The 121,773-nt window shown below is 31.2% G+C and overlaps 5 protein-coding genes and 8 pseudogenes across 6 annotated transcripts; 1 reads left to right on the forward strand and 12 right to left on the reverse strand.

Annotated features, from left to right (window-relative positions):
• Positions 1 to 3,065, forward strand: part of LOC111306311 (tubulin alpha-4 chain pseudogene) — a 3,097-nt pseudogene extending 32 nt beyond the window's left edge.
• A 4,398-nt stretch (positions 3,066 to 7,463) lies between these two features.
• On the reverse strand, positions 7,464 to 8,285 carry LOC111306312 (uncharacterized). Its single transcript, XM_022904209.2, has one exon. The coding sequence runs from the start codon at positions 8,169 to 8,171 to the stop codon at positions 7,680 to 7,682; it is 492 nt and encodes a 163-aa protein (XP_022759944.2). The 5' UTR covers positions 8,172 to 8,285; the 3' UTR covers positions 7,464 to 7,679.
• Positions 8,286 to 10,838: 2,553 nt separating this feature from the next.
• LOC111305767 (LEAF RUST 10 DISEASE-RESISTANCE LOCUS RECEPTOR-LIKE PROTEIN KINASE-like 1.4) lies at positions 10,839 to 19,160 on the reverse strand. The gene is made up of 5 exons (XM_022903545.2): positions 18,162 to 19,160; positions 13,415 to 13,447; positions 12,988 to 13,320; positions 11,730 to 12,703; positions 10,839 to 11,145 (listed from the first exon to the last, which is right to left on the reverse strand). Exons 1-5 carry the CDS (start codon positions 18,979 to 18,981, stop codon positions 11,125 to 11,127), a joined length of 2,181 nt encoding a protein of 726 aa, XP_022759280.2. The 5' UTR covers positions 18,982 to 19,160; the 3' UTR covers positions 10,839 to 11,124.
• Positions 19,161 to 19,678: 518 nt separating this feature from the next.
• Positions 19,679 to 21,217, reverse strand: LOC149512976 (LEAF RUST 10 DISEASE-RESISTANCE LOCUS RECEPTOR-LIKE PROTEIN KINASE-like 2.1). Its single transcript, XM_089750199.1, has 2 exons — positions 20,322 to 21,217; positions 19,679 to 20,000 (listed from the first exon to the last, which is right to left on the reverse strand). The coding sequence occupies exons 1-2, from the start codon at positions 21,079 to 21,081 to the stop codon at positions 19,972 to 19,974; spliced, it is 789 nt and encodes a 262-aa protein (XP_089606325.1). The 5' UTR covers positions 21,082 to 21,217; the 3' UTR covers positions 19,679 to 19,971.
• A 15,780-nt stretch (positions 21,218 to 36,997) lies between these two features.
• Positions 36,998 to 37,623, reverse strand: LOC111306313 (non-specific lipid-transfer protein 2 pseudogene; annotated as a pseudogene).
• A 2,219-nt stretch (positions 37,624 to 39,842) lies between these two features.
• LOC149512977 (non-specific lipid-transfer protein 2-like) lies at positions 39,843 to 40,442 on the reverse strand. The gene has a single exon (XM_089750357.1). The coding sequence runs from the start codon at positions 40,364 to 40,366 to the stop codon at positions 40,076 to 40,078; it is 291 nt and encodes a 96-aa protein (XP_089606483.1). The 5' UTR covers positions 40,367 to 40,442; the 3' UTR covers positions 39,843 to 40,075.
• A 6,479-nt stretch (positions 40,443 to 46,921) lies between these two features.
• On the reverse strand, positions 46,922 to 47,410 carry LOC149512978 (non-specific lipid-transfer protein 2 pseudogene; annotated as a pseudogene).
• A 17,588-nt stretch (positions 47,411 to 64,998) lies between these two features.
• On the reverse strand, positions 64,999 to 65,595 carry LOC149512979 (non-specific lipid-transfer protein 2-like). Its single transcript, XM_089750392.1, has one exon. It carries the CDS (start codon positions 65,518 to 65,520, stop codon positions 65,230 to 65,232), a length of 291 nt encoding a protein of 96 aa, XP_089606518.1. The 5' UTR covers positions 65,521 to 65,595; the 3' UTR covers positions 64,999 to 65,229.
• A 6,249-nt stretch (positions 65,596 to 71,844) lies between these two features.
• Positions 71,845 to 72,431, reverse strand: LOC149512980 (non-specific lipid-transfer protein 2 pseudogene; annotated as a pseudogene).
• A 2,253-nt stretch (positions 72,432 to 74,684) lies between these two features.
• Positions 74,685 to 75,252, reverse strand: LOC149512981 (non-specific lipid-transfer protein 2 pseudogene; annotated as a pseudogene). Its single transcript, XR_016331295.1, has one exon. The product of XR_016331295.1 is annotated as a non-specific lipid-transfer protein 2 pseudogene (transcript).
• A 6,355-nt stretch (positions 75,253 to 81,607) lies between these two features.
• On the reverse strand, positions 81,608 to 82,173 carry LOC111306314 (non-specific lipid-transfer protein 2 pseudogene; annotated as a pseudogene).
• Positions 82,174 to 99,800: 17,627 nt separating this feature from the next.
• On the reverse strand, positions 99,801 to 100,597 carry LOC149512982 (non-specific lipid-transfer protein 2 pseudogene; annotated as a pseudogene).
• Positions 100,598 to 108,666: 8,069 nt separating this feature from the next.
• LOC149512983 (non-specific lipid-transfer protein 2 pseudogene) lies at positions 108,667 to 109,220 on the reverse strand (annotated as a pseudogene).
• Positions 109,221 to 121,773: the final 12,553 nt, after the last annotated feature.

Here is a 121,773-nt window from a genome sequence, read left to right on the forward strand (position 1 = left end):
AAGGACAAGGCAAAAGAGATAAACGTTAGAGACGCTGAGGTGGAGTATTTTGATTACTTGCAGACCAAATTTTAACAACTGTCACATGCTAAATTCTTATTGGCTTATTGTATTTAGCATATTGTTACGAAATTCTGAAATTTGTTATATATAGAACAAGTACTGTAATGATGAGACAATCTTTTGGAATGAAACATTTCTCTTCCCTCTCTATTCTCTATTTTGGTTGATTATATTATTTCCTTCTTTGGTCTATTCTTCTGTCTTCTTCTTTAGTCATAGCTATTATGTGATAAATTGGTATCAGAGCTTTAAAAGATCCAACTAACATGGAAAAAGAGCAAGTCATGTAAGAAGGATGAAATGCTTGACATCCTAAAACATCAAGGTCAAGCTTTACAAATTCTAGTGGATGAATATATAGTTGTAAAATTAAGGGTGCTGAGATGGTGGTAAGAGCAAAAGAGAATTATTGAGACCAAGTTGAATGAGTTACATGAGCAAATCTGCTAGGAGTTTGAGCAACTAAATCCATATGCTGCCGTTCAAACTTCATCTGAGTTAGAAAGAGCCACAAAAATCAATAACAATTAACCGATGACACAGATCAACACAGATCTATTGGTCTAATTCCTCTCGCATTTCCTTACAACAACCCAAGATCCCAACACAGTTCTTAAGAGGTAAACAACCGCACCACTAATAAAGTCGATGAAATCGTCTAACGAGGCCAAAACATCTACTTCCCTCATGAATTAATCGTCTCAATCCGACGGCCAGATGTGTAGTTATATTAGTTAAAGTTGGCTCAACTATCGGTTAAAGCATTGACTCTTTATCTGACCACAGGAAACTTCCTGACTGCATCATTAATGGTAGTAATGAATGGTACGAAAACACCAAGAGAAAAATCTAGGAAGTTTCCAAAATAGATCTTCTTTATTTCAGAATGAGCGTTTTCGATTACGAAGAAGGGCCAGATCGTTAAAGGTTTGTGGATTTCACCAAGCCTATTCGAATATTAAAGACACACTCGAAAATGTGGCAAACCAAGTCGAAGATGGATCTTGTGTTACTTACATTAACGAAAGATAATCAGGTAATTTTGTTAAAATGGTTCATAATGGAATTGAATATGATGATATGCAGTTAATTTATAAAGCTTATGATGTTCTTAAACAAGTTGGGAGTTTACTACATGGATTAATAAGAAAAGAATAATTGATGATGTTAGGCCAGCCTTATATGCATTAAAGATATGTAGTTATGCTCAACGGATGAATTTGTTGAGAATTACGAGTGTAGAAAAAATGATGGAATAGAGTTGGCTAGGAATTGGAAATATGGAATCTATGTGTAAAGCTTAAAAATCCCTGGCTGTTTTTAGGATGCTAGTTTTTTGGCATATGGCGATATTGTGATTGCATGTTGAGATGGAATTATAAGAATTTGGATGGTAAATTAGAGTAGCATTGCAGATCCAGTGGAACCTGAGGTATATGCTTCAGAACTTTCCTAATACAAATTGAGTAAGATAAGTATTGGTGGCTTGAAATTGGAAGATTTACCTGACCTTTAGGTTTTATAAATTCCATGAACTAATGATGGCGAGACAAAAATTGATAGAGAAAGAAGAGAAATATTTCATTCCAAAAGATTGTCTTCTTATTATAGCACTTGTTCTATATATAACAAATTTCAGAATTTCATAACAATCTACTAAATACAAGGAGCCAATACGAATTTAGCATGTAACGGTTGTTAGAATTTGTCTGTAACTAATCAAAATACTCCATCTCGATGTCTCTAACGATTATATCCTTTTCCTTGTCTTTTCCTTCCATTCCAATTGCCGCCCTTCTCAGATTCTTGTTGTTATACTTGCCATTTACCCTCCATTTCCTCTCGATCACTGAGTTGCCCAACTGAATTTAATTGCAGTATAATCTACCAACCATCCACTGTTGTTCCTAGAGGAGATCTTACTTAGGTACAGAGGACTCTTTGCATAAATTCCAACTTCACCAATGCTGCTAAAGTCTTCTTTCACATTGACCACAAGTTTTATCTCATGTATGCCTTGAATTCATTTCTTCTCAATCAATGACTTGTTAGAAGTTTCAGCAATTGAATTCATGGCATTTGGTTTCACCGTCTAACCATATTCCAAAATTTCCACCTTTGTTGTTGAGCCCTACAACAGTGATCTCTTAACTCACTCTTTTTCGAAGCACACTTATGTGGCAGTTTCCATTGATGATGAAGCTCTTTATGACATTTGAAAAGTGCTCCCTTGACATTGAGCGACATACCTACACTAATCGCAATCGCCTTGTTTCTCAGGTGGTTTCCTTACTGACTACTTCACTTAAGTTTGATGGTGTCTTGAGTGTGAATGCGACTGAATTTCAGAGCAACTTGGTTCTCTATCCAAGGATCCACTTCATTCTTTTCTCATATGCTCTAGTCATTTTTGCTTAAAAGGCTTAGCATGAGATGCTCTCAATTGCTGAAATTACCTCCAGTACTTTTGAACCTTCTCTATGATGGTCAAGCATGATCCTCGCCATGTCAAGTATATGGTTTGTTGTTTGATGTATCGTGGTGATGTTGTATCTAAAGATGTTGATGCTACAGTTGCTATCACTAAGACTAAGTGCACCATTCAATTTGTTGATTGGTGTCCAAGTGAATTCAGTTACAATATTATCTACCAGCCATCCACTATAGTTCCTAGAGGAGACCTTGCTAAGGTATGGAGGACTATTTGCATGAATTCCAACTTCACCAATGTTGCTAAAGTCTTCTTCCGCATTGACAACAAGTTTGATATTTTGTATGCCTTGGTTCGCTGGATTATGGAAAAAGGCAAAATGAAGAATAAATTGATTGTAGAAAAGGAATTAGATAAGCATGGAAAGCCAAAGGACTTGGTGAAGGTTAAAGGCTGCAACCATATTCTATTATATAAGTTGTTTAGTAGATGAGAACATCCTTCTAGTGAATTGTTTAAGCTCAACTCTAATGTATCTTTTGTTGCTAATCTTAGAAAAGTAGGAGCTGGTAATGTTGTAAGATATGATCAAGGGCTATAGATTGTGGGAGCTGTCCTTGGTCTTGTACCTACTACTGAGTTCACCTTTCTTATTTGTCTCACCTGTAGGAATCTATTTTAAAAAAGGTGTTGCTACTATAAATTTATATTGAGCATGAATTGCATCGTGCCATTCCTGGCGACACTAGGGGTGTTAAAACTATTGGGAATTGTGCTGCGGTTTTGAAGGCACAACCTGTTGCAAAAGTCAAATGATATTCTGATGTCTTCTATCTTGATGGTGCTCATAAAAAGTATTTGGAGGAAATCTTTTCTTGCATGGTGAAGCGTAATGTCATCTTGAGTCCTTCAATAAAGGGTAATGTCATCTTACTAGGCATCACAAGAAATAATATAATTCATGTTACTATCACGTTGATGGATAAGCTTGTTGAGTTAAAAATTGTCTAGAAGCCAAAAAACTGTTTAGACATGGAAGCTAGTACTTATAATCCATTGAATCAGTATCTGTGCTACCATGATCATACAGGAAAAGTAAATTTACTCTCTAGAGTTGTGAAATGACAGGAGGCAACGAGTGGAAGCAAAAAAAAGTTGGAAGCTGTATTGGGAATTGGCTGTGAAGTGGCATCTGTATTGAATACTCAACTTCTGGTAGAATGGCTTAATTTAGGGCGGGATCATGTCATTTGGGATACTCAACTCTTAGCTTCCAATTTTTACCTTTTGATTCTTGGGAACAAAGATCAGCTGAAAAGGGGAAAATGTCATGAATTCAATGGTTGCAGCTTCTAGCAAGTAGGTGATCGAGAAGAAATGGAAGGTAAATCGCAAGTATGACAATAAGAATTTAACAAGGGCAGCAATTGGAATGGAAGGAAAAGGAGATGCTCGTTAGAGACACTGAGGTGGCGTATTTGATTAGTTATAGACCAAATTCTAACAACCGTCACATGCTAAATTCTTATCGGCTCCTTATATTTAGCAAATTTTTACAAAATTGTAGAATTTGTTATATATAGAACTAGTGTTGTAATGATAAGACAATTTTTTGGAATGAAATATTTCTCTTCTACTCTATTTTCTATTTTGGTCCATTCTATTTTCTCCTTCTCTGATCTATTATTCTCTCTTCTTTTTTAGTCATAGCTATTTTATGATAGTTATGTGATTGATCATCTATATAAATCTATCATTTTTAAAATTATCTTAAATTTGATTAAAGGTTCTTAAAAAAAATAAATTCTGGTTTACAACAAAACTAAGTTCAAGATTCGATTACATGTAAAGAAAATTTTAACACCTCATAATGTCTAAAATTGGTATCAAATTAGTCTTATGTTATCTTGTTTAATCTTTAATTCAAATGATCTTTTTTCCTTATTTATTAATCTTAATATTTAAATATTGAAAAAAAAAAAGGTATTTAGGTTTTTAACAAAAACAAATTTTCTTTACTTCATAAGTATTCAAGATAAACTAGTTGTTTAATTGAAGAGGTATTTTTGTCAGATTTATTAAATATCTTATGATAAAGAAACCAATTTATTCTCTTTTATTTATATACAAATATTAATTACAAATAATGATACAAACATATTTACAACTTTTTAATCATAAAATAATATATTTACATTTTTTTCTAAAAATTCAATTCAATTTTTATTTTCATCAATTAAATCAATAGATAAAAAAATAGAAATAAATAAATAAATATAAAAATAAATAAATATGTAAACAAAATAATTTCATAAAAGAATTATTATCACAAATTTTACCCTAAATCATATTAGACAGCAAATAAATATAATATCATAATAAATAAAAATAAAATAAAGTGTACTTAACCAATACTTTTAGACTAACTCAAATAAAGTTTATTGCCAAAAAATTTTGTTTGACTCTTTTTGTTGAAATATGGTATGTATGGCTTTTTTTTATTTGTATTTATTTATTTATTTTTGTTTTGTGATTCTTTTTTATTGTTGTTGATTGCTCAATCGCTTATTGTCTTGCTGAATTGCCTATTGTTCTTGTAATATCGCCTTCAATTGCTTATTGATTTTAATTTTTTCCTTTGCCTGAGGATTTCTCCCTCAAAACTCAAAGTTTTCTATTTGTTATTTTTATTGTGTATTGCTTGATGATTGTTGATTGTATTGTTTTTTTTTTTTTTTTTTTTTTGAGCTTGTAATTTAGCTTCTATTTAAGGATTGAGTTTTTTTTTCAATATAAAAAATTTTAATACAAACTTAATCTATTAAGATTATGTTAAATTTTTTTTTGTAAAAACTTGATTCTCAAAAATTATCAAAATCAACTCAAGTTTTAAATTTCAAATATAAATAAAATCACAATCTTTAAAAAAAAGTTCAAAATTTATGCTTATTTTTTACCAAATAATAAAATAAAAATAAATTAAAAAACACTTTTAAATCTTTAAATTTGAATTAAAATTGGATGAAACAATTTCACAAGCTATTATTGAAATAATATTCAAAATTCATTGAATATAAAAAAAATTCCGAACAAAATGAATTATCTACGCATTCTATTATATTAAATGATTTCTCTTGCTTCCTATTCATACAACACATGAACTCTGATTGGTGATTGGGTCGATTCAATGACTCTAAATAAATTAATCATTTTAAGCATTTTTCAATAAACAATAGCTCCACACCAAAATGTCAATTGTTTATGCTCTCGAAATATGAATTTAAACAAGCATGATCACTTAAACTTGAAAATTCCATGATTACCAAGTAGGACAAGTGCTCAACATCATGATTTTGGAAATCCCAAAATGGGTGTATAAAACAAATACTACTAAATTAAATAGTCATCCCAAAACTACACATTCGGGGTCCTATGTATACTATTAATTATATGCAATTATAACGTACAAGTACACTGGCAATGTATTATAAATGCAATTGAAAAAAAAAAATCTTTGTTATGATTATTATTCAACATCTTTCATCTGAAACATCAACAAATGGAAACTGCAATTCTCAGTCACTGCTTTTCATTAAAAATTATTAATTTCCTCATATCTTTGTCTTATGCTTGTCTTCATGATCTCTAACATTTTTTAATGATCATTTACCCCACATCTTATTCCCATAAATTCATGCTCCCCCATTTCAAATTAAGAAAATACTTATTCAAAAAAAATAATAATAACATTTAAGTATTTTGGTTCAATTAATTAGAGCAGGATTACAAAATAATTAATATTGGTTTCGTGTAGTTGTAGTAAAATGGTTACCACTACTTGCATAGGTTTTTTGGTTTAATAACAAAGTCTTAGTATGGATGAATTTCACAAATAGGTGGTGATGATATTCTAAATTTTAAAAATTCAAACCAATCTTTTCTTAAACCTAATTGATCTTAAATAAATTTTACTAATTTAGTTCAATTCCATTTATTAATTTTTGATAATTACAAATTTTAAATTATTTGTTATTATTTTCATATTATTTTTAATATATTTTAGTAAATTTATTTTATTTTATAAAATTTAAAATTTATATAAAAATTAAAAAAATAATTTGATTCTATTCAAATATTTTTTAATTTTTATTTCATGATAAGAAAATCATTAGAACGAACTGAAATATTTAACCTCCCATCAAAATTGAACCAAATAAAAAACCAATTTGATCCTATCGCAATCATTTTGATTTTCTAATTTTTTTCCCTCACCCTTGTAGAAAACCCCTCTAACAATATATTGAAAAGCCACTAAACCCCTTTTGCTTCATAGCAACTCTTTACCCCTTGGCTTTAAAGAATCTATTCTTAGTGTTTCTTTATGTAAACCACTAACTAATTTAAGATCTATTTCTCATCACTCAGACATGCTATTGCTACTCTAATGCTATCCCCAAATAGACAAAACAATTAGCAAAATGATATGACCCAATCATACATTTTCTCTGGCCAAAGGCTTTCCAATTTTGAATTAAAATTTTAAGATAATTGAAATCAAAAGATCAAAATATGTCATATATAATTCCTTGTACTCTTTAATTTTAAAAATTTTAATTCTTTTAACATTATTTAAAACAATTTAATTCTTGTAATATTACTTTTTAAAAATTTTAATTTAATCATTAACAATGCACAAAAATTAAAATTTTCAGATAATATTATAAAAATTAAATTTCTAAAAATCGAAAAATACAAAAAGCTCCTACTACACATTTTAACCAAATGAAAACTAAAACCCTTGTTTCTTTCTTTCCTTTCCTTTTTTTTTTTTACCTTTTGCTTTACTAAATCTAAAAGAAAGGCGCTTTATTGCTACCTTGATGTGATTTACAGTTGTGCCAAAACCACTTGCAGGTTCACTTTAGCATCATCAACGAACCAAGCGCACGTTAGCACACTACGGTCTCTATCTCTAAAGCTAACAAAATTTTAATTCCATTCTTTTTCTTCCAAAAATTATAATATTCCAATATAATTAAAAAAAAAAGAAAAAAAAACAACAAAAAAGTTACACAGAAAAACAAATACCAAAAAATCACTTAACAAAAACGCTACATTTTTTTGCACATAATTTTAGATTTAATTTCAATTCAAAATTATCAAAAATTGAAAAATATAGTATAATTTACTCTGGAATAGTAACTAGCATCGGTCGCCAAGCTCTCCTTAATAACCTGTATCGAAACGAAGCCGTTACGGGTCTCAAGGAACCGGAGCCCCGACTTGAAATCCCATCACTGGAGTTAACGGTAACCGGCAATAAATCTTCTGTTTCTTCTTCACAGCTTTTGTTGTTACTATCTCTTTCTTCAAACGGCGGCGACGCCACGAAGAGTTCCTTTAATTTTCGCCTGCTTTTTTTCCCGTTGGAGTTTTTCTTGCTGTCGGCGTTGGAGGTGGTTTGCGGTTGCGTAGGTGGGGGAGGAGGAGGATCGAAGCTGTCGTCGTGGCGTCGGTGAAAACGGCGACGTTCGGGGGCGGAAGAGCGGTTAAGGAGCATGCGGAGGGTTTTGCGACGGCGGAGGTGGACTACGGGGCTGCTGGTGGGACTACGACCTGGGCTCCCAGCGACGGCACACTGCGTCGCCAGAAGCTTGAATTTGTGAAGAGTCGCCATTTCTTTGAAGCGTGTTTCTCTCTCTGGAAAGCCGGGGCATTTAGAGAGAGTGAGATCTAAAGAAAAAGAAAACAGTTAGCATTTGATTCTTTGTATTATTAATTAAAAAAATTACCAGATTTATTTTTTATTTATATTTTTTTTTAAAAAGGGTAAAGGGGAGAGCATTTTGTTTGGATTGTGGAGTGGTGATTACCGGTATGTGTGTGGGCCTGTTTGGTAATTTGATCATTTATTCGACACGTGGAAGGCAATGAGGGGCTTTGGAATTTTAAGCTTGGAGCAATGGATGGGGACTGCACTAGTCGGACGAAAGTCTTCAAAAGGCCATGGTTTGGAGAAAGAGGTTGGGTTTATTCAAACAGCAAATGGAGGCTAGCTAGAAAAATACCTAAAATATAAAATATTTAAATGGTTCAATATTCTAAAGTTTGGAATATTTTTGCTTAAACTTTATTTGACAAATTTAGAATATATTAAATTGTTCAAGAATGATTCAATCCGGATAAATCCAACCAGAAACACAAAAGTTCTTTTTTTTTAGGTAAAAAATTTTTAATTAGTTACTAATGGTATTTAGTTTTGTAACTAGAGTAGTTGTTTCAAATTATACAAAAATGGAAAAGAAAAAAAAGAACTTTTTTAAGTGAAACATTTTTAGAAATTTATCTTAAACGATACCAATAACACATTAAGCCTTATATTTCATATTTTGTAATAGTTGGTTGCATGAAAAATTAAATAAAAAAATCAAATTAAGTTGTAATTTAAATTTTTTTACGTCACTCATTTTTATTAACAATTACTTTTTCATCTTATTTTTTAATTATCATATCATTTTTTTATTACTTATATATATCTTTCGTGATTTATTTTTAGATGTTTTAATTTCTTATAGATTTGAAAACTCAATTCTCTTAAGCGGTGTACAACTAGACTTACATTTCACATATCTAAAACCATTACAAACGATCTTCTCTCATATTCTTTTCAATTCAAATTACTTTTAATTTTTTTCGAATCTCTTTATTTTTTTATTTTATATATTTTAATTTTATCACACATCTATTTAAACATTCTCACCTCTGTTACATTCATTTTTTTTCTTATGTTATTTTTTAATAACTAAACTCTTATTGTGTATTATCACACTGCCAGTTTCAAATCTGGTGAAAAGAAAAAATTTGCGATAGGTTGATAATCAAGATAAACCATAATCAAACTATAATTAAAAAAATTTTATCTTAAAGAAAAGAGATTTTTTTTATTGCGATGCAAATGGATTTTTGAATATCTAATTACCAAAATATAATGCCTAAAATTGAAGAAAAATTGAATTACATTTACTTACTTGAACCAAGATTTGAAAATGAGAGTTAAAGAAAAATTTTTAATTTTTTAGATATTTTAATGTAAATTTTGTGTTAAATAAACTTTAATAGAAGTATTTATAAATTTCCACTAGTGTTTCAAACACATTTTTATGAATTAACATCAAGAATCGTTATTTTTAAAATAAAATATCATATTCAACAGATAATTTTTTTAATTTTCCCCAAAAGAAATTGGAATATCCGATAATGGTATTCGATTGTTCTAAACAAATTTTTAAGCAAAGTCTAAAATTCTGTTGAGTATTCGACTTCTTCTTTTAGAACATTTGATTATTTTAGATAAATTTTTACATGAAAATTAAAATTCAGTTGAGCTTTCAATTTATTTCTTTAGAGTATTCAATTGTCTTAAGCAAAATTTTATACTAGAATATAATTTTTATGCTGAAAGTCAACTACTATATTTGAGCATTCAACTGCCCATGACTAAAGTTTAAACATAATGAATGAATAGTCGGAGCGGTTAACTACTTTTAATGAATAGTCAATTGTTCTTGCTTATTTTTTATTCCAAAACTTATTTTATTCTTTTATAAAGATTGTTATAGCTAGTATTTTTGAATTAATGTGATTACTAGCTATTGTAAACTTTGAAGCTTGATTTTTATTATTTTATCCTTTGATAAGATAAACCTCTCATTGGGTAAACCTTTTAACTTATATGAAATTATTCAAGTGAAATTTATGATTTAAAAAATATATATTTAATAATTTTAATAAAAAATTAAAATTAATAGATTGATAAAATTTAATGTGAAAATTAATAATATGTAAAAAAAATATTAAAAATATTGTTCATACTAAATTTAATTGATATTTATTTAAAGATAAAAATTTTATTAATATTTTTACTAAAAATATTTATCTTAAAAAAAGTCATAATTTTTTCAAAATTTACACACTTAGCATGTATAACGAGATTTTTTTCATTTATCAATTTTAATTTTTACTTAACTAATTTTTAATAAAAAATTTCATGAATTTCATATAAAAATTTTATCCAAGTCTTCTCTCACAAGACACTAAACGAGGATGAATTGTGTTTTCTCAAAAGGATATGGGATTCCCATAGATGGATTTTTGTTAGTACAAAGAGCTTTTGCAATTATTGTCTTTTGACAGAAAGCACCTCGGATAAGAAAGGATAAGCTCTTGCATATAAATTACAATCCAATCTTTAGCTATCAATAATGTGAGATTTTCCCCGTCAATCAACAAAGATGATTTTCAAATGTGAGATGATGGGGGATTTGTGAATCAGATTTGAGGACAATTAAGTTCAAAATCGAAGATTTTATACTAGTAAATTATAATTTACAAGTAACAATGTTCTAACACAGTTTATAATGCATTTGTTCGCTAAATATCAAACTGCTGGATGCCCACATCCTACAGCCACATGTTTTTAAGTATTTTCTATTACTCGATCAACACTTTAGTGCATGTCCACAAGGTACAAGGCATATATATTACCGTTTGAAGGAGAAATTCCTGAACTGAGAATGCTGCTGGCATGCATGCTCCTCTATGATTCCACAGTCATGAGCAGAAAGCTCAGACTACATCGATCTTATCTGCAGCTGGAAAACAAAACACAGGAATTAGGTGTCGATTTGCGTTTTGTCATATGCTTTCTAGCTGTTGTGTTGTTCAGCCATTTTCCTAATGCAGAACTCAAATTGGAACAGTATAGATAGCATTAATTACCATTAATGTATAAGACATAGATCCCAAAACATAAACATAACATGATCTTGCTTGAGCTGGATCCATCTATTATATACTTCATGTTATAATCATACAATGCTTTTAATTCTCTACCATAAAATTTTTGGAGAAAAAAAGATAAGAAGATATCAACTATCGTTTGAAACTAAAAGGTAGATTTGATAATTTTAAATACGACATTATGACATGACAGGTAAACGGTATGAAATATTATATATATATATATATATATATAAATGACGTGTCTTAAAATTTTAGCAAAATTGTATATAAGTTTGACAAAAACTTAAAAAAAAAATGTTCTATGTTTAGCATGTGATGAAAATTTGATATGAAAATTTTCATATTTTATACGTGATTGAAACGAAATAAATATGAAATGAATACACAAATTGCCACTACTGTAATTAGGTGTAGTAATAGTAGAGCTGCTAACCCATTTATCAGTCTCTGAATCTGGAGAAAGTGGAGGAGGAATGTGCTTCAATAGTCCAACATCATCTGATCTAATATCCACCACCTCGGCTTCTGATCTAATATCCACCACATCTGCTTCTGACCTTATATCCACTACCTCTGCTTCTGACCTTATATCCACTATCTCTGCTTTTTTTACCACCAATTCGCCATCCTTAATTCCTCTCAATGCCTCCAGCACTTCTTCCATTGAAGGTCTCATATCCCTCTCCTGTTGCAAACACCGGAAAGCCAATTCTGCAATTGCTGTAATCATTGTTTTCAAAGCATGATCATTCTCAAACCCAAGTGACGGATCAACCAGTTCATGCAATGCATGATTCTGGATTCTGCTGATAGCCATGTTAGCCAAATTAATATCATGTCTGTGCCTATTGGTATCCACAGCCTGTTTTGCTGAAATAAGCTCAATCAAGACCACTCCAAAACTATAAACATCACTTTTCTCAGTGAGCTGGTAGCATTGGTAATACTCAGGATCAACATAGCCAGGTGTGCCTTGTGGAGCAGTCGAGACATGAGTAACATCATTAGGAAACAATCGTGAGAGACCAAAATCAGCCACTTTTACATGGCAATCTTTGTCTAAGAGAATGTTGTTGGTTTTGACATCACGATGTATAATATCTGATGAATGGAGGTAAGCCAGTGCATTTGCTGTCTCTACAGCAATACTCAACCTAACAGGCCAAGCAAGCAAACCGGAATTTGACAGCTTTCCATGTAAATGATCAGCCACAGTTCCATTAGGAATGTACTCATAAACAAGGAGAAGTTCTCTGCTACGTCTTGAGGTGCATCCATAGAGTGTGACAAGGTTTGGATGGCGTATGCGAGTGAGGATTTCAATTTCGTTCATGTACTGATCAACACGCTTGAAATTGCTCTCGAATAGGCGCTTAACTGCAACTACACGCCCATCATTGAGTACACCTGATCAAGCAAATCGTAGGACAGTTAAAATAGAAGAAATAAAATACTTAAGACCAGATCCACATACATATAGGTAGGATTTCCACCCATAAAGATTGAAAAATAAGAAAATTTAAAGAAAAATTTTCCGCTGAACACCTCCAATTTTTTCAAGACATTCTTTTCATCAATAAAATTAGTAAATTAAGTTTTTTATATAGTATAGTAGACACACCCGAAAAAAATCCTGGATCCGTCATTACTAGAAATATAAGAAAATTAAGTTTTAGAAGTTAATTTCTTACCGTAGTAAACAGTTCCAAAGCCTCCTTCTCCAAGTTCTTTAGAAGGATTGAAATTATCAGTGGCTTCCTCAAGTTCTTCATAGCGAAAGACATGAGCTCCAAAGTAGGTGCTCCGTTTTTCAAGGTCATCTAAATTTGAGGTGGGATATGAAGGAATGCTTTGAGACAGATTAGTTGTAGAAGTAGATGGTCCTTTGCTTGTGCTCGAGGGAGGTGTAGGAAGGTCTCTGCTCTTATCTTGGTCTGCAATTTTCTTTCTCCGTTGTTGCCTGTAGCGTAAAATTCCCATGCCCAGTAGTATACCAACTATAGCTGCACCAGCTATTGCAAGGCCTAAAGATCAAGCAAGAGATTGCTCAACTTCTTTTCTGCAACACTAACATTTCTGGAAACAATTGAAAATGTTAATAATGGTACCGAATAATACCTATTGGAAGGCTGACATCCTGCTTGTTTGTATCTGCAAAACAGTAAAAAATCTCAACATGTTAGTTGAATATGAATGGTTCATAATTTGAATGCAATTAAATCCTAAATTAACAATAAGCTGTAGCCCACGGCCAATGTATGCCAGAACAAAAGCATTGAAAACTGGATTACTACATATTATGTGCTCTGATAACCATTCCAGACAGTTGAAAGCTTCAGCACTGTTGCCTGATTGGTGACCGAAGCTCTGGCTTCAAGATAGTTGAGTTCTTAGTTTATATATTTTGAACGTTACTTTTTAAGTTAGTCAAGATGCAGAGACCCATCAAGATGCAGAGACCACATAAAAGCCAATAGATTTAGTAGCATTCAAGGCACACTTCAAGGGCCCTATATGAAACATCCTGGCAAATGAATTCAACCATTATTTCTTGTCACCTGTTTGCCCCATAATATTTTAACTATATATGACTGTAATTCAAAACTAAAAGGATGTTTTGGGGCTAATTGGCAATTCAGAGCATTCAAAATGTTTCAATTTGAAACAGAGGCTCTAACCAAGAGATCATCACCAACAGCTATGCAAGATAATTTGAGCTTCCCATAAATTAAATGAATCAAAACAAAGGGAAACCTATAAAAATCCAACTCAATAGCATTCAAATTCTTCCGAGAGAAATGTAGGCCAAGAACATGACTCTTCCATACACAAATATCAACCAGAACAGAAAAGTTTGAAAAGAACGAAGCAGAGCTAAGTCGAACTCCTTAAAATAGCAACTTCAAAAACCTTAAATACGTCAAAAATACCTTTCGTGTCACAAATCCTATCACCACAAATACAAACAGCTCTACCCGAAAGCCACCCACACTCCCCACCAGAATCAGGACACTTGGAACACTCATCGCCTTGAGGAATAGTATAATTCACATCAAACCCTTCCATCAAAACCTCCCCAAGCAATGATCTATTCCTTAGAAGCGCATTCACTGCACTTCCCAGTATCGGCACTATAACACTAACATTGCATTGTATAATTTTAAACACTGGATCACTCGGAACTGGACCAACAACGTAGTAAGCTCCAGTATTGTTACATGAGAACAAGTTAAGAGGATGGAACGAGGAAGAGTTCAGGGAGTAACAACCGTAAAAAAGCGTTAAATTTTGGTTCGCTGAAGTTAGGGTGAAGATAGTGGAATTTAGAGTGGTATTAGTAAAATTTAGCATGCATGGGATTGGGTTGTTGTAAAGGTCAGATCGGGAGAGTGTCATGGTTTGAGTTTGGGGATCGAGTTTGATTACTCGGTAAGTCAGTGAGTCGGATAGTAACTCGAGGATGGTGTTGTTTGAGCAGGTCAGGCGGAAACCGGGTGGACCACAGTGTGCTGGACGTGGGCCGCCGGTGAATGGGTAGCCAAGGTTTGTTATTTCGCCGCATGAGAAGGTCTGGTTGCAGCCCGACAAGGTGGAGTTATCGGGCAGAGGAAACGCCGTCGTATGGTGGAGGAAATGGAGGAGGAGGAGGAAGAGGAGGGGAGGGGTAGGGATTGGATGCATGGGGGAGGATTGTGTTGGAGGGGAGGGAGTGAGATGGCAATTGATAACCAGGGTGGCTAAGTTGTTGGGTGTTTTGACCTTTGACCACAAAAGGCTTAAATTGTTGACTTAGATTTCGAAAGGAGGCTTGGGTCTAGAAACAGGGGGGAAAAAAATCAAGGCAGGTTTTATTTGTTAGCCCTTGTGTTTGGGCTTTGGTTGGTCAGTTGGTATTGGTAATGTGACATCTTTGAATAGTTCAATAACAGGTTTGAACGAGGATTAAAATAAAGTTTGAGACAGATGGAAAGGCTGTTGGAACTATAGTTTATTAGGAAAGTTGTTGGAACCTTTCGGTGTGCTTGGGTGAAGAGCAGGTTGGACTTGGCAAAGCTTTTGGTGAAAGGTCAATGACCAGTTTTGAAGAAAAAAGAGAAGTTGCTCTAACAATCTGCAATCGGCTGGCAGCTGCACAAAACATTACAGTACATGGCTTTGGTTTGTGACTTTATTTACTCAACTTATGAAACCATTTTTTAACTGATAGTAGTATATTTTGAATAAACAAAAACAACCTTTGAAATCATATTTGATTTTCTAATAAAAGTAAAAGATTGACTCAATAGCTAAGAGTAGGGGTGAACTCAAGTCCAATTGAGTGGGTATACTGTCAAGATCAAAATTTTGGTTTTTACTCGAAAATTCAACATTCAAAATTAAATCTATTTCAATCGAATTTTATTTTTATACTTAGAGCTCGGTTTGATAGACTCAATTGAGCTCGTTAAAAATATAAATAATTATATTAAATATTATATTTTTATCGTTTATGTATATTTATTAAATATATTAAAAAAATAAAATTTTAATTAAATTTATAAACTTTTCAAATTAAATATTAAATTATTTGAACTCAATTTCGTTAATTATTCAAGTACTTTAAATACAATAATAAATGAATCAAGTTAAAATTTTTTTTAATTGAATTTGAATAACTCATAAATAATTTGACTCATTTACGTCTCTAATTAAACAATAAAAGAATTATACTAAGCTTACAAACTAAAAAAAGAAGAATCTATAATATGCAGAGGTATGTCACACGAATATAAAGTCTCTCACATCTTTAGAACATTTCATTATTCGTACGATACGAGTATGATAATTCAATTTTCAAAATTAAAATAAAAAATTATTAAAATATCATGTATCCATGTGAGACATGCACATATGTCCGATGGCTCTATCTCGAGTTCATGTAATATAAAAGCTGAGTCAAATTCTGAATCGAACACCTCTTGAAAAAAATGAAAATTTTGAAAAACAGAGAAAACAGAGAGGACAAAAAACAAATGGGAAACGTTGAATTTTTGAGCTTAGCTAGTTGCACAAACAACTGATATCATAAGGCGTCTAAAGCTTGTGGCTGTGTGTGGTCAACTTGAATGGCATAAAATAGCCGACAAGAAAGTTTCAAGATGAGACGCCACTGGGAATCCAGATAACAAATTAAATGTCCAAATCAACCATGAACTTGTGGTTCCTATTAATTAAGCACTTATGTAACACACCTTGAATCTAGAAGGGCCTCGTTAGTCTTCCTATTCTAGTGCTTGAAATACATTTTCTATACTTCTATTGGCCAAAAACTTAACTAAACCAACCTAAATTTATTTTTAAATCAATTTGATTTTTATTATTATATTTGATGCTGTTAGAATTTGAATTTGATAATTAAAATTAAAAATTTAATATTTTATTAATACATTACGTTATTATTAGTAAAATCATATTTTAATAATAAAAATATTTTAAAAAATAAAATTAATTAAACTTAAAAAAAACTCGATAAATGAATATTAAGATATTTAAATTCAGCTAGTTAAATAATCTAACTCCATTTACTATAACTTGGTTTCCTAATGGTCGAGCTAAATTTAAGTTCTTTTCAAACTGAACTTGAGTAGCTCTCACGAATAACTGTCAAATATACGCCCCAATTTGGAGTAAAGGTGAAAACAAACTGAAATTTTCATACCAAACATGTTGAGTAGATCACACTGTCAATCAAGAAAAAGGAGGTGGATGACTATGGGAAAGGTACAATTAGAGCTTCCGACTGATAGGTTGGAGCTTGTAGCGGAGGTAGAACAAATTTAACAACAGATGTAAACGTTTTAATGATGAATTATAGAAGATTTCAGTTTGCAGCCAAAGAAAACTGTTTCTGTTTAGGAAATTCTGATCACTAATGCTAGCCGGAGGAGTTTTAGTCATCCTGATTGTAAATCTCAGGCGATTTCAAAGAGATTTGGATACAAAAAACACTTTCACAAACTTTTCATGATGAGCTATGGCATTATGGATATGCATCTACCATTGGAATTTAACTTTCTTAAGAAAAGATTTCGATCAGGATGGGCAGGTTTAAAGTTAAAAGCTAGGATGTGGAGTTTGTAGTGGGAATGGAAGAAATTCAACGGTTGAAGCTGTCAAAGTGTCAAGTTAGTCAATAAATAGAGGAGAAACAATTTCTCTTTGAAAATTTCCATAACTACTGCCTAATGGATACATACTCAAGAGATATATAACTAACACTATTTTTTTTTTTTTTTGCACATAGGAGGTGACAATAGCAAAATGATTGAAGGTGTTGGGATTTAAATTTAAATTTGTTAAGTGTTAATTATTAAACTAATTGTATGAGGCAACTAAATTAAACTCTAGATTCGTACCTAATCCTATTTTTGAATACAAAGGATTGCTTCCGGGTAATTGATTTCATGATGATGATGATGTTAAGGGGTTGATATATAGACAGATATATAGTTTGGATCTAGTGAAATTTGGATACATTATTCTGTCAGAAGACTCAGCACTACTGGTGAAGAAATGAATAAAATTAATCCTTTCCATTTTTTTTTTCTCTAAATAGCAGGCTAATGGACACTACTAATGATCGATCTCTATCATCATCCCCACTTAATGAATAAAGAATCAGAACAAAAACTATATCCACCTAACACTTAATTGTTTGGACGAATGGAAGAAGAACGACATCCTAATCAAATTTGTTTTCTGGTTTCCGGCTTGGGTTCGCCAAAAGGCCTTAATAAATGAGACTAAAAGCTGCTGCATGACTCTTGGAAATGAGACTAAAAGTAGGAGATTTTAACAGGCATAGCGTATAAGAAGGAAGATATACCTGGGGAGCTTGAGGAACAAACGTCCAGATACGATCCATTTGAGCAGTAACATAAAAATCCACCCAAGGTGAGGTTGTACCCACACTGCCCACGAGAGTTCAGACACCGATTACAGAAAGTATCGTTTGCAGACCAGCGAAGCTCAAAACCAGCTGTAAGCGCTTCTAGCAGAGTATCCGAATTTCGATTTGCCTCCAACGACTGAACTTGTGAATTCAGGACAGGAATAATGACACTGTTGTTGCAAGATCCTAAGGATGTGCTTATTAAAGTAGCAACGCTCTCCAAGGACGTTTGTGTGATATTCCTTGTAACATAATAACCTATGACATCTGTTGAGTTTATTGTGCAGTTAAATTGACTTGAAATCCACTGAAGATCTTGTAGACCTGGAACTGTAAGGGTATGACAACCATAATACAGCCTTATATCCAGAGTATCGCTGTTGATTTCAAAAGGGCTGTTAGTGAAAGTGGAGTTGATGAGAGAAGTTGGACAAATACTGCCAGAATAATCAGCTCTAGCTACTTCAAGGACTTGAGAATCATATATAGACCGGACATGGTAAGTAGCTGAATTGATTGTAATCTCTGGAGTATTTTGATTGCAATCCAGCCTGAAGCCAGGGTAGCCACAACTTTCTGGCCGATCCAATCCCCAGAAAGGATAACCAATATTCTGAATGTCTCCACAAGAGAATCGTGCACTGCAGCTCGAAATATTCCCATCATTGGCAAACACAGATTGTGCGGTAAGAATCAGGATCAAACTTATGATCATGAAGAACCAAAACTTGGATGGCAACAAAGGGGGATGCATTTTCGGAGAAAGCGGGATCAAGAGACGACTTGGTAGAGAACAAAAAATACTTAGGATATAAAATGAGAAGTTGAAGATGAATTGGTTTTAATCATGATAATCAAGTTGGTGGTCTTTGACGAAGTGAAGGGTGAAATTTTTCAAAAGGAAGCTTCAATTGGCAGCATTAAGCACCGGTCAATGGAATTTTAGGTAGCCTAGAAATAATATATAGTAAATGTACGTAACCTAGTCTAATTTATAGTTGTGAACCACTCGATATATACATATATATATATATATATCTTTGAGTCGCTTGTGGTAAATCTTTAATTCTATATATTCTAGCTCTCTCAACTCCCAAGACTCAGAAATATAAACTCAGCTCGAGTGCTTAAATAGTCAAAGAAACCGGCAACTGGAAAATACAACTGATTTTATAATTGAATAAATCAATATCTAAATAGACTAAATGGTTTTCTTGGGCTTAGAATTACCAAGGTCAACAAGATGACACCAATCTTCTAAAGTTTTGGTGCTTATACAATAATCCTAACATCCAGGGCATTGATTTTAGGGGATATTGTACTAATGTCACACAGTTGCTCAGTAAAAGAATTCAGGATTGGTTTGAATCCTATTGAGAGCAATCCAGAGAAGAAGTTATGGTTCAAGGTTGAAATTATTTGAGGAAGAACCATTATCAAAGCCTAAAAATCTCCTAACAGAAGAATGTGATTAATCTGAAAGATACAAGGGGATATGAGCAGAATCCTTGAAATTCTAAAGCCTAGAAAAGCAAGCATAAGATCAGGGGAGACATGGGATTTGATGGGCAAATAGAGGAAGTTTGGTCCCTATGCATGTTTGAATTACAATCTGAAGCTTCATTTATAGTCAGCTACTGTGTTTTTCTGAGCATGGAGATACTGCTTTGTAGCCTCCCGCAAATGGTGCTTTCAGCATCCAGCAGTGATCAAATGTATGAGCAATAAAAAAGGGGGAAATATTTCATTTTGGCCTGCTGATGGAGTTTGTAACTGGAAAGAAAACAAGCGACAAATGGAATTAGAGGCTGAATTGGTATCAGATTTTGGGGAAATCAGCCGGTCAAAATATTGAGAGTTAATGGAGTCATCTCATTAACTGCTTAAAGAGAGTAGGATTACAAACTCATGCTGCAAAAGCTAAATTTGATGCAACTGCTATGAAACATTGAATAGCGGAACGAGCCAGACCAAGAGGGTTATGACACTCTGGAAAGGGTTATCTTCTCTCAGGAGTCAAGATACTATTCACCACCAGGAAGTTTTCTAAAACATACAGCTGAACAAAATTACAGTAGAAGAGCTTGAACATACCTTGTGTTGTCGGTGAACATGTGGTTTCACTAGGTTGATCACGGCAAAAGCAAATGAAACTATTTGTAGTCTGATTATATCCGCAAACCCCATCAGAATCTCTGCATCTTCTGCATTGATCACTATCTACTTCCCATTGCAATTCAAAACCCCCCTTCAAAGCATCATTCACAGTCAATGGGTTCACCACTAGATTCTGAGCTGCTGCTTCATAAATTGGAACTATGACACTTCCATAGCATGCCGCCGGGCGAGGATCAACCAGAGGATTTATGATAGCATATGACACATCCACATAGACACCATTTATGGTACAGTTAGTTATAAAATTAAGCAACGAGGTTAAGCAACCATAAAATAGGGTCAGGTTTCTGAGGTTTGAGCCAAAATCGAAGTGATTGAAGTCGATGGTGGTGTTTATTAGTTCCGTTGGGCAATAACCATTCCAGTAATCCTCTCTAGCAACATGAAGAATTTGCTGTCGAGGGTTTACATCAAGAATTCGTAACGTATTTTGACCCATCGTAATCTTTGCTACTTCATCTTCGCACTTCAGCTCGAACCCTGGTGGGCCACAGTAATTTGCACGGTTCATTCCCCAGAAAGGGTAATCAAAAGCTGTGCTTCCACATCTTATGGTTGTCCTGCAGTCTGAGAACCGTGGATCATCGACGCAAAGAGTATTTGGAACTCCGATCAAGGCAAAAAGAAAGAAGAAAAGAGCTAGAAGGGAAGAGATTGAAAAAGAATTTGGATACATTTTAGTTGAAGTTACAGAAATGAACGGTGGAATAAGTTTATGAAGGATCAATATTGAAGCAAGACTGGTAACAGAGAAGAAAGGGTGATGAAGTCAATTCCGTTTCTCGTCTGTCATTGATGAGGCTTTTACTCAACTGTCCGATAAGGGATATTGTAAAATTCAACGATTGAGAAAGTTCTTCGGTAATCTTTATTGGTCAATTTGAAACCATTTATTCAAGCTTGAATTGTATATATATATTATCCTTTTCTAATATGGAAAGCTACAAAAACTTGCATCAGGTGCCTAGAATTCTAGATTGTCTATTAACATAGTGTAAATTGGCTCTAGAGTGTAGCCATATTCTATGAATACTTCTCCAGGGAAGAAGACTAAAACTTCATTAGCAGAATTAGATGGAAGTTGGAAGTTGTTGCTTTGATAGCAGAATTAGATGGAAGTTGGAAGTAATTGCTTTGAATACGCAACAAGTGGACCACAAAAGATCTTAAAACATATTAAGATTTTTCTAATGTAGAATTGACAAGTTATTCAAGAGGTTAAATGAAGATCAAACTAATGAAATGGAACCTGACATCTATATCAACCTACACGGACAGCTACTTGTTAGTCACAATGTCCGCAACCAATTAGGCATTCCTGCAAGTGTAAGCATAATTAAATCATTAATCATTTATATAAAAAATACTATTTTAATATAATTTGACACTCTATTTTCTTACATTCACGGACAAAAAAATTATTAATTATAAAAAATTATAAATATATAACTATTTCAATTAACATTTTAAATTATAACTCATAGATATTTTCCTTTTCATTTAATCTTATAAAGTATTATCGATCCAAATATTAAACAATTATCATATTTAAGGATCATTCATTCTCCTCTAATCTTATAAAGTATAATTAATAAAATATATACTTACATATGTATATTTGTGAATACTCTTCCTTAACCTCATACGTTGTTATCTTGCAAAGCCTTATAACTTTTATTATATCTTTCTTTTATGTCTAACTCTATTAAGATTCTTACTATTTATAAGCCTTACCCACCAAAAATCAATTTTTTCTTAGAATTCTTATCTTACAAATAGAGATGATAAAACAACTCACATTTGATTAATTTTAACCCACTCCAATATGATATGAATGGCTTTTTTAGATCAAGGCTAAGGTTGGAGGCAAGTCGGGTATTTTTCTAAAAAATCAAAATCGGGTAAGAGATGGGGTTTAGGGTACTATGCCTTATTATATAAAATTATATTTATTAAGATATTTTAATAAAATTATTATTTAATATTTTAATTTAAAATATTTATCATAACATCTAGATTCAGAGATCTATCGTTAGACATTTACTTCAGGAGTCGTCACTAATCTTTTTTATCTAGGTACGATTGATCACATAAGAAGTCTATCATTTTAAGAAACACCTAAATCTGAAGTCCCTAAAAGAATAAGTTCAGGTCTACTAACCAAAATAGGGTTCGAAAGTACGATTACGTGTGATGAAGGTTATAGCACCCTCACAACACCCATCGAAAGCTGGTACCAGCTTAATTTTATGTTATCCAATAAACCTTAAAAATTTATCAAATAATTAATTGTTGAAAATTATTCTCAATTGACTTTAATACTTTTAGCAGAAAATTGAAAAAATTTTCTCACCTCAAGAGTATGCAAAGAAACTACTGTTTCACTTGCAGAGGCTCTATCGTCGGATTATTTAACATTAAAGAAAATTCAAGAAACAAAAAGGAAAAAAAATAAAATGAAAAAAATGATTCAGCTTTAGATATAAATCTTTTTCTCTTCAAAAACTCATTGCTTTTGTACAAGAAAAATTGATACTTTCAACTTTTTCCCAAAATATTTTTCTGAAACTTTAATTTCGAGAAAAATTGGTATTTTCAACTTTTCCTCAAAAATGTTTTTTAGAAAACTTATTTTCAAGGAAAATTGATACTTTCAACTTTTCTTCAAAAATATTTTTTTTGAAATTTTGTTTAAAGAAAATCAAAAAATAAAATAAAATAAGGAATACTAAATAATTCTAATCTAATTAATAAATAATAATAATAATAATAATAAATAAGAAAGAAAAAAAAACCTTTGGAACGGCTTTGCTCAACTGGGAAACGGCTCGACTCAAGACAAAAAAGGTAACTCAAAGACGTGACTCGGGCACGTTGGCTCGACTCCAAGGATCAGTTAGCATGCGGGTTAACGAATTGGGTCGTGATCGAGTCGGGTCAGCCTAAACAAAAACATGCGGATCCTGGTAACGTACTAACACTAAAACGACGTTGTTTTACGTGGGTATAAAAGGCAAAGAACGAGTTTTTTCTTCAGATACAACTTTTCCATTCTCTTTCTTACCCTTAGCTTTCTCTTCATTCTCTCTACCTAAAGAACATAACCCAGAATCCGATTGAATTTCCATCGGATTCTGGAAAATAACGCTGGAAACTTCAAAGTTGGCCAGAAAACTCATCGAAAAATTCAAGGTTTGCCAGAAAATTTCGTCAAATTTTGAAAAATTTCAAAAAATTTTCCAAAAAAAAACTTCAAAAATTCTAAAAAAAATCTCACAGATTCTTAAAGTTGTATCTAACGCATCGGAACCTTTTTAGCTTCTATTTTCTCTCTGTGTGTTCTTTTCGTGTATGTTCCAGCATCTATTTATAGGGATTGATTAAAAGAGTTTCTGATCAATCTCAATTCTTTCTAGGATTAAGATTCATTCTTTGAATCCAATCTAAACTCTTTCAATCCCCTGATTCACAGCAGAACCTCCTTCTAGAACTAAAAATTATATCTATCAAAACAAAATTCAGACCGGATAAACCAACCAAAATAATAATAATAATAATAATAATAATAATAATAATAATAATAATAATAATATATACATTAATCAATAAATATAAAAAAATATTGATAGATAAATAATAATAATAATAATAGATAAGTATAAAAAATATACATTAATAAATAAATAATAAAAAATAATATTAATGGATAACTAATAAAAATATATATTATTAGATATAATATATATATAAATAATATAAAAATAAAGATAATAAAACTAAAAATAAAATGGGTCATTTTGCCCCATTTGGACCAGGCCCACTTGGTCCGGACCTAGATCAAATTGGGTGTCTACAACTGTCCCTCTTTGCATATTTTCTGTGAAACAGGAATTGTGCAAAGACGTAGACACACATTCAAGACTCAACTGGATATTTTTTGTTTTTTTATTTTTTTATTTTTTTTGTTAAAATTTTGATCAAAGCTCCTCTAAGTAGAAGTTCAACAACTTAAAAAAAAAAAACAAAGCTCTTCTAAACAGAGGCTCCATGACTTTGAAAATAAATGGCTTCTCTAATCAGAGGCTCAATGACTTTGAAAAATAAATGGCTCCTCTAATCAGAGGCTTAACGATTTTGAAAAATAAATTGCTCCTCTAAATAAAGGCTCAACGACTTAAACAAAGCTCCTCTAAACAGAGGCTCAACGACTTTGAAAAATAAATAAAGCTCCTCTAAACAGAGGCTCAATGACTTTGAAAAATAATTAAAGCTCCTCTAAACAAAGGCTCAACAACTTTCGAAAGGTAAATTGCTCCTCTAAACAGAGGCTCAACAACTTTCGAAAGGTAAATATTCATTGACAATCATGTCCAAAGAAATTAAAGATTGTGTTTAAAGGAATTTCCAGATATTATGCCCCAAAGGTCTTACAAATCAATCCTAATACCGTGAGATATCCTATTTCAAGGAATAAAAACTTACCAGACAAGCTTTTCCTCCAATTTGAAAAAGTCTTCCCATCTGTCTTTTTCATACGAAATTTGAAATACCTTTGCTTTTTGAATTTATGCACTATACTTTCTCAAATGCAGTATATGCTATGTGGAATGTAATGCACGTGAAATTCAATGCATGTTATGCAAATGCTGACTCATTAATTTCCATTCAATTATGGCATTCAAGTTTTTCAAACTTTTTTCTTGGGCCTCGAACTCTGTGTTCTTCAAAGACCAAGTTATGCTATTCTTCTGAGATCGAGCCAATGTAACTCTCAATCATCTCTTCCACTTAATTCTAACATTCTTTTTGTAAGAAATTTTTTTCCAAATTCAATGTCCTTATCCGAAACTGAACATATCGATTCTGCTTTTATCACTCTTGACTTTTTCAATGTAATGTAAAATTTTTCATGCCATTGTTCATTTATCAATCATTATTTCAAACTTAAAAAGTAAGAATGCATTTGCACATTTCATCTATTGTAGGGTATTAAGAAGAAAAGAATAAGAATGGTTGGGAAACAACCAACAAAAAAAGCACACAAAGAGTAAAGTAAAATATCTTTTATTAGCAAAAATGTTGGCAAACTTTGGCCAAGAAAAAAATTACAAATAGGCATAGGAAAACAATGCCCAAAAATGAACAATCGGACAATCATAATAACACATTTCAAGGTTCTTTTGAAAATCCAATCATCTTATGCATTTAACAACTTAGAGTTCCTCTGAATTTGCTAGCCTCCATGACAATGAATTTTTAAATTTGATGCTGTATTCACTTTATCTAAGCTACCTTTTCAGGTTTTCAACTTAGATAAACCCCCTATAACTCAAACCACCCTTTTAGGGTTTTCACCTGAGTCTTCATTTTTCATTCACTTTTTCTTTTTTTTTTTCATTTCATTTTTTCTCTTTTTTTTCAAGCATAGTACTTTTTCACAGCATCAGAATTTATAGGATGGGATAAATCATTTTCATCCATCTCAGTCAGTATCAAAGCTCCACCTGAGAAAGTCCATTTCACTACATACGATCCTTCCCAATTCGGAGTCTATTTTTCTCTATTATCGTGCTGGGTTGAGATGATTCCCTTTAAAACCAACTCTCCTTCTCGAAAGCAACTGGTCAAACTTTTTTGTCATGAGATCTCATCATTTTTTTTATATAGCTGACCATGGCATAATGCAATCAATTTCTTTTCTTCTATGAAATTTAACTGTTCATAGCATTCTCGAATTCATTCAGCTTCTTCCAATTCAACTTCTTTTAAAACCCTCAAGGATAGGATCTCCACTTCTACTAGTAGTACAGCTTCCATCTTATAAACCAAAAAAAATAGTTACCCCAGTAGAAGTACGCACTAACGTTCGATATGTATGCAGTGCAAACAGTAACTTTTCATGTTAATCTTTATAAGTCCCAATCATCTTCTCAAGAATTTTTTTGATATTTTTGTTAGCTGCTTCAACTGCCCCATTCATTTTTAGATGGTAGGGTACCGAGTTATGATACTTGATCTTGTATTGAGCACATATTTCTTACATCATCTTACTATTTAAATTCTTAGTATTATCTAAAATAATTCTCTCTGAAAGCCATATCTACAGATGATCTCTTTTTTTATGAACTTGAAAACCACAGATCGTGTTACATTTGCATATGATGCTGCCTCTACCCATTTTGTGAAATAATCTATCATCATAAAAATAAACCTATGGCCATTAGAAGCTTTTAGGGTGATAGGACTAATGACATCCATGCCCCACATTGAGAATGACCAAAGTGGTGCCAAAACATATAAAGCAATGGCGGAGCATGGATCTTATCAGCATATATCTGGCATTTATGGTATTTATGAGCATAGTCAATGCAATCACTCTCTATTGTCAACCAGCAGTATCCTGCTCTCATGATCTATCTCACTATCATATGTCCACTGGTATGTGCCTCACATATTCTATCATGCACTTCTTCAATGATTTTTCTTACTTCAGCCTTACTTACACATCTCATTAATACTTGATCACGACTTCTTTTGTACAGAACATCCTCATCCAGAAAAAAGCTCATAGCTAATCTTTAGATGACCCTTTTGTCATTCACTGTTGCTCGAACTGGGTATTTTTTATCCTTAATATACTGTAAGATATCATAATACCAGGGCTTTTCATCCTCCTATTCTTCTACATTGGAGTAATAAGCTGTCATATCCTTAACATTTAGCCTGATGGGTTGAATGTCAGTATTGTCATTAATTCAAATCATTATAGCCAGAGTAGCCAAGACATTGGTAATCAAATTCTCTTCTCGAGGTAAATGGTCAAATTGGATATCTTCAAACTGTTTTATCAACTTTAAAATATACTTATGATCTGAAACGAGTTTTGAATCTCTCATCTCTCATTTTCTTTTCAACTGATATATAACTAGAGCTGAGTCCCCAAACACTTTTAATGCTTTCACTCTTCTATCTATAGCAACTTCTAAACTCATGACACATGCCTCATATTCAATGATGTTATTTGTACAATTAAAATTTAACCTCGCTATTACAAGATAGTATTGTTCTTTTGGAGAGATCAGAATCACCCAAATTTCATGTCTTAAGGCATTGGTAGCTCTATCAAAATACATTCTCCAATATTTTTCTTCATGCTTCCCTTTCTCTAATTGAAAAATAGTCACTAGATCTTCATCAAAAAATTTTAATCTCATTGGTTCATATTCTTTGGTAGCACGATCTATAAGAAACTTAGCTATAGCACTAAATTTTATTACCTTTTGGCTTACATATATAATATCATATTCTAAGAGCATTACTTGCCATCTAGTAATTCTTTCAGATAAAGAAGGTTTCTCGAAAAGTATTTAATTGAATTCAGTTTTGCTATGAGCCATGTGGTATGATAGAGTATATACTGTCTGAGTCTTTTGGTAATCCATGCTAATGCACAACATATTTTCTCCAATGAGGAATACTTTGATTCATATTCTGTGAACTTTTTACTCATATAGTAAATAACTCTCTCATTTTGGCTAGACTTATCTTACTACCCCATCACACATTCCATTGAATTCTCACACACGTCAAGTATAGAATTAAGGGTTTCCTTGGAATAGGTGGCACCAACACTGAAAGATTTGACAAGTATTGTTTAATTTTATCAAAAGTCACTTGGTATTCCTCATTTCATTCTCCAAGATTACTCTTACGAAAAAGCTTAAATATGGGATCACATTTGTAGGTGAGTTGAGAAATAAACTGAGAAATGTAATTCAATCTTCCTAGAAAACTTCAAACTTCCTTTGGTGCACTCAGAAGTGACAAATTTTGAATAGCTCATATCTTGTCTAGATCGACTTCAATCCCTCTTTTATTGACCACAAAGCCTAGTAACTTCCCTGACTTTACCTCAAAGGTGCATTTGGCTGGGTTTAACTTGAGCTGAAATCCTCTCAATCTCTCAAATAACTTTTTGAGGTTAGTAATATGATTTTCATCTTCACAAGATTTTACAATCATATCATCTACGTATACCTCATTCTCTTTGTGCATCATGTCATGAAAGAGCATCACCATGGCCTTTTGGTATGTTACCCTAACATTCTTTAACCCAAAAAGCATGATTTTGTAACAAAAGGTTCCCTATATAATCACAAAAGTAGTTTTTTCCATATCATCTGTAACCATTTTTATTTGATTATACCCTGAAAACCCATCCATAAATGAGAAAATTGAATGCCTAGTCGTGTTATCTATCAGTGTATCAATGTGAGGTAAAGGAAAGTTATCCTTTAGGCTAGCCCTGTTCAAATCACAATAGTCTACACACATTCGTACCTTTTCATCTTTCTCAAAAATTGGTACTATATTAGCTACCCACTCTAGATACTTAGCCACTTGTAAAAAAACTTGTATCAAACTGTTACTTCACCTCTTCTTTGATCTTTAGTAGCATTTCAAGCATCATTCACCTTAGTTTTTACTGGACTGGCTTATATTCTGGCTTTAGAGACAATCTGTGCTCTACTATCTCCGTGCATAGCCCTGACATATCCTGGTAAGATCAAGCAAATACATCTATGAATTCTTGAAGTAGATCTGTTAAACGTTGCCTATCTCTTAATAAAAGTGAAATGTTAATTCTAACATTTTTCTTATTTTTTTCATCTCTTAGATTCACTAAGTTAACTATCTTTTGATGAGGCTCAATTGGCTTATTTTCTTATTCAATCAATCTCATTAGGTCCGGAAGAATAACATATTTTTCAAAATTCTCTTCATTGTCAAGTTTATCAATGTTAATTGAATTCTCAAAACTAACCTCTTAATTATTATCATAATTATCTTCATGTTCATTAAGGACCTGAAATTGAATGAAATGGGATATATTGGTAAGATATGTTTAAAAAAATGGCAATAATGAAGACACAAGAAAAAATGAATGAAAATACATCCTTTTAATCTTTATTAGAATAATAAAAGATAAATGGCCCAAACAAGAAAGATAACCCCAATACCTTGGGCAATAACTATTAAGATGTACAATTACATTGAATTAGTTTCAAAGGTCAAAGGCATTTCAATGGCACTTTAATTGTTCAGCTCATAATCTGGCAGACAAAGATAGAACCATCATTCTTGATTAAGCCCAATTTCATCTTCAATAGCATGGATGGTTAATTGGACAAAAGCTCTTTTCATGCTTTTTCTTATATCTGGGTACATGAATCCTCCAAGTCTAAAAGTCTCGTATAGGTATGGAATAATCATTAGTCTTGTTGTTTTACCTGTTGGCTTTCTCTTGATTTTCCATTTTGCTACTTCATAGCCTAGGCTTAGCCTTTCACTATTGTCCACTATTGTTGGGGGTTCTTTTATTCCCTATAAGTTCTTGCCTAGTCCTATTCTTGGATACCAGCCCTTATTGATGACTTGACTTATCACTATCTTTAAAAAAAATTGATTTCTAAATCCTTCACCCACAGTGTTGACCAATTTAAAAAATCGATAGGAATACTTATCCACTTTTTCGACAACTTTCACATATGGGACATTCAAAGGTTGGGTCATTAGCATGTCTTCTTCCTCAAACATTACCACTAACTGGCCTTCTATATTGAACTTAATTTTTTGGTGAAGAGTAGAAGAATAGCCCCTGTTATGTGAATCCATGGCCTTTCTAATAGACAGCTATAAGACAGAGAGATATCCATTACTTGAAATTTCACATTAAAAGTGCATGGCCTAATTTGCAAAAACATCTCAATATCTTTCAAGACTTCTCTTCTAGTCCCATCAAAAGCTCACACTATCATTTGACTGTCTTTCACATGAGAGTAGTCAATAGATAGCCTTGCCAAAATTGACATAGCTATGACATTGATAACGGAGCCATTATTAATAAGAACTTTAGCCATGATATGGCTATTGCATTTGACTGTGATATGCAGAACCTTGGTGTTTCCCTTTCTCTATGAAGGAATCTCACCACCACTGAATGAAATATAATTTGGCATGATTAAATTTTTAACCAAATGGTTCACATATTCAATAGATACATTATGTGCCACATATGCTTAGTTTAATACTTTCAGCAGGGTATTTCGATGTGGTTTTGAATTCAATAACAGTGATAATAATGAGATTCGTGCTGGTATTTTGTTCAACTATTCAACAACTGAATATTCACTATGTTTTACCAACTTCAAGAATTCACAAGCTTTTTTTTCTAACATCAGCTTTGGACGATCCTCTTCAAGTTCCATTTCAGGGTTATTCTATTTTTCTCCTATCTTGACTTTCTCTCTTCTAGCCTTTTTCAATATTTTTGAAGTGTAGCATCTTTCACCTTAAGTAATGCCTCTTACATTAGTTATATTAAAGGCGTAAGCTTTAGAGAAATCTTCTTCTTACCTCTGAACTATTGTATCGCAGCCATCTTTTCAAGGTACAACTTTATCATCCTTATATGAGAATATAGTCAAAATTTTAAAAGTTACCGACCTGAAAATGAGTTTATCTAAGACTGATTTTGGCTTATTCTCGTAATGAATCGTCACATACTTTGGAAACAACTTTTTAAGCTTATCTGTCATGGATATTTCAATATTTTTTAAAACTTTTTCCTCTTCATAGACTTCCAACTGATATAAATCTAAGAGCTTTTACACCTCTTGGTGAAACTGCTCGCAAGTTTCGATAGGGTGACCATATGCCCCATTATGATATTTACAACTAGTGCTTGTTATATATATTCTATGGTAGCTATGCAGACTCACTGGTTGTATCATCTTAGCTTTCCATAAAATATCAAACAACTGACTAAGAGGTGTCTTAATATCTATCACTTTTTTTCAGATAGCACTCTTGTTCATTACTCAGGGCATTCACATTGTGATTAGGTAAAAGATTGTCATTAATATTTGGTACAGTTACCCTTTCTGTATCAAAACTAATCATTTCATCCTTGATCAGTCATTGTACTTTATATTTCAAGACAGTATAATTTTCAGTGAAGTGACCAGCAATCCCATAATGATCGTCACAGTGGGCCATGGGATCATACCACTTAGGGTAAAGTGGCTTGAGTGGCTCTAATTTACTATGAGTAATCAGATGATTATTGTAAAGCTCACGATATAACTCTATATATGTCATAAGGATTGGGTTAAATACAAACTTTTCACGAGTGGTTCGTTGCTCCCGAAAACCTTCCATTAGGTTGGCTGGACAAGTCTGAAGTCTTAAAGTAGGTTGAGTGTTGGGACTGTAAGTGACATTCTGAGGTCTGAAGGAAGGTTAGTATGTTTAGGGGTCAGATGGCTGTGAGATAGGTTTGTATGGATAAGGAGAGGTGTTATTCACATCAGGATAATATGAGGGATATCCTTGTGATGGGTAGGGTTGATAACCCCTGAATTGTTACCTATCAAAGCTCACAACTTGAGCTTCAGTCTCTTTCTTCTTCGAGGCCTTTTTAATGGATGCTTCACCTCCTTTTAGTTTACCATTCTTAATGGTGCTCTTAATAATTTCTCTCAAAATTACCATATCAATAAATTTTTTTGTTGTATTTCCTATCATCTTTTCATAATAGAGAGATTTCAAAGTGCTAACAAACAGCACTGTAGTCTATTTCTCAATTAGAGGGGGTTGTACTTGAGAAGCTACATCCCTTCATCTCTGGGCATATTCTTTAAAATACTCATTTACCTTTTTTTTCAAGTTCTGTAAAGACAAACGATTAGGAGCCAGATCCATGATATGCCAATATTGACTAATGAAATTATGAGCCATATCACTCTAAGAACAAATGAAGGTTCGGTCCAGTTGGACATACCATCTGGTAGTAGAGCCTATACAATTGTCTTGAAAAATGTGCATTAATAGTTTTTCATTATGGGCATGGGCTGTCATCTTTCGACAGTACATGGTGATATGGGTTTTTGAGGACTTTGTACCATCATATTTCTTAAATTTTGGTACTTTAAATTTTAGTAAAATGACTATATCTGAGACTAAGCACAGCCCAACAGCATCAACAGACCATAAAATCTAATCCCTTCTGTATCCCGTAATCTTTGTTCAAGCAAACTAATCTTTGAATTTTTTTGAGACTCCACCACATTTGCCATTTCTTTCTCATTCTCTTTCAAGTCATCTAGATCAGGAACTTGAATCGATTCTACTATTTTTTCAGTAAAGGCAAGATTTACATAGCTATGATAATGCCTTAGATTCAAAGCTGATGGTATTTCGAGGTATACATGATATGTGAACTGTTGTGGTGAAATATCTTGTATGGGCTGGGCTTATTGTGGATCCAAACCTGAAGGATACAAAAGGTTGGTCACTTCTTGTGATGGGGGCCTTGTTGGCTTGTATTTTCTTCTATTCTTTTTTCCCTTGTTCAACTTATTGAGAGCATCAAAAATCTTGCTCAACTCATTCTTAATCTTTTTCTATGCTTTTTCTAGCTTTTCAAATCTGTGAGAGTTTTTTTGCTCTATTTGTCTGGCTTTGGCTCTTGTGTTGTATCGATGGACAGTGTTCTCGCTAGATGGAGCTATCCTTGAACCTTAAATATTATATCTTAGAATTAGCAAATTTATATGACTATCTCATGGTTACTTTGTTAAGTGTAATGAGTGAGAATGCAATGAATAAAAATACATGTATGTAAAGAACATTTACCTTAAGACGATGCTTAACTAAAAGATTTCATTTATTTCAAAAAACTTTTATTTACATTGAGTTTATCATCCTAGAGTTATAACCATAAAATCGTTTGATCTGCTCATACTGAGCTCTAGCTTCCTAGATGAAGTTCAATAAAAGTTACCCATGCTCTCCTACTGGGGCCACCACTTGTTTCAATGCCTCTGCCTCTTTTACCATCTCTCTTGCCTTGTATACCCTTTTACAAATTTGGGTCATTAGGTGCTAAATGTATTTCTATCTTCCTAAGTTCTCTTTTTTACTACACCAGACTTGGTATGATAACTCTCTATGCTCTCTAACCAATGCAGCAATATGGTTTTCTTGTTCATTCAACTTTTGTCTTAACCTGCTTAGGTAGCTATTCAACATATTATTCTCTGTCTGTATTTGGGTACTTTCTTCTTCCAATTTAGCACATTCTTATTTCAATCTTGTATTCTCTTCAGTCAGTGTAACAATTGTTATCTCTTTGGCCCTTTCTTTCACACATAACCTCTTATGTTCTTGGTGTAGCTCTGCTAGGTCTTCAACTGTTGTATCACGTTCTCTAGCAATCTTGCAAACTCTAGCTTCATGTCTTTTAACTCTATCTTTCCACTGATCTTTTTCTTCTTGAAGCTTTTGGATTTTTTACTTTAACTTATCCTTTTTATACTCAAATTCTTTTGTCGCAAGCTCTAATTCTAATGGTATCTCTTTAAGCTTTCCTCCTATTGGCAGTTGAAAGTTTTCATGAGTGAATACCATTTTTTGTCTTCATTTTGCTCTTCAAAGCCAATATCTTAAAATGACTTTATCAGTGAATGGTTCAAGACTCATTATTCGAGGGTTTTTCCATGCTTTAATCATCTCATTCATCTTATGAAATACTTTTGGCTCACTATAAGAGAAATCTAACTAATGAAGCCCATGTGTCATAGGAATGAACTGTTCTGCCCCAAACTACCTTCTTACTAAAAGTGGTGCATAACTTGTTGCTCCCCATAAACCTAAAAGTGAGACCACAGTATTATCTCTTCATTGATACAATATAGGTTCACGATTCATCCACGGGACCAACCATCTTACTTCGGCACTAGTCAATTTTTATATGAAAGCTATCCACTCCTTTTTAGACTTTTGTTCTGACCACTATTTTCACAGAATAGCTTGATCAGAGCTCCATTGCAGACATAAAGCTTCGAGAAAACACCTTTTCTCCATTCGAAGTAGCTTTTCATCCATAAGTATAATAACTGTATGCAGCCTATAAAATGCCCTCCATTCCGATGACAGTAACTCAAAGATCTGATAGTCTCTGTTAATATTATCGTTGAAAGGTTACAATCATTGATCACACTCTCGAAGAAGTCAACCACTGATATTTTAATATAACCTCAAACCCTTGAAAATATCACCATTCTGTATATAGCTAAGGAAAATACATCTAACCCCCGCTTTTCGTTGGTATGCTACACTAGAAACTCATGAAAAAACTTCCAAGGTAGGCAAACCTGTTCTTACTTCTTCTTTGTATGAGAATCCACAACTTCTTTGTCTATCCCCATGAGTCGAGCCAAATCTTTATGAAATCCTGACTTGTATTTTTTTACATATATCTTATCAAAAGCCTTAAGGTACAAACCCAACAAAGTCGAATATTTTTTGATGGTTGGTGTCATATCAACTTCATTAAAGATGAAACACTTGAATGCAGGATCTCAGAATTACGTTGTAGCTCTGATTAGTTGATCGTCAACAACTACTGCAAGAAGGTGTGCTATATCTCCGTGTCTCTGGTAAAACTTCTCTTGTCTAATTGGGCTCATCTTCTTCTATATATCAACTAATTCTTCTAAATTATTTTATTTGAAGAGGATAGATGTTTCTTGAGATAGGGTAAAATCATAGTCGATTGGTAAATAATCTCTCATCTTTAGTTGCATCTTTTCTGATTGGAATTTTACTTCATTGGGTAGCTCACAAGAAGCTTATACAGATGAGGAGCAAACTAATCGTTCTGTGGAGTCCATGAAAAACTTTTGTTGAAGACTATCTTTCAAGCAAATGTTTTTTATGCAACTTTATGATATGAGCAAGAACCAATGCAAAAGAATGAGAGAAAAGGTTAGTACACCCAAAAATAGGAATAAATAAATAACTAAGTAAATTAAAACATCACACAGAATAAGAGGAAAGAATCCTATGCTTTTTGTCAATTCTAAAAGGGAAGGGTAATGGCTCTATCTATAAGTTATGCACTCTTAATGTTCACTATATGTGGTTTGAGATTAAAGTCTAAAGGTTCCCAAATTGCTCCTTACATCATTGTCCTTCACAAACTAGTAAGGCACCATAATCCTTACCTATTACAGGCTACAAGCGGAAAAGATTCAATTTGAGTGGGAGTATTTCGCTAGCCACTGCGGAGGCATTAAACCTCACGAAAGCATTAGGTACTTTACTCCCTCCTAGAGGACAGAGCTCGGGTATAGAGCTCATGTTATGCATATGCATATGAATGACATAATTAATAAAGTAAATGAGTGAATAATAAAAAAAATCTATACAAAAAGGTTCAATTTTATTAGGCTTTTGGATAACACAAATTTATTTACTGGCCTAACTCTTGGCTTCATTCCCCAATGGAGTAGCCAAACTGTCATAACGTAGAGATCTTAGGATCTATCGCTAGACATTGACTTAAAGAGTCGTCACCAATCTTTTTTATCTAGGTGTGATTGACCACCTAAGAAATTTATCCTTTTAAGGAACACCTAAACCTAAGGGTCCCTAAAAGAATAGGTTCAGGTCTACTAACCAAAACAGGATTCGAGAGTACGATTACGTGTGAAGAAAGTTATAGCACCCTCACAACGCCCATCAAAAGATGGTACCAACTTAATTTTGTGTTATCCAATAAGCCTTAAAAATTTACCAAGTAATTAATTATTGAAAATTATTCTCAATTGACTCTAATATTTTTAGCAGAAAATTGAAAAAATTCCCTCACCTCAAGAGTATGCAAGGAGACTACTATTTCACTTGCAGATGCTCTATCGTCGGATTATTTAACATTAAAAAAAATTCAAGAAAAAAAAGAAAAAGAAATAAAATGACAAAAAATGATTTAGCTTTAGATATAAATCATTTTCTCTTCAAAAATTTATTGCTTTTGTACAAAAAAAATTAGGTTAAGATTGTAAATACATCAAGGCCAGATAAAAAATGAAAAGATAAAAATTGGGAGAGGGGAAAAGTAGAAATTAATAATGATTTCCCTTTGTTTCGTTTGTAAACTAAATTTAATGGAGAAATTTCGTAAGATACAATGAAATTATTGAAAAGTATGGAGATTTTGAGCTGTGAGTATGCAACACTTTCAACATATCTAAATATAAAGTTAAATAATTAAAAAAAAAAGAAATTTTCCAAAAAATATATATATACAACAGGAATCATTAGTTATATATTTTAATGCAAAGCTTACGTAATGTATACCGTAAATTTGAATGTTAAATAATGCAAAGTATCCTTAAATTGCACTGTAGCAATTGGCCTTAGTTTTACTTTATTAGATTTTTGTCTCTAGCCTTTGACTAGATGATGGTTGATCCAACCTACTGTTTTCATCAAGTTGCTCACTTCCGTCTTAAATCTTTTTTCATTTTTAAATTATGATTTTTGTTGTATGTATGAAAATGTATATAAGTATGATTAACGAATTATCGAACCTTAAATTACCTTAATCTTCCCCTTAACCTTAACTAAAACGTTGTTTAATTTTTATCCTTCTATCATTTGTACTAAAAATAAAATCCTTAAATCATGACAAATTGTTGTTGTTTGAGATTTCATCTCAAATCAAAGATGAAAAAAAAAAAAAAAATAAAAATAAGAAAAGATGAGCCATTTTTCCACAAGAAACATCAATCATAATTCATCACAGCACATGTACCACTTTCTTCATCCTTAAACAAGTAGGATATATATATAATTATCTTAATTTTATCTCATCACATCACATCATTATTCATTTATTCAGATCAGTACTTGACAGCAAGAAAATCCTATGCTGCCAATAGATACTTAATCAACCAAACTTTTAACATTTAGGATACGCAACTCCACAAGTGCTAGCAACCCTTTTGGAGTCGGGATTGTCGACAAACTGTTTAATAGTTGGGTTCTTAAGGTACCCACAAAAGCATGGCTGCTGCTCCTTAAGCTTGCTGCAACAAGTGGCTGATGGAGGCTTTGAAGACGTGATCGCCGCCAAGCAGGGGCTGAGCTGCGAGGGGTCACATGTCACTGCTTCCGCCGTGCGAGTTTCACCTGAAAATAGCAGTAGCACCAGCGCCGCTGCGCAGAAGGAAACAAAGGAAAACCTCTTCATATTTTTCCTACACAAAATACTAAAACTTGTGAAAAAAATATAATAAAGTCGAATTGTATTTGGTGCATTTTGGGCATGAGCTGCGACACAATTTATAGGAGTTGGGATGGTAATTATTGTTGTTTCTTTAGCCCATGATTGACGGTGTCAAACTTTCATGACTCACGAGTCAATGAGTCAAGTCTTTTGGTGGTCTAAAAGGTCCTCTGGGGAATTGAAGACTTTGAAGGTAGATCTGCAAATACCACCTTTGCACAATTGGATTTTACGCTTACATTTAATGTAGAAAAATTTTGGTATAGCTCTGCTCTACTTCCAATTGAAGCATACCATTTATGATTATTATAATATAATATAATTAATTAATTAATTTTTCAAATTAAGTGATTTTCATCAAAACTTTATATAAAACTTACATTTATGAATAGTGAATTTCTTTTATAATTTTTATTTGTTATAATTAGATAATTGTAAAATTATAATAAAATAATTATAAGTGAAATATTTTCACTTTAAAAAAAAAACTAAGTGGAAAAACAAATGTTGACATGGAGTAATATTATTGGTAAGCATATAGCTGACTTGGTAGGAGTAACCTATGTAATAATTTATCATAGTAGGAATAACTTATGTAATACTTTATCTTAATTTTGATTCAATTTTAAAATAACTGTAGATGAAAATTTTGTGAAATATCTTTAGAATCTTTCTTTGCTTTCTTACCAGATAGTGTTTTTGTTATCTGTTAACTTTAAATATTTGACCCAAATTAAATGTGTAGGTTTATTATTGCATATTCTTTTTAAGTAATTTTGTTCCATTATCTTAACTTTTACATAAAAATATTGGGATAAATTTGGACTTTAGCCCAAAAGATTTTTCTTTTTTTTTGCTTTTTATCATTGACCTACTTTTCTTTTTCTTCTTCTTCTTCTTCTTATTAAATTAGTATTATCTTTAATCAATATTAGTTCACCCGTTGATTTTTCCTTCAAATTCCCTTCTTTGTTATTGAAAGTTAGGTTAAGATTGTAAAAGCTTCAAGGCCAGATGGAAAATAGAAAGATAAAAATTGGAAGAGAAGAAAAGTAGAAAGATGAAAAACATTTTTTTCCCTTTCCATTGATATGTATTGTGCTTCATTGGAAAAATAAAAAAAAATGTATTTTATTTGTATCCATTGTTTGGTAGAATTAATGAAAAATAAAAGGAAAGAACATAAAAATTATATTAGTTTACTATTATAATCTTTTATAAATTAAGATAAAAAGTAAAAAATCTTAATATTATAGGCAATCTTTTAAATATACAACATATACTCACACCTTTCCTATTTTCTCTCTTCTTCTTTTTTTTGATTTAGAATGATTTCTATTTGTGAATAAGTGTGAAATTTTAACACCTTTCCTATTTTGTTTTCTCACTTTTCTTTCATACAAACCACATTCACAATTCATTTTCTTTCTATATTTCCATTCCCTCTATTCATCCTTTTACTTTTAAATATACTCACACCTTTCCCATTTTCTCTCTTTTTTTCTTTTTGATTTAGAGTGATTTGTATTTGTCAATAAGTGTGAAAATTTGACATGTTTCCTATTTTTTTTCTCACTTTTCTTTCAAACAAAAAAACATTCAAAATTTCTTTTCTTTCTACATTTCCATTTCCTCTATTCATCCTTTTACTTTTCCATTATACCAAGCACACCCTAAAAGAAATTAATAATGATTTCTCTTTGTTTCCTTTGTATACTAAATTTAAAGGAGAATTTTCATAAGATCAATGAAATTATTGAAAGTATGGAGATTTTGAACTGTCACATGCAACACTTTCAACATGCCTACATATAAAGTTAAATAATAAAAAAAAGAAGAAAATTTTGCAATATATATATAAAATAGAAATCATTAATTATATATTTAAATGCAAATCATACATAATGTATGCCCTAAATTGGAATGTTAAATAATGCAAAGCAGTCCTTAAATTGGATGTAGCAATTAGCCTTAGCTTTAGTTGATTAGCTTTTTATCTCTCGTCATTGACTAGATGATAGTTGATCCAATGTAATGTTTTCATCAAGTTGCTCATATCTGCCTCCAAACTTTTTTTTATCCTTAAATTATGATCTCTCTTGTATGCATAAAAAAGTATATAAGTATGATTAATGAGATATTAGAACCTTAAATTTCCTTAATCTTCTACTTAACCTTAATTAAAACGTGGTTTAGTTTTTTATTCTTGCATCATTTGTTCTAAAAAAATGTCCTTGAATCATGACAAATTGTTATTGTTTGAGATTTCATCTCAAATCAAAGATGAAAAGGAAAACAAAGAAAAAAAAAATAAGAAAAGATGAGCGAGCTTCCACAAGAAACATTAAATATAATTCATCAGAGCACATGGAAATACTAAAAGTCACTGCTTTCTTCCACCTTAAACAAGTAAAATATATAATTACCTTAATTTTATCTCATCACATCTCATCATTATTCATTTATATATTCAGATCAGTTCTTGACAGCAAGAAAATCCTATGCTGCCAATAGATATTTTAATCAAGCAAACTTTTTAACATTTAGGATATGCAACTCCACAAGTGCTAGCAACCCTTTTGGAGTTGGGATTGTCGACAAACTGTTTAAGAGTTGGGTTCTTAAGGTACCCACAAAAGCATGGCTGCTGCTCCTTCAGCTTGCTGCAACAAGTGGCTGATGGAGGCTTTGAAGACGTGATCGCTGCCAAGCAGGGGCTGAGCTGCGAGGCCTCACATGTCACTGCTTCCGCCGTGCGAGTTTCACCTGAAAATAGGAGCACTACCAGCGCCACTGCACAGAAGGAAACAAAGGAAAACCTATTCATATTTTTCACACACAAAATGCTAACACTTGTGACAAAAAATAATAAAGTTGATTTGTATTTGGTGCATTTTTGGGTATGAGCTGCGACACATTTTATAGGACTTGGGATTGTTATTATTGTTGTTTCTTTAGCCCATGATTGACGGTGTCAATAAGTCAAGTCTTTTGCTGGCCTAAACTTGAAAAATGCGGGTCCTTGGGGGAATTGAAGAAGGTAGATTTGCACATCCCACCATTGCACGACGGGATTTTATGCTTACATTTAATGTAGAAAAATTTTGTTATAGCCCCGCTGTACTTCCAATTGAAGCATACCATTTATGATTTTTGTAATATAATATAATATAATTAATTAATTTTTAAAATTAAGTGATTTTCATCAAAATTTTATATCAAACTTACATGTATGAATGGTGAATTCTTATACAATTTTGTATTTATTATAATTACATAATTGTAAAATTAATAAAATAATTATAAAAAAAAAACTAAGCTTAAGGAACTAGTAAAATTATCACAATCTTCTTAGAGAATATCTAACAAGATAAACAAAAAAATAATTATATTAAATACAGATATTCCGATGTCCAAATTGTTGTATAACCTCATCCTTTTTTGGTATGGCCATGATTTTCCTTGACTTTTTCCTCTTCTTAAACTCTCAACATTGACCTAGATGGTTGATTGGAATAGTTCATATAATAACAACACAGAAATGAAAGAAATAAGTGAAATGAATAACAACTTTTCTTATCTTGCTAGAATGTCTTGTTTCTACATTTTTAAGATAAAAGGACTTTGTTTTCTTTTTCCTAGACTTTGATTTTTCAACAATTGCCTACAGTCTACATGTAGAGTTAATATAATATTTAGAATTGATACACAATAACGATCAAGGAAAAACTTCTCTTGTCTAATTGGGCTCATCTTCTTCCATATATCAACTAATTCTTCTAGATTATTTTATTTGAAGAGGATAGATATTTTTTGAGACAGTGTAAAATCATAGTCGATTGGTAAATAATCCCTCATCTTTAGTTGCATCTTTTCTGACTGGATTTTTACTTCATTAGGTAGCTCACAAGGAGCTTATACAAATGAAGAGCACACTAATCGTTCTGTGGAGTCCATGAAAAACTTTTGTTGAAGACCGTCTTTTAAGCAAATGTTCTTTATGCAACTTTATGATATGAGCATGAACCAATGCAAAAGAATGAGAGAAAAGGTTAGTACGCGCAAAAAAAAGAATAAATAAATAACTAAGTAAATTAAAACATCACATAGAATAAGAGGAAAGAATCCTATACTTTTAGTCAATTCTAAAAGGGAAGGGTGATGGCTCTATCTATAGGTTAGGCACTCTTAGTGTTCACTATATGTGGTTTGAGGTTAAAGTCTAAAGGTTCCCAAATTGCTCCTTACATCATTGTCCTTCACAGACTAGTAAGGCACCATAATCCTCACCTATTATAGGCTACAAGCGAAAAAGATTCAATTTGAGTGGGAGTATTTCGTTAGCCACTACGGAGGCATTAAACGTCACGAAAGCATTAGGTACTTTACTCCATCCTAGAGGGACAGAGCTCAGGTATAAAGCTCATGTTATGCATATACATATGAATGACATAATTAATAAAGTAAATGAGTGAATAATAAAACAAATCTATACAAAAAGGTTCAATTTTATTAGGATTTTGGATAACACAAATTTATTTGCTGGCCTAACTCTCGGCTTCATTCCCCAATGAAGCAGCCAAACTGTCATAACGTCTAGATCCGGGGATCTGTCGCTAGACATTGACTTAAAGAGTCACCACCAATCTTTTTTATCTAGGTGCGATTGACCACCTAAAAAATTTATCCTTTTAAGAAACACCTAAACCTAAGGGTCCCTAAAAGAATAGGTTCAGGTCTACTAATCAGAATAAGGTTCGAGAGTACGATTACGTGTGAGAAAGGTTATAGCACCCTTACAACACCCATCGAAAGATGGTACCAACTTAATTTTGTGTTATCCAATAAGCCTTAAAAATTTACCAAGTAATTAATTATTGAAAATTATTCTCAATTGACTTTAATACTTTTAGCAAAAAATTGAAAAAATTCTCTCACCTCAAGAGTATGCAATGAGACTACTATTTCACTTGCTGAGGCTCTATTGTCAGATTATTTAATATTAAAGAAAATTCAAAAAAAAAAGAAAAGAAATAAAATGACAAAAAATAATTCAGCTTTAGATATAAATCTTTTTCTCTTCAAAAATTCATGTTTTTGTACAAGAAAAATTGATACTTTTAACTTTTTTCTAAAATATTTTTCTGAAACTTTAATTTCGAAAAAAATTGATACTTTTAACTTTTTCTCAAAAATATTTTTTAGAAAACTTATTTTTAAAGGAAAACTGATATTTTAAACTTTTTCCCAAAAATATTTTTTTAGAAAACTTATTTTCAATGAAAATTGATACTTTCAACTTTTCCTCAAAAATATTTTTTTTTTGGAATTTTGTTTAAAGAAAATCAAAAAATAAAATAAAATAAAATAAAATAAGAAATACTAAATAATTCTAATATAACCAATAAATAATAATACTAATAAATAAGAAAGAAAAAAAAAACCTTTGGAACAGCTTGGCTCGACTGGGAAATAGCTCGGCTCAAGACAAAAAAGACGAATCGAAGACGCGGCTCGGAGACGTCGACTCGGCTCAGCTCAGCTCTAGGGATTGGTTAGCACATGAGTTAATGAATCGGGTCACAATCTGGTGGTTGGGTCAGCCCAAACAAAAACACGCAGATCCTGGTAACGTACTAACACTAAAACGACATTGTTTTGCGCAGGTATAAAAGGCAAAGAATGAGTTTTTTCTTTAGATGCGCCTTCTCCCTTCTCTCTCTTCCCTTCTGCTTTCTCCTCATTCTCTCTACCCAAAGAACACAACCTAGAATCCGGTTGAATTTCCATCAGATTCTGGAAAATAATGGTAAAAACTTCAAAGTTGGCTAGAAAATTCGTCGAAAAATTCAAGGTTCGCCGAAAAATTTCGTCAGATTTTGAAAAATTTTCAAAAATTTTTCAAAAAAAAAACTTCAAAAATTCTAAAAAAAATCCCACATATTCCTAAAGCTATATCTAATGCACCAGAACCTTTTTAGCTTCTGTTTTCTCTGTGTCTCCTTTTCGTGTATGTTCCGGCACCTATTTATAGAGATTGATCAAAAGAGTTTCTGATCAATCTCAATTCCTTCTGGGATTAGGATTCATTCTTTGAATCCAATCTAAACTCTTTCAATCCCCTTATTCATAGCAGAACCTCCTTCTAGAACCAAAAATTATATCTATCAAAATAGAATTTAGATCGGATAAACCAACCAAAATAATAATAATAATAATAATAATAATAATAATATATACATTAATCGATAAATATAAAAAAATATTGATAGATAAATAAAAATAATAATAATAGATAAGTATAAAAAATATGCATTAATAAATAAATAATAAAAAATAATATTAATGGATAACTAATAAAATATATATATATTATTAGACATAAAATATATATATAAATAATAAAAAAATAAAGATAATAAAACTAAAAATAAAATGAGTCATTTTGTCTTATTTGGACCAAGCCCAATTAATCTGAACCTGAATCAAATTAAGTGTCTACAATATTAATTTAATAAAAATATTATACATATATATAATTAATATATAATTTATTTTAAAAATAATTTTTTATGTATATAATAAATTAAAATCATTAAATTAATTTCAAATTGAATGCAAGTCTGAATTGGATTATACAAATATATATCGGGTCAAATCACGTAGAATTCTTTAAGAGTCGAGTTGGAGTTGAAGCAAGCAAAAATCTTCCTTGATTCGATCCATTACTATATTTATTTACAAATTTTTTTTTTTTTGTCATTCAAGTAATATGTAATTAATTTATTAAAAAATTTCAAACAAATTTTTTATCAAATCTTTTTAGTTTTGAGTAAATATCGCCAACAATATACTTACAATTCTCAAATCACTTATTATTAACAGAACAAGTATTCTGTTGGTCCCAGGTCTTTGAGTATAACAACACAAGTGCCCAGAATTTCTTGTTCAAGGCAGGAAACTTGGTCTCCTACTTTTGCAAAAGATGAAAAGAAAATATCATGTGAAACATAAGTATTTAATTCCCTAGGTCAAATAACTTTATCTCAGTTCAGATTATGCTAAGTTTCCTAATAATGGAAGAGTGGACTATTATTCAATGAATTGGACCTTTATGAACCTGATAATATTGATTCTAATGTTATAGTTGCCGATCAGGGAAATGAAAATTAATGCACGTGTAAATGTCCTAAAATTGCTCATTCGTCCTTGACTTTGCCTCTAGACGAAACCCTACTGTTTAAAAGCTGAACTTTCCGAAATGATATATTGCAAAGAGAAAGAGAAAAAATGGCAGAAAATTTCACTAATTGGTTTGTTTTTATCATTTTAACCTTCAGAGTTTACCACAAGATAAAATGAATCAATTTTGACCTTCAGCAGTAAAAATGTTGATTGTGATCTTAATTTTAAATGTGGATCGATACCTTTAATTTTTTTTTTTTTAATATTTACTACATAGTAAAACTATGGTTACCTAATGGCTAAAAAAATAATTTCTTGAAATGAGGATCGATACCGTTAATTTTTTTTTAATATTTACTACGTAGTAAAACTATGGTTACCTAATGGCTAAAAAAATTTGATTGATTGTTTAGTTAAAAAATTGGTTTTGGGTCTTTTTCTTGTTTGAGGTTTCTATGTTAAAAGTGTTAGAAATAGTCTTTTTCTTTATAGTCTGATGTGGAAGAACAAATGTTGACATGGAGTAATATTATTGGATAAGCATACAGCTGACTTTGTAGGAAGGATTTATATAATAATTTATCTTAATTTTGATTCAATTTTAAAATAATCAAGGATGAAATTTTTGTGAAATATCTTTAGAATCTTTCTTTGCTTCCTTATTAAATACTGTTTGTGGTATCAGTGCAGGTTAATTATTGCATATTTTTAAGTAATAATTTTGTTCTATCATCCTAACTTTTACATAAAAATATTGGGATAAATTTGGAATATAGCGCAAAGTGTTTTTTTTTTTTTTTGCTTTTTATAATTGACCTGCTTTCTTTCTTATCATTGACCTGCTTTTCTTTTTTTTTTCCTTTTTAAATTAGTATTATCTTTAATCAGTATTAGATAACCCTTTGCTTTTTCCTTAAAGCTTCCTTCTTTATTATTGAAAATTAGGTTAAGATTGTAAATACATCGAGGCCACATACAAAATGAAAAGGTAAAAATTGGGAGAGAGGAAAAGTAGAAAAGTGAAAAACATTTTTTTCTTCCCATTGGTGTGTATTGTGCTTGATTGGAAAAATAAAAAATAAAAAAAAAATGTATTTTCTTTCTATCCATTGCTTGGTAGAATTAATGAAAAATGAAAAGTAAAAATATAAAAATTATATTATTTTACTATTATAACCTTTTATAAATTAAGATAAAAAAATAAAAAATCTAAATATTATAGACAATCTTTTAAATGTACAACACATTCTCACATTTTTCTCATTTTCTCTCTTCTTTCTTTTTTTTTGATTTAGAATTATTTGTATTTGTGAATATGTGAAAAATTGACATCTTTCCTGTTATTTTTTCTCACTTTTCTTTCACACAAACCACATTCAAATTCATTTTCTTTCTACATTTCCAGTCCCTCTATTCATCCTTTTACTCTTTCATTATACCAAGTACACCCTAAAAGAAATTAATAATGATTTCCCTTTGTTTCCTTTGTAAACTAAATTTAATGGAGAAATTTCGTAGGATACAATGAAATTATTGAAAAGTATGAAGATTTTGAACTGTCGTATGCAACACTTTCAACATATCTAAATATAAAGTTAAATAATTAAAAAAAAAAGAACATTTTCCAATATATATATACACAATAGGAATCATCAATTATATATTTTAATGCAAAGCTTACGTAATGTATACCGTAAATTGGAATGTTAAATAATGCAAAGTAGTCCTTAAATTGGACTGTAGCAATTGGCCTTAGTTTTAGTTTTTAGTTTATTAGATTTTTGTTTCTAGCCTTTGACTAGATGATGGTTGATCCAACCTACTGTTTTAGTCAAGTTGCTCACTTCCGTCTTAAATCTTTTTTTATTTTTAAATTATGATTTTTGTTGTATGTATGAAAATGTATATAAGTATGATTAACGAATTATCGAACCTTAAATTACCTTAATCTTCCCCTTAACCTTAACTAAAACGTTGTTTAATTTTTATCCTTCTATCATTTGTACTAAAAAAAATCCTTAAATCATGAGAAATTGTTGTTGTTTGAGATTTCATCTCAAATCAAAGATGAAAAAAAAAATAAGAAAAGATGAGCCATTTTTCCACAAGAAACATCAATCATAATTCATCACAGCACATGTACCACTTTCTTCATCCTTAAACAAGTAGAATATATATATATATATATATATATATATATATATAATTATCTTAATTTTATTTCATCCCATCACATCAGTATTCATTTATTCAGATCAGTACTTGACAGCAAGAAAATCCTATGCTGCCAATAGATACTTAATCAACCAAACTTTTAACATTTAGGATACGCAACTCCACAAGTGCTAGCAACCCTTTTGGAGTCGGGATTGTCGACAAACTGTTTAATAGTTGGGTTCTTAAGGTACCCACAAAAGCATGGCTGCTGCTCCTTCAGCTTGCTGCAACAAGTGGCTGATGGAGGCTTTGAAGACGTGATCGCCGCCAAGCAGGGGCTGAGCTGCGAGGGGTCACATGTCACTGCTTCCACCGTGCGAGTTTCACCTGAAAATAGCAGTAGCACCAGCGCCGCTGCGCAGAAGGAAACAAAGGAAAACCTCTTCATATTTTTCCTACACAAAATACTAAAACTTGTGAAAAAAATATAATAAAGTCGAATTGTATTTGGTGCATTTTGGGCATGAGCTGCGACACAATTTATAGGAGTTGGGATGGTAATTATTGTTGTTTCTTTAGCCCATGATTGACGGTGTCAAACTTTCATGACTCACGAGTCAATGAGTCAAGTCTTTTGGTGGTCTAAAAGGTCCTTTGGGGAATTGAAGAAGGTAGATCTGCAAATACCACCTTTGCACAATTGGATTTAACGCTTACATTTAATGTAGAAAAATTTTGGTATAGCTCTGCTGTACTTCCAATTGAAGCATACCATTTATGATTATTATAATATAATATAATTAATTAATTAATTTTTCAAATTAAGTGATTTTCATCAAAACTTTATATAAAACTTACATTTATGAATAGTGAATTCTTATATAATTTTTTATTTGTTATAATTAGATAATTGTAAAATTATAATAAAATAATTATAAGTGAAATATTTTCACTTTAAAAAAAAACTAAGTGGAAAAACAAATGTTGACATGGAGTAATATTATTGGTTAAGCATATCGCTGACTTGGTAGGAGTAACCTATGTAATAATTTATCATAGTAGGAATAACTTATGTAATACTTTATCTTAATTTTGATTCAATTTTAAAATAACTATAGATGAAAATTTTGTGAAATATCTTTAGAATCTTTCTTTGCTTTCTTACCACATAGTGTTTTTGTTATCCGTTAACTTTAAATATTTGACCCAAATTAAATGTGTAGGTTTATTATTGCATACTCTTTTAAGGTAATTTTGTTCCATCATCTTAATTTTTACATAAAAATATTGGGATAAATTTGGACTTTAGCCCAAAAGATTTTTCTTTTTTTTTTTCTTTTTATCATTGACCTACTTTTCTTTTCTTTTTTCTTCTTCTTCTTGTTAAATTAGTATTATCTTTAATCAATATTAGTTCACCCGTTGATTTTTCCTTCAAATTCCTTTCTTTGTTATTGAAAGTTAGGTAAAGATTGTAAAAACTTCAAGGCCAGATAGAAAATAGAAAGATAAAAATTGGAAGAGAAGAAAAGTAGAAAGATGAAAAACATTTTTTTCCTTTCCATTGATATGTATTGTGCTTCATTGGAAACATAAAAAAAATAAAAATAAATGTATTTTATTTGTATCCATTGTTTGGTAGAATTAATGAAAAATGAAAGGAAAGAACATAAAAATTATATTAGTTTACTATTATAACCTTTTATAAATTAAGATAAAAAGTAAAAAATCTTAATATTATAGACAATTTTTTAAATATACAACATATACTCACACCTTTCCTATTTTCTCTCTTCTTTTCTTTTTGATTTAGAATGACTTCTATTTGTGAATAAGTGTGAAACTTTAACACCTTTCCTAGTTTGTTTTCTCACTTTTCTTTCATGTGGACATCAATTTGTCCAGAAGAAATATAAAATATGTATAAAATATGAAATACAATAAAAAATATAAAATACAAAAAAAATATGAAATAAAAAAAACAAAACAGAACAAAAAAAATGAAGGATGGCAGTGGTACCATCCCCGGCACCACTGCCACCACCCCATCCTTCTGATCACCAGACCCTACACCCCATCCTTCTAATCACCAGACTCTACCCTCCACCCCTCAGATTAATCCTCCAATTGACAAACTACCAGATATAGCCAAAACTAATAAAAGAGGCATGAGGCTCGTGCTTACACCAGTGCCGAGCCCCATGCCCTTCCCCCCAAACACACGGAGCTCTATAAATAGAGCTCCTAGCAAAAAAAAAAAAAAAGAAGAGAAGGAGAAAGGGAGAGACGCTGCAAAAAAAATTGAAAAACATACAAAAAAAATATACACAGTCCTTCCCGTTGGGAGGAACCCAATGTCAAGCTTCCTGCACGAAGAAGAAAAAAAAAGGAGTCAGTTTCAAAAAACAAGAGTCAGAACACAAAAATATATAGTTTCACCGAAACTTTCCCAGTAGATCTAAGGATTTTGGGACTTTTTTTGGTGAAAAAGAGGTCGGATCTGTGTTCAAGGGGTCGAGAGGAGTTTGTGAGAGATTTTTGGAATTTTTCGACAGCGTCGACGACGGCCGGAGCTCGCAGCCGGCAAGGACTGCAGTAGCTGTCGTGACGGATGGCCACCAGCCCCAGGTTGGCTGAAGAAGTAAAAAAAAAAGAGGAATTTTTTTTGCAAAAACTGAATGAAATGAATGAAATTTTTTTTTTAACTTTTATATAAACCATCAGAACCAAAACGACACCGTTTAGACCAAAGAGGATCCGCGCGTCAACCCGCGATCCGATCCGGGGTCTGCGCACTCGACCCGACGACCCGCTTTTCCATCAGCCTCTGACCGATTCATCTAAATCGGAACAGACCGCCCAAACCGAACCGGACCGCGCTTGAACCGTTGCCAGACCGAGCCGAACTATCGGACCAAACCGTCAAACCGAACCGTACGTTGACCGGACCGTTGATCGATCCGATTCAAGTAAAATTTTTTTTTTAATTTTTTTATATATTATTTTATTAATATTTATGCATATTAAAATAATTATATTTGTTAGATTAAATGATGAAATTGTGGTTAATTTTTTTTATGTAATTATGTTAATTTTTAAAATAAACTTTAAAAACAATAATATAAAAATAAATTTAATAATAATAATAAACTAATAAAAATGTAGGAAAATAAAATTTTTATCCGACGATGAGATTCAAAGGTATTCCGAGTAGTGATGCCTACGAAATCTCTAGGTGAGAAGATTTTTTGTACCAGTGTATTGGAATATTTATAGAAAATCTTCAATATGATAAAAATTTCATTTTTCTTCAATTTTTTTAAATAAAAATTTCTTTTTTTATAATAATAAATAAAAATTGATTAATATATTAAAAATATATGTAATAAAAATAGGAAGGAAAGAAATTTAATCCAATAATGGGATTCTAAAAGTATTCCGAATAGAGATGCTTTAAGAAATCTCTAGGTGAGAAGATTTTTTGTAAAATATTACCAGCGTATTGGAATATTTATAGAAAATCTTCAATATAATTAAATTTCTTTTTCTTCAAAATTTTAATTTTAATTAAAAAAATTAATAAAACAATTAATAAAATTTTTGAAAAAGATGTGTGCATCAACATGTTATTATTTGCATTGCATACATGACATAATTTTTTACGAAAAGTAAATTTAGACCTCCCAAAGATTAGATTCTAAAAGTATTTCGAGTAGAGATGCTTTAAGAAATCTTTAGGTGAGAAAGAATTCTTTTAATGTTACCAACGTACTGGAACATTTTAAGAATTATTTCAATAAAAAGGTTTTAATTTATTTTTTTTTCGAGAATAAATTTTTTTTAACATGACATTTTCTTATGAAAAATAAATTCGAGCCTCCAAAGATGAGATTCTAAAAGTATTCCGAGTAGAGATGCTTTAAGAAATCTCTATGTGAGAAACAGTTCTTTTAATGTTACCAACGTACTGAAACATTTTAAGAATTATTTCAATAAAAAGGTTTTGATTTATTTTTCTCGAGAATAATTTTTTTTTAATAAATAAAAAATCAAGGAAATTATTTTTCGAATACTGAAAATAAGACTATTTTTAATCAAAATCAAAGGATAACACGTTGTTAATTGATACCATTTTTAACGGGCATTGTGGGGGTGCTAATCCTTCCCCACGCGTAACCGACTCCCGAACTCAAACTGTTTCACAGACCGTAAAATTATCTTTTTAATAAATTTTAATTAATTTTAAGATTTTATTAAAAAGATATGTTTTAATAGGTGGCCAATCACACCTAGCGAAAAAAGATTGATGACGACTCCGTTATTTTTTATTTTATTTTCAAATTCATCGGACGGACACAAAACCGTTACGACAGCTTGGCGACTCCACTGGAGATACCTTTTATTTTTGAGAGTCAGGCTAAAATTAACTACTTGTTATCCTCAAATTTTGATTTAAACAGTTTTAATCAATTTCTTAAATTTTTATTTTTCATTTTCAGTAAAAAAGGTTAAAAAAACAAAACAAATTAAAAATAAAAAGCAAAAAAATTCACACACATTTCTTTTACTATGCCTCTTATGTTTTATTTTTTTTGTATATATTGCTCTCAATAAATTAGGATATATTTGCACACAATGGCACGATGCATCTCATACATGAGCTCTATACCCGGGCTCTATCCTTTATAGGAGGAAGTAAAGTACCTATGCTCTCATGAAGTGATAACCTCCGTAATGGCAAGCGAAATACTTCCACTCGAATTGAACCATTTTTCGTTTGTAGCCTGTGATGGGTGAGGATCAGGTTGCCTTACTAGTCCAACATGGACGATAGTGAGGAACAATTTGGGAACCTTTAGACCCTGTCAATCCAAACCCAACATATAATAAGCCTAAGAAACCAACCTTATGTAGAGCCCCGTCCACCTTCTTGTAGAAAATACCCAAGAATAAAAGTTGTGTATAATACGAAACAAAACAAAACAAACAAAAAAATCTCAAAACACAAAAACAAAACAAAAAAAAATAAAAAATGTTTTTTTCTTAAACCACATCCTTACACTAACTCAATTTTGTTTTTTTTTTTTTTCTTTTTGCATTAATCATATCATATAATTTTGCATCGAGATATTTGCTCTAAGACATATTTCTTCTAAGAAGTTTTCATGGATCCCATAGAACTACAAATTTGCTCATCCTCAGTCAGTGTGCCATGTGAGTCGTATAATGAAATACATGTTTGGTTGAAAGTCATGCTCGTAAAAGAGAGAAGAAAGCACTTCGAAGTATTGAATGAAAAAGAATCACTTCACCAGGTGATCCAAGTGTTAAAAATACAACTACAAGGCCACAAGAGTCATATTTCAGTAATGATAGATGAGTGGCATAGAAGGGAAAAAGATTGGATCTTCACATGTGATTCAGAAAGGGATGCCCACATGAGATAAAAGGTAAAAAGCTTAGAGAGGCAATAGTACATAGAGCACTTGACTAATCAAGTTTGCAAGGCAGTGAAGAAAGCATGAGAGATGGTTGAAAAGGTAAAAGCATTAAGAAGAGAAGTCAATCCCATAAGAGAATATGGACAGCGCCTAGTAAACTTTTTAGATGAGGTGAAAGACCATTATGAGCAAGTCAAATGCTTTTATAGATATAACTCCAGGATGGTAAATCCTATAAAAGTTGTATGGGATCAATAAAAATTTTTAATGTTAAAATTCATCCAAAAGTAAATATCTCCCACTTGCATTCATGCATCATATACATCATTTTTCATAAAATAAATAAAAAAATAAAATTTTCAACACATAGCATTCTAATTTTTTCTTTCTTTCTTCTTTTTCAAAATAAAAACTTTGTGGTAATAAAGGTTCAAGAATAGCTCACCCACTAAAAATTTTGGCCCAACCTACTCGTCATTCATACAATACCAAGATACAGACAAGAATCATGGAGTAAAAACAGGCCAGCCGATTTGAGAGAATTGAAAAAGCTCAAGAAGAACTAAGAGGGGATCTTAGCATAATAATGGATATGCTCAAGAAACTTGATAAGGAAAAAGTAGTGAAAGAAAATCTGAGCTTTCAAGAGTAATCGCCAGATATGGTAGATCCTGTCTATCCTCCAGGGTTTGAGCCATGACTGAACCAACCTTCACAAGGAACTAGAGTACCAATTCCTACTCCCGGTGGATATCCTAATCCTTATCCAGGAATGATGTCCACATTTGCTCCAGGATAATTTCAAAATTTTGTTAATCCCATTGTGATGGAAAAACCATCTAAGCCAATCTTAGTTCCTGATTTGAATGATCCCAAGAAAAAAGCTAGGGATACAGACACCTGAAAAAGTAAAAGATATCAGTTCTCGAGAAAAGATAAAGTTATTGGAAGAAAGGCTTAGGGCTATAAAGGGAATAAATTTTTATGGCTTCACAGATACGACTGACCTTTGTTTAGTTCTCAATGTGGTAATTTCCCCTAAATTCAAGGTCCTTGAATTTGAAAAATATGATGGCACAAACTGCCCAATGACCCACATCACCATGTATTGTTGAAAGATGACAGCATATGCTTGAGATGAGAAGTTGTTAATGTATATATTTCAAGATAATCTTACGGGTTCTGCAGCTAGATGGTATGTTCAATTAGATAGGACTCGTATTCATTCTTGGCAAGAGCTTACAAAGGTATTCCTTACACAATATCGACATGTCACGGATATGATTCCAGATCGTCTATCTCTTCAAAGTATGGAAAAGAAAGTAACTAAAAATTTTAAGAAGTATGCACAAAGATGGAGAAACGTGGCTGCACAAGTTCAACCATCTCTCACTAAGAAAAAAATAACTGTTTTATTTGTGAACACCTTGATAGCACCATATTATGAGAGATTGATAGGCAATGCAACCAAGAACTTTTACAGATATGGTGATATCAGGTGAGATCATTGAAAATACCATAAAGAATGGTAAGCTCGATGTAAGAGAGACAAGTGGAGCAAGAAAAGGTAGAGCTCTCAAAAAGAAAGAAAATGAAGCCCAAACAGTAAATTATGTAGGGTAACAGTTCAGAAGTTTTACACCCTACTCTGTACCAGTCTACCAAACCTATTACCCCTCTGTAAACCATGTTACATCCATCCCTCATTCATATCAGCTATACCAGTCATTACAACAACCAGCTTATCCACCCCATTTTCAGCCATCCTTTCAGACACCCACTTACAATCGTCCTGTTGCACCTATTAGACTAGGATGGAGACCTAGTCGTAATAATGGTTTGAGAGCCCCAAGAAATACCCAAGAAAAAATCACTTTTGATCCCATTTTCATGACATACACAGATTTATATCCTCGACTTGTTGATAAACATCTACTTGTTCCTGTTATCGTTGAACCCTTGAAACCTCCATTTCTCAAGTGGTATAACCCCAATGCACATTGTGATTATCATTATGGGAATCCAAGTCATTCCACTGAAAATTATACTGCTTTGAAGCATAAAGTGCAAGGATTAATCAATGAAGGAGTATTAAATTTTGATACCAACCAACAAGGGACTTCAAATGTCAATGGGAATCCTTTACCAAATCATACTAGACCATTATAAATGCCTTAATTGATGGGTAAAAAAGCCACGTGAAGGAGAAAATAAATGAAGTTAAGACTCCGATGGTTAGGGTGTTCGAAGTTTTGGTCAAAGTTGACATGTTGAAGCCAATAGAACCTTAAAATTGCTCTAAAGTAATTAGCTCAACTGAAAGCTACAATTATCACGGAGGTGTTCTGGGGCATTCTATCAAAAATTGTCACCAATTTCGTCAAGAGGTGCAAAAATTGATGGATGAGGGTCGAATAGAGTTTTACCAAAAAAGAGAAGAGTTGGTGAAAGCTCAAATGTCTATCATTGATTCAAAGAATAAATTTATGCGTAGATCGGTAACTATCTATTATGATGAGAAGCCAACATCGAAGCTAGAAAAGCTTATCTCCCGACCTGTGGTGACAATTAAAGTTCCTGGCCCTTTTCATATCAAAATGATAAAAAAAATACCTTAGAAGTATGATTATGATGTCGTAGTCGACTCAGATACTATCAATATAACGGGTGCATGAGGCATAACTCGAAGTGGTAGGTGCTATACCCCAAAAGCTTTAGAAAAAGCTAAAAAGGAGAAAGCCAAGGTAAGTGAAGAAAATAAAAGTCAGAGTGATCTTGACACAACTTCAGAAAAAAAATGTCAAAAGCCAATATCTGATAGTGAAACAGGTGAATTTCTAAAGTTAATAAAACATAGCGAGTATAGCGTGGTAGAACAGCTTAACAAGATGCTAGCTAGAATTTCGTTATGTCATTATTGCTCAGTTCAGAGTCACACCGTAATGTTTTACTGAAGATGCTAAATTAAGCATATGTGTCTCACAATGCTTCTGTTGAATATGTGGAACAGCTTGTTGGTAATCTAACGATTTCAAATTATATCTCTTTCAATGATGAAGAGATTCCTCCTGAAGGTAGAGAAAGTACCAAAGCTCTTCACATTACTGTGAAATGTAAAAGTCATATAATGGCTAAGGTTTTGATTAATAATGGCTCATCCATCAATGTTATGCCTGTGACTATTCTGACAAAACTCTCTGTTGATGGATCTTACATGAAATCTAGTCATATGATAGTGAGAGCCTTTGATGAAACCAGAAGAGAGGTGCTAAAAGATATAGAAGTGCCATTGTAGATTGGCCCATACACTTTCAACGTGAAATTTCAAGTTATGGACATCTCTCATTTATACAGTTATTTATTGGGTAAACCATGGATCCATATGGTAGGTGCTGTCCCATCTTCATTACATCAAAAAGTTAAATTCATTATTGAAGGGAAACTAACATGTGTGGCAGGAGAAGATGATTTATTGGTAATCAACTGATAAATACTCCTTATGTGAAATCGACAGATGAAGCTCTAGAATGCTCTTATAGATCTTTCAAGATTGCCAATGTAACATATATAGCTGAAGGATCTAAATTGTATTCACCACACTTGTCTACGATGACTAAAATGGTAGTCAAATAGTTTACCAAGATGGGATGGTGACCTAAAGTCAGACTTGGGAAGAACTTGCAAGGAATCATAGAGCCATCGATCATATATGAAAAAAAAGACAGATTTGGCTTGGGATATAAGCCAACGAGAGGAGACAGAACAAGAATGGTGAATGAGAAAAGAGATAAGAGGATAGCTAATCTTAAGAGATATGAGCCAGAGTCAAAGCCCATAGTCATTCCATACCTCTATGATTCTTTTCACTCAGGAGGATACATTTATCCAAATTTATCAAGAGCCTCAAATGCAGGATTCGTGAAAAAATTTTTAGAGCTGGCCATTCAAATGGTGGATGATGAAAAAAAGAAGAGTCGAAGTGAAAAGCTGTTCGTGTACCCTTGTCCTTCAAATTTTGAGCTGGATAATTGGAAAGTTACAAAACTGCCTATCATTTTTAAAACTTTGGAAAAGTAATGTACTATGAACTTTAAATCCCTAATTACTTTTTACAAGTATTAAGAGATCTTTTATGGTGTGTTTATGTTTGTCGTTTTAATAAAAGACTTAGAAGATGCATTCACATTTCTTCTACTATTTTTATCTTCATTTTACCTTTCATTCTTTTTTTTCTACATTTTCTTACCATTCTATTTTTGTGTGCCAATATTCTCTTCATCTTACCCTTTGCAGGGTCTCAAACAATGAACATGAAGATAATCATGACAATAATCTTGGATTTGATTTTGAAAACTTAATTCATGTTGATGAACTTGATAATGAGAAAGATTCAGATAACTATACACTGCCTATTGATTTGTTAAAATTAATGAAACATGAAGATAAGCCAATTGAACCCTACCAAAAAATTATTGAATCAGTAAATTTAGGAGATGGTGAGAACAAAAAAGAAGTTAAAGTTGGTACATCTCTTTTGCCAGGTGAAAGACAGAATCTAGAAGAACTGCTCTGACAATATGTAGATGTGTTCGCGTGGACTTACCAGGATATGTCATAACTTAGCACTGATATTGTAGAGCACAAGTTACCTTTAAAACCAGGATGTAAGCCGATACAGCAAAAGCTAATGTGCATGAAACCAAAGATACTGCTGAAAATTAAAGAAAAAATGAAGAAACAATTCGATGCTAGATTTTTGAAAGTGGCAAAATATCCTGAATGGGTAGCCAATAGCCAATATAGTGCCAGTTCCTAAGAAGGATGGAAAAGTGAGAATGTGTGTCGATTATTGAGATTTGAATAGAGCAAGCTCCAAGGATAACTTTTCTTTACCTCACATCGATATTCTAGTGGATAATACTGCTAGGCATTCCACATTTTCCTTTATGGATGGTTTCTCAAGTTATAATCAGATCAAGATGGCTCGAGATGATATGGAAAAAATTACATTTGTGACCATGTGGGGAACATTCTGTTACAAAGTCATACCTTTTGGGTTAAAAAATGCTAGTGTCACTTATAAAAAAGTAATGGTGACTCTCTTCCACGACATGATGCATAAAGAAATAGAGGTATATGTGGATGATATGATTGTAAAATCTCATGAAAGAGAAAATCATATAGTCAATCTCAAAAAGCTGTTTGATAGGTTGAGAAGATTTCAACTGAAGTTGAGTCCTGCTAGATGTACATTTGGTGTCAAGTTAGGAAAACTATTAGGCTTTGTGGTCAGTGAAAGAGGAATCGAATTAGACCCGAATAAGATACAAGCCATCCAAAACTTATCTCTTTTTCGTACCCCAAAAGAAGTGCGAGGTTTCCTTGAGAGACTGAACTATATTGCTCGTTTCATCTCTCAACTCACCTATAAGTGCGATCCTATTTTCAAGCTTCTTAGAAAATATGATCTAAGAGAATGGAATGATGAATGCCAAGAAGCTTTTGATAAGATCAAAGAATACTTGTTAAATCCACCTGTGTTGGTGCCTCCAATCCCGAAAAAACCTTTGATCTTATACTTAACGGTGCATGAAAATTCCATAAGATGTGTGCTAGGGCAAAGATATGAAACTGACAGAAAAGAACGAGCAATATACTACTTGAGCAAAAAATTCTCTGATTATGAGTCCAAGTATTCACCATTAGAGAAGATATGTTGTGCATTAGCCTGGACAACTCAAAGGCTTAGACAATATATGCTTTATCACACTACTTGGCTCATAGCAAAGCTGGATCCTATTAAGTATATCTTCAAAAAACCCTCATTGACAGGAAGAATAGCGCGGTGGCAAGTTATGCTTTTAAAATATGATATCATTTATGTGACTCAAAAAGCTATAAAAAGAAGTGCTGTAGCCGAGTTTCTTGCTGATCGTGCTATCAAAAATTATGAACCAATGAACCTGGAGTTCCTTGATGAAGATGTGATGGCCATTGAAGAAAATGAACCTGTTGAAGAGTCTTGGAGGATGTATTTTGATGGAGTTGCTAATGCTTTGGGTCATGGTATTAGGGTAATTTTAATATCTCCTGATGGGCACTATTATCCCATTACAGCCAGGTTAAATTTTAATTGCATAAATAATGTGGCTGAATATGAGGCTTGTGTTATGGGTCTACAAGCAGCAATTGAAAAGAAAATTAAAGTATTAGATGTGTTTGGAGATTCAGCTCTAATCATTTATCAGTTATGAAGAGAATGGAAAACAAAAGATTCTAAGTTGATACAGTACCATAAGTACATTTCTCAGTTGGTTAAACAATTCGAAAAAGTTCAATTCGAGCATTTGCCTAGAGAGGAAAACCAAATTGCTGATGCACTGGCTACTCTAGCTGCAATGATTAAAACAGATGCAAATACCAAAATTCAACCTATCAAGCTGGACATGAAAGATGAACCAGGACATTGTTTAGGTGTTGAAGAAAAAGTTGATGGAAAACTATGGTATCATGACATCATGCAATACATTAAAAGCCAGTAATACCCAAAACATGTAACAAAAAATGATAAAAGAACTATCAAAAGGTTGGCTATGAGTTTCTTTCTTGACGGAGAAGTCCTCTATAAAAGGGGTCGAGATGAAGTACTCTTAAGATGTGTGAATGCAGCTGAAGCGAAAAAGATTATTAAAGAGATGCATGATAGAGTTTGTAGGGCACATGCAAATGGTTATATGATGGCTAGATAAATTATGAGGGCTGAATACTATTGGTTGACAATGAAGAGTGACTGTATTGATTATGCCAAAAAATATCATAAATGTCAGATCCATGCTGACAAGATCCACACTCATCAACAGCGTTGCATGTTTTGGCTCCTTCATGGCCATTCTCTATGTGAGGTATGGATGTCATTGGTCTTATCACTCCAAAAGCTTCAAATGGACATAGATTCATCTTTGTGATGATTGATTACTTCACAAAATAGGTAGAAACTGTATCATACGCTAGTGTGACCCGATCTGTGGTATGTAAATTCATAAAAAATGAGATAATATATAGATATGGGCTTCCAGAGATAATTATTTCTGATAATGCCAAAAATTTGAATAGTAAGATGATGAATGAAGTTTGCACTCAGTTCAAGATTCGTCACCGTAATTCGACACCATATCGTCCAAAGATGAATGGGGCAGTAGAAGCTGCAAATAAGAATATCAAAAGAATCTTAAAAAAAATGACTGATACTTATAAAGATTGGTATGAAAAGTTACCCTTTACTTTGCATGCTTATAGAACATCAGTCTGAACATCTACTGGGTCACTCCGTTCTGTTTGGTATATGGAATGGAAGCGATGCTACTGATCGAAGTAAAAATTCCCTTGCAGAGAGTCCTGATGGAGGTAGAATTAGAGGAAGCAGAATGGGTTCGAAATCGCTATGAGCAGTTGAACCTTATTGAGGAGAAAAGACTTACAGCACTTTGTCATGGTCAATTATATCAAAAAAAGATGATGAGAGCACATGACAAGAAAATTTATCCCCTTTGCTTTAGAGAATGAGATTTAGTGCTGAAAAAGGTCCTTTCAAATCAACATGATAATCGAAAAAAATGGACGCCAAATTGAAAAGGCCCGTATGTGGTGAAAAAGGCCTTTTATAGTGGGGCATTGATTTTGGCAGAAATGGATGGAAGTGATTTACCTGCTCCGATAAATTTAGATACTGTGAAAAAATACTTTGCTTGAAAAAAAAGTAAAAAAATGAAAAATTATGACTCATCCGAAGTTGAAAACCTAAAAAAGGTAGCTTGAATGCGAAGAAGAACCATCATTTCATAATACAGGGGCAAGTGTAGTTTGATGAACTCTGAAAGATCAAGGAAGTCATCTAATTTACTTTTAGAAAAAAAATCTGAGAATATTTTGTTCATGATTATCTTATGATCATCATTTGGGCACCTTTGTTTCAACTCAAATACTTTACCATGTACTTGTTACCAGTCTAATAAAATATGCTTTCTTTTTTTTGGAAATAACACCTATCCATTCCTTTATTCTCATTTTTGTCCACCATATGAATAGAAGAAATGTGTGATTGCATTTTATTGGTCTTGGACTTAAAATGATGAAAAGAAAAACAAACATGAAAGATCTTAGCATTACTTTTTAAAAGTTGACAAAGGTAAATTAAAAAGGATGAGAAAAATATGACAGGACATTGATGTTGTAGATTTTTGAAGATCTAAAATATTGTGGTCAGATGTTAAGAACAGATTGGTCGTACAAAAATTCTGATAAAAGAAGACAAAAGTGAGAGATTTTGAGAACTTTTTTACTATAATGAATAATTTTGATTGCATTACATGCATTGCATTTAGAGCACTCAGTACATGCATCCATGAACAGTTTTAATAAGGACGGAGACTTTCCATTTCTTGATCGAATAAAAGATTTCAAAAGAAAAGAATTTACATGCTAAAAGAAAAGAACTCAGTTTTGAGAGAAAATGAAATTTTAAAGTTGTTGAGCCTCTGTTGAGAGGAGAGCTTTTTAAGATGAAATTTTAAAGTTGTTAAGCCTCTGCTGAGAGGAACTTTTTCAGATGAGATTTTAAAGTTGTTGAGCCTCTACTGAGATGAGCTTTTTCAAATGAGATTTTTAAAGTTGTTGAGCCTCTGCTGAGAGGAGCTTTTCCAAGATGAGATTTTTAAAGTTGTTGAGCCTCTACTGAGAGGAGCTTTTCCAAGATGAGATTTTTAAAGTTGTTGAGCCTCTGCTGAGAGGAGCTTTTTCAAATGAGATTTTAAAGTCGTTGAGCCTTTACTGAAAGGAGCCTTTTTCAAGATTTTAAAATTGTTGAGCCTTGTTGAAAGGAGCCCTTTTCAAATGAGATTTTAAAGTAATTGAGCCTCTGCTGAAAGGAGCTTTTTTCAAGATTTTAAAGTTGTTGAGCCTCTGTTGAGAGGAGCCCTTTTCAAATGAGATTTTAAAATCGTTGAGCCTCTACTGAGAGGAGCTTTTTCAGATTTTAAATTGTTTAAAGTTGTTAAGCCTCTGTTGAGAGGAGCCATTTCCAAATGAGATTTTAAAATTGTTGAGCCTCTGCTGAGATGAGCTTTTTCTGATTTTAAATTTTTGAAAGTTGTCGAGCCTCAAGTGAGAGGAGCATTTTCAATAAAAAAAATCATTTGGATTCTGGACAAAATTATTGTCTCTGTCTTTGCCCTATTACTGATTACCAGTAATGTGCAAAAAAGGGCAGCTGTGGACATCAATTTGTCCAAAAAAAAATACAAAGTACGTATAAAATATGAAATACAATAAAAAAATATGAAATACAAAAAAAATATGAAATACAAAAAAAAATAAAACAGAACAAAAAAAATCAAGGATGGCAGTGGTACCATCCCCGGCACCACTGCCACCACCTCTGCCACCAGACCCACCAGACCCTATACCCCATCCTTCTGATCACCAGACCCTACCCTTCACCCCTCAGATTAATCCTCCCATTGACAAACTACCAGATATAGCCAAAACTAATAAAAGAGACATGGGGCTCGTGCTTACCCCCGTGTCGAGCCCCATGCCCTTCCCCCCAAACACACGGAGCTCTAAAAATAAAGCTCCTAGCAAAAAAAAAGAAGAATAGGAGAAAGGGAGAGATGTTCCAAAAAAAAATTGAAAAACACACAAAAAAAATATACACAGTCCTGCCCGTAGGGAGCAACCCAGCACCGAGCTTTTTGCACGAAGAAAAAAAAAAGAGTCAGTTTCAAACAAAAAAAGAGTCAGAACACAAAAATATATAGTTTCACTGAAACTTCTCCAGCAGATCTAGGGATTTTGAGACTTTTTTTGGTGAAAAGGAGTCGGATCTGTGTTCAGGGGGTCGAGATGAGTTTGTGAGAGATTTTTAGAATTTTTCGACAGCGTCAACGGCGGCCGTCATGACAGACGGCCACCAGCCCCAGGTCGGCTGAAAAAGAGAAAAAAAAAAAAAGAGGAATTTTTTTTACGAAAACCAAATGAAATGAATGAAAATTTTCTTTTAACTTTTATATAAACCGTCAGAACCAAAACGACGTCGTTTCATTAAATGCCCAAAATGACGTCGTTTAGACCAAGAAGGATCCGCGCGTCAACCCACGACCCGGGGTCCACGCACCCGACCCGACGACCCGCTTCTCCATCAGCCCCTGACCGGTCCATCTGAGTAGAAACAGATCGTCTAGACCGAACCGGACTGCGCTTGAACCGTTGTCAGACCGAGCCGAATCGTCAGACCGAACCACCGAACCAAACCGTACGTTGACCGGACCGTTGATCGGTCCAATTCAGGTAAAAATATTTTTTTTTTGAATTTTTCTTATTTTTTTATATATTATTTTATTAATATTTATGCATATTAAAATAATTATATTTGTTAGATTAAATGATGAAATTGTGGTTATTTTTTTTATGTAGTTATATTAATTTTTAAAATAAACTTTAAAAACAATAATATAAAAATAAATTTAATAATAATAATAAACTAATAAAAATGTAGGAAAATGAAATTTTTATCCGACGATGAGATTTAAAGGTATTCCGAGTAGTGATGCCTACAAAACCTCTAGGTGAGAAGATTTTTTGTAAAATAATACCAGTGTATTGGAATATTTATAAAAAATCTTCAATATAATAAAATTTTTATTTTTCTTCAATTTTTTTAAATAAAAATTTCTTTTTTTATAATAATAAATAAAAATTGATTAATATATTAAAAATATATGTAATAAAAATAGGAAGGAAAGAAATTTAATCCAATGATGAGATTCTAAAAGCATTCCGAGTAGAGATGCTTTAAGAAATCTCTAGGTGAGAAGATTTTTTGTAAAATATTACCAGCGTATTGAAATGTTTATAGAAAATCTTCAATATAATTAAATTCTTTTTTCTTCAAAATTTTAATTTTAATTAAAAAAATTAATAAAACAATTAATAAAATTTTAGAAAAAGATGTGTGCATCAACATGTTATTATTTGCATTGCTTATATGACATAATTTTTTACGAAAAGTAAATTTAGACCTCTCAAAGATGAGATTTTAAAAGTATTCCGAGTAGAGATGGTTTAAGAAATCTCTATGTGAGAAAGAGTTCTTTTAATGTTACCAACATACTAAAACATTTTAAGAATTATTTCAATAAAAAGGTTTTAATTTATTTTTTCTCGAGAATAAAATTTTTTTTTAACATGACATTTTCTTACGAAAAATAAATTCGAGCCTCCAAAGTTGAGATTTTAAAAGTATTCCCAGTAGAGATGGTTTAAGAAATCTCTAGGTGAGAAAGAGTTCTTTTAATATTACCAACATACTGAAACATTTTAAGAATTATTTCAATAAAAAGATTTTGATTTATTTTTCCTGAGAATAATTTTTTTTTAATAAATAAAAAATCAAGGAAATTATTTTTCGAATACTGAATATAAGATTATTTTTTATCAAAATCAAAGGATAACACGTTGTTAATTGGTACCATTTTTAACGGGCGTTGTGGGGGTGCAATCCTTCCCCACACGTAACTGACTTCCGAACTCAGACTGTTTCGCAGACCGTAAACTTATATTTTTAATAAATTTTAATTAATTTTAAGATTTCATTAAAAAGATATATTTTAATAGGTAATCAATCGCACCTAACGAAAAAAGATTGATGGCGACTCCGTTATTTTTTATTTTATTTTCAAATTCGGCGAGCGGACGGACACAAAACCGTTACGATATTTCATACAAACCACATTCACAATTCATTTTCTTTCTATATTTCCATTCCCTTTATTCATCCTTTTACTTTTAAATATACTCACACCTTTCCCATTTTCTCTCTTTTTTTTCTTTTTGATTAAGAGTGATTTGTATTTGTGTGTGAAAATTTGACATCTTTCCTATTTTTTTCTCACTTTTCTTTCAAACAAAAAAACATTCAAAATTTCTTTTCTTTCTACATTTCCATTGCCTCTATTCATTCTTTTACTTTTCCATTATACCAAGCACACCCTAAAAGAAATTAATAATGATTTCTCTTTGGTTCCTGTGTATACTAAATTTAAAGGAGAATTTTCATAAGATCAATGAAATTATTGAAAGTATGGAGATTTTGAACTGTCACATGCAACACTTTCAACATGCCTACATATAAAGTTAAATAATAAAAAAAAGAAGAAAATTTTGCAAAATATATATAAAATAGAAATCATTAATTATATATTTAAATGCAAATCATACATAATGTATGCCCTAAATTGGAATGTTAAATAATGCAAAGTAGTCCTTAAATTGGATGTAGCAATTAGCCTTAGCTTTAGTTGATTAGCTTTTTATCTCTCGTCATTGACTAGATGATAGTTGATCCAATGTAATGTTTTCATCGAGTTGCTCATATCTGCCTCCAAACTTTTTTTATCCTTAAATTATGATATCTCTTGTATGCATAAAAAAGTATATAAGTATGATTAATGAGATATTAGAACCTTAAATTTCCTTAATCTTCTACTTAACCTTAATTAAAACGTGGTTTAGTTTTTTATTCTTGCATCATTTGTTCTAAAAAAATGTCCTTGAATCATGACAAATTGTTATTGTTTGAGATTTCATCTAAAATCAAAGATGAAAAGGAAAACAAAGAAAAAAAAAATAAGAAAAGATGAGCGAGCTTCCACAAGAAACATTAAATATAATTCATCAGAGCACATGGAAATACTAAAAGTCACTGCTTTCTTCCACCTTAAACAAGTAAAATATATAATTACCTTAATTTTATCTCATCACATCTCATCATTATTCATTTATATATTCAGATCAGTTCTTGACAGCAAGAAAATCCTATGCTGCCAATAGATATTTTAATCAAGCAAACTTTTTAACATTTAGGATATGCAACTCCACAAGTGCTAGCAACCCTTTTGGAGTTGGGATTGTCGACAAACTGTTTAAGAGTTGGGTTCTTAAGGTACCCACAAAAGCATGGCTGCTGCTCCTTCAGCTTGCTGCAACAAGTGGCTGATGGAGGCTTTGAAGACGTGATCGCTGCCAAGCAGGGGCTGAGCTGCGAGGCCTCACATGTCACTGCTTCCGCCGTGCGAGTTTCACCTGAAAATAGGAGCACTACCAGCGCCACTGCACAGAAGGAAACAAAGGAAAACCTATTCATATTTTTCACACACAAAATGCTAACACTTGTGACAAAAAATAATAAAGTTGATTTGTATTTGGTGCATTTTAGGGTATGAGCTGCGATACATTTTATAGGACTTGGGATTGTTATTATTGTTGTTTCTTTAGCCCATGATTGACGGTGTCAATAAGTCAAGTCTTTTGCTGGCCTAAACTTGAAAAATGCGGGTCCTTGGGGGAATTGAAGAAGGTAGATTTGCACATCCCACCATTGCACGACGGGATTTTATGCTTACATTTAATGTAGAAAAATTTTGTTATAGCCCCGCTGTACTTCCAATTGAAGCATACCATTTATGATTTTTGTAATATAATATAATATAATTAATTAATTTTTAAAATTAAGTGATTTTCATCAAAATTTTATATCAAACTTACATGTATGAATGGTGAATTCTTTTACAATTTTGTATTTATTATAATTACATAATTGTAAAATTAATAAAATAATTATAAGTGAAATATTCACTTTCAAAAAAAAACTAAGCTTAAGGAACTAGTAAAATTATCACAATCTTCTTAGAGAATATCTAACAAGATAAACAAAAAAATAATTATATTAAATACAGATATTCCGATATCCAAATTGTTGTATAACCTCATCCTTTTTTGGTATGGCCATGATTTTCCTTGACTTTTTCCTCTTCTTAAACTCTCAACATTGACCTAGGTGGTTGATTGGAACAGTTCATATAATAACAACACAGAAATGAAAGAAATAAGTGAAATGAATAACAACTTTTCTTATCTTGCTAGAATGTCTTGTTTCTACATTTTTAAGATAAAAGGACTTTGTTTTCTTTTTCCTAGACTTTGATTTTTCAACAATGGCCTACAGTCTACATGTAGAGTTAATATAATATTTAGAATTGATACACAATAACGATCAAGGAAAAACTTCTCTTGTCTAATTGGGCTCATCTTCTTCCATATATCAACTAATTCTTCTAGATTATTTTATTTGAAGAGGATAGATATTTTTTGAGACAGTGTAAAATCATAGTCGATTGGTAAATAATCCCTCATCTTTAGTTGCATCTTTTCTGACTAGATTTTTACTTCATTGGGTAGCTCACAAGGAGCTTATACAGATGAAGAGCAAACTAATCGTTCTGTGGAGTCCATGAAAAACTTTTGTTGAAGACCGTCTTTTAAGCAAATGTTCTTTATGCAACTTTATGATATGAGCATGAACCAATGCAAAAGAATGAGAGAAAAGGTTAGTACGCCCAAAAAAAGGAATAAATAAATAACTAAGTAAATTAAAACATCACATAGAATAAGAGGAAAGAATCCTATACTTTTAGTCAATTCTAAAAGGGAAGGGTGATGGCTCTATCTATAGGTTAGGCACTCTTAGTGTTCACTATATGTGGTTTGAGGTTAAAGTCTAAAGGTTCCCAAATTGCTCCTTACATCATTGTCCTTCACAGACTAGTAAGGCACCATAATCCTCACCTATTATAGGCTACAAGCGAAAAAGATTCAATTTGAGTGGGAGTATTTCGTTAGCCACTACGGAGGCATTAAACGTCACGAAAGCATTAGGTACTTTACTCCATCCTAGAGGGACAGAGCTCAGGTATAAAGCTCATGTTATGCATATACATATGAATGACATAATTAATAAAGTAAATGAGTGAATAATAAAACAAATCTATACAAAAAGGTTCAATTTTATTAGGATTTTGGATAACACAAATTTATTTGCTGGCCTGACTCTCGGCTTCATTCCCCAATGAAGCAGCCAAATTGTCATAACGTCTAGATCCGGGGATCTGTCGCTAGACATTGACTTAAAGAGTCACCACCAATCTTTTTTATCTAGGTGCGATTGACCACCTAAAAAATTTATCCTTTTAAGAAACACCTAAACCTAAGGGTCCCTAAAAGAATATGTTCAGGTCTACTAATCAGAATAAGGTTCGAAAGTACGATTACGTGTGAGAAAGGTTATAGCACCCTTACAACACCCATCGAAAGATGGTACCAACTTAATTTTGTGTTATCCAATAAGCCTTAAAAATTTACCAAGTAATTAATTATTTAAAAATTATTCTCAATTGACTTTAATACTTTTAGCAAAAAATTAAAAAAATTCTCTCACCTCAAGAGTATGCAATGAGACTACTATTTCACTTGCTGAGGCTCTATTGTCAGATTATTTAATATTAAAGAAAATTTAAAAAAAAAGAAAAGAAATAAAATGACAAAAAATAATTCAGCTTTAGATATAAATCTTTTTCTCTTCAAAAATTCATGTTTTTGTACAAGAAAAATTGATACTTTTAACTTTTTCTCAAAAATATTTTTTAGAAAACTTATTTTTAAAGGAAAACTGATATTTTAAACTTTTTCCCAAAAATATTTTTTTAGAAAACTTATTTTCAATGAAAATTGATACTTTCAACTTTTCCTCAAAAATATTTTTTTTTTTGGAATTTTGTTTAAAAAAAATCAAAAAATAAAATAAAATAAAATAAGAAATACTAAATAATTCTAATATAACCAATAAATAATAATAATAATAAATAAGAAAGAAAAAAAAAACCTTTGGAACAGCTTGGCTCGACTGGGAAATAGCTCAGCTCAAGACAAAAAAAACGAATCGAAGACGCGGCTCGGAGACCTCGGCTCGGCTCAGCTCAGCTCTAGGGATCGGTTAGCACATGAGTTAATGAATCGGGTCACAATCTGGTGGTTGGGTCAGCCCAAACAAAAACACGCAGATCCTGGTAACGTACTAACACTAAAACGACATTGTTTTGCGCAGGTATAAAAGGCAAAGAATGAGTTTTTTCTTCAGATGCGCCTTCTCCCTTCTCTCTCTTCCCTTCTGCTTTCTCCTCATTCTCTCTACCCAAAGAACACAACCTAGAATCCGGTTGAATTTCCATCAGATTCTGGAAAATAATGGTAAAAACTTCAAAGTTGGCTAGAAAACTCGTCGAAAAATTCAAGGTTCACCGAAAAATTTCGTCAAATTTTGAAAAATTTTCAAAAATTTTTCAAAAAAAAAACTTCAAAAATTCTATAAAAAATCCCACATATTCCTAAAGCTATATCTAATGCACCAGAACCTTTTTAGCTTCTGTTTTCTCTGTGTCTCCTTTTCGTGTATGTTCCAGCACCTATTTATAGAGATTGATCAAAAGAGTTTCTGATCAATCTCAATTCCTTCTGGGATTAGGATTCATTCTTTGAATCCAATCCAAACTCTTTCAATCCCCTTATTCATAGCAGAACCTCCTTCTAGAACCAAAAATTATATCTATCAAAATAGAATTTAGATCGGATAAACCAACCAAAATAATAATAATAATAATAATAATAATAATAATAATAATAATATATACATTAATCGATAAATATAAAAAAATATTGATAGATAAATAAAAATAATAATAATAGATAAGTATAAAAAATATGCATTAATAAATAAATAATAAAAAATAATATTAATGGATAACTAATAAAAATATATATATTATCAGACATAAAATATATATATAAATAATAAAAAAATAAAGATAATAAAACTAAAAATAAAATGAGTCATTTTGTCTTATTTGGACCAAGCCCAATTAATCTGGACCTGAATCAAATTAAGTGTCTACAATATTAATTTAATAAAAATATTATACTTATATATAATTAATATATAATTTATTTTAAAAATAATTTTTTATGTATATAATAAATTAAAATCATTAAATTAATTTCAAATTGAATGCAAGTCTGAATTGGATTATACAAATATATATCGGGTCAAATCACGTAGAATTCTTTAAGAGTCGAGTTGGAGTTGAAGCAAGCAAAAATCTTCCTTGATTCGATCCATTACTATATTTATTTACAAATTTTTTTTTTTTGTCATTCAAGTAATATGTAATTAATTTATTAAAAAATTTCAAACAAATTTTTTATCAAATCTTTTTAGTTTTGAGTAAATATCGCCAACAATATACTTACAATTCTCAAATCACTTATTATTAACAGAACAAGTATTCTGTTGGTCCCAGGTCTTCGAGTATAACAACACAAGTGCCCAGAATTTCTTGTTCAAGGCAGGAAACTTGGTCTCCTACTTTTGCAAAAGATGAAAAGAAAATATCATGTGAAACATAAGTATTTAATTCCCTAGGTCAAATAACTTTATCTCAGTTCAGATTATGCTAAGTTTCCTAATAATGGAAGAGTGGACTATTATTCAATGAATTGGACCTTTATGAACCTGATAATATTGATTCTAATGTTATAGTTGCCGATCAGGGAAATGAAAATTAATGCACGTGTAAATGTCCTAAAATTGCTCATTCGTCCTTGACTTTGCCTCTAGACGAAACCCTACTGTTTAAAAGCTGAACTTTCGGAAATGATATATTGCAAAGAGAAAGAGAAAAAATGGCAGAAAATTTCACTAATTGATTTGTTTTTATCATTTTAACCTTCAGAGTTTACCACAAGATAAAATGAATCAATTTTGACCTTCAGCAGTAAAAATGTTGATTGTGATCTTAATTTTAAATGTGGATCGATACCCTTAATTTTTTTTTTAATATTTACTACATAGTAAAACTATGGTTACGTAATGGCTAAAAAAAATTGATAGATTGTTTAGTTTAAAAATTGGCTTTGGGTCATTTTCTTGTTTGAGGTTTCTATGTTAAAAGTGTTAGAAATAGTCTTTTTCTTTATAGTCTGATGTGGAAGAACAAATGTTGACATGGAGTAATATTATTGGATAAGCATACAGCTGACTTTGTAGGAAGGATTTATATAATAATTTATCTTAATTTTGATTCAATTTTAAAATAATCAAGGATGAAATTTTTGTGAAATATCTTTAGAATCTTTCTTTGCTTCCTTACTAAATACTGTTCGTGGTATCAGTGCAGGTTAATTATTGCATATTTTTAAGTAATAATTTTGTTCCATCATCCTAACTTTTACATAAAAATATTGGGATAAATTTGGAATATAGCGCAAAGTTTTTTTTTTTTTTTTTTGCTTTTTATAATTGACCTGCTTTCTTTCTTATCATTGACCTGCTTTTCTTTCTTTTTTTTTTCCTTCTTAAATTAGTATTATCTTTAATCAGTATTAGATCACCCTTTGCTTTTTCCTTAAAGTTTCCTTCTTTATTATTGAAAATTAGGTTAAGATTGTAAATACATCAAGGCCACATAAAAAATTAAAAGATAAAAATTGGGAGAGAGGAAAAGTAGAAAAGTGAAAAACATTTTTTTTCTTCCCATTGGTGTGTATTGTGCTGGATTGGAAAAATAAAAAATAAAAAAAATGTATTTTCTTTCTATCCATTGCTTGGTAGAATTAATGAAAAATGAAAAGTAAAAATATAAAAATTATATTATTTTACTATTATAACCTTTTATAAATTAAGATAAAAAATAAAAAATCTAAATATTATAGACAATCTTTTTAAATGTACAACACATTCTCACATTTTTCTCATTTTCTCTCTTCTTTTTTTTTTTTTTAATTTAGAATGATTTGTATTTGTGAATATGTGAAAAATTGACATCTTTCCTGTTATTTTTTCTCACTTTTCTTTCACACAAACCACATTCAAATTCATTTTCTTTCTACATTTCCAGTCCCTCTATTCATCCTTTTACTCTTCCATTATACCAAGTACACCCTAAAAGAAATTAATAATGATTTCCCTTTGTTTCCTTTGTAAACTAAATTTAATGGAGAAATATCGTAAGATACAATGAAATTATTGAAAAGTATGGAGATTTTGATCTGTCGTATGCAACACTTTCAACATATCTAAATATAAAGTTAAATAATTAAAAAAAAAGAAAATTTTCCAAAAAATATATATATACAATAGGAATCATTAATTATATATTTTAATGCAAAGCTTACGTAATGTATACCGTAAATTGGAATGTTAAATCATCCAAAGTAGTCCTTAAATTGCACTGTAGCAATTGGCCTTAGTTTTAGTTTATTAGATTTTTGTTTCTAGTCTTTGACTAGATGATGGTTGATCCAACCTACTGTTTTAGTCAAGTTGCTCACTTCCGTCTTAAATCTTTTTTTATTTTTAAATTACGATTTTTTTGTTGTATGTATGAAAATGTATATAAGTATGATTAACGAATTATCGAACCTTAAATTACCTTAATCTTCCCCTTAACCTTAACTAAAACGTTGTTTAATTTTTTATCCTTCTATCATTTGTACTTAAAAAAAATCCTTAAATCATGACAAATTGTTGTTGTTTGAGATTTCATCTCAAATCAAAGATGAAAAAAAAATAAGAAAAATAAAAATAAGAAAAGATGAGCCATTTTTCCACAAGAAACATCAATCATAATTCATCACAGCACATGTACCACTTTCTTCATCCTTAAACAAGTAGAATATATATATAATTATCTTAATTTTATTTCATCAAATCACATCAGTATTCATTTATTCAGATCAGTACTTGACAGCAAGAAAATCCTATGCTGCCAATAGATACTTAATCAACCAAACTTTTAACATTTAGGATACGCAACTCCACAAGTGCTAGCAACCCTTTTGGAGTCGGGATTGTCGACAAACTGTTTAATAGTTGGGTTCTTAAGGTACCCACAAAAGCATGGCTGCTGCTCCTTCAGCTTGCTGCAACAAGTGGCTGATGGAGGCTTTGAAGATGTGATCGCCGCCAAGCAGGGGCTGAGCTGCGAGGCGTCACATGTCACTGCTTCCGCCGTGCGAGTTTCACCTGAAAATAGCAGCAGCACCAGCGCCACTGCGCAGAAGGAAACAAAGGAAAACCTCTTCATATTTTTCCTACACAAAATACTAAAACTTGTGAAAAAATAATAACAAAGTCGAATTGTATTTGGTGCATTTTGGGCATGAGCTGCGACACAATTTATAGGAGTTGGGATGGTAATTATTGTTGTTTCTTTAGCCCATGATTGACGGTGTCAAACTTTCATGACTCACGAGTCAATGAGTCAAGTCTTTTGGTGGTCTAAAAGGTCCTATGGGGAATTGAAGAAGGTAGATCTGCAAATACCACCTTTGCACAATTGGATTTTACGCTTGCATTTAATGTAGAAAAATTTTGGTATAGCTCTGCTCTACTTCCAATTGAAGCATACCATTTATGATTATTATTATATAATATAATTAATTAATTAAGTTTTCAAATTAAGTGATTTTCATCAAAACTTTATATAAAACTTACATTTATGAATAGTGAATTCTTATATAATTTTTTATTTTGTTATAATTAGATAATTGTAAAATTATAATAAAATAATTATAAGTGAAATATTTTCACTTTAAAAAAAAATAAGTGGAAAAACAAATGCTGACATGGAGTAATATTATTGGTTAAGCATATAGCTGACTTGGTAGGAGTAACCTATGTAATAATTTATCATAGTAGGAATAACTTATGTAATACTTTATCTTAATTTTGATTCAATTTTAAAATAACTATAGATGAAAATTTTGTGAAATATCTTTAGAATCTTTCTTTGCTTTCTTACCAGATAGTGTTTTTGTTATCTGTTAACTTTAAATATTTGACCCAAATTAAATGTGTAGGTTTATTATTGCATTGTCTTTTTAAGTAATTTTGTTCCATTATCTTAACATTTACATAAAAATATTGGGATAAATTTGGACTTTAGCCCAAAAGATTTTTCTTTTTTTCGCTTTTTATCATTGACCTACTTTTCTTTTTTTTTTTTTCTTCTTCTTCTTATTAAATTAGTATTATCTTTAATCAATATTAGTTCACCCGTTGATTTTTCCTTCAAATTCCCTTCTTTGTTATTGAAAGTTAGGTTAAGATTGTAAAAACTTCAAAGCCAGATAGAAAATAGAAAGATAAAAATTGGAAGAGAAGAAAAGTAGAAAGATGAAAAACATTTTTTTCCTTTCCATTGATATGTATTGTGCTTCATTGGAAACATAAAAAAAATAAAAATAAATGTATTTTATTTGTATCCATTGTTTGGTAGAATTAATGAAAAATGAAAGGAAAGAACATAAAAATTATATTAGTTTACTATTATAACCTTTTATAAATTAAGATAAAAAGTAAAAAATCTTAATATTATAGGCAATCTTTTAAATATACAACATATACTCACACCTTCCCTATTTTCTCTCTTCTTTTCTTTTTGATTTAGAATGATTTCTATTTGTGAATAAGTGTGAAATTTTAACACCTTTCCTATTTTGTTTTCTCACTTTTCTTTCATACAAACCACATTCACAATTCATTTTCTTTCTATATTTCCATTCCCATATTCATCCTTTTACTTTTAAATATACTCACACCTTTCCCATTTTCTCTCTTTTTTTCTTTTTGATTTAGAGTGATTTGTATTTGTGTGTGAAAATTTGACATCTTTCCTATTTTTTTCTCACTTTCCTTTCAAACAAAAAAACATTCAAAATTTCTTTTCTTTCTACATTTCCATTGCCTCTATTCATTCTTTTACTTTTCCATTATACCAAGCACACCCTAAAAGAAATTAATAATGATTTCTCTTTGTTTCCTGTGTATACTAAATTTAAAGGAGAATTTTCATAAGATCAATGAAATTATTGAAAGTATGGAGATTTTGAGCTGTCACATGCAACACTTTCAACATGCCTACATATAAAGTTAAATAATAAAAAAAAGAAGAAAATTTTGCAAAATATATATAAAATAGAAATCATTAATTATATATTTAAATGCAAATCATACATAATGTATGCCCTAAATTGGAATGTTAAATAATGCAAAGTACTCCTTAAATTGGATGTAGCGATTAGCCTTAGCTTTAGTTGATTAGCTTTTTATCTCTCGTCATTGACTAGATGATAGTTGATCCAATGTAATGTTTTCATCGAGTTGCTCATATCTGCCTCCAAACTTTTTTTATCCTTAAATTACGATATCTCTTGTATGCATAAAAAAGTATATAAGTATGATTAATGAGATATTAGAACCTTAAATTTCCTTAATCTTCTACTTAACCTTAATTAAAACGTGGTTTAGTTTTTTATTCTTGCATCATTTGTTCTAAAAAAATGTCCTTGAATCATGACAAATTGTTATTGTTTGAGATTTCATCTAAAATCAAAGATGAAAAAGAAAACAAAGAAAAAAAAATAAGAAAAAATGAGCCATATTTCCACAAGAAACATTAACTAATATTCATCACAGCACATGGAAATACTAAAAGTCACTGCTTTCTTCCACGTTCAACAAGTAAAATATATAATTACCTTAATTTTATCGCATCACATCTCATCATTATTCATTTATATATTCAGATCAGTTCTTGACAGCAAGAAAATCCTATGCTGCCAATAGATATTTTAATCAAGCAAACTCTTTAACATTTAGGATATGCAACTCCACAAGTGCTAGCAACCCTTTTGGAGTTGGGATTGTCGACAAACTGTTTAAGAGTTGGGTTCTTAAGGTACCCACAAAAGCATGGCTGCTGCTCCTTCAGCTTGCTGCAACAAGTGGCTGATGGAGGCTTTGAAGACGTGATCGCTGCCAAGCAGGGGCTGAGCTGCGAGGCGTCACATGTCACTGCTTCCGCCGTGCGAGTTTCACCTGAAAATAGGAGCACTACCAGCGCCACTGCACAGAAGGAAACAAAGGAAAACCTATTCATTTTTTTCACACACAAAATGCTAACACTTGTGACAGAAAATAATAAAGTTGATTTGTATTTGGTGCATTTTTGGGTATGAGCTGCGACACATTTTATAGGAGTTGGGATTGTTATTATTGTTGTTTCTTTAGCCCATGATTGACGGTGTCAATAAGTCAAATCTTTTGGTGGCCTAAACTTGAAAAATGCGGGTCCTTTGGGGAATTGAAGAAGGTAGATTTGCACATCCCACCATTGCACGACGGGATTTTATGCTTACATTTAATGTAGAAAAATTTTGTTATAGCCCTGCTGTACTTCCAATTGAAGCATACCATTTATGATTTTTGCAATATAATATAATATAATTAATTAATTTTTAAACTTAAGTGATTTTCATCAAAATTTTATATAAAACTTACATGTATGAATGGTGAATTCTTATACAATTTTGTATTTATTATAATTACATAATTGTAAAATTAATAAAATAATTATAAGTGAAATATTCACTTTAAAAAAAAACTAAGCTTAAGGAACTAGTAAAATTATCACAATCTTCTTAAAGAATATCTAACAAGATAAACAAAAAAATAGTTATATTAAATACAGATATTTCGATGTCCAAATTGTGGTATAACCTCATCCTTTTTTGGTATGGCCATGATTTTCCTTGACTTTTTCCTCTTCTTAAACTCTCAACATTGATCTAGGTGGTTGATTGGAATAGTTCATATAATAACAACACAAAAATGAAAGAAATAAGTGAAATGAATAACAACTTTTCTTATCTTGCTAGAATGTCTTGTTTCTACATTTTTAAGATAAAAGGACCTTGTTTTCTTTTTCCTAGACTTTGATTTTTCAACAATTGCCTACAGTCTACATGTAGAGTTAATATAATATTTAGAATTGATACACAATAACGATCAAGGAAAAACTTCTCTTGTCTAATTGGGCTCATCTTCTTCCATATATCAACTAATTCTTCTAGATTATTTTATTTGAAGAGGATAGATGTTTCTTGAGACAGGGTAAAATCATAGTCGATTGGTAAATAATCCCTCATCTTTAGTTGCATCTTTTTTGACTGGATTTTTACTTCATTGGGTAGCTCACAAGGAGCTTATACAGATGAGGAGCAAACTAATCGTTCTGTGGAGTCCATGAAAAACTTTTGATGAAGACCATTTTTCAAGCAAATGTTCTTTATACAACTTTATGATATGAGCATGAACCAATGCAAAAGAATGAGCAAAAAGGTTAGTACGCCCAAAAAAAGGAATAAATAAATAACTAAGTAAATTAAAACATCACATAGAATAAGAGAAAAGAATCCTATACTTTTTGTCAATTCTAAAAGGGAAGGGTGATGGCTCTATCTATAGGTTAGGCACTCTTAATGTTCACTATATGTGGTTTGAGATTAAAGTCTAAAGGTTCCCAAATTGCTCTTTACATCATTGTCCTTCACAGACTAGTAAGGCACCCTAATCCTCACCTATTATAGGCTATAAGCAGAAAAGATTCAATTTGAGTGGGAGTATTTCGCTAGCCACTGCGGAGGCATTAAATCTCACGAAAGCATTAAGTACTTTACTCCCTCCTGGAAGGAGAGAGCTCGGGTATAGAGCTCATGTTATGCATATGCTTATGAATGACATAATTAATAAAGTAAATGAGTGAATAATAAAAAAAATCTATACAAAAAGGTTCAATTTTATTAGGCTTTTTGGATAACACAAATTTATTTGCTGGCTTGACTCTCGGCTTCATTCCTCAATGGAGTAGTCAAACTGTCATAACGTCTAGATCCGGGGATCTATCGCTAGACATTGACTTAAAAAGTCACCACCAATCTTTTTTATCTAGGTGCGATTGACCACATAAGAAATTTATCCTTTCAAGAAACACCTAAACCTAAGGGTCCTTAAAATAATAGGTTCAGATCTACTAATCAGAACAAAATTCGAGAGTACGATTACGTGTGAGGAAGGTTATAGCACTCTCACAACACCCATCGAAAGATGGTACCAACTTAATTTGTGTTATCCAATAAGCCTTAAAAATTTACCAAGTAATTAATTATTGAAAATTATTCTCAATTGACTCTAATACTTTTAGCAGAAAATTGAAAAAATTCTCTCACCTCAAAGTATACAATGAGACTACTATTTCACTTGTAGAGGCTCTATTGTCGGATTATTTAATATTAAAGAAAATTCAAGAAAAAAAAAGAAACAAAATAAAATGACAAAAAATAATTCAGCTTTAGATATAAATCTTTTTCTCTTCAAAAATTCATTGTTTTTATACAAGAAAATTTGATACTTTTAACTTTTTCCCAAAATATTTTTCTGAAACTTTAATTTCGAGAAAAATTGATACTTTTAACTTTTTCTAACAAAAAACCTTTTTTTTAAAAAATTATTTTCAAAGAAAATTTATCTTTCAACTTTTCCTCGAAAATATTTTTTAGAAAACTTATTTTCAAAAAAAATTTATACTTTCAATTTTTTCCCAAAAATATTTTTTAGAAAACTTATTTTCAAGGAAAATTGATATTTTCAACTTTTTCTCAAAAATATTTTTTTAGAAAACTTATTTTCAAGGAAAATTGATACTTTCAACTTTTCCTTAAAAATATTTTTTTTTGAAATTTTGTTTAAAGAAAATCAAAAAATAAAATAAAATAAAATAAGAAATACTAAATAATTATAATATAACCAATAAATAATAATAATAATAATAATAATAATAAATAAGAAAGAAAAAAAAACCATTGGAATAGCTCGGCTCGACTGGGAATAGCTCGACTCAAGACAAAAAAGGTGGCTCGAAGACCCGGCTTGGGGACGTCGACTCGGCTCAGCTCAGCTCTAGGGATCGGTTAGCACGCGAGTTAATGAATCTGATCGCGATCTGGTCGGGTCAGCCCAAACAAAAACACGCAGATCCTGGTAACGTACTAACACTAAAACGACGTTGTTTTGCGCGGGTATAAAAGGCAAAGAACGAGTTTTTTCTTCAGATGCGCCTTCTCCCTTCTCTCTCTTCCCTTCTACTTTCTTCTCATTCTCTCTACCCAAAGAACACAACCCAAAATCCGATTGAATTTCCACCAAATTCTGGAAAATAATGGTAAAAACCTCAAAGTTGGCCAAAAAACTCATCAAAAAATTCAAGGTTCACCGAAAAATTTCGTCAGATTCTGAAAAATTTTCAGAAATTTTTCAAAAAAAAAAACTTCAAAAATTCTAAAAAAAATCCCACATATTCCTAAAGCTGTATCTAACGCACCAGAACAGCTTCTGTTTTCTCTGTGTCTCCTTTTCGTATATGTTCCAGCACCTATTTATAGAAATTGATCAAAAGAGTTTCTGATCAATCTCAATTCCTTCTGGGATTAGGATTCATTCTTTGAATCCAATCCAAACTCTTTCAATCCCCTGATTCATAGCAGAACCTCCTTCTAGAACCAAAACTTATATCTATCAAAATAGAATTCAGACCGGATAAACCAACCAAAAATAATAATAATAATAATAATAAAAATAATAACATATACATTAGTCAATAAATATAAAAAAATATTGATAGATAAATAAAAATAATAATAATAGATAAGTATAAAAAATATACATTAATAAATAAATAATAAAAAATAATATTAATGGATAACTAATAAAAATATATATATATTATTAGACATAAAATATATATATAAATAATAAAAAAATAAAGATAATAAAACTAAAAATAAAATGAGTCATTTTGTCCTATTTAGATCAAATCCAATTAATCTGGACCTGACTCAAATTAAGTGTCTACAATATTAATTTAATAAAAATATTATACTTATATATAATTAATATATAATTTATTTTAAAAATAATTTTTTATGTATATAATAAATTAAAATCATTAAATTAATTTCAAATTTAATGCAAGTCTGAATTGGATTATACAAATATATATCGGGTCAAATCACATAAAATTCCTTAAGAGTGGAGTTGAAGCAAGCAAAAATCTTCCTTGATTCGATCCATTACTATATTTATTTACAAAATTTTTTTTTTGTCATTCAAGTAATATGTAATTAATTTATTAAAAAATTTCAAACAAATTTTTTATCAAATCTTTTTAGTTTTGAGTAAATATCGCCAACAATATACTTACAATTCTCAAATCACTTATTATTAACAGAACAAGTATTCTGTTGGTCCCAGGTCTTGGAGTATAACAACACAAGTGCCCAGACTTTCTTGTTCAAGGCAGGAAACTTGGTCTCCTACTTTTGCAAAAGATGAAAAGAAAATATCATGTGAAACATAAGTATTTAATTCCCTAGGTCAAATAACTTTATCTCAGTTCAGATTATGCTAAGTTTCCTAATAATGGAAGAGTGGACTATTATTGAATGAATTGGACCTTTATGAACCTGATAATATTGATTCTAATGTTATAGTTGCCGATCAGGGAAATGAAAATTAATGCACGTGTAAATGTCCTAAAATTGCTCATTCGTCCTTGACTTTGCCTCTAGACGAAACCCTACTGTTTAAAAGCTGAACTTTCTGAAATGATATATTGCAAAGAGAAAGAGAAAGAATGGCAGAAAATTTCACTAATTGATTTGTTTTTGTCATTTTAACCTTCAGAGTTTACCACAAGACAAAATGAATCAATTACCTAATGGCTAAAAAAATTTGATTGATTGTTTAGTTAAAAAATTGGTTTTGGGTCTTTTTCTTGTTTGAGGTTTCTATGTTAAAAGTGTTAGAAATAGTCTTTTTCTTTATAGTCTGATGTGGAAGAACAAATGTTGACATGGAGTAATATTATTGGATAAGCATACAGCTGAGTTTGTAGGAAGGATTTATATAATAATTTATCTTAATTTTGATTCAATTTTAAAATAATCAAGGATGAAATTTTTGTGAAATATCTTTAGAATCTTTCTTTGTTTCCTTACTAAATACTGTTTGTGGTATCAATGCAGGTTAATTATTGCATATTTTTAAGTAATAATTTTGTTCCATCATCCTAACTTTTACATAAAAATATTGGGATAAATTTGGAATATAGCGCAAAAACTTTTTTTTTTTTTTTTTTTACTTTTTATAATTGACCTGCTTTCTTTCTTATCATTGACCTACTTTTCTTTTTTTTTTTTTCCTTCTTAAATTCGTATTATCTTTAATCAGTATTAGATCACCCTTTGCTTTTTCCTTAAAGTTTCCTTCTTTATTATTGAAAATTAGGTTAAGATTGTAAATACATCAAGGCCAGATGAAAAATGAAAACATAAAAATTGGGAGAGAGGAAAAGTAGAAAAGTGAAAAACATTTTTTTTTCCCATTGGTGTGTATTGTGCTTGATTGGAAAAATAAAAAATAAAAAAATGTATTTTCTTTCTATCCATTGCTTGGTAGAATTAATGAAAAATGAAAAGTAAAAATATAAAAACTATATTATTTTACTATTATAACCTTTTATAAATTAAGATAAAAAATAAAAAATCTAAATATTATAGACAATCTTTTAAATATACAACACATTCTCACATTTTTCTCATTTTCTCTCTTTTTTTTTTTTGATTTAGAATGATTTGTATTTGTGAATATGTGAAAAATTGACATCTTTCCTGTTATTTTTTCTCACTTTTCTTTCACACAAACCACATTCAAATTAATTTTCTTTCTACATTTCCAGTCCCTCTATTCATCCTTTTGCTCTTCAATTATACCAAGTACACCCTAAAAGAAATTAATAATGATTTCCCTTTGTTTCCTTTGTAAACTAAATTTAATGGAGAAATTTCGTAAGATACAATGAAATTATTGAAAAGTATGGAGATTTTGAACTGTCGTATGCAACACTTTCAACATATCTAAATATAAAGTTAAATAATTAAAAAAAAAGAAAATTTTCCAATATATATATATATACAATAGGAATCATCAATTATATATTTTAATGCAAAGCTTACGTAATGTATACCGTAAATTGGAATGTTAAATAATGCAAAGTAGTCCTTAAATTGGACTGTAGCAATTGGCCTTAGTTTTAGTTTTTAGTTTATTAGATTTTTGTTTCTAGCCTTTGACTAGATGATGGTTGATCCAACCTACTGTTTTAGTCAAGTTGCTCACTTCCGTCTTAAATCTTTTTTTATTTTTAAATCAAGATTTTTGTTGTATGTATGAAAATGTATATAAGTATGATTAACGAATTATCGAACCTTAAATTACCTTAATCTTCCCCTTAACCTTAACTAAAACGTTGTTTAATTTTTTATCCTTCTATCATTTGTACTAAAAAAAAAATCCTTAAATCATGACAAATTGTTGTTGTTTGAGATTTCATCTCAAATCAAAGATGAAAAAAAAAAAAGAAAAGATGAGCCATTTTTCCACAAGAAACATCAATCATAATTCATCACAGCACATGTACCACTTTCTTCATCCTTAAACAAGTAGAATATATATATATATATATATATATATATATATAATTATCTTAATTTTATTTCATCACATCGCATCAGTATTCATTTATTCAGATCAGTACTTGACAGCAAGAAAATCCTATGCTGCCAATAGATACTTAATCAAGCAAACTTTTAACATTTAGGATACGCAACTCCACAAGTGCTAGCAACCCTTTTGGAGTCGGGATTGTCGACAAACTGTTTAATAGTTGGGTTCTTAAGGTACCCACAAAAGCATGGCTGCTGCTCCTTCAGCTTGCTGCAACAAGTGGCTGATGGAGGCTTTGAAGACGTGATCGCCGCCAAGCAGGGGCTGAGCTGCGAGGGGTCACATGTCACTGCTTCCGCCGTGCGAGTTTCACCTGAAAATAGCAGCAGCACCAGCGCCACTGCGCAGAAGGAAACAAAGGAAAACCTCTTCATATTTTTCCTACACAAAATACTAAAACTTGTGAAAAAATAATAACAAAGTCGAATTGTATTTGGTGCATTTTGGGCATGAGCTGCGACACAATTTATAGGAGTTGGGATGGTAATTGTTGCTGTTTCTTTAGCCCATGATTGACGGTGTCAAACTTTCATGACTCATGAGTCAATGAGTCAAGTCTTTTGGTGGTCTAAAAGGTCCTTTGGGGAATTGAAGAAGGTAGATCTGCAAATACCACCTTTGCACAATTGGATTTTACGCTTACATTTAATGTAGAAAAATTTTGGTATAGCTCTGCTCTACTTCCAATTGAAGCATACCATTTATGATTATTATAATATAATATAATTAATTAATTAATTTTTCAAATTAAGTGATTTTCATCAAAACTTTATACAAAACTTACATTTATGAATAGTGAATTCTTATATAATTTTTTATTTGTTATAATTAGATAATTGTAAAATTATAATAAAATAATTATAAGTGAAATATTTTCACTTTAAAAAAAAACTAAGTGGAAAAACAAATGTTGACATGGAGTAATATTATTGGTTAAGCATATCGCTGACTTGGTAGGAGTAACCTATGTAATAATTTATCATAGTAGGAATAATTTATGTAATACTTTATCTTAATTTTGATTCAATTTTAAAATAACTATAGATGAAAATTTTGTGAAATATCTTTAGAATCTTTCTTTGTTTTCTTACCAGATAGTGTTTTTGTTATCTGTTAACTTTAAATATTTGACCCAAATTAAATGTGTAGGTTTATTATTGCATACTCTTTTAAGGTAATTTTGTTCCATCATCTTAATTTTTACATAAAAATATTGGGATAAATTTGGACTTTAGCCCGAAAGATTTTTCTTTTTTTTTGCTATTTATCATTGACCTACTTTTCTTTTCTTTTTTCTTCTTCTTCTTGTTAAATTAGTATTATCTTTAATCAATATTAGTTCACCCGTTGATTTTTCCTTCAAATTCCTTTCTTTGTTATTGAAAGTTAGGTAAAGATTGTAAAAACTTCAAGGCCAGATAGAAAATAGAAAGATAAAAATTGGAAGAGAAGAAAAGTAGAAAGATGAAAAACATTTTTTTCCTTTTCATTGATATGTATTGTGCTTCATTGGAAACATAAAAAAAATAAAAATAAATGTATTTTATTTGTATCCATTGTTTGGTAGAATTAATGAAAAATGAAAGGAAAGAACATAAAAATTATATTAGTTTACTATTATAACCTTTTATAAATTAAGATAAAAAGTAAAAAATCTTAATATTATAGGTAATCTTTTAAATATAAAACATATACTCACACCTTTTCTATTTTCTCTCTTCTTTTCTTTTTGATTTAGAATGACTTCTATTTGTGAATAAGTGTGAAACTTTAACACCTTTCCTATTTTGTTTTCTCACTTTTCTTTCATGTGGACATCAATTTGTCCTGAAGAAATACAAAGTACGAATAAAATATGAAATACAATAAAAAAAATATAAAATACAAAAAAAATATGAAATAAAAAAAAATAGAACAGAACAAAAAAAATCAAGGATGGCAGTGGTATCATCCCCGGTACCACTGCCACCAGACCCTACACCCCATCCTTCTGATCACCAGACCCTACCCTCCACCCTCAGATTAATCCTCCAGTTGACAAACTACCAGATATAGCCAAAACTAATAAAAGAGGCATGGGGCTCGTGCTTACACCAGTGCTGAGCCCCATGCCCTTCCCCCCAAACACACGGAGCTCTATAAATAGAGCTCCTAGCAAAAAAAAAAAAAAAAGAGGAGGAGAAAGGGAGAGACGCTGTAAAAAAAAATTGAAAAACACACAAAAAAAAAATTCACAGTCTTCCCCGTAGGGAGGAACCCAACGTCAAGCTTCTTGCACGAAGAAGAAAAAAAAAGGAGTCAGTTTCAAAAAAAAAAGAGTCAGAACACAAAAATATATAGTTTCACCGAAACTTCCCCAGTAGATCTAAGGATTTTGGGACTTTTTTTGGTGAAAAAGAGGTCGGATCTGTGTTCAAGGGGTCGAGAGGAGTATGTGAGAGATTTTTGGAATTTTTCGACAGCGTCGACGACGGCCGGAGCTCGTCGTCGGCAAGGACTACAGCAGCTGTCATGACGGACGGCCACCAGCCCCAGGTCGACTGAAGAAGAGAAAAAAAAAGAGGAATTTTTTTTGCGAAAACTGAATGAAATGAATGAAAAAATTTTTTTAACTTTTATATAAACCATCAGAACCAAAACGACATCATTTAGATCAAAGAGGATCCGCGCGTCAACCCGTGATCCGATCCGGGGTCCGCGCACCCGACCCGACGACCCGCTTTTCCATCAGCCCCTGACCGATCCATCTGAATCGGAACAGACCGCCCAGACCGAATCGGATCGCGCTTGAACCGTTGCCAGACCGAGCCGAACCACCGACCAAACCGTCAAATCGAACCGTACGTTGACCGGACCGTTGATCGATGCGGTTCAGGTAAAAAAAATTTTTTAATTTTTTTATATATTATTTTATTAATATTTATGCATATTAAAATAATTATATTTGTTAGATTAAATGATGAAATTGTGGTTAATTTTTTTTTATGTAATTATGTTAATTTTTAAAATAAACTTTAAAAAAAATAATATAAAAATAAATTTAATAATAATAATAAACTAATAAAAATGTAGGAAAATAAAATTTTTATCCGACGATGAGATTCAAAAGTATTCCGAGTAGTAATGCCTACGAAATCTCTATGTGAGAAGATTCTTTGTACCAGTGTATTAGAATATTTATAGAAAATCTTCAATATGATAAAATTTTCATTTTTCTTCAATTTTTTTAACTAAAAATTTCTTTTTTTATAATAATAAATAAAAATTGATTAATATATTAAAAATATATGTAATAAAAATAGGAAGGAAAGAAATTTAATCCAATAATGGGATTCTAAAAGTATTCCGAATAGAGATGCTTTAAGAAATCTCTAGGTGAGAAGATTTTTTGTAAAATATTACCAGCATATTGGAATATTTATAGAAAATCTTCGATATAATTAAATTTTTTTTCTTCAAAATTTTAATTTTAATTAAAAAAATTAATAAAACAATTAATAAAATTTTCGAAAAAAATGTGTGCATCAACATGTTATTATTTGCATTGCATACATGACATAATTTTTTACGAAAAGTAAATTTAGACCTCCCAAAGATGAGATTCTAAAAGTATTCCGAGTAGAGATGCTTTAAGAAATCTTTAGGTGAGAAAGAATTCTTTTAATGTTACCAACGTACTGGAACATTTTAAGAATTATTTCAATAAAAAGGTTTTAATTTATTTTTTTCGAGAATAAATTTTTTTTAACATGACATTTTCTTATGAAAAATAAATTCGAGCTTCCAAAGATGAGATTCTAAAAGTATTCCGAGTAGAGATGCTTTAAGAAATCTCTATTTGAGAAAGAGTTCTTTTAATGTTACCAACGTACTGAAACATTTTAAGAATTATTTCAATAAAAAGGTTTTGATTTATTTTTCTCGAGAATAATTTTTTTTTAATAAATAAAAAATCAAGGAAATTATTTTTCGAATACTGAAAATAAGACTATTTTTTATCAAAATCAAAGGATAACACGTTGTTAATTGGTACCATTTTTAACGGGCATTGTAGGGGTGCTAATCCTTCCCCACGCGTAACCGACTCCCGAACTTGGACTGTTTCACAGACCGTAAAATTATCTTTTTAATAAATTTTAATTAATTTTAAGATTTCATTAAAAAGATATGTTTTAATAGGTGGCCAATCGCACCTAGCGAAAAAAGATTGATGACGACTCCGTTATTTTTTATTTTATTTTCAAATTCATCGGACGGACACAAAACCGTTACGACAGTTTGGCGACTCCACTGGGGATGCCTTTTATTTTTGAAAGTTAGGCTAAAATTAACTACTTGTTATCCTCAAATTTTGATTTAAACAGTTTTAATCAATTTCTTAAATTTTTATTTTTCATTTTCAGTAAAAAAGGTAAAAAAAAAAAAACAAAAAAACAAAACAAAACAAAGCAAATCAAAAATAAAAAGCAAAAAAATTCACACACATTTCTTTTACTATGCCTCTTATGTTTTATTTTTTTTGTATATATTGCTCTCAATAAATTAGGATATATTTGCACATAATGACACGATGCATCTCATACATGAGCTCTATACCCGGACTCTGTCCTTTATAGGAGGAAGTAAAGTACCTATGCTCTCGTGAGGTGATAACCTCCGTAATGGCAAGCGAAATACTTTCACTCGAATTGAACCATTTTTCGTTTGTAGCCTGTGATGGGTGAGGATCAGGTTGCCTTACTAGTCCAACATGGACGACAGTGAGGAACAATTTGGGAACCTTTAGACCTTGTCAATCCAAACCCAACATATAATAAAACTAGGAAACCAACCTTATGTAGAGCCTCGTCCACTTTCTTGTAAAAAATACCCAAGAATAAAAGTTGTATATAATACGAAACAAAACAAATCAAACAAAAAAGTCTCAAAACACAGAAACAAAACAAAAAAAAACAAAAAAATGTTTTTTTCTTAAACCACATCCTTACACTAACTCAATTTTGTTTCTTTTTCTTTTTCTTTTTGCATTAATCATATCATATAGTTTTGCATCGAGATATTTGCTCTAAGACATATTTCTTCTAAGAAGTTTTCATGGATCCCATAGAACTACAAATTTGCTCATCCTCATTCAGTGTGCCATGTGAGTCGTATAATGAAATACATGTTTGGTTGAAAGTCATGCTCGTAAAAGAGAGAAGAAAGCACTTCGAAGTATTGAATGAAAAAGAATCACTTCACCAGGTGATCCAAGGGTTAAAGATACAACTACAAGGCCACAAGAGTCATATTTCAGTAATGATAGATGAATGGCATAGAAGAGAAAAAGATTGGATCTTCACATGTGATTCAGAAAGGGATGCCCACATGAGATGAAAGGCAGAAAGCTTAGAGAGGCAATAGTACATAGAGTACTTGACTAATCAAGTTTGCAAGGCAGTGAAGAAAGCATGAGAGATGGTTGAAAAGGTAGAAGCATTAAGAAGAGAAGTCAATCCCATAACAGAATATGGACAGCGCCTAGTAAACTTTTTAGATGAGGTGAAAGATCATTATGAACAAGTCAAACGCTTTTATAGATATAACTCCAGGATGGTAAATCCTATAAAAGTTGTATGGGATCAATAAAAATTTTTAATGTTAAAATTCATCCAAAAGCAAATATCTCCCACTTGCATTCATACATCATATACATCATTTTTCATAAAATAAATAAAAAAATAAAATTTTCAACACATAGCATTCTAATTTTTTCTTTCTTTCTTCTTTTTCAAAATAAAAACTTTGTGGTAATAAAGGTTCAAGAATAGCTCGCCCACTAAAAATTTGGCCCAACCTACTCATCATTCATACAATACCAAGACACAGACAAGAATCATGGAGTAAGAACAGGCCAGCCGATTTGAGAGAATTGAAAAAGCTCAAAAAGAACTAAGAGGGGATCTTAGCATAATAATGGATATGCTCAAGAAACTTGACAAAAAAAAAGTAGTGAAAGAAAATCTGAGCTTTCAAGAGTAATCGCCAGATATGGTAGGTCCTGTCTATCCTTCAAGGTTTGAGCCACGACTGAACCAACCTTCATAAGGAACTAGAGTACCAATTCCTACTTCCGATGGATATCTTAATCCTTATCCAGAAATGATGTCCACATTTGCTCTAGGATAATTTCAAAATTTTGTTAATCCCATTGTGATGGAAAAATCACCTAAGCCAATCTTAGTTCCTGATTTGGATGATCCCAAGAAAAAGCTAGGGATACAGAAACCTGAAAAAGTAAAAGATATCAGTTCTCGGGAGAAGATAAAATTATTGGAAGAAAGGTTTAGGGCTGTAAAAGGAATGGATTTTTATGGCTCCACAGATGGGGCTGACCTTTGTTTAGTTCTCGATGTGGTAATTTTACCTAAATTCAAGGTCCTTGAATTTGAAAAATATGATGGCACATACTGCCCAATGACCCACATCACCATGTATTGTCAAAAGATGACAGCATATGCTTGAGATGAGAAGTTGTTAATGCATATATTTCAAGATAGTCTTACGGGTTCTGCAACTAGATGGTATGTTCAATTAGATAGGACTCGTATTCATTCTTGGCAAGAGCTTACAAAGGTATTCTTTACACAATATCAACATGTCACGGGTATGATTTCAGATCGTCTATCTTCTCAAAGTATGGAAAAGAAAGCAACTGAAAACTTCAAGAAGTATGCACAAAGATGAAGAAACGTGGCTGCACAAGTTCAACCACCTCTCACCGAGAAAGAAATAACTATTTTATTTGTGAACACCTTGAAAGTACCATATTATGAGAGATTGATAGGCAATGCAACCAAGAACTTTTACAGATATGGTGATCTCAGATGAGATCATTGAAAATACCATAAAGAATGATAAGCTCGATGCAAGAGAGACAAATGGAGTAAGAAAAGGTGGACCTCTCAAAAAGAAAGAGAATGAAGCCCAAGCAGTAAATTATGTGGGGCAACAGTTCAGAAGTTTCACACCCTACTCAGTTCCAGTCTACCAAACCTATTACCCTTTTGTAAACCATGTTACATCTATCCCTCATTCATATTAATTATACCAGTCATTACAACAACCATCTTATCCACCCCATTTTCAGCCATCATTTCAGACACCCACTTACAATCGTCCTGTTACACCTATTAGACTAGGATGGAGACCTAGTCCTAATAGTGGTTTGAGAGCCCTAAGAAATACCCAAGAAAAAATCACTTTTGATCCCATTTCCATGACATACACAGATTTGTATCCTCGACTTGTTGATAAACATCTACTTGTTCCTGTTATCGTTGAACCTTTGAAACCTTCATTTCCCAAGTGGTATGACTCCAATGCACATTGTGATTATCATTATGGGAATCCAAGTCATTCCACTGAAAATTATACTTCTTTGAAGCATAAAGTGCAAGGGTTAATCAATGAAGGAGTATTAAATTTTGATACCAACCAACAAGGGACTTCAAATGTCAATGGGAATCCTCTACCAAATCATACCAGACCATTATAAATGCCTTAATTGATGGGTAAAAAAGCCACGTGAAGAAGAAAATAAATGAAGTTAAGACTCCGATGGCTAGGGTGTTCGAAGTCTTGGTCAAAGTTGACATGTTGAAACCAATAGAACCTTAAAATTGCTCTAAAGCAATTAGCTCAACTGAAAGCTACAATTATCACGGAGGTGTTCTGGGGCATTCTATCGAAAATTGTCACCAATTTCGTCAAGAGGTGCAAAAATTGATGGATGAGGGTCGAATAGAGTTTTACCAAGAAAGAGAAGAGTTGGTGAAAGCTGAAGTGTCTACCATTGATTCAAAGAATAAATTTATGCGTAGATCGATAACTATCTATTATGATGAGAAGCCAACATCGAAGCTAGAAAAGCTTATCTCCTGACCTGTGGTGACAATTAAAGTTTCTGGCCTTTTTCATATCAAAATGATAAAAAAGTACCTTAGAAGTATGATTATGATGTCGTAATCAACCCAGATACTATCAATATAATGGGTGTATGAGGCATAACTCGAAGTGGTAGGTGCTATACCCTAGAAGCTTTAAAAAAAGCTAGAAAGGATAAAGCCAAGGTAAGAGAAGAAAATGAAAGTCAGAGTGATCTTGACACAACTTCAGAAAAAGAATGTCAGAAGCCAGTATCTGAGAGTGAAACAGGTGAATTTCTAAAGTTAATAAAATATAGCGAGTATAGCGTGGTAGAACAGCTTAACAAGATGCTAGCTAGAATTTTGCTATGTCATTATTGCTCAATTCAGAGTCACACCATAATGCTTTACTGAAGATGCTAAATCAAGCATATGTGTCTCACAATACTTCTGTTGAATATGTGGAACAGCTTATTGGTAATCTAACGATTTCAAATTATATCTCTTTCAATGATGAAGAGATTCCTCCTGAAGCTAGAGGAAGTACCAAGGCTCTTCACATTACTGTGAAATGTAAAAGTCATATAATGGCTAAGGTTTTGATTGATAATGGCTCATCCATCAATGTTATACCTGTGACTACTTTGACAAAACTCTCTGTTGATGGATCTTATATGAAACCTAGTTATATGATAGTGAGAGCCTTTGATGAAACCAGAAGAGAGGTGCTAGAAGATATAGAAGTGCCATTGTAGATTGGCCCATACACTTTCAACGTGAAATTTCAAGTTATGGACATCTCTCATTTATACAATTATTTATTGGGTAGACCATGGATCCATATGGTAGGTGCTGTCCCATCCTCATTATATCAAAAAGTTAAATTCATTGTTGAAGGGAAGCTAACATGTGTGGCAGGAGAAAAAGATTTATTGGTAACTCAACTAATAAATACTCCTTATGTGAAATCGACAGATGAAGCTCTAAAATGCTCTTATAGATCTTTCGAGATTGTCAATGCAACATATATAGCTAAAGGATCTAAATTGTATTCACCACACTTGTCTACGATGACTAAAATGGTAGTCAAATAGCTTACCAAGATGGGATGGCGACCTAAAGTCAGACTTGGGAAGAACTTGCAAGGAATCATGGAGCCATCGATCATATATGAAAAAAGAGACAGATTTGGCTTGGGATATAAGCCAACGAGAGGAGACAGAACAAGAATGGTGAATGAGAAAAGAGATAAGATGATAGCTAATCTTAAAAGATATGAGCCGGAGTCAGAGCCCATAGTCATTCCATACCTCTATGATTCTTTTCACTCAGGAGGATACATTTATCCAGATTTATTGAGAGCCTCAAATGCAGGATTCGTGAAAAAATTTTTAGAGCTGGCCATTCAAATGGTGGATAATGGAGAAAAGAAGAGTCGAAGTGAAAAGCTGTTCGTGTACCTTTATCTTTCAGATTTTGAGCTGGATAATTGAAAAGTTACAGAGCTGCCTATCATTTTTAAAACTTTGGAAAAGTAATGTACTGTGAACTTTAAATCCCTAATTACTTTTTACGAGTATTAAGAGATCTTTTATGGTGTGTTTATGTTTGTCGTTCTAATAAAAGACTTAGAAGATGCATTCACATTTCTTCTATTATTTTTATCTTCATTTTACCTTTCATTCTTTTTTTTTACATTTTCTTACCATTCTATTTTTGTGTGCCAATATTCTCTTCATCTTACCCTTTGCAGGGTCTCAAACAATGAACATGAAGATAATCATGACAATAATCTCGGATTTGATTTTGAAAACTTAATTCATGTTGATGAACTTGATAATGAGGAAGATTCAGATAACTATACACTGCCTCTTGATTTGTTAAAATTAATGAAACATGAAGATAAGCCAATTGAACCCCACCAAAAAATTATTGAACCAGTAAATTTGAGAGATGGTGAGAACAAAAAAAAAGTTAAAGTTGGTACATCTCTTTTGCCAAGTGAAAGACAGAAGCTAAAAGAACTGCTCTGAGAATATGTAGATGTGTTCGCGTGGACTTACCAGGATATGTTAAAACTGAGCACTGATATTGTAGAGCACAAGTTACCTTTAAAACTAGGATGTAAGCCGATGCAGCAAAAGCTAAAGTGCATAAAACCAGAGATGCTGCTGAAAATTAAAGAGAAAATGAAGAAACAATTCGATGCTAGATTTTTAAAAGTGGTAAAATATCCTGAATGGGTAGCCAATAGCCAATATAGTGCCAGTTCCTAAGAAGCATGGAAAAGTGAGAATGTGTGTCGATTATTGAGATTTGAATAGAGCAAGCTCCAAGGATAACTTTTCTTTACCTCACATCAATACTCTAGTGGATAATACTGCTAGGCATTCCACATTTTCCTTTATGGATGGTTTCTCAAGTTATAATCAGATCAAGATGGCTTGAGATGATATGGAAAAAATTATATTTGTGACCATGTGGGGAACATTCTGTTACAAAGTCATAACTTTTGGGTTAAAAAATGCTGGTGTCACTTATCAAAGAGTAATGGTGAGTCTCTTTCACGACATGATGCATAAAGAAATAGAGGTATATGTGGATGATATGATTGTAAAATCTTATGAAGGAGAAGATCATATAGTCAATCTCAAAAAGCTGTTTGATAGGTTGAGAAGATTTCAACTGAAGTTGAGTCCTGCTAAATGTACATTTGGTGTCAAGTTAGGAAAACTATTAGGCTTTGTGGTCAGTAAAAGAGGAATCGAAGTAGACCCGAATAAGATACAAGCCATCCAAAACTTATCTCTTTTTCGTACCCCAAAAGAAGTGCGAGGTTTTCTTGAGAGACTGAAATATATTGCTCGTTTCATCTCTCAACTCACCTATAAGTGCGATCCTATTTTCAAGCTTCTTAGAAAATATGATCCAAGAGAATGGAATGATGAATGCCAAGAAGCTTTTGATAAGATCAAAGAATACTTGTCAAATCCACCTGTGTTGGTGCCTCCAATCCTGAAAAAACCTTTGATCTTATACTTAACGGTGCATGAAAATTCCATAGGATGTGTGCTAGGGCAAAGTTATGAAACTGACAGAAAAGAATGAGCAATATACTACTTGAGCAAAAAATTCACTGATTATGAGTCCAAGTATTCACCATTAGAGAAGATATGTTATGCATTAACCTGGACAACTCGAAGGCTTAGACAATATATGCTTTATCACACTACTTGGCTCATAGCAAAGCTGGATCCTATTAAGTATATCTTCGAAAAGCCCTCATGGATAGGAAGAATAGCACGGTGGTAAGTTATGCTTTCAGAATATGATATCATTTATGTGACTCAAAAAGTTATAAAAAAAAGTGTTGTAGCCGAGTTCCTTGTTGATCACGCTATCGAAAATTATGAACTAATGAACCTGGAGTTCCCTGATGAAGATGTGATGGCCATTGAAGAAAATGAACCTGTTGAAGAATCTTGGAGGATGTATTTTGATGGAGTTGCTAATGCTTTGGGTCATGGTATTAGGGTAATTTTAATATCTCCTGATGGGCACTATTATCCCATTACAGCCAGGTTAAATTTTAATTGCATAAATAATATGGCTGAATATGAGGCTTGTGTTATGGGTCTACAAGTAGCAATTGAAAAGAAAATCAAAGTATTAGATGTGTTTGAAGATTTAGCTCTAGTCATCTATCAGTTATGAGAAGAATGGGAAACCAGAGATTCTAAGTTGATACAGTACCATAAGTACATTTCTCAGTTAGTTAAACAATTCGAAAAAGTTCAATTCGAGCATTTGCCTAGAGAGGAAAACCAAATTGCTGATGCACTGGCTACTCTAGCTGCAATGATTAAAACAGATGCAAATACCAAAATTCAACCTATCAAGCTGGACATGAAAGATGAACCAGCACATTGCTTAGGTGTTGAAAAAAAAGATGATGAAAAACTATGGTATCATGACATCATACAATACATTAAAAGCCAGTAATACCCAAAACATGTAACAAAAAATGATAAGAGAACTATCAGAAGGTTGGCTATGAGTTTCTTTCTTGACAGAGAAGTCCTCTATAAAAGGGGTCGAGATGAAGCACTCTTAAGATGTGTGAATACAGCTGAAACGAAGAAGATTATTAAAGAGATGCATGATAGAGTTTGTGGGGCACATGCAAATGGTTATATGATGGCTAGATAAATTATGAGGGCTGAATACTATTGGTTGACAATGAAGAGTGACTGTATTGATTATGCCAAAAAATATCATAAATGTCAGATCTATGCTGACAAGATCCACACTCATCCAATAGCGTTGCATGTTTTGGCTCTTTCATGGCCATTCTCTATGTGAGGTATGGATGTCATTAGTCCCATCACTCCAAAAGCTTCAAATGGACATAGATTTATCTTTGTGATGATTGATTACTTCACAAAATGGGTAGAAGCTGCATCATACGCTAGTGTGACCCGATCTGTGGTATACAAATTCATAAAAAAGGAGATAATATGTAGATATGGGCTTCTAGAGATAATTATTTCTGATAATGCCAAAATTTTGAATAGTAAGATGATGAATGAAGTTTGCACTCAGTTCAAGATTCGTCATTGTAATTCGACACCATATCGTCCAAAAATGAATGGGGCAGTAGAAGCTGCAAATAAGAATATCAAAAGAATCTTAGAAAAAATGATTGATACTTATAAATATTGGTATGAAAAGTTACCCTTTGCTTTGTATGCTTATAGAACATCAGTCCGAACATCTACTGGGTCACTCCATTCTGTTTGGTATATAGAATGAAAGTGATGCTACCGGTCGAAGTAAAAATTTTCTCGTTGAGAGTCCTGATGGAAGTAAAATTAGAGGAAGCAGAATGGGTTCGAAATCGCTATGAGCAGTTGAACTTTATTGAGGAGAAAAGACGTACAGCACTTTGTCATGGTCAATTATATCAAAAAACGATGATGAGAGCACATGACAAGAAAATTTATCCTCATTGCTTTAGAGAATGAGATTTAGTGCTGAAAAGGATCCTTTCAAATCAACATGATAATCGAAGAAAATGGACGCCAAATTGAAAAGGCCCGTATGTGGTGAAAAAGGCCTTTTATAGTAGGGCATTGATTTTGGCAGAAATAGATGGAAGTGATTTACCTGCTTCAATAAATTTAGATACTGTGAAAAAATACTTTGCTTGAAAAAAAAAGTAAAAAAATGAAAAATGATGACTCATCCGAAGTTGAAAACCTGAAAAAGGTGGCTTGAATGCGAAGAAGAAGCATCATTTCATAATACAGGGGCAAGTGTAGTTTGATGAACTCTGAAAGATCAAGGAAGTCATCTAATTTAGTTTTAGAAAAAAAATCTGAGAATATTCTGTTCATGATTATCTTATGATCATCATTTGGGCACCTTTCAACTCAAATACTTTACCATGTACTTGTTACCAGTCTAATAAAATATGCTTTCTTTTTTTTGGAAATAACACCTATCCATTCCTTTATTCTCATTTTTGTCCACCATATGAATAGAAGAAATGTGTGATTGCATTTTATTGGTCTTGAACTTAAAATGATGAAAAGAAAAACAAACATGAAAGATCTTAGCATTACTTTTTAAAAGTTGACAAAGGTAAATGAAAAAGGATGAGAAAAATATGACAGGACATTGATGTTGGAGACTTTTGAAGCAGTAAAATATTGTGGTCAAATGTTAAGAACAGATTGGTCGTACAAAAATTCTGATAAAAGAAGACAAAGTGAGAGATTTTGAGAACTTTTTTACTATAATGAATAATTTTGATTGCATTACATGCATTGCATTTAGAACACTCAGTAATGCATCCATGAACAGTTTTAATAAGGAGGGAGACTTTCCATTTCCTGATCGAATAAAAGATTTCAAAAGAGAAGAATTTACATGCTAAAAGAAAAGAACTCAGTTTTGAGAGAAAATGAAATTTTAAAGTTGTTGAGCCTCTGTTGAGAGGAGCCTTTTCTAAGATAAAATTTTAAAATTGTTAAGCCTCTGCTGAGAGGAGCTTTTTCAGATGAGATTTTAAAGTTGTTGAGCCTCTACTGAGAGGAGCCTTTTTCATATGAGATTTTAAAGTTGTTGAGCCTCTACTGAGATGAGCTTTTTCAAATGAGATTTTTAAAGTTATTGAGCCTCTGTTAAAAGGAGCTTTTCCAAGATGAGACTTTTAAAGTTGTTGAGCCTCTACTGAGAGGATATTTTTCAAATGAGATTTTAAAGTTGTTGAGCCTCTACTGAGAGGAGCTTTTTCAAATGAGATTTTTTAAAGTTGTTGAGTCTCTGCTGAGAGGAGCTTTTCCAAGATAAGATTTTTAAAATTGTTGAACCTCTGCTGAGAGGAGCTTTTTCAAATGAGATTTTAAAGTCGTTGAGCCTCTGCTGAAAGGAGCTTTTTTCAAGATTTTAAAATTGTTGAGCCTCTGTTGAGAGAAGCCATTTTCAAATGAGATTTTAAAGTCATTGAGCCTCTACTGAGATGAGCTTTTTTCAAGATTTTAAAGTTGTTGAGCCTCTGCTGAGATGAGCCCTTTTCAAATGAGATTTTAAAGTCGTTGAGCCTCTGCTGAGAGGAGCTTTTTTAGATTTTAAAATTATTTAAAGTTGTTAAGCCTCTATTGAGAGGAGCCCTTTCCAAATGAGATTTTAAAATTGTTGAGCCTCTACTGAGATGAGCTTTTTCAGATTTTACATTTTTGAAAGTGTCGAGCCTCAAGTGAGAGGAGCATTTTCAATAAGAAAAATCATTTGGATTCTGGACAAAATTGTTGTCTCTGTCTTTGCCCTATTACTGATTACCAGTAATATGTAAAAAAGGGCAGCTGTGGACATCAATTTGTCCAAAAGAAATACAAAGTACGTATAAAATATGAAATACAATAAAAAAATATGAAATACAAAAAAATATGAAATACAAAAAAAAATAAAACAGAACAAAAAAAATCAAGGATGGTAGTGGTACCATCCCCGACACCACTGCCACCACCTCTGCCACCAGACCCACCAAACCCTACACCCCATCTTTCTAATCACTAGACCTTACCCTTCACCCCTCAGATTAATCCTCCCATTGACAAACTACCAGATATAGCCAAAACTAATAAAAGAGACATGGGGCTCGTGCTTACACCCGTGCCGAGCCCCATGCCCTTCCCCCCAAACATACAGAGCTCTAAAAATAGAGCTCCTAGCAAAAAAAAAAAAGAATAGGAGAAAGGGAGAGACGTTGCAAAAAAAAAAATTAAAAAACACACAAAAAAAATATACACAGTCCTCCCCATAGGGAGCAACCCAGTACCGAGCTTTCTGCACGAAGAAAAAAAAAGAGTCAATTTAAAAAAAAAAAGAGTCAGAACACAAAAATATATAGTTTCACTGAAACTTCTCCAGCAGATCTAGGGATTTTGAGACTTTTTTTGGTGAAAAGGAGGTCGGATCTGTGTTCAGGGGGTCGAGATGAGTTTGTGAGAGATTTTTGGAATTTTTCGACAGCGTCGACGGTGGCCGTCGTGACGGACGGCCACCAGTCCCAGGTCGGCTGAAAAAGAGAAAAAAAAAAGAGGAATTTTTTTTACGAAAACCAAATGAAATGAATGAAAATTTTTTTTTAACTTTTATATAAACCGTCAGAACCAAAACGACGTCGTTTCATTAAATGCCCAAAATGACGTCGTTTAGACCAAGAAGGATCCGCGCATCAACCCACGACCCGGGGTCCGCGCACCCGACCCGGGGTCCGTGCACCCGACCCGACGACCCGCTTCTCCATCAGCCCCTGACCGGTCCATCTGAACAGAAACAGATCGCCCAGACCGAACCGGACTGCGCTTGAACTGTTGCCAGATCGAGCCGAATCGTCAGACCGAACCACCGAACCAAACCATACGTTGACCGGACCGTTGATCGGTCCAATTCAGGTAAAAATATTTTTTTTTAAATTTTTCTTATTTTTTATATATTATTTTATTAATATTTATGCATATTAAAATAATTATATTTGTTAGATTAAATGATGAGATTGTGGTTTTTTTATGTAATTATGTTAATTTTTAAAATAAACTTTAAAAACAATAATATAAAAATAAATTTAATAATAATAATAAACTAATAAAAATGTAGGAAAAAGAAATTTTTATCCGATGATGAGATTTAAAGGTATTCCGAGTAGTGATGCCTACAAAACCTCTAGGTGAGAAGATTTTTTGTAAAATATTACCAGTTTATTGGAATATTTATAAAAAATCTTCAATATAATAAAATTTTCATTTTTCTTCAATTTTTTTAAATAAAAATTTCTTTTTTTATAATAATAAATAAAAATTGATTAATATATTAAAAATATATGTAATAAAAATAGAAAGGAAAGAAATTTAATCCAATGATGAGATTCTAAAAGCATTCCGAGTAGAGATGCTTTAAGAAATCTCTAGGTGAGAAAATTTTTTGTAAAATATTACGAGCGTATTGAAATATTTATAGAAAATCTTCAATATAATTAAATTCTTTTTTCTTCAAAATTTTAATTTTAATTAAAAAAATTAATAAAACAATTAATAAAATTTTCGAAAAAGATGTGTGCATCAACATGTTATTATTTGCATTACATACATGACATAATTTTTTACGAAAAGTAAATTTAGACCTCCCAAAGTTGAGATTCTAAAAGTATTCCGAGTAGAGATGGTTTAAGAAATCTTTAGGTGAGAAAGAGTTCTTTTAATGTTACCAACATACTGAAACATTTTAAGAATTATTTCAATAAAAAGGTTTTAATTTATTTTTTCTCGAGAATAAACTTTTTTTAACATGACATTTTCTTACGAAAAATAAATTCGAGCCTCCAAAGTTGAGATTTTAAAAGTATTCCGAGTAGAGATGCTTTAAGAAATCTCTAGGTGAGAAAGAGTTCTTTTAATATTACCAACATACTGGAACATTTTAATAATTATTTCAATAAAAAGGTTTTGATTTATTTTTCCTGAGAATAATTTTTTTTAATAAATAAAAAATCAAGGAAATTATTTTTCGAATACTGAAAATAAGATTATTTTTTATCAAAATCAAAGGATAACACGTTGTTAATTGGTACCATTTTTAACGGGCGTTGTGCGGGTGCTAATCCTTCCCCACACGTAACTGACTTCCGAACTCAGACTGTTTCGCAGACCGTAAAATTATCTTTTTAATAAATTTTAATTAATTTTAAGATTTCATTAAAAGGATATGTTTTAATAGGTAGTCAATCACACCTAGCGAAAAAAGATTGATGGCGACTCCGTTATTTTTTATTTTGTTTTCAAATTCGGCGGACGGACACAAAATCGTTACGATATTTCATACAAACCACATTCACAATTCATTTTCTCTCTATATTTTCATTCCCTCTATTCATCCTTTTACTTTTAAATATACTCACACCTTTCCCATTTTCTCTCTTTTTTTTCTTTTTGATTTAGAGTGATTTGTATTTGTGTGTGAAAATTTGACATCTTTCCTATTTTTTTCTCACTTTTCTTTCAAACAAAAAAACATTCAAAATTTCATTTCTTTCTACATTTCCATTGCCTCTATTCATTCTTTTACTTTTCCATTATACCAAGCACACCCTAAAAGAAATTAATAATGATTTCTCTTTGTTTCCTGTGTATACTAAATTTAAAGGAGAATTTTCATAAGATCAATGAAATTATTGAAAGTGTGGAGATTTTGAGCTGTCACATGCAACACTTTCAACATGCCTACATATAAAGTTAAATAATAAAAAAAAGAAGAAAATTTTGCAAAATATATATAAAATAGAAATCATTAATTATATATTTAAATGCAAATCATACATAATATATGCCCTAAATTGGAATGTTAAATAATGCAAAGTAGTCTTTAAATTGGATGTAGCAATTAGCCTTAGCTTTAGTTGATTAGCTTTTTATCTCTCGTCGTTGACTAGATGATAGTTGATCCAATGTAATGTTTTCATCGAGTTGCTCGTATCTGCCTCCAAACTTTTTTTATCCTTAAATTATGATATCTCTTGTATGCATAAAAAAGTATATAAGTATGATTAATGAGATATTAGAACCTTAAATTTTCTTAATCTTCTACTTAACCTTAATTAAAACGTGGTTTAGTTTTTTATTCTTGCATCATTTGTTCTAAAAAAATGTCCTTGAATCATGACAAATTGTTATTGTTTGAGATTTCATCTAAAATCAAAGATGAAAAAGAAAACAAAGAAAAAAAAATAAGAAAAAATGAGCCATATTTCCACAAGAAACATTAACTAATATTCATCACAGCACATGAAAATACTAAAAGTCACTGTTTTCTTCCACGTTCAACAAGTAAAATATATAATTACCTTAATTTTATCTCATCACATCTCATCATTATTCATTTATATATTCAGATCAGTTCTTGACAGCAAGAAAATCCTATGCTGCCAATAGATATTTTAATCAAGCAAACTCTTTAACATTTAGGATATGCAACTCCACAAGTGCTAGCAACCCTTTTGGAGTTGGGATTGTCGACAAATTGTTTAAGAGTTGGGTTCTTAAGGTACCCACAAAAGCATGGCTACTGCTCCTTCAGCTTGCTACAACAAGTGGCTGATGGAGGCTTTGAAGACGTGATCGCTGCCAAGCAGGGGCTGAGCTGCGGGGCCTCACATGTCACTGCTTCCGCCGTATGAGTTTCACCTGAAAATAGGAGCACTACCAGTGCCGCTGCATAGAAGGAAACAAAGGAAAACCTATTCATATTTTTCACACACAAAATGCTAACACTTGTGACAAAAAATAATAAAGTTGATTTGTATTTGGTGCATTTGTGGGTATGAGCTGCGACACATTTTATAGGAGTTGGGATTGTTATTATTGTTGTTTCTTTAGCCCATGATTGACGGTGTCAATAAGTCAAGTCTTTTGCTGGCCTAAACTTGAAAAATGCGGGTCCTTGGGGGAATTGAAGAAGGTAGATTTGCACATCCCACCATTGCACGACGGGATTTTTGTTGGGAATAATGACTCAAAGCCCATAAGAGATTTGTTTGGGATTTGTTAGAGATTTGTTTGTGATTTGTCAGATATTGCTTGATGGACAAAAAGACTTACAAAAGAAGAATTCCAAGAGAAAGAAGATTTTTAGTAGGTAAGTTTGACTTGCAAGAGAAGAATTTTAAAAGGAAAGAGATTCTTAATAGGCAAGTTTGACTTACAGGAGAAGAATTCTAAGAGGAGAGGGATTCTTAATGGGCAAGTTTGTATGGTTATAAATAGGTGAAGTCTTTACAGGGTTAGGTATGAGAAAAAAATGTAAGAGAGTTGTAAGGTTTTGTGAGATAGACACCCCATAGGAGTATTGAGGCTTTACGTCTTATAGGTGTGTATGTTTGTTTGTGAGTGGACTAGAAGAGATTGAGAGGGTCCACATAGGTATGATGTATGGAAACATATGGGTATGTGTTTGGTTATGTTGAAATAGTGCACAAGGGTTTGAGTTTGTGTTTGTTTGGGTTGAGAATACTTCATAGGACTAGAGGAGATTGAGAGTATCTTATAAGTATTGATTATTGAGTGAGATTGATGATATGATGTATGTTTGTAATTCTCTACAACTAGTGGATCTTGTTTCTCATCCGTAGATATAGGTCAATTGGATTGAACCACGTTAAATTGTTGTCTCTTGTGTGTTTGATTTATTGTTTGATTTCACTTCCGCTAGTGTGATTGGATTGGAGGCTTTTAGCCCAACAAATGGTATCAGAGCTGTGGTGTTCTCCAACAAATGGTATCAGAGCTATGGTGATTTCCAATAAATGGTATCAGAGCTGTGGTGTTCCCCAATAAGTGGTATCAGAGCTGAAGGTTTGAAACGTGAGAAGAGTCAAATGTTCGAGATGTGGGAAGAGCTGATGGTTCGAGACATGGGAAGAATTGACAGTTCGAGATATGGGAAGAGCTTGGTTTGAGATATGAGAAGAAGTAAGCTTAGAGGAGCTCGATTCAAGAGAAGAGTTCGAGTTCAAGTTTTGAGGATTAGTTTGTATGAAACGTGAAGACACAAGAGAAGAGAAGAGAAGATGATTGTGAGATTTCCATTGTAGGTGGAACCAAGCATGTCTAGCATGAAGACAGATGATTGATGGAATTTGAGTCAAGGTGAAGATTGTTGGGAATAATGACTCAAATCCCATAAGAGATTTGTTTAGGATTTGTTAGAGATTTGTTTGTGATTTTTTAGATATTGCTTGATGGATAAAAAGACTTGCAAAAGAAGAATTCCAAGAGAAAGAGGATTTTTAGTATGTAAGTTTGACTTGCAAGAGAAGAATTTTAAAAGGAAAGAGATTCTTAATAGGCAAGTTTGACTTACAAGAGAAGAATTCTAAGAGGAGAGGGATTCTTAATGGGCAAGTTTGTATGGTTATAAATAGGTGAAGTCTCTACAGGGTTAGGTATGAGAAAAAGATGTAAGAGAGTTGTAGGGTTTTGTGGGATAGACACCCCATAGGAGTATTGGGGCTCTACGTCTTATGGGTGTGTATGTTTGTTTGTGAGTGGACTAGAGGAGATTGAGAGGGTCCACATAGGTATGATGTATGGAAACATATGGGTATGTGTTTGGTTATGTTGAAATAGTGCACAAGGGTTTGAGTTTGTGTTTGTTTGGGTTGAGAATACTTCATAGGACTAGAGGAGATTGAAAGTGTCTTATGAGTATTGATTATTGAGTGAGGTTGATGATATGATGTATGTTTGTAATTCTCTACAACTAGTGGATCTTGTTTCTCATCCGTGGATGTAGGTCAGTTGGATTGAACCACGTTAAATTATTGTCTCTTGTGTGTTTGATTTATTGTTTGATTTCGCTTCCGCTGGTGTGATTGGATTGAAAGCTTTTAGCCCAACAATTTTATGCTTACATTTAATGTAGAAAAATTTTGTTATAGCCCCGCTGTACTTCCAATTGAAGCATACCATTTATGATTTTTGTAATATAATATAATTAATTAATTAATTTTTAAAATTAAGTGATTTTCATCAAAATTTTATATAAAACTTACATGTATGAATGGTGAATTCTTATATAATTTTGTATTTATTATAATTACATAATTGTAAAATTAATAAAATAATTATAAGTGAAATATTCACTTTTCAAAAAAAAACTAAGCTTAAGGAACTAGTAAAATTATCACAATCTTCTTAGAGAATATCTAACAAGATAAACAAAAAAATAATTATATTAAATACAGATATTTCGATGTCCAAATTGTTGTATAACCTCATCCTTTTTTGGTATGGCCATGATTTTCCTTGACTTGTTCCTCTTCTTAAACTCTCAACATTGACCTAGGTGGTTGATTGGAATAGTTCATATAATAACAACACATAAATGAAAGAAATAAGTGAAATGAATAACAACTTTTCTTATCTTGCTAGAATGTCTTGTTTCTACATTTTTAAGATAAAAGGACTTTGTTTTCTTTTTCCTAGACTTTGATTTTTCAACAATTGCCTACAGTCTACATGTAGAGTTAATATAATATTTAGAATTGATACACAATAACGATCAAGGAAAAACTTCTCTTGTCTAATTGGGCTCATCTTCTTCCATATATCAACTAATTCTTCTAGATTATTTTATTTGAAGAGGATAGATATTTTTTGAGACAGTGTAAAATCATAGTCGATTGGTAAATAATCCCTCATCTTTAGTTGCATCTTTTCTGACTGGATTTTTACTTCATTGGGTAGCTCACAAGGAGCTTATACAAATGAAGAGCACACTAATCGTTCTGTGGAGTCCATGAAAAACTTTTGTTGAAGACCGTCTTTTAAGCAAATGTTCTTTATGCAACTTTATGATATGAGCATGAACCAATGCAAAAGAATGAGAGAAAAGGTTAGTACGCGCAAAAAAAGGAATAAATAAATAACTAAGTAAATTAAACCATCACATAGAATAAGAGGAAAGAATCCTATACTTTTAGTCAATTCTAAAAGGGAAGGGTGATGGCTCTATCTATAGGTTAGGCACTCTTAGTGTTCACTATATGTGGTTTGAGGTTAAAGTCTAAAGGTTCCCAAATTGCTCCTTACATCATTGTCCTTCACAGACTAGTAAGGCACCATAATCCTCACCTATTATAGGCTACAAGCGAAAAAGATTCAATTTGAGTGGGAGTATTTCGTTAGCCACTACGGAGGCATTAAACGTCACGAAAGCATTAGGTACTTTACTCCATCCTAGAGGGACAGAGCTCAGGTATAAAGCTCATGTTATGCATATACATATGAATGACATAATTAATAAAGTAAATGAGTGAATAATAAAACAAATCTATACAAAAAGGTTCAATTTTATTAGGATTTTGGATAACACAAATTTATTTGCTGGCCTAACTCTCGGCTTCATTCCCCAATGAAGCAGCCAAACTGTCATAACGTCTAGATCCGGGGATCTGTCGCTAGACATTGACTTAAAGAGTCACCACCAATCTTTTTTATCTAGGTGCGATTGACCACCTAAGAAATTTATCCTTTTAAGAAACACTTAAACCTAAGGGTCCCTAAAAGAATAGGTTCAGGTCTACTAATCAGAATAAGGTTCGAGAGTACGATTACGTGTGAGAAAGGTTATAGCACCCTTACAACACCCATCGAAAGATGGTACCAACTTAATTTTGTGTTATCCAATAAGCCTTAAAAATTTACCAAGTAATTAATTATTGAAAATTATTCTCAATTGACTTTAATACTTTTAGCAGAAAATTGAGAAAATTCTCTCACCTCAAGAGTATGCAATGAAACTACTATTTCACTTGCTGAGGCTCTATTGTCAGATTATTTAATATTAAAGAAAATTCAAAAAAAAAAAAAGAAATAAAATGACAAAAAATAATTCAGCTTTAGATATAAATCTTTTTCTCTTCAAAAATTCATGTTTTTGTACAAGAAAAATTGATACTTTTAACTTTTTTTCAAAATATTTTTCTGAAACTTTAATTTCAAAAAAAATTGATACTTTTAACTTTTTCTCAAAAATATTTTTTAGAAAACTTATTTTCAAGGAAAACTGATATTTTTAACTTTTTCTCAAAAATATTTTTTTAGAAAACTTATTTTCAATGAAAATTGATACTTTCAACTTTTCCTCAAAAATATTTTTTTTTTGGAATTTTGTTTAAAGAAAATCAAAAAATAAAATAAAATAAAATAAAATAAGAAATACTAAATAATTCTAATATAACCAATAAATAATAATAATAATAAATAAGAAAGAAAAAAAAAACCTTTGGAACTGCTTGACTCGACTGGGAAATAGCTCGACTCAAGACAAAAAAAGCGGCTCGAAGACGCGGCTCGGAGATGTCGGCTCGGCTCAGCTCAGCTCTAGGGATCGATTAGCACACGAGTTAATGAATCAGGTCACAATCTGGTGGTTGGGTCAGCCCAAACAAAAACACGCAGATCCTGGTAACGTACTAACACTAAAACGACATTGTTTTGCGCAGGTATAAAAGGTAAATAATGAGTTTTTTCTTCAGATGCGCCCGTCTTCTCCCTTCTCTCTCTTCCCTTCTGTTTTCTCCTCATTCTCTCTACCCAAAGAACACAACCTAGAATCCGGTTGAATTTCCATCAGATTCTGGAAAATAATGGTAAAAACTTCAAAGTTGGCTAGAAAACTCGTCGAAAAATTCAAGGTTTGCCAAAAAATTTCGTCAGATTTTGAAAATTTTTCAAAAATTCTAAAAAAAATCCCACATATTCCTAAAGCTGTATCTAACGCACCAGAACCTTTTTAGCTTCTGTTTTCTCTGTGTCTCCTTTTCGTGTATGTTCCAGCACCTATTTATAGAAATTGATCAAAAGAGTTTCTGATCAATTTCAATTTCTTCTGGGATTAGGATTCATTCTTTGAATCCAATCCAAACTCTTTCAATCCCCTTATTGATAGCAAAACCTCCTTCTAAAACCAAAAATTATATCTATCAAAATAGAATTTAGACCGGATAAACCAACCAAAATAATAATAATAATAATAATAAAAATAATAATATATACATTAATCGATAAATATAAAAAAATATTGATAGATAAATAAAAATAATAATAATAGATAAGTATAAAAAATATACATTAATAAATAAATAATAAAAAATAATATTAATGGATAACTAATAAAAATATATATTATTAGACATAAAATATATATATATAAATAATAAAAAAATAAAGATAATAAAACTAAAAATAAAATGAGTCATTTTGTCCTATTTGGACCAAATCCAATTAATCTAGACCTGAATCAAATTAAGTGTCTACAATATTAATTTAATAAAAATATTATACTTATATATAATTAATATATAATTTATTTTAAAAATATTTTTTATGTATATAATAAATTAAAATCATTAAATTAATTTCAAATTTAATGCAAGTCTGAATTGGATTATACAAATATATATCGGGTCAAATCACATAAAATTCTTTAAGAGTCGAGTTGGAGTTGAAGCAAGCAAAAATCTTTCTTGATTCGATCCATTACTATATTTATTTACAATTTTTTTTTTTGTCATTCAAGTAATATGTAATTAATTTATTAAAAAATTTCAAACAAATTTTTTATCAAATCTTTTTAGTTTTGAGTAAATATCGCCAACAATATACTTACAATTCTCAAATCACTTATTATTAACAGAACAAGTATTCTGTTGGTCCCAGGTCTTTGAGTATAACAACACAAGTGCCCAGACTTTCTTGTTCAAGGCAGGAAACTTGGTCTCCTACTTTTGCAAAAGATGAAAAGAAAATATCATGTGAAACATAAGTATTTAATTCCCTAGGTCAAATAACTTTATCTCAGTTCAGATTATTCTAAGTTTCCTAATAATGGAAGAGTGGACTATTATTCAATGAATTGGACCTTTATGAACCTGATAATATTGATTCTAATGTTATAGTTGCCGATCAGGGAAATGAAAATTAATGCACGTGTAAATGTCCTAAAATTGCTCATTCGTCCTTGACTTTGCCTCTAGACGAAACCCTACTGTTTAAAAGCTGAACTTTCCGAAATGATATATTGCAAAGAGAAAGAGAAAAAATGGCAGAAAATTTCACTAATTGATTTGTTTTTATCATTTTAACCTTCAGAGTTTACCACAAGATAAAATGAATCAATTTTGACCTTCAGCAGTAAAAATGTTGATTGTGATCTTAATTTTAAATGTGGATCGATACCTTTAATTTTTTTTTTTTTAATATTTACTACATAGTAAAACTATGGTTACCTAATGGCTAAAAAAATTTGATAGATTGTTTAGTTTAAAAATTGGCTTTGGGTCTTTTTCTTTTTTGAGGTTTCTATGTTAAAAGTGTTAGAAATAGTCTTTTTCTTTATAGTCTGATGTGGAAGAACAAATGTTGACATGGAGTAATATTATTGGATAAGCATACAGCTGACTTTGTAGGAAGGATTTATATAATAATTTATCTTAATTTTGATTCAATTTTAAAATAATCAAGGATGAAATTTTTGTGAAATATCTTTAGAATCTTTCTTTGCTTCCTTATTAAATACTGTTTGTGGTATCAATGCAGGTTAATTATTGCATATTTTTAAGTAATAATTTTGTTCCATCATCCTAACTTTTACATAAAAATATTGGGATAAATTTGGCATATAGCGCAAAGTTTTTTTTTTTTTTTTTTGCTTTTTATAATTGACCTGCTTTCTTTCTTATCATTGACCTGCTTTTCTTTTCTTTTTTTTCCTTCTTAAATTAGTATTATTTTTAATCAGTATTAGATCACCCTTTGCTTTTTCCTTAAAGCTTCCTTCTTTATTATTGAAAATTAGGTTAAGATTGTAAATACATCAAGGCCACATAAAAAATTAAAAGATAAAAATTGGGAGAGAGGAAAAGTAGAAAAGTGAAAAACATTTTTTTTCTTCCCATCGGTGTGTATTGTGCTGATTTGGAAAAATAAAAAATAAAAAAAAATGTATTTTCTTTCTATCCATTGCTTGGTAGAATTAATGAAAAATGAAAAGTAAAAATATAAAAATTATATTATAGACAATCTTTTTAAATGTACAACACATTCTCACATTTTTCTCATTTTCTCTCTTCTTTTTTTTTTTTTTTTTGATTTAGAATGATTTGTATTTGTGAATATGTGAAAAATTGACATCTTTCCTGTTATTTTTTCTCACTTTTCTTTCACACAAACCACATTCAAATTCATTTTCTTTCTACATTTCCAGTCACTCTATTCATCCTTTTACTCTTCCATTATACCCAGTACACCCTAAAAGAAATTAATAATGATTTCCCTTTGTTTCCTTTGTAAACTAAATTTAATGGAGAAATCTCGTAAGATACAATGAAATTATTGAAAAGTATGGAGATTTTGAACTGTCGTATGCAACACTTTCAACATATCTAAAAATAAAGTTAAATAATTAAAAAAAAAAGAAAATTTTCCAATATATATATATATATATATATATACAATAGGAATAATCAATTATATATTTTCATGCAAAGCTTACGCAATGTATACCGTAAATTGGAATGTTAAATAATGCAAAGTAGTCCTTAAATTGGACTGTAGCAATTGGCCTTAGTTTTAGTTTATTAGATTTTTGTTTCTAGCCTTTGACTAGACGATGGTTGATCCAACCTACTGTTTTCATCAAGTTGCTCACTTCCGTCTTAAATCTTTTTTTTATTTTTAAATTACGATTTTTCTTGTATGTATGAAAATGTATATAAGTATGATTAACGAATTATCGAACCTTAAATTACCTTAATCTTCCCCTTAACCTTAACTAAAACGTTGTTTAATTTTTTATCCTCCTATCATTTGTACTAAAAAAAAAATCCTTATATCATGACAAATTGTTGTTGTTTGAGATTTCATCTCAAATCAAAGATGAAAAAAAATAAGAAAAGATGAGCCATCTTTCCACAAGAAACATCAATCATAATTCATCACAGCACATGTACCACTTTCTTCATCCTTAAACAAGTAGAATATATATATAGTTATCTTAATTTTATTTCATCACATCCCATCAGTATTCATTTATTCAGATCAGTACTTGACAGCAAGAAAATCCTATGCTGCCAATAGATACTTAATCAAGCAAACTTTTAACATTTAGGATACGCAACTCCACAAGTGCTAGCAACCCTTTTGGAGTCGGGATTGTCGACAAACTGTTTAAGAGTTGGGTTCTTAAGGTACCCACAAAAGCATGGCTGCTGCTCCTTCAGCTTGCTGCAACAAGTGGCTGATGGAGGCTTTGAAGACGTGATCGCTGCCAAGCAGGGGCTGAGCTGCGAGGCGTCACATGTCACTGCTTCCGCCGTGCGAGTTTCACCTGAAAATAGGAGCACTACCAGCGCCACTGCACAGAAGGAAACAAAGGAAAACCTATTCATATTTTTCACACACAAAATGCTAACACTTGTGACAAAAAATAATAAAGTTGATTTGTATTTGGAGCATTTTGGGCATGAGCTGCGACACAATTTATAGGAGTTGGGATGGTAATTATTGTTGTTTCTTTAGCCCATGATTGACGGTGTCAAACTTTCATGACTCACGAGTCAATGAGTCAAGTCTTTTGGTGGCCTAAAAGGTCCTTTGGGGAATTGAAGAAGGTAGATCTGCAAATACCACCTTTGCACAATTGGATTTTACGCTTACATTTAATGTAGAAAAATTTTGGTATAGCTCTGCTGTACTTCCAATTGAAGCATACCATTTATGATTATTATAATATAATATAATTAATAAATTAATTTTTCAAATTAAAACAAATGTTGACATGGAGTAATATTATTGGTTAAGCATATAGCTGACTTGCTAGGAGTAACCTATGTAATAATTTATCATAATAGGAATAACTTATGTAATACTTTATCTTAATTTTGATTCAATTTTAAAATAACTATAGATGAAAATTTTGTGAAATATCTTTAGAATCTTTCTTTGCTTTCTTACCAGATAGTGTTTTTGTTATCTGTTAACTTTAAATATTTGACCCAAATTAAATGTGTAGGTTTATTATTGCATATTCTTTTTAAGTAATTTTGTTCCATTATCCTAACTTTTACATAAAAATATTGGGATAAATTTGGACTTTAGCCCAAAAGATTTTTCTTTTTTTTGCTTTTTATCATTGACCTACTTTTCTTTTTTTTCTTCTTCTTCTTCTTATTAAATTAGTATTATCTTTAATCAATATTAGTTCACCCGTTGATTTTTCCTTCAAAGTCCCTTCTTTGTTATTGAAAGTTAGGTTAAGATTGTAAAAACTTCAAGGCCAGATAGAAAATAGAAAGATAAAAATTGGAAGAGAAGAAAAGTAGAAAGATGAAAAACATTTTTTTCCTTTCCATTGATATGTATTGTGCTTCATTGGCAAAATAAAATAAATAAATAAAATGTATTTTATTTGTATCCATTGTTTGGTAGAATTAATGAAAAATGAAAGGAAAGAACATAAAAATTATATTAGTTTACTATTATAACCTTTTATAAGTTAAGATAAAAAGTAAAAAATCTTAATATTATAGGCAATCTTTTAAATATACAACATATACTCACACCTTTCCTATTTTCTCTCTTCTTTTCTTTTTGATTTAGAATGATTTCTATTTGTGAATAAGTGTGAAAATTTAACACCTTTCCTATTTTGTTTTCTCACTTTTCTTTCATACAAACCAAATTCACAATTCATTTTCTTTCTATATTTCCATTCCCTCTATTCATCCTTTTACTTTTAAATATACTCACACCTTTCCCGTTTTCTCTCTTTTTTTCTTTTTGATTTAGAGTGATTTGTATTTGTGAATAAGTGTGAAAATTTGACATCTTTCTTATTTTCTTTCAAACAAAAAATATTCAAAATTTCTTTTCTTTCTATATTTCCATTTGCTCTATTCATCCTTTTACTTTTCCATTATACCAAGCACACCCTAAAAGAAATTAATAATGATTTCTCTTTGTTTCCTATGTATACTAAATTTAAAGGAGAATTTTCATAAGATCAATGAAATTATTGAAAGTATGGAGATTTTGAACTATCACATGCAACACTTTCAACATGCCTACATATAAAGTTAAATAATAAAAAAAAAAGAAAATTTTGCAAAATATATATAAAATAGAAATCATTAATTATATATTTAAATGCAAATCATACATAATGTATGCCCTAAATTGGAATGTTAAATAATGCAAAGTAGTCCTTAAATTGGATGTAGCAATTAGCCTTAGCTTTAGTTTATTAGCTTTTTATCTCTCGTCATTGACTAGATGATAGTTGATCCAATGTAATGTTTTCATCGAGTTGCTCATATCTGCCTCCAAACTTTTTTTATCCTTAAATTATGATATCTCTTGTATGCATAAAAAAGTATATAAGTATGATTAATGAGATATTAGAACCTTAAATTTCCTTAATCTTTTACTTAACCTTAATTAAAACGTGGTTTAGTTTTTTATTCTTGCATCATTTGTTCTAAAAAAATGTCCTTGAATCATGACAAATTGTTATTGTTTGAGATTTCATCTAAAATCAAAGATGAAAAAGAAAACAAAGAAAAAAAAAAAGAAAAAATGAGCCATATTTCCACAAGAAACATTAACTAATATTCATCACAGCACATGGAAATACTAAAAGTCACTGCTTTCTTCCACGTTCAACAAGTAAAATTGCATTTATAACATGCTCACAAGGAGCTCCACTTATGTCCCATTTCCTATATGAACATGAATGCTACAACAAAATGACAATGTAACTCTCTCTTTGTATGAAGGATGTTCTCCTAATAAACTTCATATCTGACACCTCTTGACCATTCAACCTCCCACTTAGCAAACAGCTTTTTTGATTTTTTAAGTTTATCTATAATCCTTAGTGCATGATTAGTTTTTTTATTTACCTACATACTCCTTTCTCTAAACCAATCTCTTCATCACATATAATTTAATGTCCTCTAACATGCTACTGATGGACTTATGCCCAACTTCCAAAATCACATCATTGAAAGTTTCACACATGTTGTTATCAATGACATCACATTTAATGATGTCACTGAAGAAAGCTTGGCACCAAACTTGGATTGGCCATTTCTCCAATAAATTTTTTTTACAATCAAATTTCCTTGAATGTTTTCCATAATCTGTAACTTTGCAACTGTGGCTGGTTAGGTGACCTAGCACATTTTTAGAATTACAACTACAGGTCTTTTCCCTTATACTTCTTCCCTCACCTAGCATAGATATGCCTAGCACACATTCTTTGCTTAACAAAAGGCAAGATGTCCCTAACATATCTTATTAAACCTTATTAAAAAAATAAAAATGGTATTAATAGAATCTCATAACATGACCATTTATATAAACAGTGATATAAGAATAAAGTTTAATTTACATATCTTTTACATGTACTTATTACTAACCATCCAAGTTCACCTTTAATTTTTAAATCAACACATAATTGAGCAAAAAAACCATGTCTAAATGGCAGTTGGCTTTTTATCCACAACAGCCCACGCAATTAGGAACATTTGATTGTTTCCCTCTCTTCCTACAGCCACAAGCAACTGCCCTTAACCAATCATTTAAGTAAACACCCATCAAGTCCAATAAAATGTTTACACCATTTCAAAAATCCTTACTTCAAAGCTCCAAAACAAACATATATTTTTTCAAATGTAGGCACTTCATCAATGGCTGTTTTTTTAGATGTAACAAAAATAATGCTTCCAGGATTTTTTAAATTTAGTCCCTCCACATAATCATTCAAAGCATTAAATTTTTTGTTGCATTTTTCTTTCATTTTTTTATTCACAATACCCTTCACTACTCTACACATATCATAAGAAACAATAACCCCTAATTCTCTCCTCACAATTGCATTTAAATGCCTAAGCTTAATGAAGGGCATAACAACTATTTGTTCACCATTTTTTCTTACAATCACAAGGTTTGTCACCATTCTATTTTTTGATTTGGGCATACATGAATGCTCAGACACATGTTTTAACAATATATATTATTACTACTACATTGAGAGCATACAATAGCCCACTTATAGCCTTTGCCACTAAATACTATATTATAATGATTTTGGGGATCGCTAAACAAAAATTTTAAAAAACAAATCAAAACCGAAAAAGTCACCACTAATTTTTTTTGTTAGGTGTGATTGGTCACTTAAAAAATTATCTTTTTAATAAAATATTAAAGTTAATTAAAACATATTAAAAAGATAATTATCCTGATTTATGAAAAATAAAGTTGGGTTTAAGAGTACAGTTATAGGTGGGAAAGAATTAGTACCTCCACAATGCTCCTTTTAAAAATGGTCCAATAAACTATGTGTTATACTTTAATTTTGATAAAAAAAGGTCATAATTTTGATATTTAAAAATAATTTCCTTGCTTTATTGCAACCAAAACATCATTTTCTTTTCTTTCTAATCTTTTGCCTGAAAAAAAAAAAATAAAAGAAGAAATCTTGTGCATTGAAATTTTTTCTAAAATATTCCAATACTATGACAATATTAAAACAAAATTTCTCAACTAGGAATCACCTAAAAATCACTACTCAGACTTTTCAAGAATCTCATCCTCAGCAGTTTATATTTATATTAAAAATTGATATTTATACAAATATAATGCAAATAGTAAAATATGATGCTCATAATTTAATTTAAACAATATTTTATTTTCTTTGTTTTTTATAAAAATTTATCTATTTAATTTTTAATAAAAATATTTTTTGAAAATTATCCTAAATACTCCAATACTTTGATAGTATTTCAAAAAAATCTTCTTATTTAAAAATTTTTTAGAAATCACTATTTTGGACTTCCTTAGAATCTTATCATCGAAAATTTATTTTTTAAAATTATTATTATTTCACCCTAAAAGTTATACCATGATACAATTTTCAATAAATAAGTTTACTTATTAAAAAATGCATATTTTTATAAATATTTTATATTTTTTTAAGAAATTTATTTGAATTAAAAAAATGACAATCTTTTTCTTGAAAAATGTGTCTAAACCTTCTAATTCTTTAGCAATTTTTTAAAAAAAATTTTGACCTAAAGAATATTTGAGAATCATTATTTGGACTTATCAGAATTCTATCATCAAAAAATTCTCTATTTATTATCAATTACTAATATTTCGTAATAGAAATTTTACAATAACATAAATATTCATAAGCAACCATTTCCTAAAAACACATATTATTAAATAATAAAATCATAATTGCAAACATTAAAATAATTAAATATAAAATATAACAAAATAAATAGCCATATAAGAAAGAAATACACCTAAATGAAGCTCTTGAGTTTGGATCCAAAGCAAAGCCAAGGTACCAGGTGGAATTAAATTGGTGGATTGCTGATTAAGCTTACTCTGGACCAAACTGGTACAAAAACGGGTCGATTAACGGATCCTATTTAGGTCGGTGGGTTAATGGGTCAGTCAACAAAAGCTTTTTTTTCACTTTATAAAGCCTTCATTTTTTTTATTCATTTAATTTCCTTCAAACTAAAAAAAAATCCATGTCTCTTTGAACCAAAAAAATGGTTGGCCTCTATCACCCCAATTTCTAGCATTCCATGGTCGAGCTAGTCATTGCACTGCCATCATTGGTCAATGCTGGAAAATTCCCCCAAAAACTTCTCACAACCTCTTTTCCCATACTCTTTTCATTTTCAAACTTAGTTTTCTCAAAAAAATACCTCTAGAGTTACGAATCTAAGATATTAAATTGAAACTTTGAATTATTATTTACCCTCTTTTCACCGTCTAATCGTCCCAAAATTCTAGTATGTTGTTGTCTTCCCTCTCCTCTTCTCTACCATGGTTTTCGATCGTCCAAAACTCACATCGCCATAGACCGCCACTCTTGCCACTGTGCCAATGATGTTGTTGTTCAAACCCAAAAATGACTAGAAATTTCTCTCCTCAAAATTGATGCACCTATATCTCAAACAAAAAAATCAAATTCCAAGAAAATAGAAAAAAATTCATCGAAATCCCAACTCTTTTTATTTTAGTATTTTTTGCTTTCTTTTTTTACTATCATTTTTCTCTTCCTTTTTTTATGGTTCTTTTTATGCTTTCTTAGCTGTTTGTTACTGATGTTCCTCAAAAGGGGATGAGGTTTCTTTTGATTTTTTTCTTTGTGTTTATGTGGGTCTCGGGTTGGTTTCTTTTAGAATAATTGATGGTGGTGATTTTGGACAGGTTGCAATGGGCTTTGGTTTCAGTAATGGTGGCTTTCGGGGTATTAGTGTCGATTGTAAAGAGAAAGCTTTGGGGTGTTGGTTGTTTTGAGGTGATGATGGTGTTGGTGAGGTCAAACTAGCAATAGTGGCTATTCGAGAGTTTTGAAAAGGTAACACATGGTGGATGTGGGTCATCGGTAGGGTGTTTTTATTTTGGCAATGCTTCTTGTTCAAAAATTGGCCTCTAAATTTTTGGCCCCCAAAATCCCCTTTGATTTTGCAAAACCCCATTTTATAGATTTAAGTGAATTTTGAATAGTTGTAGCAGTACCTTGGGTAAAGGAGTTTGCATTCATTTGAAGTTTGAAGATTTTGATCAATTGGTATCTGGAGTCAACGAGAGGCAAAAAATAAGGTGAAATGGAAAGCTAAAAATGGCTTGGCAAAATGGAGAGAAGAAAAAGTGAATCTCAAAAGCTAAGAAAGCTTGCTGCTATAGGTGAAAAGGGTGATACAAAGCTTGAGTCAATAAGATTTTTATTCAACTCATGCTATCTGGAAAAAGAAAGATAATCCTAAAAGGTGAAAAGTTGAAAATGGACATGTCAAAAGGAAGACAGGCAAGTGAGGATGATAAAGCTAGTTGCCATGGCACAAAATTGACTATCATGCTAAGGTTATGGCTGTCCAGCTTTAGGATTTTATTTGTATCTTTGTTTATATCTTTTATTTTGAGGAATGAGGCAAAAATAAAAATAAAATAAAATCTCATGGGCTTGATTACCTATTTGGGTTTTCAAGCCTAAGATTGAGTTAAATAAAAAAACATGAGCTCAAGTGAGCCAATTTAACTAAGTCCAATTACAACGTGAAACTAAGATAAATTTGTATAAAAAAATACGATCTCAAAATAAATTTGAATCATCTCAGATAAAATTAAGCGTTTACATATTACCTTAACTTTTACTTATATTCTTTATGAATTTAAATTAAAATCTTTTTCTGGTTGAAAATTCACACAAAGCATCTTTAAATTACTTCAAATTTGAAATTTTAAGTCTAAGCTCAAAATCTATAAATGGTAGTCCTAGATTATAATATGATTTGTTAGAATAAATTCTTTTTGTAATATCTGCATCAGACTCATCACTATTGCCATTATAACTGTCAAGGTCTAATGATTCAAATTATTCAATTATGTACCCATCAACCTTATCAATTACATGACCTTTATCACCAGCATTACCCTTACCACTATCATCATCCTCAACACCAATATTACTTTCACCACCAGCATTACCCTCACTGCCAGTATTACCTTTACCACCAACATTAACCTCATTACCATCATTGCATTCATCATTAACAAATGATTCACCATCATAAAATTATTTTACCATCTCAACATAAGTCCTCATATTTTGCCTAGCAACCTCAACTCATCATCATCATTTGAATCATCATTACTCACCCATTTTGCACTACCAAACAGTCATCAACAATATCACTTGAATCATTATCTATAGATTAACAAAGCCAGTAGTCAAATTAACTTCATTTTCATCTAAGTCATCATTTTGTTCTTTAGCATTCCCATCATCGACATGCCCTTCCTCCCTACCTTTGATATGGTCATTAGTCACATTCATTTCATTTTCATTCCCTTTATTATTTTATTATCTTCATTCAATTTATCTCCATTTGAATCACTGTAAAAATCACTTAGATAGTGTTTGGTATGGGGTAATCACACAAAAAATTATAGTGATTTATGCATGGTGAGTAAATCACCATAATTGGTAACCACTTAGTGATCCTACATGATAGTGATCTTGAATCACCGAGAGTGATTAAATCATTGTCTTGAAATGTGATCTAATTTCCATCTAAATAGGTCGGAAAATTTTCAAACTAGGGTAAAGTGGAATGTAAAATAAATAATAGTCATTATTATCCATTTAATGTGTGAATTAAAAACTTCTTAAAATTAATTGTTATTATTTTATATTATAAGTTTTATACTTTCAGACTCATATTTATTGTAATAAGTTCATTACTATTTTGTATGATTTTATTAATTTTTAAAAATTTATCTATAATATAATTTTTTTTATTTTAATATATTAGTCTTATTTTCTAATTCAAATATCTTTTTAAATAATTTACACTATAAAAATTAGTTTACTATCAATAAACATATTTTTAATCTTATAATTTAATTATATTTATTATGAAGTAAATAAAATATTATTAATATTTTATATACAAATTATTGTCATAACATATAAATCCGTAAATCTATAGCTAGATTTGTCAAATGAAGTCGTCACTAATCTTTTTTAACCAGGTGTGATTGTCACATAAGAAATCTATCCTTTTAAGGAGCTCCTAAGCTTGACGAAAAATCCCTAAAAGAATAAGTTCGGGTCTACAAATTAAAACAGGATTCAACAGTTCAGTTGCACGTGTGAAAAGTTATAGCACTCTCACATGCCCATCCAAATGATGGTACTATTTTATTTTAAATTTATCCTAAGATCTTGATTCCAATAGTTTAAAATTTTATATTGAATATTGAAAATAACTTTTGAAATTCTTCTATCAATCTGATAGAACTCTTAAAAATATTCTCTCACCTCAAGAGTATTCAAGAATCTCATTTGTTTTCTTGAAGAGGCTTTGTCGTTAAAAAGATTTTTTTATTTTTTGTTGAAAATATATCTAATTATTTCACTATTTAGGCCAAATTAGAAATACCTTCTCTTTTGAATTTCTAAATTTTTCACTATTTGGGCCTATTTAGAAATTCCATATATTTCTCTTTTTTTTTCTTTTTTTATGAAAGAAAATATTATGACAATTATTTTTCTTGAAATTTTATTTAAATTCTTTCACCATTTGAGACAAATTTAAAGAAATTTCTCACCTAGAGATTTCTTAAAAATTTACGATTTAAAATTTTTAATAATCTCATAATTGGATAATTATCAAATATTTTCAACCAAATTTGGAAAATAATACAATTACTTTTACTAAAATTTCATCTAAATTATCTTACCATTTGAGAAAAATTTAGAGATATTTCTCACCTAGAGATTTCTTAAGAATTTACCATTTGAAATTTCTAAGGATTTCATCCTTGGGTAATTTGTATTTAAATCCAAAATTTTTATTTTTTTATTTTTTTTGGTTTTCTCTTTTTTTTGTTTGAAAATAAATATTAATTATTATTATTAAAATTTTATCTAAATTATTCCACCATTTTGGATAAATTCAGATAAAATTTCTCACCTAGGATTTTATAGAAATTTACCACTTGAAATTTTTATAAATTTCATCATTGGATAATTGATACTTATTCTCAAAAAAAATATTTTATTTTTATATTTTATTTTTTTCCAAATTTAATCATATAAAAATACTAAAAAAATAAACACATAAATAAAATACTAAAAAAAAATTAAAAATACTAAAAAAAATAAAAATGGCTCAACTTGGAGATTGAAGTGGCTCGACTGAAGGCACAAAAAGCAATTCAGGGGTCACGACTTGGCAGCTCAGCTCGGTTCAAGGAATTGGTTAGTATGCGGGTCAAAAGTGGGTCAACGATATGGGTCGGGTTGCTCAAATAGAACCGTGCGGATCCTTATGAGTCTCTTAACGCCAAAACGACGTCATTTCTATATGGTATATAAGCTCAAATCTCGATTTTCCTTCAAACCTCCTCTTTTCCCTCTCTTTTTTCACCCCATTTTTTTCATTCTCTCTCTAAAATCCTTCAAGAACATAGGTTGAATTTCACTGAATTCTAAAAAATCTTATCAAAATTTGGGTCATTCATCGAAAGTTTACCGAAAAGTTCATCGGTTTCTGGAAAATAGTCATCGAAAACTGAAAAGCTTGCCAAAATCTAGGAATGTAGCCAAAAACTCACAAAAAAATTCAATCGACGTTAAAAAATTCATCAAAAAATTTTACCACATAAGAAAACTCACTGAAAAACAAAAATTTTCCAAAAACATTTCTAAAAAAATTTTTTTTTCACCCTAAAATCCTTCCAACAAATTTCTAACTGCCTTTCGTGGGTGTTTTTTAATTTTTCTTTGATTTTTTATCTATTTTTTGCTCTGTATTTTGTGTTTCTATGTGTGTGTTCTATGTTCGCCATTGAAGCATCTATTTATAGGCTCTAATCAACCCTATACCCTAAAAGAGTTCAATTCCCTTTTAATTTAAACTTCATTCTTTAAATTCAATTTAAACTCCTCACACACACGGTTTCACACAAATTTAACCTGCTAGATTTTTTTTCTATTTTTTTTATTTTTATTATTTATTATTTTTTTAATTAATAGAAATCAGATTGAGTAGAATCTTGAACAGATTATAGTGTCTATAGCTACCCCTCTTTGCACATTTTTTATGAAATAAGAATTGTGCAAAGGCGTAAAAAACCCAATTAGGAAGCAACACACATTTTTTTGTTTTTTTTTTAAACATACTCAGATTTCCTCTAAATAGAGGCTCAATAACTTTGAAAAATAAAATTAAGTTCTTCTAAACAGAGGCTCAACGACTTCAAAAAAAAATAAATAAAGCTCCTCTAAACAAAGGCTCAATGACTTTGAAAAATAAATAAAGCTCATCTAATCAAAGGCTCTACAACTTTGAAAAATAAATAAAGCTCATCTAATCAGAGGCTCCACAGCTTTGAAAAATAAAAGGCTCCTCTAAATAAAGGCTCAATAACTTTGAAAAAATAAATGCTCTTCTAATCAGAGGCTCAACAACTTTGAAAAATAAAAGGTTCCTCTAAATAGAGGCTCAACGACTTTGAAAAATAAAAGGCTCATCTAAACAAAGGCCCAATTACTTTGAAAAATAAATAAAGTTCATCTAATCAAAGGCTCCACAACTTTGAAAAATAAAGGCTCATCGATAATCATGTCCAGAGGAGTCATAAATCAAGTCTGATGAAATTTGTAATGAAAACTCAAAGATTCACAATTTGAGTTCAAAATTTAAAGTTTAAGATTTGCAAGAACCTTTTAACTATGCAAGAATTCACTAAAACTTAATTCTTAAAATTTCAATTTCACAAGAATATGATTCGTAAAACTTTAGATATACAACAATTCAAATTTGCAAGATTTCAAGATTTACATTCATGAGATTCTCGCCCAAAGTTTTAATTCAGGGATTCGTATGCAAATTGCAAGGCTCACATCCAACATTTAAAGATTCCCATTTTAATTTTGGATATTAACATCAAAAAGTTCAAAGTTTCTCATTTGAGTTCAAAGGTTCACATTCAATAAATCTTAGAGTTTCACATCTAAAATCTCAAAGGTTCTCATTTGAACTCTTCTTAAAGATTCTCATTCGAATTTGAAAATTCTCATTTAAAATTCAAAGATTCTCATCAAAAAATTCATAATTTTTTTTCAGGTGACTCAAAATTTTGTATGTAATGAATGTCATGATCAATGATGCAAACGTTTTCTTAATGATGCAAATGCAACAATTTAGATTCTCACAATGCCATATTTTCAACCATGATTTAAATGTTTACTACATAATGCAAATGCATAGCTAAACCAAAGTTTCAAATATTCTTCAAACAAACAATGCAAACGTAATGCATGTAATGCGGATATCCGTGTCATAAAATTTTAATTAATTGTAGTAACATAGTTCTCAAGACCCCACCATCTCACATTTTTCCTTATATAGCTCCTTAGCACTTGAGAACAAGTTTCGTTAATTGATCCTCATTGTTTTTATCACTTGATCACAATTCCTGGGCTTGTCAGCATTAACAATTTTAGAATAAGTTTCATCTATTGATCCACATACCATTTAATCACAACTCATAAACTTCTCGGCACTAGCAATTTCAAAATAAATTATGTCAATTGATCCACATTATATTTATCACTTGATCACCATTCACAGGCTTCTTAGCACTAGCTATTCCAAAATAAATTTTGTTCACTGATCCACATTATTTTTATCATTTGACCACATTTTACAAATTATGTCGACCAATCCATCACCATACATGTGCCATTTTTTTAGGTTTCAAACATTATTTTTTTTGTCCCTATCATCCTGGATTTTTTTTCAAATGAATGCAAGAATCTTTTATGCATATTACCATTCATTCATTATCATTTCTAATCATGACAAGTACAATGCAATCATACATTTTCTTAATTCATTCTAGGGATGTAAGAATAAAAAAGCACAAGGTGAATCAGGGGAATGTAATAAATAAAAAGTGAGTCTGATACAAAAACAAATGAACAAAAGAACGAATTCAAAAGCATATCAATAAGGATGGTATTGAATAGTACAACAATGTCAAAACAATGAATACTTAGACAACTCTTAACATTAATCCAAAATTTTTTCTCAAAAACTCATTCCAATGACTTTCAAAGTCATTTTAAGCTCATTGAGCTTTTCCCCAGCTTTGAGATATCTTTAGATGTCTTTGACCTTCTATCTATGTGAACTGTCTATTCAACTCTCAACTTAGAGACTTACTCAAATCGCCCTTTTGGGTTTTTAATTTGAGTCTTCATTTTCTCTCCTTTTCATTTTTTTTATTTTTTTCATTTTTTTATTATTTTTTTTTTGTTCTCATTTTTCATTTTTTCCCTTCTCATTTTTTCATCCATTAGTAATATCTCTCACCCATCAATCTCTAAAACAATGTAGCATAATTTCGTTGTTCTATCACGAGCATGCCTTAGCTCAACATATGATCATTTAATTCTAGTACTCACATTTGATCCAAATTAACTT

The sequence above is a fragment of the Durio zibethinus genome, chromosome 21, assembly GCF_047325235.1.
Source record: "Durio zibethinus cultivar Kanyao isolate XHJ-2024 chromosome 21, ASM4732523v1, whole genome shotgun sequence".
Taxonomy (NCBI): domain Eukaryota; kingdom Viridiplantae; phylum Streptophyta; class Magnoliopsida; order Malvales; family Malvaceae; genus Durio; species Durio zibethinus.

Coding starts and splice junctions, on each gene's coding strand:
- LOC149512979 (XM_089750392.1), bottom strand. CDS start 65,520: ATGAATAGGTTTTCCTTTGTTTCCTTCTGTGCAGTGGCGCTGGTAGTG.
- LOC149512977 (XM_089750357.1), bottom strand. CDS start 40,366: ATGAATAGGTTTTCCTTTGTTTCCTTCTGTGCAGTGGCGCTGGTAGTG.
- LOC111305767 (XM_022903545.2), bottom strand. CDS start 18,981: ATGCATCCCCCTTTGTTGCCATCCAAGTTTTGGTTCTTCATGATCATA. Junction 12,704..12,987: donor CTTTGGAACTGTTTACTACG/GTAAGAAATTAA, acceptor TTGCTTGATCAG/GTGTACTCAATGATGGGCGT. Junction 11,146..11,729: donor ATTCAGAGACTGATAAATGG/GTTAGCAGCTCT, acceptor TTTGTTTTCCAG/CTGCAGATAAGATCGATGTA.
- LOC149512976 (XM_089750199.1), bottom strand. CDS start 21,081: ATGTATCCAAATTCTTTTTCAATCTCTTCCCTTCTAGCTCTTTTCTTC. Junction 20,001..20,321: donor ATGTTCACCGACAACACAAG/GTATGTTCAAGC, acceptor TTTTCTTTCCAG/TTACAAACTCCATCAGCAGG.
- LOC111306312 (XM_022904209.2), bottom strand. CDS start 8,171: ATGGCGACTCTTCACAAATTCAAGCTTCTGGCGACGCAGTGTGCCGTC.